Below are 106,637 nucleotides of genomic sequence, written 5' to 3' on the forward strand. Positions count from 1 at the left end.
GTAGCAATGAAATATAGCTAAAAACTCAAAGATTTACAGCCTTTACATCTCTATGTTAATTTCTTTACCAAGAAAATGCTGCCCCATATTATTTATTTCAGAAAAATTGAGACTTCAAATGATAGAAATACTTCTCTTAAAGATTTATAAGGTATTTTCATCCTCCTTTATATATGCCTTCTTCGTAGTGTAACTGTAACGCCCTCGGGAAATTCGGAGATTGAATCCCGGCAAGGGCAATGCTAATTTCTTAAATTTCCAACTTCGAAAAAAGCTCTAAATGATTCTACAAGTGGCTAAAAAATGGTGGACAATAATGCATCACCACCAGCAGTTGAGTGACTGGGTCCCTTAATCCCCAGTTGCCCTTTAAAAGGGGGAATATATAAGGCATTTTCTTCCTTTCCGCATACCTTTGTAGTGTAACTGGAAGCACACCGGAAGCGTATTCGGGAGGTCCGGAATTCGAATCCCGGCGAGGGCACTGAGGATTTCTTCAGTTTCTTGACTTCGAAAAACATTCTAAATGACTGTACAGAGTCATTATATAATTCTGAATCAGCTAAATATCTTTCTTCATAAAACGATGAAAATATAATATCATTCTTAATATTTTTGAAAATAGTGATAATCAAGAAACCCTTCTCTCGATGCAGTGATGACCCTGAGAGATGGCTCCAGAAGTAATATTTTAAATATATAAACATGAAACTAATGAAACAAAAGGATAACAAAGGTGTAAACTACCACACTAGTGACAGGCAGACTCAAGAAGCGAAATCAAACTATGTACAATACAAGTATGCTTAAAAAAATTAAAATATATAATCATATATATAATTTTAATTCTCAGAATTAAGAAATAAAGTTATTGTCACCTAACAGATACGCAGCAAATGGTCTAATAAACTTCTTCCAATACTACATAATTGACTTTCAATAAGTAAATTACAATAGAACTATTAACTGCTCTACCAAAGAATTTTGTTGGTATTTCTGAAGTGCTCGCTAATCAGACGGACTTTTAAGTCCCTATGCAGCAACGAATTTCTGATGAAAATGCAATCATTAGTGATAAAGTGAAGCGCCTTATTTTAAATAAATTGCAGTTTATTTTTATCTATCAGGGTGTATCAGGTATCTATCAGGGTATAGCCCTTGACTTGGTGCTTGACTTGGTGCTTGGTGAGACTCTTGACATGGTGCTTTTGGCTACTTTTATGTCTTTACGGACACTTTTTGTCAGTGTATGCTCCACTTTCATTCTCCCAGTCGCATGACATTTTTCACAATCCGTCAAACGCCTACCCAACAACATCTTCCAACTTTCACGCTCAAAAATTTTATCTAACTAGTAATACAATCCTTGAAATTGGAATTTGAACATCCCTTTGCACTCCTTTCCTCACGTGCGAAGAGAAAAGGCGCAAAAATTTATATATTTCTGTGCAGCGAAGGTGAATCTCATTCCACTACTTCAGTACTCCCCAACCTTTTCTCACCTGCGACGCACAAAAAATCTTTCTGGAATTTCGTGGCACACCAAAGAGTTACGAGTTATCAAGGAAGTGCCGAAAAAATTCAAATGCTGACACACTTACAATCACACACACAACCACACAACAGTGAAGTATATAAAAACATTTAAAATAGACATTATTAAGGAAAAAAAATTGTCATTGTGTATTAAATACATGATAAAAATTGCAAAATGTCAAATACATGTATTTGATTGCGGCACACCTATATCCTACTCATGGCACACCAGTGTGCCGCGGCACACCGGTTGCGGAGCACTGCACTACTTGATAACGTTGGCCTTGAACTGTCAATCAACTGCCTTCTCAGCCCATCAGCCGAAGAGCAGTAAAATCGTTAATCATTGGTAGTTAGTTTTGGATTAGATTCCAAATGAATGGGCTGGCTGCATGGGCATGCTCTTTGTTTTCTCCATGCCCTACATGGACACTAGGTAGTTTCCTTTAGAAAGTCGTTTTCTAAGACATCCCTTATGCAGATAGCACTCGCTTGCTTTTTCATAACCAAATAAGCGAAACCAATGCTTGTTTTTCACTTAATATAAGCACTTTTATAGTTTTTCCTATAAATTTCACGCCACTGTCCCACAATAACATGGCTACAATCTGTGATTACAACTTTCTAGATCCTAAATTTAGAAATTAGCACTGTCTCAGAAACTATGAGAAATAGCAACAAAGTATCTGCACAAAGTTTGTATCTAAAAAATTCTCTACCGAGTATTTAAAACTTGGCATTAGGAACATCTTTTATTAATTACAATGACATAACAGATAATTTAAAAAATTATCAGCTAAATATAAATTCAATAGGTATTAATTTATATCAATTAGATATGTTATTAAAAATAAGATTACGATTTAAATTATTAAGAAATGCTTTTGTTACTTTTGAACTGCTCAGTTTGTTAATAACAGATGCAATAAACTTGAAAGATAAGTTTTTCTGAATAGCAATGTTTTGAGAACTGACTATGCGCGAGGCCACGAGCAAGACAAAGAGACCTTATATTTCAGTCAATGGCAGCATTTTCAAGGCTAGTGGATTATATGAACATGGTAGAACAACGTAAAGTTGCGTGGCATTTATAGCATTCTATCAAGCCTATTTCGCGGTGTATCTTTCACGCTTGCACGTCCAGCTAGCTAATGAATGATTCGTAGTTTGAATCCCAATGAGGGCACATTTAATTTTTCACATTTCTGTATCTAGAACCCTTAATAGTTTTTAAAAGCGTAGCGTAACTGTCCGAAAGTTTTGGAACGACATCTCTAAGGATGATTCTAGCTTCAGAATTAAGAATTCGAAATTAATAGGCTATCATCAAATTAGAATAAATTGACACTTAAAGAAATTAAAAGCCAAATGTACAGTTATAAAGGTTTCGTTCTTAAAATATCATTTAATGCCAAAGATGCTAGTTACATGATTTTCACTTTATTATTTTCACTTTGTCCAAAATGTAAGAAATACCAAGGCAGTGAAGTTTCTGAGTCTAAACTCAGCGTAAAGCACTACAACCTCGCAAACCACATTTTTAAAATAAGGTTATCTTTGGAGATGCATATAATTGATACGTCCGATGACCAACAATCCATTGAATATTTCGAGGCCCAAAAGCTTCAGGAGTTTTGTTCCATTACATCAGTCTATTTCTTTATTCAAAGGACAGAAATAAGATTTAAAATAATTAGTGTTTATAGCCTTCTACTTTGACACTTCATTCCTGCAAAACGCTTTTCCTACTAACTTATTGAAGCTGTACATATTTTCAGTCCAAAGGGGCTTTGTCCCTCAAGGACTATTGTTTTTGTTTTGCAATTTTGTGTCGGAACTCTGTAAATGGCGTGTCACTTTTCAGATCGTCGCTACCAAATACTATCACCCTGTATCATATTTGAAGAAATTAAATAATGAAGAATCTGCATAAATGTATGTATGTTTTTCGCATTGTGATAAAACAACGATACCTAAAGCCATCCAATTTTGAATAACGTAATCTTATTGCGAATAGGGCATCTGAAAGCCCAAATTTGAAATTTGGAATTTGTTTCATTATCGATTTCATATTTTGTAAAACTTTAACTAATTTTTAATTAACAAACTCAGTGATTTAAAAGCGGGCAATGGCAACACTCTACGGAGGAAAAGAAAACCTTTTTATCTCCAGCGCGCGGAACTGTGTATCCGGAAATTCTAAAGATATGCTCATTTTAAAATTATTTTTGTGTTGCTGTTGAACAGAATTTTATGGATTAAGTGAAAAGAATATAATATTTAATAAATAAAGGTAACACATACAAAACGTTAAAAAACGCCCCTTTGGACGTACTTTAAAATCTGAAACCTCTCAGATTTTTTTTTATTTATTAATTTATATGTTTTCTGCACTGGTTCATATTTTCTAAAATAATAATGCAAACCTCCAAATTAAGTGCGCAGTTATCAGTATCATTTGAAAGTGCTCCGAAATTTTACAGTATATTAAAAAATTATTCGGATGATAACGAATATTCGCTGGTCTTTCTGTATACAAATTAATACTCCTTTATCTGCGGGTAATACATTGCAAGATCTACCATGGCTACACGAAATCAAGGGTAACTATATATAACACCATATTCGCTAAATATTTGAAGTTTAATAGATAAAATACACACTGAAATTCATTGCCTTAATAAAATAACAATAATGTATAGTATAGGCTGCATTATACGTTTTGTTGCTTTCGAATGAGCATCTAAAAAGGATTCTGACACTTAAGCTTAATCTAAAGTAATAATAGAGAAGTAAAACAGTACTTTACCAGTACTGTACATCATCATGTACAAGTTCAAGGAATAATAGAATATCAAAATCTTGTTTTCTTATCAGAGTCTGCCTAAGCTTCTTAAGCTATGTTGCTTAAGTTTGAGAAACGAGTGTGCATATTTTTGCTTACGGTCGAGAGATATCGTGGGAAATCCTGGGCGATTTTGATCAGGTAGGTTTCATCATATTAGGCCGAAGCAAAAGTTCCTAGTGCTTTATTATGACTTATACTTTATCTATTCAAGGTAATGGCGCACAACGTTGAGTGGTCATATTCTATACATACGTTGAGCCAATTCTTGAGTTGTTTGAAGAGGTTTTCCTTAAAGTACTGATTTAAACCATCTTCATCAAAATCCGACTGTCTTCTTGAACGCGGATCATCAGATAAAGTCAGCTTTACGTGGAACCAAGAGAACCTTCCTCTTCCAGCAAATTCTCAGCACCCATTTCCATCTCACACAAATTTTCAGCCAAGAAGTTTATCTGTTGAGTATAATTCCATAGTTAAATTTTTTAGTTCCTTGAAAAACAGTCTCCTTTCGCATATAACACTTTAAGACTAACTGCAGAGATGACGTGTTAGACTTACGCCAGTACCAACGTTTCTAGTTAAAGTGAGGGTTTGGCACCATAAGATTTTGAAACAACTGATAAAGGATATTAACAAGATAAAAATTAGGTACTTCAATAAAAACATTTAAATTTAAACTACAAAAATTAGGCAAGATGATAAATCAAAAACAGTGCTTGCATACATACTCACATTAGGATAATGACAGTTAAATTGTTACCACAAAGAACGAATAGCTACAGAAACTGTCAATTCAGTTCAAGGAAAGGAAAAACGTCTGGAATAGTATAATTTCAGTTCTTATTTTTAACAAACAGGTTTTAGTAGAAGCAGATTATACAGTATTTGATTGTTGTTTGCTTGTCATCTACCTATTTATTTTTATAAAGATCTTGCATCCAGAACTGGTGAGAATAATTTTGAGGAATAGGGAAGCATGGATAAAGATGCATCTATTATTCATCATTATACTGACTCGAAAATTATGTACAAGTTTGCAAGTAACGATCAGAGAGCCAGTGGAGGTAAATGTACAGATAAAAATGAGGAAGATATAGCAGACAGAATTACTGTTTATAGGTTAATTCACTTGCACTATGGATTGATAAAGGATTAACGCAGGCGTATCCAGTTTGCATGTCATATGCTACTCGCATAATATAAACAGGAAGAAGGATGAGAAAAATGAAGATTTTTTTGGTATGTATATGCGCATTCGAGTATTGCTGCACCTTTAATAACGAATTGTTATATTATATGTATATGAATTTGAATAGATTCAGGTAATACGACAAGTGATTCCATTGGTGGACATGCTTATTTATCCAAGCAAACTGAACGTGTGTCTTTAAGGCAAAAACAATTTTCTATTTATTTAAATAAACTGAACTTGTATCTCAAAGCCGAAAGGAAGTAATAATTGTTGTTTCAAACTCATTAGATACAAAATTAAATCGAAGTCGCTGCCATTTCTGTTAAGAGAAAGATCCTCTTCATTGTGGAAATCTGTCTAGACTAAACTCACATAAGCAGCTGAAAATATGCGACATTGATCGTCATCAGAATATTTTGAGAACGGATTTTAATAATTCAGAATGTACCAGATACATTTCAATGTAATTTTTACTCTTCTCAATTCCTACCAGACTTACCTGCCATCTTACAAACTGAATGCATAGAGTAATAGAATGTTCAGAATGTATAAGCGCCCTCAAAATCGACAGAATTTTATTCGAAATATACGCCAGACTAAAGGTTCTCTTTTTTGCCTGATTTCAAAAGGGTTTAAATGTTAGAATAAGCGCATGATAAAAGAACATGAATAAAACAGCAAAATTATTTATCACCTACAGGTCCCATTGATGCCAGATAAATAATAAACAACTTACATTTTTATGTGCTTAACTGGTTTATAATTTTGAAGTATTTATAGTTCGGCTTAAATAGAGGTTGCATGTGCATATAGCTCAAGTAAAATGGTGGTTTAGTTTATTAAAGACTAAAACATATTAAAGATGCCAACACATTACCACTTTTGGAAGTTTGTAGAAAGCGCATTTTTATATAATCTCGAATTAATTCTCTTCGCTCTTCACTCTGGCAAGAATCGCTATAAGAATTAAGTTATAAGAATTTGGAATTCTTTCAGAGGCAATAGAACCCCTTTAAGAATTCTAGTGCAGAGCTAGAATTAATGCAGTTTTGGAGCTCTGCATTGTTCGAATACTCAGTTACTTAAGCCTTTACTCAGTGTGCGAGTATTTAACTTTGTTGTACCTTTTGAAGACGAGTGTAGTGAAATTTACAACAGCAATGGTCTTGCGCTTTTCGAATTGAATGTATGATAACTGTTAATGCTTCGAAGTGTATTATAATGATACATTTCGGCTTTTCTTCAGCTATATTTAATGTTTCCTTCATTTGTAAAAGTCTTTATTGCTTAGATCTGTTATAAATGTTCAAGTTCCTCCTCATTTGAGGTGTTCAGGTAATCTACTCGAAACGTTAACATACAATAATAATATGGCTTCATAATGTAAAACATGGAATCACTTGTCGTATTACCTGAATCTATTCAAATTCATATACATATAATATAACAATTCGTTATTAAAGGTGCAGCAATACTCGAATGCGCATATACATATGAGCCTTATGTACGGAGCTTCAGAGAGAAATGCTGCAGAAGTTGTAAGTCTTTACCATGAGCGATTTCCAAACGGGGCGCTGAACGATCTGAGAAAATTTCATTGCTTGCAAGTTAATTCTTGCAGAATTCCTCGTTCTGCGAACAACGATATAACACTGGTCGATCAAGGAGTGCGAGAATGATAAATCAAATACAGTCCTTGAAGAGCCTGAATGAAACACGATAACAATAGCTTATGACCAAAGCGTTAACCATATGACTATATGGCGTGTGTTGCTTGAAGAAAGGGTACACATTTACCACTTCCAGTGAGTCCAGGACTGAAATGACAAAGTATAAAAATTTTCCACAAAGTATAAAATTAGTTTCTTAGTTCCTACAAGAAAGCATAATGCATGCGCAGTTTGCGGCATCTGTCCTGTTTATGGACAAGGCTACTTTCACGTGACGGCATATTTATATATGCGCAACAATCGTGTGTGGACCACAGTAAATCCGTGTACTACACGTTCGAGATGGCGCTAGCAAATATTTTTCTTGAAATGGGGAGGGATTATCCACAATCACTTAATTCGTCGGTATCTTTAAACAAACCGCCTAGACGGACAGTAAGTAGAGTACCTCACCTTCTTTCAGCAGGTGGTGTCTGATTTATTACAAAATGTGCCAGCGTATGTTCACAATAATTAAGTAGCTTTAGCACAACGCAGTGCCAGCACTGTGGAGTGTCAGAAGTGTGCGAAACTATCTGGACATTTTCACTCCTAACAGATGTATTGGCCTCTGCCAGATCTCCCGATTTGACTTGCCTGGATTTTTTTTTTCTCTGGAAGCAACAGTATGTGTGTGATTATGGCAAAGCCTCGAGGGCTATCTGCCTACGGGGAGGGATGCCTTCGTGGAGGACTTTCTAAGGGAAACTGGCTCGTATACACGTTACACATGGGGAAAACCACGAAAACACCCATGCAGCCAGCCCGTTCGCGGGATTCGAACTTCGGACCGAACTACCAGTGTTCAGCGACTTTACCGCTCGGCCGCTGGTGGGCCCCTGGAAGCAACAGAAAAGCGTCGTTTACGAGGCGCTCATCGAGTCATCAAAGGACCTTGACGTCCAAATTAGCGTCGCAGCTTCAGATCTTCGTGAAATGACAAGAATCTTCCAACGTGTGCGTGATTCATTCCATCGCCAGTGTTGCAGCAGGTAGTCACTCATTTGAGCGTTTGTTAAAAAGTGTTTAATAATAAATATTCCTCGTCCTTTAATTATTATATCATTCTAAAATGCAATTATGAAAGTAAGGATTGTTAAGGAAAATGATTTTCTGACAAAATCAAGAAATGTGTATTTTACTGAAACGTCCAAATAGAGCAATTGCTACTACATTACTCATATAAACATTGTTTGCTATCAAGAATGCATATGTTTTGGGTATAATTTTAAAATACAGGTATTGTTTAACTGCGTTTAGGCAGCCTTTGAAAACGCTTTCCCGAGAATAGGAAAAGCTGCAAAAGATAGAAGTTATTCAAGATTTATTTACGTAAAATCAAGATGACGAGGTAAATAATCGTCAGATTTATCGGATGACCTGCGTACCATCTCCTACGTCCTTTAAATTTGTCCGAGTAAAATTTAATCAATTTATTTTGGTTTCTACATTTCAGATATGTAATCGCTTAATGAATAAAGGTTACAGAAAACAACGCGTTTTATAAACAATAAATTGTTTTAAAAATTTTGTTGAATTTACTTCACTGTTCATAGGTCAGTGAAATTCTTTAATTGCGAGATACTTGACAGAGAGATGTAGAATGGAATGCAGAAGAGGGCCGAACTAAGCAGAAGCTTAACAAGCAGCCACTTGGAGTGGTAGGCTTAATGTGGTACCTAATTCAATACGAGTCAAAACATTAATTTTGATAATTGAAAAAGCATGCAACTTAACTACTAGTTCAATTAAGTAATACAACCAACGCATCTCCCTGGGTTGCAAAAGTAGTATCTTCATCCGGCGCTCATCAGGAATTGTTAGATTAACTAAAATGGGTGTGAGGAAACTGGTGTTCATTAAGTTAACTAACGATTTTCTCTAAATCAATGAGATTTTTTTTTTCAGATGAAAGATTTAAATAAGAATAAAATTCAGATTCCTATCTTAAATATCCTAAAACACTTAAAGAAATCATTGATTTTAGGCATAAAACCAATTAGAATAAAGTTACATTTTTGAAAGTTTATAAGAAAATTTCTAAAGATAAAGGGCTTGCTAGAATTTCTAAAATAAATATTCTTCCGCGATTCGAACTAATTAGAGCAGCAACTACAATTTTAACGGGTAATTTTTAAATATACGAAGGTGCCTTTTTTTTCTCTACGGGTAAGTTCATCAGTTGCATTTCACTAAATGGAAATTTCAGCTATTGGAATTGAAGTGGGAATGTCATGGTAAATTGTGTAGTGAAGTCTCAACATGGAGAACACTAAAGATGTTGTAAAGGTGTAATAATCTAGCCCAGTGGTTCTCAACCGGTGGTATGCGTATCACTGGTGGTGCGCAAGAGAAAAATAGGTGGTACGCAAAGAAGCAAAGTATTTTCAAGTATTAAATTCAAAAATTAAAACCCCAACATCCTGATTGATTTTTTTCTCTAACGCTCGTAAATTTATGCGATCTGAGCTTTGTTCAAGAGGGGTGGTGGTAATAGTACTTTGTAGTTGTGGTACTAAGGGTTTTCAATTTTTGTTTAGCTGGTACGCGTTAGTCAGGAGGTTGAGAACCGCTGTCTAGCCGATCTGTTAGTGTAAGCAATGCATTGCGGAACGCTAGTTAATTGTAATTTCCAGGGAATGGCATAGTTCACTGAAGGAATAAAATTTATATTTGGCTGAAAAACAGTTATGTTGTTCCTGATGAAGGACTCTTTTTAGAAGGTAAAAGAAGTATCCTTATCTCGATTTCAGAGCAGAGAATCAATATGACCTTCTTTATTTGACAGATATAATTCATTTCAACATATTGTTGCTAGCGTACGGGTTCGTTATGAATTGAACGCAGAAGTCCGATGAAAAGTGAATAAAATTTATTATTATCACAACAAATAAAACAAAATGCTTCAATTTCCTCAGATATTCGTACGATATTCCAATATCTCACAGTAGTTATCCTTTAAACTACTAAAAACGTTTAACAGAACTAATTCAAAACAGAGAAACGTAGAGAAAGCTAATCCGATTTCACCGCGAATTCACTACATTAAACAACAGCAGTTTTCTAAACAAAACTCATAAAACAACTAACGAATTGAGAGGTTTTCCTCCTTTTGTAAGCTTTTTAAATCACGCACGAGCATATTCTGTTATTTTCTCGATTTTCCCCGAAAAGCAAAAGCGTGCAATTACGAAATATCTATTTATTAAATGCGCGTGCTCCTCTATTTTTCATTTTTCCGGCGTAGCTTTCTCTTCAAATAAGTCGCGTGCAGCATTGCACGGGGAAAAGAATCAATTTAATAACAATTCTATTACAAAAATAGCAAACTAAGTAAATCAATACAAAAACCGTAACAATATAATAAATGTTACTGCTTAGATTGAAAAGTTCTTTTGCAATCTGAGATATTCTAAACAGTAATTATGAGTACTTACTTCGTACGAAATCAAATAGGTGAAATCTTTTGATTAAATAAGTTCAGCGAGAAACATTTTTTGAACTTTCTCAGGATTTCTAAGGATGAGATGTTGAAGCATAAACAAATAAAGTACAGTATTTCTTTGGAAAACAACTGGATTTTGAATGTAAGAGATCACCTTCAAAAATTTTAATTGAATGATATTAAAAACAGTTTCTTATCTAAGCGCTTAAACACAAATTCATAGTAATGTTGATAATGTTATGTAGCATTCTGACTTCAAGGAAGGTTAAATAATACTAACTGTTTTGTTTCCAATATCTTGAAAGAAAAGATAGATAATTTGGAGCGTTAGTAGATAAGTTACAAGCGCCAAAATGGATAAACAAAAAGGTCGGAGCCCGTGGGGGCTCGGTGGTAAGGAATGAACTTTGTTTCATAAAAAATGACTTTTTGCGCTTGTTTTTCGTATTATTGAAATAAGTAAATCTGAAATAATTGAAAAGAATTCGTTGTAGGTAGGATGCTATGAGTGGAAGCTCTAAAAGAAAGGTTTTCTTTATCTGTTTTATTGTTAGGACTGCCCTTAGACTTGAAACGAACAATAAGCTGACAGACTATTTGCGAAAGATACTATTTCCTAAGCGTCGTTTTAGGTATCAGACGAATACACAAACTGAAACTTAAATTTTTTCGGTTTCAAATTTAGCGTCTGAAAATATCTGGTTTTAAGAAAATGAGACAATGAGCCAATGTCTAATAAAGCGCTACTTATCTCTTTTTGGCATACTGGATTGCAGTACAGAGGAATGGATATTTATTCGTAAAATTTGCAGCAGACGCCGTAAAGAGTAGATTTTTTAAGTTGGGTAGGTGGAAATGCTATCCAAGGATTCAAATTCCCTCGAACTTCTCGTACTTATAGATGGGATGTGTAAGTTTACATAATGTAAGGTTTTGATCAGAGATAAATTGCATTAAAAAGATTTCTGGTTTATTTAGTAATAATTCTGGGTTTGAATGAAATGCATTTCCTCTGTTTTTAAAATCCGACATCAGTTTTCATAAGAATTTTATGAAATCATTTCTTTTAGTTAAATATATAGTTGTGAGCGTCAATTCGTATTGTTGTTTCGTTTCCAAAATTGAGTTTAAGCTGGAGAATGCTCATCAGAACCAATGTGCTTAACTGATTTGGGACAAACTTTTGTATTTTCGAACCTCTTAAATGCTTTAAAATATTCTCGACCTAAGTGTCACATATCTTTAGCAGACTCGTGCATCACCTTTTTCGTGGTAACAAAGTCTGAATATGAGAATCAACCATTGATTTTGTATTTTCAAAACGCTTTTCTAAGATTTTAAACACAACAATGAAAGTATGTTCGGTAGTTTGAGCTTGCTTAAGTATGCTTATTAAGGCCCATTGGAAGTAATAATCTTTCAAGCTTCCGAATGTCTAAAATTTCGAGAAATCAATGCAGTAAATTGTGCTTTGAAGGAGTACTATTTATCGCAATTATCCGAATATTGAGGTTGAAGACAGAATATTCAACAGTTTCATTTTAATTAGCTATTGCATTAGAGAAAATTATATTACTAGATTCAGTGACTTTCTTTTCTTAATAAGGTCTTTTAAATTTACCTGTAACTAGTCTTCTTTGTCTTCCATGTCGGAAAAGATCTATTCATGCTCTAGATGATCTTTATCCTCAAAAAACTGCTTCATAATACTCCTCCTTTTAGCTTTAGTTTGGATTACAGTATTCTTTACTCTATCAATGTTTGCTTCAAGCTTTTCTTTGCTATCTGCGTCGAATACCCATTTTGAAATGTTGAAATATCTCATCAGCTTCGACTTCACTTCGCCACGTTTACAATTAAGAAGAGTAAAGTCATTTTTACGGTCTGGGATTTTCGCTACTGATTATTTCGATTCTATGTCTGTAGAAAAGATCAGATCCACTCTTTATGAAGCTAATCATAAAATTAATATCTCTGTAGACTGTTCTGAAAATAAAATGTAATCAGTGAAAAGAAAACAAAACTGAAAACGATAATAGACGCAGGTACTATGATTCAGATGATTCCGAGGGAAACGCACTAACAGAGTTTTAGTTCTACAGCTGAAGCTTTCGTAATGATGCACGGAATGCCCACTGCCGAATTTGTGCCGAATTTGGAATCTAATGGCAAGTGTTCTGTGTATGAAAATTGCGGTTTGAACCAGTTGCATTACCTTAGATCAGCAAAGCATAATATCTTATTTAAATTACAGCAAAGCATAAAACGACTTGTTGCCTAAGGAAGGGATGCCTTCCGAAAAAGAGTTTTTAAAAGAAACTGACTTGTATTCACTACAAAAACTCCCATGCAGCCGAGATTTGGACTACCAATATACAGCGATTTTACTACTCAGCCGCTGGCAGGCCGGGAGTTCGAAAAAATGTTTTATATGAAAGTAAAGGAAATGTTTCAGTACCCGATTTTAGAAAGTCTTCAATGAAGACATCCCTACAGGCAGTAGCCATTAGCATATTTTGCTATAATCAAATAGTTCATTTCGCCCCAGTGGCAGAATAATATTTTAACAATATCCATACTGAATTTAAAAATATTAACTCATTTAGTTAAGAAATGCTAACTGAAATGTACGAAATGCTTTAAATTTGCATTATTGGATAATAATGATTGGATAATGGGAAGCAAGTTGGAAAACCTAAGAAATGGTGAGAAACCTGAATGAGTAACAAAAGAAGACATGTGGATAATGCTTTTACGATTAAGTACTCGAGTGCTGTATGGTTTAGGAAATGTGCTTTCGTTCAGGATGTGAAGGAAAAGGGGAAGAATTAGCTTCCATTCATGCTACACATGGCAAAGCCTCAAATACCTCAATCTCATCAGCGATAGGAGGAGTAAACCAGACCGGTCTACCATCAGTGTTCAATGATTTTATCCATTTGTCGCCATCGATCTTAAGCAAAGAACATTATTGTAAAATGAGCCTAATGAGTTTAAAATGAAGCACGATGTACACGAAATGAGTAAAACAAAATCTATAAATGCTAATACAAAACTGTTTTCTTACCTTGCTAGAAATTCTAAAATGCTGTGCTGTGATGCAGTACAGAAGGGTGAAAACCATGTTGATGATAAATTGCTAGACTGATATGTCAAATTATTTCAGTTTCTGTTGTATATGATATAATCACGAAGTATTTTCGAAGACTGTAAATGCCAGGACTCCACGAAACTATGTAAGAAACGCTGAAAAAAGTAAATAAGTAAAATAACGATAAATAAATAATTGATAATGCGTAATTAAAATAAATGAAATGTGAAGAGGCATAAAATGATTAGCGATGTATATAATCATAAATTAATGATAAAGAGATATGTTGCTGTCTAAGGATCGTGGTAGGGAAGCTGGGTGTCATAGTTATCCCGGAGAAAGCATGAATGTTTGGAAGAATAACAAGTATCATTGCCGCATGCACTTAAAATACTGTAGACCCCAAAATCCTTCGAAAGTTTGCTGGTAGAAGAAAAGAGGTGAGAGACCTTTCAGTCCGTGCTCCCTTTCTCGGGAGATTTCTCTTAAAAACTGAGACAGAGTTATACTGTCACCGGTCACCCACAAGCTGCCCAGGCCCTAAACTAACAACAGGCGCAGCTCTTGCCTCTTGGTCACGATAAAATTCGTGGACCTGGTCTTGCTGTAGGGTCAGATAAGGAGGACTAGAAACAGCACAACAAAACTACGTCATAAAATTAAAATAATCAATCATAAAAAATTACATGTAGTAGTATAAAAAATTATCATAAGACATGATTCTTGAGATAAAAGGAAGGTATGTATTTTGAACAGTAGGCGATTGGAGAAAACGCCTTATTTATTTTGGTTGCTAATACTTTTTAGGACTTCTTGAATTCGAAATGGGGATTTCTTTCCCTTGTTCAGTGTTCCCACTGAATTTTCTCTTTCCGATGAAAGTAGGACATGCATTCCAAAGCTAGCATTAATACCACTTTCAGCAACAGCTGAAATGTTTTGCAATAATAACATTACAATACTTTTACCTGACATGTACAGGAGCTTAATAAAGGCATGGAGTTCATCTTATTTAAGATTCCATTTAGAATTAAGATTTTGCTTAAATTCGAGAAATAACGAAGCCGGGCTCTGATTAAATTTAAGCCCTGAAATAGTAGTGGTTTTACAATCAAGTATATTATAGAAGCGAAGCGCTTTTGTGTGCTTTAAAGTAATGTCTGTAATTTGTATAAAGTTGTATGTAATAAAAACAGACGGAATGGAAATTTTATAGGGGAGTAATCTAGCAATGACTAAGATTACATGGTATTTTTTACGAAAAAGTCATCGCAATGTCCAGAAAATTGCGTGGCAGCATACCAAGAATTTTCGATCTGATCCACATCCATTTGTGAAGATGCTATTGCAAACATAGTGTGGGGAGATAAGCAGTGTAACATCTCGTTTTGATAAAGTAGAACTATAGGATTGATTAAAAGATGTGATTTCATTGATTAAGTAATTAAAGGATGTCTTTGTGAAGGATTCAAATTAATAAGATAGTAACTAGCTCGTAATCAAATTACATATGCAAAAAAACCTAATATAAGCCAGTCCGTTTCTCGAAACGAGCTTTGGACGAACTACAAATCTTCCGAAACAAACCCGAAATGAACCAAAGCGAGCATCAACATCCACTCTGCTATTAGATGACCTCGGTCTGAAGACATAGATCTGATGTGGGCCAAAAGATCATGCTTTTTAAGCCAATTTTTTGACGTTTGGCAATCAAAGAAATATGCTATTTAACAGCAGAAAAGTGTGAGTGATATTTGCGAAGTAGGTGCCCTCTCGCATCTTCCACACTGAGGCAATATTTGATACTTGAATATGTGTCCATAAATGGTCGAGTGTATAATACATCTGAAAGCTGGTAGTTTATTCCGTGTTCAGTTACAAGGGAACGAGCTGGCTGCATAAGGCTTTGTTGGTTTTCTCCACCGACTTGCAGTTTATTCCTTTTAATATTCCCTCTAGTTGGCCCTAATACCTTTCAATGCAAGTTCAGTTTTATCCAAATGGAATCTTTACAGGGCAAAATTTCCAGCACGTAGTACTTAGGAAATCACCTGTTTGATGATCTGAGAGAAATTACGCTGTTCAACGAATGTATGACTCGTATGTATAAACACAGTTTTATAAGTTTCATAAATAAGTTAAAAAAAGTACACATAGAAATGTTGTAAAGCTGCGACACCATTTTGGAAAAGAAGTCTTCTTCTTAAGATCTCTTTCAGATAGATACTTAGGGGAACTGCATATTTTTTAGAGTTTTGCTAAATAACCTCCACGGCTAAGAATAAAGGCGAGGATTGTATTGCTTTAGAATTTTGCTCAAGTAAAAGCGTCTTCTCGGGGGAAAAAGAACTCTGTCTTGAAATGGAGCTCAAAGTTCTGAACGTTCTGCCTATAGATCAAAAGAAGTTTCTATTTAATTATGCAGGATGATTTTCCTTAAATTTATTAGAGCCGCGGCATATGGCCCTTTTGTATTAAAATTCCTTCTTTAGAAATATGGAAATACTTTTTCTCTATTCCACGATGAAGAAAGAAGCATTGTTTTTCATATTATTTCTTTTTGACTCTAGCTATAAACGTTTTAAACCCATGACCTTTCTGTCTGCAGTTGAAGAAATTACCCGATTCACACACTCTGGGGACAGAATTCTTTCAGGGCGCTTCTACAATTTCCTTTTCCCATGAGAAAAAAATTAAAATTATGAGTTGTTGTAGGAGGATTTTTGGCTCTCAGAAACCTAAGGCCTTAGTCCTGGCCTCGTAGACTTAGGCAGTAATAAGGTCTTCGAGCTACCAACTAAAAGCACAACCACTCGATCTCACGGCAGAGATCCTTGAAGATAACAGAAACTAATGGCAATCGAGTATCATTTTTGTACATTCACTTACATGTTCCGATCTGCGAAGCTTTCATTATTCGGTTTTACAAAGACACTCGTTTGATACGTTGTCGAATCACAGATTTGAGAATGTTTTTCTTACAGACCGAAGATGAGTGAAGGCCGTGAAGGCCATAAAAAGCCAGATGCCAACTAGAGCTCTAGTGCTAATGCCATTTGCTTAATTATGTAGCTAATTTTGTGAAAAAAACCATCCTGCTTTCTTAATTCCCCTGGTATAATCTCCCTTAACCTTCCTTAAGGACGCAAAAAGCGCATGCTTACAACATCCGGACATGGCAGGTCCTCAAAGCAGCGTTGAACTTCGACTTTTGTCGAACTACTCATGTTCTAGCCTAAAATGCTATAAGGCAATGAATTTGACTGTCGTTCCCATCTCTGACACTATGAATTACTCAAATGAATAAGAAATTTTGGTCACTTTTTATACTGTCTATACAACTAACATACTGCAAAGAAAAGAATGAGAAAAGAATTTCCAGGGATTTCTTGAGTGTTATGCTTTAGAATAGATCATTATATTTTCTTAAGGTGCTTGCTGAGTAATAAAGGATTGCAAATAATTTTTAGTGATTTATTGTCACTTTATTTTTTCTATCACAAAAGAATACTAACGGAATTATGGTTTCAAATATATTCATTTACCAGAGAGTTTCAACCGCCAGCAAACATAACGCAGTTAGCAGTTTGAGATGTTTAGCTGTTTCTATTCCCCTTCATGACGAAGGTAGACCTCACATCAGTTTATTCATTTATTTATTAATCTTTTCTTGCTTCTCTACTTAACACTGTCGTAAAGTCAGTTTTTTCATTTCTTAAGCTTTCTTGAACGCTAAACATCTCCCCATTGGTGTCATAAGGTATTTTTTTCACCTTCCTAGCGTGCCTTCCGCTTCCCGGCGAAAGCTTTTGCTCATTTTTCAATCTCTTTTGCTTCCAAAAATATCTAATGTCTCTACAACGGCGCCCGAACTAAAAAAGTGTGTTGGATGAGGATTCTCCACACCTAGGATTTGGTGATTGGGTCCCCTAAAAACCCCAGTCGCTTTTTAAAAGAGGGAGTATATAAGGTATTTCTCCCACCTTCCTAGTGTGCGTTCGTGGTGTAATGGTTTTGCACGCTGGGCCGGTATTCCAGGGGTCCTTGGTTCGATTCCCGGTGAAGGCGGTTGCTAATTTTTCATCTTGCCTGCTTCAAACAAAAAATACCTAATGTCTCTACAGTGTGAACATGATATTTTGAAAAGAATCTTGGCAGCATCTCGTTAAGTGCTGAAAACTACTTTTTTAATACGGTACATACAATCAGTAAACCAGTTCAATGATAAAAGCTATCGAAAAGAGAAAACTATGATTTGAAAAACTGAAATTTATACAGTGTAAAATATTTTATCATTATTTGGTGCGTATTAATAATACTAGTTTGCCTAATTTGCGTTGATTGATAACAAAGCAGAGCATTACCTTTTTGGATTGATTCTAGGCATTTAAATCAAAAATTCAAAATTTTAAATAGCTTTTTGCTACTACATCTTAAGTAAAAGCGATTTTCTAATACTATTAGCTTTCTATAGAATTTAATTTAGCGCCGTTGTGATACTACTTTTAGCTGTAACAGTTGTGATTGAAGTCTTCTAAGCTAAGAAAAATTTAACCACCATTGTATTTCCATTTGGAGAAGGCTAATATTAACGCGTAAACGGAATTAGAAGCCATGTATTAATAACATTCTTCTGAGCATTACTGAAATTCCAGAAAACGGAGCATTTGCTGTTTAACCGTCATTCACACCGCACTAGCATCGGATCTCAAAACATGAAGGAGCTGGCACAAGGACAGTAATGATCTCTCTCTCTTTTTTTTTTAATCGGAATTTTATGCATTGTTATTCTAGTAGCTTGTACTTAAAAAAATGTTATATTCGAAAAGCATTTAAAAATTTTTCAGCTCTTTCTGCGTTTCTGCTTTGCGTTTAAATTTTTCTCTTAACTTTGATCTCTAAAACCCCAGATCTCAGTATTAACTCAAACAAAGATAGTATGTTTCTTTCCTCTTTTCACTCTCTACTTTTTTGATGGTGTATTTAGTAATCAGCTATAAAAATCATTCCCAAATTATCAGTAAATACCATTTCCATGGTTATATAATTTTTAAGGAATTCAGGCATTGTTATGGCAATTTTTTTTTTAAATTCTCCGAAAAATTACGAATTTATGAATGTCATAACTGTGTTAACTGCATATAAAGATGAAGTAAATAAAAATAATATAGTTCTGTGGTCAAGTTATCACATCGTTTTTATCACCTAAATTACAGCTGCGCATACTTTTTCTCTCGGACAGAACTTTTATGATTATTATTGGCCACGAAATGGCAAAATGCAGACAGATATGAAGAGAGTAAGGTCGTATAGTGATAGATGGAATTCACGATTAATAATCTGCTGGAAAAAAAAGTGCCTGAAATAACTTTGTTATTTGCTCCGGAAGCGTCTGTACATATGAACCAAGTATTATATCTTTAAAAAAAAAGTTAATTAGGATTTGTAAATACAATGAAATAATACTGAATTTTGCTCGTGAATGACCTGTTTATGGTTTCGGTGAATTAAAACCTTTGCAGTCTGATGTGTTCTATCCTGTTTATCCTTTGTTTTACATTTTAACAAATAAGCAATTTAACATTCATTGCTTACTAATTTAATGAGGTATACTGTTACGAAAGGTTTCAACAAATTGGCGTACCTTTCCAACCGTGTTTAAATATGCGCTTGTATTTAGAAGACATGTAATTTTTGAGTGAAACAGAAAAGGTGTTACTCTGTCTCGTCAAACAAAGTGCAGTTACCAAAAACCATTAAAATGCATTTATATACACGCATGCGTGTATATTTTTAAAGCTCTAAAGTAAGGTTTGAATTTTATTTATTTCTTTATTTTATTAGAAAGAATGTGTGTGGGGGAATCGTTTATAAGCTTAAAAACAACCCTAACAGCAATATAAACTTAATTTTGTAAATTAATTTTTAATTAAACAAAAAATTATCTACTACTTATATTCATACTGAAATTGAATCTGTATGAATTGGTATATATTTTACATTATATCTTTTATTAGGGTTTTATAAATTATTAAAGGAGCTGAAAATTTGTTGCGTTACACATTTTCTGCAAAAATTTCTACTCGTTAGTTCAAATTAATACAGGTTAGACTTCTGCTTAAAGTAAAGTTATTGTGTAATTTTGTTATAATAATTAAATTTGTTATTTATTTACTTTTTTCCTTTTAAAAATGTAAAAAATGTATGCTATTAGTTCGAAACATACAAATTCTTTTGACCCAATTGCTGCAAATTTTTAACCACGCAGAATTACTTTTTGAACCATCTGTGAAAAATTCGTATAAGCGTAAGTAGTATTTAGCAATATTTTCTTCTCTTCATAAATCCCGCACACTCTCAAAAATATTATTTATTCAAAATCTGCTAACAATTTTTATCTTCGCCTTTTGTTTTCTTTCTTTTTTACTCAGTCACCTAGTCTCAATCTCTTCTGTTTCCTCTCTGCTTTTAAACCCAATGACTGCGGCCGGATCGAAAGCAAGTTTCATTGTATGCGGCATATAGGCGGTATTAAATGACACTATAAGCCTTACTAATGTGAATTGCCAATATTTACCTTTTCATTGATTATCTTGCACACAAAATTTGAGTAAAAATAGTACACAAAAGTAAAACTATAATATAAAATTATACTTTTTAATACTTTGTAATAATCGCATGTGGCGCAATACTTTTAGACCAAGGGACTTCCCAAAGCAGGATTCAATATGCTATCTAACATTACAATCTTCTCACTAAATTCATAGCTCTGAATTTTTTGCTATAGGTTCATATAGCACATTTTTGCCCTCCATTTTATCAAATTCCTCAACTTCGAAATAATAATCATTTCGTGAAGATTTATTATCATATAAAAAAATCACACCCAGCGAGCGACCAACGTACCAGCATCGTATACTGAATGCCTCCTCTCAGGTAGCATTCAATACACGATGAAGATTTTCATTAGATGCCCATATAAGCGCTTTTTGTATGTAAGGAGTGTCTTATATTTGTTTCTGGTATGAAGAGGTCTTGATTCTCACTTAAGCTTACAAGGTCAGTGTCCAGATACCAAAATTTTGGGTACTCTTGTTTTACCTCCATTTAAAAAAATAAACAAATAAAATAAGAAAGAAAGAAAAATATTTTCTGTGACTGCAGAAATTCCTTGATTTAAAAAGATGTGATTATTTTTTTATTGCAAATGATATATCTCTCGGAGATTTCAAAGTCTTTTCGAAGAATTTGTAAACTCATGTCAAAAGTTTAGGTTTCCCATATCCAACACCGATGGGAGAAAACCTAATCTTTTGACCTACGTAATATTAGTATGTGTGTATCTAACACATAACTTCAGAATGTGTGTATCTAACAGACATAAGATTTCAAACTTCGGGAACGCTATGCGCTGTTAAGTGCAAGAAATCTGCAAGTTTTTACATCGTTTTGTATTTTTTCTTTGCCCAGAAATATTAGACTTTTATAACATTCGGGCTTTTTTCTATTTATATCCTCTACAGCATTTTTCGATTTTTATTTTTTCCCCATCTTTACGCATCACAGAAACTGAAAAATGCAATTTCATTGAAAAATTAGTCGAGCACAAAGATTGTTTATCTATAGAGAAGTTATTATGATCATTATTTATAATAGATACTTTCTTCGAAAAATCTTTTGATCTCTTAAATATTTCTCTTATCAGGGGTTTTCTGCCCTTTTAACCAGCCTAGATGGCAAAAGATATGTGCCATTCCTGTCCTTCCGTTGCAGATGATCCTTCCTAAATATTATATTCGTTAAGTGGGTGATAACGCAATGTCGTCAACTTAAATAATTATAGTTTAAAATGGAAAACACGTGTCTTAATTTACCTTATCCTTGAATAAATCCCGATGTTAATTACTTGTCGACAGATGAAGACAATTAAAATTTCTTGGATTTTACTTAAGCTTGCGTGTGTGAATACGCCATTTAAAATAGAAATATACATTAAATTTCATAAATCTGGTTTTTAGCATGCGGACAGTCTCAGTTCTTGAATGTTTCCAAATATTTTAAGACATTTAATACTAAACTTAATCATGAGGGTTTTAAAATGTTACAATACATATTACTGAAGACATGGCGAATGTAAAAATCTAAACTTCTGTCAGATATGAAAAAGATCTTATTAAACTAAATATTAAGACGGACCCTTTATGGAAATAAGAATATTTGTCGACCAATAGGAATTTAGTGTTATGTGCTCATTCCAGGAGCATCATCGATTTTTTGCGTTGACTCATACTGAAAAACAACAGGTGCCTTGATTTCCGTCCTATCATTTGACAATTCTTCATGCTTGCTTCAAAGGAATTCTTTTTCTGAACGAGGTATTCAGATGTGTTTTTATGAACTGTTTAATACCAAAATGCATAGAAAAGAAGGTGGTGCTTAATTAGTTAAATTGCATTTCTAACTTGGGAGCTTTCAGGATCTCTGAACATCACAAAACTTCACGCTGCTTCTTGACGTAGTAGTATAGCTCATCTGAAGATAAAACCTTTTCAGCGCATCTTCCCAAGAAATTAAAAAACAAAATCTAGAAAGGATTATCCTTCTAATAAAATTGCAGATTTCCTGTTTCAAGCTAAACTTTAAAAAAAAAAAATACAAATATTTCAAGAATTAATTACCGTGCTCAATAAACTGAGAATTCTGTTTCTTATTCTATGCTTAAAAATGTAAAATGTTTTACAATGCTGCATAAGAAAAAAATAACTAAATAATTGTAAAACTGAACTCAAAATTTTGAAAGTACAAACCTAAATTTAAAAAAAAAAAAAAAAAAAAAATCAGAAATACTGCATATTTGCTAAACTAGGAGTGATGTGCTGCCATCTATGAACAATAAACGCAACTACATATTTTACCTACTTTACTTACGTTTACCTACTTACGTTTAACCTACTTTACATATTTTGCCTTCTCATTATTATGTTCATATTATTAGTACATACTATTAGTCCATAATATCAGGAGAACAAATTATGTTGCATTATTTTGTGGCTTCATGAAGAACACAAGCTCATCTGCCATTGGTTTTCATTTCATATTATTTTCAATATTGTGTGACTGGTCATAATAATCTGCAAACGATAGCTTAAGATCTGATTAAGTATATGAAGCAGTAATTCAGCAAGACCTTTTCCAGTGATAAATTGAATTTCGTAAAATTAAATACATATACATTCTTCATTGATAGCAAGTCTAGAACATGCCTCAACCGCTCTGAAAAATCTCACTCACCTGTTTGCGTTTTATGTCTAGTGAGAGAACTGCAGAGCATTCTGTTGAAACGACGGCAAACTAATAGGGGGGATACTTATGCGAACTCTTATATATATTTGTTAGCATGATTACAACGCATTTCTGGCATTATACGTACTACAGTACACGTATAATGCCAGAAAGTGAGCAATCGTAAATTATTACAGTTGTTCGAAATGGCAGCCACGAACGTCATTACACAGCTGACAGCAATATTAAAAAGTATTGTGGGAGGGGGAGAATACCGGGTGTGCTGTTGATGGCTGTTGCTGCGACGTTGATGCATGTTATTGAGATCCTCCTGTGTCTCTTCAGGAGTCTCATAAACGAGACTAAATAATTTAAGATGAAGTTAAGTTGGGTTGGGTTAGGTTAATTGAATGGCACAAAGAAACCCCCGGAAAGGTTAGGTTGGGTTAGGCTATGTTAATTGAATGACACAAAGAAACTCGAGGGTTATCTGCGTACGGGAAGGGATGCATTCCTGGGCAGTTATTAAAAGAAACTACCCCTTATTCAAGTTATGTATGGAGAAGGCAGCTAGCCTGTACAATGGGATTTGATCCTGGGCACAAATACAGTATTCAGCGATTTTATCGTTCGGATACTGGTGGGCATAGAGATCTGATGAACGTAATGACCAAGCAATGGATCCAGTGCTTTCAATCAATCTTACGGAATATGTACGATGGAGTTACTTACCATCCGCAGTAGGAAAATAATGCTGGAGTACCAACATGCATGCACCATGTGTTCCTCTGCACCATGGACGGCACACCCTGCAATAAATATGAAAGGGCACGCTACAGGAAAACTAAATATGTTGAGACGTGAGAGTCCAATAGGCAGAAGCTACGTTCCTAACAGTTACCCACCGAAGACTCCTTTGCAGCTGTTGAAGTGGAAGCTGTTTTGAGCTTTCCGACGGACAGTGATGTGTGGATTTCCCATAGGTCACACGTGTAATATTGTGCGTGTTGACAATTCTGGCCTCATCAAAGCTGGCCTCTTCAGAGAATGAAACAAACCAAGAAATTATCATCATTCTTGACGCGCTCGAATTCTACTCAGCGGGACTAGTCATCTTTGGCTAAGACTGCATATCCTGCACATATGTGAAGTGCATGTGTTCATAATGCAGAACATTCGACGTTCCAGAGTACAAAACAGAATTCATCTGCAAACCGTTCGCGTACTTGTTGACGCAGAATTGAGAAACTGTTGCAGTAAGTATCCTTCCATTTAAGAGCGTGCGCAGATTGTTTTGTTCTCCTGCGTCACACCTGCTGCCTAGGTTCGTAATTTGTATATCCCCGTGTCCGAGATTGCCTAGGTACAGATCCTAGCCAGTAGCTTCACAAAGTTCTCTACGTCGACCTCCCCGGGGGGGGGTTACAGAAGGTAAATGCACACTATATCTAAAATTGTGTATATTTGCGTATCACTTTTTCCAACTTAAAAGGAATGATATTTTTATAGTAATTATCAACGCAGTCAAAACACTTTTAAGTTCTTAATATGCACATTTCTCGCATTTATAAAATACTAAAATATTTATATGTTTCTATAAATTACCAAATTGTAGTTCTGTCTCAAATCTATAAAAATATAGAAATTCAACAATGCTTACTAATTGTTTGAGAAATGCAATTTCAACAATAACATGAATTCTTAAATTATTTCCCAGAAAAACCTTATCTCATAAACTAGCTTTCATTTATCAAAATTATGTTTGATAAAAATTTTAATTACTTAAATTATTTTTTTTATTCCAACAAATGTTTTAGAGATTCTTAATAAGATCCATCAGCAAGTTTTAATTTCTTAATTTAAGAAATGCCTGGAAGTGGTGCAACAACAAACAATTCATTAATTTTCTATTCAGAAATAAGCACGTACAATAGGGTTTCAACATTAATTAATAACGTCATTATGAAAATGATTATTGAAAATAGTTCTACGGCTATCTTGAGAAAATGCAATGTGTTTATTCCTCTTTTTTGTTTTATTTTTTTAACAATTGTACAGATATGCGCACTCTAATAGGTCTAAAAGTAATGACAATTTGATAAAAATGAAATGTTTACTGAAATTCTCTCTTAATGTGAGTTTCAGCTTGATTTTCTTACACTTATAATGACGCTTGTGCTTTCTTTCTGCTGTATAAAGAAAAACTCATAAAAAGATGCACAAATTAAAACACAGCTGCGAAAGAAGATTGGATTATTTAATTATGGCAAAGCACACGAAAGCTATCTGCCAGAAGGGAGGAATGCCTTCGTGGAGGACTTTCTAAGGGAAACTGGCTCGTATACACGTTCCACATGGCGAAAACCACGAAAACGCCCATGCAGCCAGCCCGTTCGCGGGATTCGAACCTCTGGCTGCGAGAGAGAATTTTTTATATACCATACCTGACATAATTCTAAAAATCCTTCAACTTTTGAATGACTATTTATTTGATAGCTTTTTACTTTGATAATTTTGAAATTCCTTTTTTATCCAGCAAAGATCAAAGAAATAAAATCACAGATCAGAATATTTTAAGAAAGAGTGACTTTCACGGACATAATCAACCATCTCCAAGACAGTTTGAATAGCTTTTTCAGTAAGTTATTACTGCTAACAATAAATAAGTAAATGAATTATATAAAACCTGCTACAGGCCCTCCATGTTTTTCTATTTCAATTACCTTATAAAATTTCAGCACTGAAATATGCTCACCAAAGATTTGTTTAACAATTTTAAGCGTTTTTTTAAAGATGTTCATTTCTTGGCACCTGTAGCTACTACCATTTGTATAACTTTACGTTACTTTGGAGTGCACCACTCTCTCAAGAAGACCTTTTTTTTATGCTTTGTCGTAAATAACCACTTAGCGCTTATGCATGAATGTAACTTGGGTGACTTTAAAATTTGTGCCACTAAAATATACATGCTCGAGCACCAATTGAAATTTCTTACAAACTTGGCAAAACTACAGAGAAAGAAATTAATTAAATTTTCATTTTCAAAGGAAGAATTATTTAAATTTCCGTTATCTCCAAATTTAGAAGAAATGCTATTACTATTATGGTCCGTTTTTCTTTAAATAAAATGAGCGCTAAGGATTTTAATTAATTAGCGATTCTGATGGAGATTGCAAAGTTGGTTTTATATTTAACAACAACAGCTAAAGAATCATTGGATCACTAGCCCTACCATTTATCTATGTGTAACGTGTATACGAGCCAGTTTCCCTTAGAAAGGTCCTCCACGAAGGCATCTCTTCCCTTAGGCAGATAGCCCTCGAGGTTTTGCCATAATCACACACGCACACACCCTACCATTTATCTAAATCATAATGAGAATGTATGCTGGGCCTACGTTGTGAGCTTCTGTGTCGATTAAAAATTATGATTGACGGTATTCTTTAAGATCAACACTTCGCAGCAGCAGTTTAACAGAACAACTACTGCATCGGCTGCCAAGATTTTCTTAAGGGCGCATAATAGAGAAAGTTAAAAAAGCATGCTTAAATTAAGACGAAACTGAACTAAAAAGGGATGAACAAAATGTTCACCATGCAGCATTTTTTCAGTTATTTCGCAGAGGCTTTCTGATAATTAAATGATTAACGAACGATTCTATTAGAGCTGGCAAAGCCAGTTTTACATTTTTGATTTTTGAAAGAATTTTAAAGAACTCTCTTAAATCTACAGCAAAACTGCAGAATGTTTCACAATATGGAAACTACCACATCATTCCTACTAAGAATCGTGTGGCATAAAAATACCATATTAAACGCAAAAAGCAGACTAACGACTTGAGTTGGATCATAAGACGTCTTTTGGTCCGACGGTAAAAGCATCGTATTAGCAATGATAGATGATGATAGTGAAATTAAAAATTCGGACTTTGATTCTGGCGTTGACTATGACAGTGATTTAGATGCTATAAAAATGGACGCTGTTTTAACGGAATTGTTAAAACAAAGAATGTTATAATCAAGTTGACTTTTCTAATGCCTTGAACTTTGTTAATAACCTGTAGTACCATTCTGACCAGCTTCGATCTGTTTGTGAAAAATTTCTTAAGAAACACCCGAATTAAGATCAATCGATGCATTGTGAAAATGGGAATTAGCAAGCCCTGGCTATTCAGGATCGGATGAACATCATTCAAGCTAAGTAGAATGTTTTTCGGCCACATAATTAGTCAACTCTTGATTTATGTGTTAATGTTCTTAAAACAGATGTTGTTCAAAATATATAATAGTTATTTGATTAAGCATAAGAGCACTGAAAAAAAAAATAGTCGTTTCATTAAAAATAAGTGTGTTGAAAATTCTAAAGGCACTGGTAATAATATTTCATATCCTCAGGTTGTTAAAAACGCTATTTCAAAAAAAAAAAAAAATTATTCTAAATGTTCTAGCACAGTTAAGTATGGTTCACGCATGGCTAAAAAAAACGAGGATTGGAGAAGGCTTCGATTTCCGATGGTTTTTATCTCTCCCAGCAAAAGAGTACGCCTACCTAAATTACTGAAAATAATACAAGCATAAATGTTGAAAATATCTAAATTTCTTGTGTTAAGTAATAATGCAAATAAATCTGCTTGTGATATCGATATTCAAAATAATGATGATAATGCAATGGGTAATTCCCTCCGTGGAGGTTCCCAAGCTACCTAAAAATAAAATCAGTTGTATTCATTCGCCCTATGAAATTTAGCGAATTAGTGAAAAAATTCACGGAAGACACTGATACTGTTTTTACAACCAAAAGAATTATAGAATTTTACAGCCAAAAGAATTATAGAATTTTACAGCCAGAGAAGTTTTGACAATACACCCTATTGATATAGATGTTCGTAGAGTTGTTTCTCGCTATATGATAAATAATTGTATTCAATACTATATAATATACGCATAAAATATTAAGCCTGTAAAAATTGCACTAAGAGGAGATGCGGGTGCAGAGGCAACTAAAGATGGCTTAATTACAGAAGTGTTTAATGCTGCGAAAGTAAATCCGATGTACAAATTTCGTACACTTGTTTCTATGCCTCTGTTCCAGGTGAAATTAGTATACGAACCTGGGGAAGGAAAAATTTTTGAAATTCAAAATTTTCTATGTTCCTATATCTCTTTTGATATTTGTAATCTAAAAGGTAGTGCAGCTCAGTGCCACAACTGAAAGCATTTCTTTCACTCCTCGGTTGTGTGTAAACTCATGCCCAAGTGTGTCAAGTGTACTGGAAACCACAAAAGCTCCGAATATGAAGTAAAGTGGGTAAAAATACTTAAAATATTGTAACTGTAATTTAGTGAATGCAAAAAATTATAAATTGTGCCCTAAAATTCCCGTAAATATAAAGAAGAGAGCTCCGGATAAGAACCACGTGGCCGAACCAAGTACGACTGCTGAAGCAGTTCCGAACATCCTAAAGGAGAAGCAGACCAAAAATTCGGAAGAACAGATTATTTTTGTAAAAACCCACAAAACTCAAATCTCTACTAAGGACATATTTTCAAAAATTCCATCTGGTAAAGCTTTCGACTCAAGGAAATGGCTTGATAATAGTATTTCCTAAACCTAGAAAACAGCATTGAAATTTGGAAAATATTCCTAGTACAACCACAGATTTCTTCGAAAGTTTAGCAGAAATAAATAACATGTTTTTCGATTTATCCATATTAGATGTCATATCCACCATAGTTGGAAGAATATCCGAAATTAGTGACGCCTATATACAAACTATTTGTTCTATTTTCTATAATCGAAGACAATTTTGTTCAACATATATTTGAAAATGCAAATTAGGTTGGAGATACATATCTTATATATATTTTGCCCTATGTTTCATTTCTGTCGTATTTTCTATGGCTAATGTATGTGTGTATCTGGAGTGATTTTGGTATTGTACAACGGCATGTCTTGGAATTTCGTATGTTGCTTTCCTATTACTTATTACCTGCCTTAAAATATTCGTACTTGTTTTTCAAATTATTATGCCTGATAACTTTCATGTTTCAGTACATCTCGTCAACTTGCCTTTTCGATTCTAACAGCTGAATTGGCGTTTCGGACTGCAGATGATATTCTCGTTAACAGATGGCTGTACTAGCAGCATTTCATTTACTCAATCGAGCATAGCTCTGTGCTATAAATTAATGAAGTCATTTGACTGAAAAAAACATATCATATAGGTGTTTCAAAAAGTTAACTGAAAGCTTAATTTCCTTAAACACTAATCTTAGAATTGAGTATAGAGCTACAAAGTTTCTTAAAATATATAAAAAATTTTATGAAAATTCTATCAACACTATGGTTGGGAGAATCTGCTTTTATTCCCCTTCTACACTGACTACCAATAAGTATTTGGACACCTGTGATAGAAAAGAAAAACTAACTTTATTCAAAATCAATAGTTGGTAGAGCCTCCACGAGAGGTAATTACAGCGTGGACCCTCCGGGGCATACTTTCCACAAGTCTTTGTATGACAGCTAGTGGTATTTTCTTCCACTCGGCTTGAAGAAGACAGAGAAGTTCCTTCACCAATTTTGCACGGGTAGTGCACCCCTGAATTCGGCGATGCAACTCGTCCCAGAGGTTCTCGATAGGGTTCAGGTCTGGACTCTCGGCAGGCCAGTCCATTCGATGAACTCCATTGGCACCATACCAAGCCTTGGTTAACATCGAAACATGACAATTGGCATTGTCGTCCTGAAAGTAATAGGGGTCCAACCTGTAAAACTGCCACAACGCAGGAAGCACATTGTCATCTAAAATAGTGCAGTAGGCATCGGAGTTGAGCTTACCATGAATGGGGACTAAGGTTCCCAGCCCATACCAGGAGAAACACCCCCCGACCATAATTCCATTTCCGCTGAACTTGACTGTTGGCACAATGCATTCTGGCAGGAGACGTTCTCCCGGTAGACGCCAGACCCAGACCTTGCCATCCGAACGATTAAGGGTGAACCTTGATTCGTCACTCCAAAGAACCCGTTTCCACTGATCCACGGTCCAATTTCGGTGTGCTTAGCACCACATTAACCGAGCAGCTAGGTTGGACTTAGTGATCAAAGGCTTATGGGCAGCAGCACGACCATGAAAACCAAGCAGATGTGCTTTCTTACGGATGGTATTCATTTAAACAATACTCCCGGATGCCTGTTGAAACTTCTCGCGGATGAGGGCCATCGGTTCGGTGCGGTTCTTCCGTATTTCTCTGGACAGCACTCGTCGGTCTCTATCTCCCAGTTTCGTTGGTCTGCCGACTCGGGGCACATTCCGACAATCACCGCTCACCTTCCACTTCTTAATCACATAAGCCACTGTCGATTTTGGGTACTTCAGATCGCTAGATGTGTCCCTTAAGGATCGGCCACATTTGTGATACTCGATAATTATACCTTTCTCGAAATCAGAGAGCTCCGAACTGCGAGGTGGGTGTTTTCGTGGTTTTCCCCATGTGTAAGGTGTATACGAGCCAGTTTCCCTTAGAAAGTCCTCCACGAAAGGCATCCCTCCTCTTAGGCAGATAGCCCTAGTGTGCTTTGCCATAATTAAATACACACACACCGAACTGCGAGGCATGTTGCATGCGACTAAAGCCGATGCTGTTTCCTACACGATATATACCGGCGGAGTCCGTGACGTACCTTAGGACCGCAGATATCGTCATTTGCATAGGTGTCCAAATACTTATTGGTAGTCAGTGTAGAACAAAATTCTAGTTATCAGAATATATATTACATTTAATGGGTAAAATGTAAAAATGTCTTTGGATGAAAATTCGTGAAGATATGAATTTATTGACTTAATTACTCTTGAATTTTTTGACTTAGTTATTATTATGCTTATTATTGAATTGATATTCAAGATTTTCAAACTGAATTTAAGGAGCAGTTTAAAATAAAAATTGCTTTTTCTTCTTGGAAATGAATGATTCCATCTTCAGGAAAGCAACATTCAATTTGAAATTTTTATTTGGTTTCATGAAAACATTTATTAGATTTCTTTGAGAATTTTACATATACTTTTTTCTTTTAATTCTTAAAATGCTAACGCGTTAAAAACGAAAGTTTCATGGCTTTAGGTACAGTTCTGTTAATTGAAATATTTGCTTTCTTAACAGTCCCCACACAGAGTATTGAAATTATTTCTTTAAAATTCTGTACTTGTTTGATATTATTGTCTATACTTCTAATTATATGACTACACTATATGTAATCTATTCTGTGTGGCTACACAAACTGTGATCATATAACTAAAAGTAACTGATTGTGATCTTATACTTAAGGCAAAAAAGCGCGTAGCCTCTGTTTTAGAGAACCTTACATATAAGTTATACACTTGAGTAGAAAGATGTTTGCCCATGTTATTTTCCTTAAAAATTAAATGCATCGTTTACGAGAGAACATTTTATTAAATTCGATCCCATACATTTTGAGCTGAAGCGCAAAGCATCAGGTAGAGATTTACTTTCTAGTTGCTACTCTGCTTTTCATATTTTTACAACAGAATAGAGGAATGTATGCCTGATGGGATATAAAATTACATCTCAGCTCTATGGTAGTGTTGTTCCAGCCATCATTTAAAGCACTAGACAGAACAGATCAAGTGCCAGGATATCTTTTAGTCAGCTAACATAGGTATCACTGTTGTCACTATTTTATCAGAGTTTTTGCCGTCAACATTTCAGTAAACATGCAGGAAACATTCAACTGTCGTTCTTAACAGGATAATGGAAATTCAGTGCCTACAATTTATTTACGACAAAATCTTCACTTATTTAAATGATACGTGTGTCTAAGCAATTAAGAAAATTAAGAGAGGTTGTCCTTAGAGATCGTACCTCGGTCTCACATTATAGAATCAAGTGGCTAGCATAGTACTAGAACATCTTAAGAACAACGAGCATGTACAACTTCGGGCTTTTTTTATGCTGAGGATTTTCTTAGTGTTATCAGTGGTCAAAGTCACCGTTCGTATAAAACGGCATACTCAACTAGTCATAGATAATAAGGCAGAAATTGCCTAAGCGCATAAACTCAAGGTATCAAAAATAAAACAAAAACAATTGCAATTAACTCAGACCCTCATGCATGAGGACAGGATCTAAGTAGTCAGAAGTGTGACTTAACCCGGATACGAGAATCTATGGTAGGCTTACTTGGCTACCCTATATTAACAATTAAGAGGAAAGTTAAATGCTTTATCTAAAGGTACGCTAAAGGTTGAAGCTTTTAAGTGGGGGTATCACTGCAGCTGCTAAGAACGTGGTATCAAGCTATAGCCGAAAGAATTAGGCTGCTTGGAGTCTTTCTTTGAGGAGTTGAAATCTCTAAATATGTGGAGAATGCCCTTCAAACGGCTGAGCTTATTTGCTTACTGAGCGTTTCTCGACGGTATGGAGCCTCTCCGATGAATACTTACAGTACTCTAGTAGGACTTCCTCTACTCTTTATAATGCCATCTTTAAGCGTATCACTTTTAAATGCATACTACCAATCCAGAGACTTTCATCTTCCATTCCACACTATGGAACTTAAACTGGTCACCAAAATCAAACTATCTAGAAACAGCTTACACAGAAAACGCTCTCTATACAGATGGCTCAAGGAACAATATTGACACTGGTAGGGAATACTCCGTTTTGCAGGGCATCTTGGTAATAAATTCCCAGGTATGAAAGCCACATATGAGTAATTCGATGTTCCAAGCTGAGCTAATAGCACTGTATGCATCAATTAAATCTCCCATCAGAGAAATTAAATCTGCCAATTCTTCCATGTTCTACGTTTGGATGTATGCTGGTAAGAAGCATCACAGTCATAATGCCTATAATACCTCTTTTGTCGCTAAAGTTAGAGTGGGATGTTCATAGGTCGGGTAATTGGAAATAAATTTCATAAAATAACAATCTTGGAAGAAAAAGTGATAGACGATTGCGATGTGTAATTTTCAAACTCATATTTTTCAGTTATAGTGTGGTATAAACAGTTAACTTAAATTTGATTTTTGTCTTTTTTAGTTTTAATTTTTATTTATTTATTTGAAATCTAACAGAACCATAAGGCAAAGCTTCAAGGACCACAGATTGTGAAACATTGTATTACATTATATCTCACTGTTATTATGTATTGTAAATTTGTGTATTACTCTTTATACATATATTTGCCATATCTTTTATATAGATTCCAAATACACTCATGTCCATAAATTAATGATAATTCGGAGTCACGCGGAAATCGAACTCTAAAATAAATATATCACCTGTAAAATCACTACACACATCATCAAGAAACATATGCAAATTTCAGGAAGTAACCAGATGACACCGATGGTACGTCACAATGATGAGAGTGTAAGAGAGTGATATATAAGGAATGCAGGCAAAGAAGTAAAATTGTTCGCAGGCGCTGTATAAGCATTTCAGTGCAATAACCGAATAGTTATGACACAAAGGACGCATTTGGAGGATTTTTTACGTGGTAGAATTATCGGCCGTCTGGAATGTGGGCGTACCCAACTGGAAGTATCATACGAACTTGGAAATGCCCAGAGCGTCATCTCCAGGCTTTGGCAACGATTCCAAGATGATGGTAATGTGAGTAGACGTTACAGCACAGGTCGCTCCAGAGTTACAACGCCGAATGAGGAGCTGTATTTGGCAGTTACTGCCAAAAGAAACAGGCGTAGCACAGCCTCAGACCTGTCTCGTCAGCTCTCTTCAGCCACTGGTACGACAATTTTAAGGCAGACCGTGTACAGACGCTTAGGGCAGATGGGTCTATATGCTCGTAGACCTGTCAGATGCGTTCCACTTACTGCAATTCACTGTCGCCTGCGATTAGCCTGGAGTAGGGAACATGCATTGTGGGCACCGCAACAGTGGGCTTGTGTGATGTTTTCCGACGAGTCCAGGTTTAACTTGCAGTTTGACTCTCCCCGGACTTTCATATGGAGAGCTCCAGGTACTCGTTACCACCAAGAAAACATCATTGAACGACACCGTTACGGTGGGGCAGGCGAGCTCGTTTGGGGTGGAATTATTCTGGATTCCAGAACTGACTTGCATGTTCAAATTGGAAAAAGGACAAGCCAAATCTAACGGGACGTCATTCTGGAACAACATGTACGTTTGTTTCGGGGCGCCATGGGCGCACGATTTGTGTTTATGGATGACAACGCCCGTACTCACCGTGCAAACATCGTAAGCGAATGCCTTCAATCGGAGGATATCACCCGTATGGACTGGCCAGCATTCTCACCGGACTTGAATCCAGTAGAGCACGTGTGGGACATGCTTGGCCGACGAGTTGCAGCCCGTCAACCGCCTCCTACATGTCTACCGGAACTTCGAAGAGAATTGCTTTTTGAGTGGTGTAATATCTCCTAAGATCAAATCGATAATTTGATACTCAGCATGCCTAGGCGTTGTACGGACTGTATTGCATCGTCTGGGAGACATACAATGTATAACAATCATACCAACCATGTAATATTTTATTTTATTTTTATTTTTATTTATTTATTTATTTATTTATTTATTTTTTGTAAATAGTTTTTTTTTTTTTTTTTTAATTTGCTCCAGGGAGAAAAAATCGCTAATTTTTTTAATAATATCAAACATATAGCATCTTTTTTTGCTCTTTACCTTTTGTTTAGTAAATAAGCTTTACAAATAAGTCAAATTTGTTTTGCTTCTAACTCTTCCTTTGCCTGATTTTGTATTATCCTTAATTTATGGACATGAGTGTATTTAACTATCAGATATTGAACATTTTATGTTAGCTGTATGTTCTGCTCTATGTTCTCCTCCACACTTTTCTATTACCTACATACTGAAGTTTCATTATCCACACTGACAACGCCCTGATCACTGAATGCTTACCATTGAACTTAGCGTAATACATTATTCCTTTTTAAGTTAGGATAAAAACGAATTTTCTGCTTCGAGGTTTACATTGTCCTGAACATTTAGGCTAGTTTATTCTCATTTCTGGGCTTATCTCAAAGTTCCACATGATAATGTCATAAACATTCAAATTAAGTACAGAATCTTTTCTAGAAATGTGTAACATGACTGAAAATGAAACAGAAGTTGTTGTTTTTTTAGGACCTATTTCAAAGCATAACTATTTTTTTGTCTTTCTCAGAAAATGAAAATTATTTTAAAATGATAAATGTTAAAATGTATGTGCAGTAAATATAAAGATAAAAATACGATATTTTCAAACTATAGGTTAATGCAAGAAAGTTATCTAGTTAATAGTTGAAGAAACTGTGCCGAAGAACGATTTTCTTTTGGCTGGATCAAATGTATGATATTGCAAGAATAAACTTAGATGCTAAAGATGGATTCAGTTAATTCGTATTTTAAGACATGTAAAATCTCACTGCAGTCAGGACTTAAATTCAGCCGCAGCCCAGTCCCGGCACACTACTGAACCCTTTTGAGTGAAATCGTAATTGCAAATAAGACGTTGCACAACTGAATTGCATTAAGAGAAAATCCTTCTTAACAGTTAGTGAAACTGATATTGATAATAAATACTGAAGGAATGCCTCATTTATTCTGGGAAGAGCAAAATGGGAAAACTTGAGTAGCTGAAGACAAAAGCCTTCTATATCGAAATGCGATCCCTCAAGGAAGAAAAATTTTTATCAGCTGCTTTTGTATGGTCAAAATGGCTTCAAAACTTTTTTTTTAAAATTTATTACATGTTCTGTCATTTAGCATTACACGGGAAGGGTGGGATGCCCCATGGAGGCCTTTTTAAGGGAAACTGGCTCGTATCCACCTTACAAAACCACGAAAATACCCATGCAACCAGCGCGTTCGCCGAGACGCAAGCACCTGTATGAGCTACCAGTATTCAGCAGCTTTTACCGCTCGGCCGCTGAGGGGCCTACAAATGGATTGAAAGCCAATATAAAGACGCGATTTTATATGAATGATAAGAGTATTTAGTTTAGAGCACTTACCTTCCTTTTATCTCGGTATCAAAGTTTATTTCTATTAATCTACTCAACTTTTATTCATTTTATTATTTCATTTAATTTGTAAGACCTTTCTTTATTTAGTATTACTTTTTTTTTCATTTTTACTATGTTTGAATACGTTATTTACTTACTTATCTTTAATTAAGCTTAATTCAATAACATTTTTATAATTTTATATTTTACTTAATTTTAATTATTCATTATTTATTGTTTTATCTCTTGTTACTTTATTGACTTGGGTTTGGTTTGTTTTCATTTGATTAGGGCAGAGCACTCGTAATGCTATCTGCCTAAGGAGGAATGCCTTCGTGCCGGACTTCCTAAGATAAACTGACTCGTATATATGTTGCACTTAAGGAAAACCACGAAAACGCGCATGCAGCCAGACCTTTCGCTGAGTTTCGAATCCCGAACCGAACTAACAGTGCTCAGCGACTTAACCACGCGGCCGCTGGTAATCCCTATTATTTCATTGATCTGTGTTTATTCACCGTTCCTGACAGCCTTCCATAGATCTCTAGCATTTCTAATTTTAGAAATTAAGCCTTGGCTATAACATTAGAACATATTTATGGTATTTCACACACAAGCGATCAAGAAACGATATGATGTTAAAGAAATGAAAGTAACTGTAAAACTTCATAAATAGTTGGTAACAAAAGCAATAAAATTTTAAAATGCTTGATAGATTATATATAATATATATATATATATATTTCTTCACAAGACGAGAAGAACTGATATTTAGAAGCTTTGATCATCGGGCTGGTTCCAAAAAAATGGATAAAAGTGATACATTTAAATATGAGAGGAAAATGTTACAGTTTAGCACGGATATGGCTTTCAATTTTAAAAGTTCGTATGAATTTCATGAAGAGGAAATAGTTATTGAAAATGAGTTAAGGGTAGCACACTTATGAGCTCTCTGAACGCAGGGAAATGTCGCTCTTCTAAACCAGTTTTCCTGAGTTGTTAATTAAAGCGCAAATAATTTGAGTATTTAAATTAGTCCTTCGATTATTAGAGTTTCTATATTATTTGGGATGGATGCTCTTTGTTTTCCCATTGAGACAGAAAAAATAAATTTACGTGAATTCATACTTTATATAAGCATTAGCAGTATTTGTAATAATAAGAGTGACACTTAATGTGATTTGCTGATTTGACCAGTATCAGCCTCAACTTTACGAAAGCCCATTTTTATTAGCTCTAAAACGATTCAGTAATTAATTATCTGATTGTAACTAATACTATCTGCATAAATCAAACATATTTCGATGTAAATTGTTTGTAAACCTTAACTTAAAAGATTTCCATTTTCCCAAAACTGGTGAATTTAAATTTTTTATTATACTCATTTCATTGTTTCATAACGCTAAGCAAAAGTTAATATTATTAATACGAAAATACTATAGCCAACTTTTGAATACATGCCAAGCTAACTTCCATCCCGTAATATCACTTTTTAAAAATTTGATGCTAAGAAGCAAGCTCCTTTTTTAAAATCCAGGTTACATTCCCTGTAATTAATATATTAACTTATTATTTAATTACTGTTATTTTGTCAATATTTTTAATAGAATTACAATGTCAAAGTCAGACCTCTTAGCGAAATTACTTAATTTAAATAAAAGCTTAGCATCAGGTATTCACATATAACACTTGGTGTAGGTATTCATATATAACTTGGTGTAATCCAAGTATTTGAAATTATAATTTAGTTCTCCCGCTGAAAAAAAATGTCACTATATTCTTCTGCATGTGCATTAAATAAAAAGCCGCTGAATGTTAGTAGTGTATTTAAGCTGACATTTGAGAAAGTATTTTTCATCCACGTTTGCGTGTAAATGCACATACCACACTTCCATAAACTTTTTCGAAGCCATTCATCTCCATTTTCTCTAAAAAAAAAAAAACCATTAAAAAAGGAGGAAATGAATTCCAGAGACAATGCATATTTTATAAACATATGTGAAAGGTTTTGTATTTTTCATAATTTGAAGAATTTCTTCCGATAATGTCTTAATAACCCAGTTAGGGAATGCGCGATGCTTTATTTCTTCCGCCTCATCTGGCGCATGCCCACTAGCATCAGGCAACCTGTGAAGATTGATTTGAGGGATTAAAGTCAGACGCGCAGATTTTGTAGCGTGATATGCAGCGGGCTTAGAGCAGCTCTCCTGTCTTGATAGATTATAACAGGTTCGTTGTTTTTATTTGCATTGTCTTATATATTCTAGGAACTCAGTGTGTTTCCTCAGCTTTTTATTTTACATATATTTAAAATATCATTATTAAAAGAATAATTAAAAAGAGTTGATTTAATTAAAAAATTTTCCAAGTGTAATTTTGAATTCCATGTAAGTGATAATGTATGTAAAGATGTAGGCATACAAGCAATGAAATTAGCTTTTCTGCTGCGTTTTCTTTCTTTCCTCTTTTTTTTTTTTATACATATAGAGAAACTTTCCTAAAATGTCACAGAAAATTTTATTTAGTGTTTAAATTTTAAATCCGAAGCCGCAACCTTTTTCTTGATTTTTTGTTGTTAGTTTATAAATTATTTTTCCTTGGATAAATATATCTTCAAACTAAAAGAAACAAAATTCATTATTAAAGCGGATTAACGCTTTTCTTAAAAATAATTTAGCATTTTTTTAATCATTTCAGCTTTATCTTTTCGTATCTTAACCCAAAGAGCACTACTTGTTTACATGTAGAAACACATAGATAATGACTTATGTAAAATGACATTTTGTACAAAAGACAAAGTATCAACTGCCGTTTTGTCAAACTAAGAAATATTTCATGATATACATATATTAAGAATATGTTCATTTATACAATTTCTGTTTAGTTTTACTCCCATGCCAGAAATATTTATTCTTTATTTTACTTTTACTGAATAATTTATTATGACTAAATATGAAAAAAAAAAAAAAAGGAAAAGAAACTCATTTTGCGGAGTGTTTTGTTTTCTCTGACAGTGAATTTAGGATTAATCATTAGAGCTACAGTAATAAACAATCAAATAAAACTTTAAAAAGAATCAAGCACAGATTGTTACGTTTTGAAATATTTTTCCGCGTGCTCCTCGGGTGCTATTATTCCTGAATGGATCCTTACTTTAACCTACATGGTCAAATATGACAACTGAAATGAAAAAGCACTATTCAAAAATAGTACTGATGCAAAACCATTTGGATAAGAATCTTTATGATTAAAACAGGGTTTATGAATTAAGGTATCCAGCAGTATCCAAGGATGCGGCTGACCCTTATCAAACATTATTTTTAAGAGATATGGCGTCCCTGAACTTTCTTCTACTTTCAGTTGCCTAATTTTTCGAATTACTTAATTTTATTTTATTCAGGAGCTTTAGGTTTTAATATAAGTCGAAATTTTATTGATTAGCACTGCGTTAATTTTACTAGGCGTTATCATATTTGCCAACAACTTTTAGGCATAACAGCAGGAGGAGGACAGTATTTCTAACACAGTTATCTAATAGAGTGAAATTTAAGTAAAGTAGCAAGAATTTCTGCTGCTTGACCTGACCTGAAAGAAACAGTCTTTCATGTATTTTACAGCTGCGTTACAAAAACCTCTTCAGTTGCTTAATGGTTTGGTTTACTATTACGGCAAAGTACTCAAGGGCTATCTACCTAAAAGGAGAGGTGCCTTCGTAAAAGAATTTTTTTAAGGCAAACTTGCTTGTATACACGGTACACATGGCGAAAACCACGAAAACGCCCATGCCGTTAGCCTGTTCGCCGAGATTCGAACAACGGGGACCGAGCTACCAGTGTTCAGCGACTTTACGCACGGTCGCTGGTGGGCTCGGTTGCTTAACGAACTTGTAAACCTGAAAGATCAGTTTCATAAACCGGAAAGATCAGATGGATGTACCGCAAAACTGAAGATGCAAGACCTTAAAATGTAATTTTTTGAAACCGGATGTAAAATACTGTAATCAAAGGGTCAATTAACAAGGAAAAAGAACAACCAATGGATTAAATGTGAGCAAAAAAATATACATTATTGATTAGTGTTAGTTATTAGTTTTTGATATACTTTCCTGATTTTGTTTTTACATAGCACTCTAAAGATTTTATTTACGTGGGATAATGTACTATGTTTTCTACAGTATTTCCTTCGAATTCCGTGTTCAGTACATTTTTACAGTTTAATTGATTTTGCTATACAAAAATATGAGTTACTTTGATATGGAATATATTATCATGTGGGTTTTAGTGTAAGCAGTTACTGCATATTTTCCATTAAGAACATGGTAGTAAAATATTACTAAACGTAAAAAATATGTCACTCACATTAGTTATTTCAGAGAACAAAGAGCTAAACAGAATGACATTCTTTAAAAATTTCTTATTGACAACACTAAGAGATAAGAAAAATGCATGTAATTTAAAAATAGCCAATAGGCAATAATGTCAGCTAAGATTTGTTCAAATGGGCTTTTATGATTATTTTGGCGTCTCCACATGAATTCGCATAAATAAATATTAAATGAATATTTTCTCTCTGGGCGTATCAAATTGGTGCAAATATCTTTCCGCAGAAAATCTTTTTATCCTTGTTGTCTTATAATAGAAAAGACCCAAGATAATCTTTTTAAGTGAAATATTATGCATTTGCAATTAATTTTCAAAGCTCTGAAAATCATTATTAAAAATTAATAAAAATCCTGGGATCAATAATTTTTAAAAGCGGTGCACCCCTGAAATGATAATTACATTAAGGAAAAAAGTTGTTTGTTATGTAAATGCTGTATTAAATGTTTGCGAAATACACCATTGTTCTTTTTGTTATTAGTATTATATATCCGCCAGTGATAAAGAAAATTGTCAGTAAAAAAATATCTAAAAGATTATTTTTCTGTAAAGCCAGGTTTTCACAAATTAGTTTTGTCATATGCTGGGGGACGTTTTTGATTCATTCATTTCAAAACCTTTAACACTAGATTGCCTAAGGAAGTAATTTTGACTGCTTTTCAATTTCAATTAGAAAAACAATTATGTATATAATGAAACAGCTACTTATAATTTTGTGACTTTTTTTACAACATATAAATGCGTTTATTACTCATTGTAGTTGCCTCCCCACTCCTTCATTTGTGGTCACACACACACACACACACACACACACATATATATATATATATATATATATAATGCTGCTATAAATGCATATAAATGCTGCATATAAGTGCTTAGATCAAAATGCTGCTATAAATGCTTGGACAAAGAAGCGATAGGAATACAAATACAACGAAAACAGTTCTTGTTTCAACTATCAGAACAGCTTTCCACCGATTACAGAGCTGCAAGACAGAAAAATTCATCAGAAGATGAAGACCCACAAAGATCAGCTGCAACATCATCAAATACAACATATTTCTAACAAACGAAAAATTTGTCAAGTACGACTCTGCCACAATAACAAAACAAATAATATATGTGAAAAATGTCAAAAGTATGTTTGCGGAAGATGTACACATAAAACGTTTTCCACTTTCATCTGCTTAAAATGTACAAATAATGCATAAATTATTTTTTTCCAAGTGAGGTAATATTTTTATTGCTAATACATAGTAAATAATATTAAAAATTAATTTTAAACAAATTTCTTTACACATTAGTTATTCTTTCACAAATGGAGTCATCTTAACTGCTTTTTTGGGACAATATAGGTATATACTAAGTTTCAGTCTTTCTAGTGTTAAAAGTTAAACTCGCTTGTGGAACTGAGTTAATAACATACTTCCATATGGTTTCTGGCGAAATCTTCTTTGGCACTACGGCGTTAAAATTTTATTTTCTATACATATCGTCTAATTAGCAATTTAGGTTGTAACAAAAATAACTACAATCGAAGCAGTCGTTATAAAATAAGACGTGAAGAAGTTGGCTTATTTCGTGACAAGAGTACTAAATAGCGTGTTTGCGTGCTTAAATCGAAGGCCGTGTGTTGCTGATAGAACAATTTTAAGAACATGAATAGTCTCACCCGGAAAGTGCGTGCTATTTTCTTACGAAGAACTATTCGACTACTTGATTTTTTAATGAATATTGTTAAGTGATGGTTCAGGTTAAAATCATGGATTTAATAATCGCACCTTGATTGAATAAAGCCTTCAAATTATTGCACCTGCAAGATAAAACTTTCCATGATGAACTTCGGAAGATTACCTTTGCGTTCATAGTCCGGCTTTCATTTCAGCCCATCTATAACTATTTAGAATTTAGAAAAAAGAATATTCTACGTAAAATAAAACTTAAAGTTAATTGGCGACCAATGATTATTCTGTATGGAGGTTCGTAATACCTGACGTTAGAAACATATGTTATTAATTAGAATGATGATGGGAACGTTCATAAAGTTATCAACTTGATATGTTATAAATTAGTTGGATACGTTATAATTACATAATTAAATGGATTATAAATTACATCATACGGATTTAACATTAAAAATAAAAAGAAGACATAAAGTTTAAAAAGTATATTTATTATCGCTCACTTTGTTAAGCACCTAAAGTTTAATTTCTAATTAAAATCTTTTAATCTTCGAACTAAAAATCTTACGCTACGAATGAATTACAGCGCTCAAAGCTCTGACTATTTGCCACGGTGATTGGAAGCTAAATTGATAAATCGAACTTTATTACGTCTAATGGATTCAGTCATCGACAGCTCAAAGCTTTTCTTGCAGAATTTAAGTAAAATGTATTATATTGATGGTCATATAATATAATCTTTAAAAGAATCACAAATCAGATCTTCTTAATGTTATCTGGGATTCAAAAACCTTTCTACCATAACTTTGAAGTCGTAGGTTTTAGCTGCTGATATATATATATATATATAAATTTATACTGTAGAGACATTAGGTATTTTTTTGAAAGCAGGAGATGTGTAAAAAAGGAGCAACGCCTTCGCCGAAAATCGAACCACGGATCTCTGAAATACCGATCCAGCGTGCAGAACCACTACACCACGAAGGCACGCTAGGAAGGCGGGAGAAATACCTTGTAATGTTATGATTTTTATTTCATTTTCTTCACTGATACTTTTATGATTAAAATCATACTATTTCATATTTTCATAGAGATAAATATAACTCATTTACCAAACATGTAAATAGATAATTCAACATGTTTTTATGTTTATTAATACCGTCCGTTTATTTTATTTAGTATATTGATCAACGCATGGCATAGCGCTCATTAAATCAATCTCAAGGGCTGTTCTAACTGCTGAGTAGTAATGTCGCTAAATATTGATAGTTTGACCTGGGTTCAAAATCCTGCGGTTCAGCTGGCTGCATGAGAATTTTCGTGGCTTTACTCAAGCGTAACGTGAATAAGACTTAGTCTCCCTTAAAAAGTTCTTCATGAAAGCATTTTTTTTCCAGGGTAGATAGCCCTGGTGTGATTTTCCATAAATCAAACTTATCGAGAATTTTTCCTTTTTCTGCACATATTTAATATAGAAATAATTATTATTTAATACATTATACATAGTAAAATAATTTAATATACATAATTTCATTATGTGTGTCAATACAAATAAAAATTTCATTATATGTGTCAATACAAATACTTCAAAAATTTTATTCATTGATAGCCTTTACATTGTGATTTTAACTTAGTGTATGTCTTTGCCTATAATTTCAATGATTTAAACAGAGAAATTACCTATTTGTATAATTGATATTTCTTCATGGTTTATCCACTGGTTCATATACTTTAAAAGTATATTGCTAAAACTTGAATTAATTTCATCTAATTTACTTAACATGTTATTCGGGAATTTTCATTCCATATTGCAAGCATTTCCTTTTATGAGCATTTTTATGCGGTCGGAGCTTCAAAAGATTTATCTTTTATTGAAAGCTGAAGACACGCGCTTAAGAAAAATTCTTACCAAGTAAATGCTTCCTTCTGTATTTTGTAATAAATGATTTACACCAGGATCATGATATAGATCGTCTTTCATTGAGTATTTAAAGCGAGTTTAGAATCGTACACTATTTCGAACAGTGGAAAGGATAATAAAAAATAGGAAACTGGAAAAGACCAGTCCTAAGATGAGCAATGAGAAAAGCTCAGTTCTTATGACAAAGGTAATCGAAAATTTAACAGAATTGGATACCGCTGAAAATAAAACTGAAATATTGTATAACAGTGTATATGAAACTACCATAAAACTTCATGAATATTATGAAAATAACAATTTGAATTTTAAGACAATTATAACGATTTAAAAGTGAAATTTGGAAGAACAAAAGAGAATTTAATAATTTAATTTCTCTGATTGCGACAGTTATGTATCCTTCTTTTTTTTTTACAAACAATTATATTTTAAAGTACTATAATAAATTCCTATTAATATATATTTTTCGCTTGTTTCACGAGTGGCAAGCGATTACTTATGTCATATGCAATCTATGTAAAAGAAGAGCACCGCGTCTACTGCAGGTATCTGAAACTCCAGTTATCCCCTTCGGATCGCTTGTTCATTCACCAAAATGAATTACGTTTGTTGTTAGTTTATTGATATTATTCTAATTTTAATTTCAATATTTTATTCTAATATAAATAGAAATGGGTCGTGTGTTTAGACACATGAAATAAAATTTTATTGTTTAATTTTATCTAAAAGCGTGTGTTTTGTCCTTTTTTTATTTATTTTTATTTACTTTTTTATAGAAATGAGAATGATTTTTTAACAGTATAAACTTCGCTGAAAGAGATGATAAAAAATAGGATTCTATACTTATGTTAAAAAAAATTCAGTAATCTAATTATTATTTTGTATTCTTTGATAATTTTGCTGATTTTCGTTCATTTATGCATTATTACTTATTATTATTATCATTTCTATTCTGCTATATTACTATTTACTAAGTATTGTTTTTACTAAAAGCTCGAAGGAAGAACTTTATACAACACTTAAACCAACTAAGTACTATATATTTCTAAAATTAAATAGCGTAACAGTCCATGTCTAATGTTCTCGCTTTTATTATACTCTTTTACGAAATACATAACAACTCTTAGCCTACGAGGTGAGGTTAAACGTTTTGAGGATCTCATTCACGAAAAAAAAAAAAAAAAAAAAAAAGTTCTACTCATAAATAACATACAAACCTCCAGATGCAAAACGCCACTTTACTTGTATTTGTATTTAGTATAAGAGTACGCATTTGTTAGCCTTCGCAAAATCAGCAGTCAAATGTTTTCATTTTTCGTACTTTAATCTACAGCTCATTTTATATACATATGCGTGTGCATAAAGTACTTTAAAAAAATGTAACTACACTTTTTAATAATCTTGGAATGTGCACGTTGTCCCCCCCCCCATTCTGATCACGCTTATTTTATGAAAAAAAAAAAAAACTTTTGTTTTAATATTCTTATTAGTATCTGAAATATAAAAATAAACTATTCACCGACGAATTCATGAGCCAGTGTGATGTATGATGCAGGCTATATATTCGCCTTCTGGGCGTTTACAAACGAATGGAAGTCTGCGATCCAACGTGGTATAAAAAAACAAGTGGGCGCTGGAACCCGTACGAAATGCGCAGCAAAGAGTTTTCGTATGGGAAACCTTTCACAACAATTGACCTTCAAAGAGAAAGGAAAAAGTTGCGGTAACAGTTAAACCGTATTCAACTAAGCTGTGTTTCCGGTTAAGAAGAGTCAAGCTTCCGGCTTTGATCCCACTCATGTCAACAATGACAGGTTTTTCGGAATTAAGTCTTACTGTGCCAGTTTATGTACGCGTAATGCTTTTATGTGTATAAACTATGGGTGTCAGTGAAGTTACATTTGTAAACAGACTCTGCAGTGTAAGAAAATTACGATACTATTATTTGTCAAGGTCATTTTTTTTTTTCTCCTCGTGTGTTTTGAAATACTTCCCGCCCTTTTAACTTTTCTAGGTGTGTAGTCGTACAAATTTTTGCGTGCAAAAATTCATAATATACGTGTCCCCTTCATTTTCTGCTCTTGAAATGCTTCATTTTTTGAGTTAAAAAGATATTTTAAATTTAAATTTCTGTTTAAAAGTTTCGGTTTTTGTTCTTCATTCGGTACTACAGTTTTTCTAAATAGACATTTTAAAAATTTTAAAGCAAATATTTTAAACATTTTTAAAGGAAAACGTGGTTGGAGACGAAATATTCACGTTACATAATCATTCAACAAAATATTTGAAAAAAGTTCTGTCGCAATGCTTAACAAATTCTTAAGCTGAGAAAAAGCTTCAGTGCAAAATAATAATGAATTATACTTAATCCAGAGGAAAAAAATGTGATCAGCGACAACTCTGAAACAGGTACAGTTAATTTATTTCAACACTTCAATTAAAATGTTAATTTACTAATTCGTAACAAGCAGAACTCAGCAGATGGTTTCGCGTGTTTTTGATTGGAAATTCAGTTAATGAAAAAAAAAAAAAAAAAAATATTGTTACGCTATAACTGTAGCTAACTGTTGTTACGCTGTAACTTGTATCTATAACATTGAACTGCTGTTATGCTATAATCTCTAACACTAGGAAAACTATCAACAGAGGGGAAATTCCTGAAATAGTATAAATTACTACTACAGTCCTCGCAAATGATGCAGCTTAGAGTTGTTTCATAATATAACGTTGTAAAATTCCACTACCAAAAAAACCACTGTACTTCTAAACAATAAATGCAAGAAAGTGATGAATCAACTTGTTTCACTGTAATGAATGCATCTTCTGATTCATGCACACTTTCTCAGAAATACAGTTAAAGTAATTAAGCTGTTCGAAAAAGCATAATTCTGCTTTGCTGAAAGGAAACAAAAGTGTTCTTGAAAGCATGACGTTGCGCGAAGCAACCTATCGATATAGAGCTGACCTCTGAATGAACGCGAAATATTTCGTAAAATGCTATCTTTTGCTAAGTAATGTTTGTTCTCAAAAAAAAAAAAAAAAAAAAAAAAAAAGGGGGGGGGAATAGAAAAGAAAGAAAAATCTTAAATTGATTAAATTTTAACACGGGCTTGAAACGCCCCTTGCGTGACAGAGGTATAAAGATATGAGCCATTTCTACAGAATGCAAGCTGGTATAAAAATTCATTTTAGTAAGTCTCCACAAAAAGCGGTCTTTCATACGCAGGCAGATTTTGTTCTCAAATCAATTATTTCAACAGCCAACGGAATGAAAAATTCATTGAACGTGTATTCCTTTGTTATCGTAGAATTTTTTATTAGTTATTCTTATGAAATTTGCTTTCTTTTCATTATTCTTTATGAGTAATATTATTAAATATTAATTTTTAAAATCCTACATTTAAATTGTTTTACAATGTAAAATTGATTTTTTATTCATTTTGTAATTACTGTTTTAGAAATACCGTCATTTCTTAGGTTTCTTCATCCTACTCTGTGAAACTATTCAGCCTTTTCAATATGTTAAAAGTTTTATAAATTCCTGCAAGGCAACAAAAATTAATTTTGTGTGAGCGCTGTAATTTTGTAAATTAATTTTACAATACTGTTACGAATTTTGTACATAGCTTGCCGGAAAAGTAAAAATACAGGGGCTAATTTATTTAACATTGAGTAAATTGCTGTCTCGCTAATTTGGCGAGATATCGCCAAGCTGACAACGATTTTGGCGACTATGTTTTGTCGCCAAATTTCACGAGAAATTGTCAAAAGTCGCCAAAATTGGCGACCATTTGGCGGCATTTGGGTCCGGTCACTGTATCACCGCGTAGGTATTGTATTTGAATAACTGTAATTGATTTCATATGTAACTGTAGCCTTACATGGCCTCGTATGCCTTCCAGTATTTCGAGAAGTACTAGACATTTCTCAGCGGCCACGTGAAAACTATATAAGGCCGGAGAGAGTATATGCTCTCAGTGAGTTGTTGTTAGTTAAGCGTGAGTTCGGAGTACTGAGATATCTCGAGTTAGCTTTGCTCTTTAGATTCGCTCTGCATTGCTTTCTGTTTAACGTTCTTAATAGTTTGAAGTGTAACTACTAATTGTACTCTGTGATACTGTTAAGATTTATAGGAGTATTTTTTGTGGAAAGTTACACAATCTGAAGTGTTTCTTTTGATAAAATAAATTTTATCAACCTATGTGCGTCATCGGACCTGTGTGCATTCAATCTATTACAAACCCGTACGCATGCAACAATACATATTATTCATAGCTTTTGTTCTGGCATACGTTTCACTTTAAAGAGTTTCTAACACAATTAATAGATGCTTTATTACACATTATAAGAAAAAAAAATTGAAGCCATAAAGATAACTGCTTCTGCGCTCAAACATGTGCGTTAACAGACTTAAAAAATATTTAGGTGTAAATATACGTCATTTTAATATGTATTATACATAAACTAAATAACAAATAGAAATGAGTTTTCCTAAGGTTTGGTTTGTGTGATTACGGCAAAGGCTCGAGGACTATCTGTCTAAGGGAAGGGATGCCTTCGTGGTGGTCTTTCTAAGGAAATCTGGCTCGTATACACGTTACACATGGGGAAAACCACGAAAACGCCCATGCAGCCAGCCCGTTCGCGGGATTCGAACCTCGAACCGAATTACCAGTACTCAGCGACCTTTACCGCTCGGCAGCTGGTGGGTATACTTTTCCTAAGAGAACAGACGTTTGAGACAGTATTTAAATATGTACCAGTATTCAAATTTCTTATATCTAAACATGATGGATGATTAAAGATTGAAAACAAACCATTAACACCTCTATCGCTCGGCAGATGGTGGGTATACTTTTCCTAAGAGAACAGACGTTTGAGAAAGTATTTAAATATGTACCAGTATTCAAATTGCTTATATCTAAGCATGATGGATGATTAAGAATTGAAAACAAAGCATTAACACCTATATATCTCTTTACACATCTATATCTCTTTACAGATATTGATAACTACTTCTTTCTTTCTCTAAAATTTTACTTTTTCCTCCACTTGCTGAATTTTTAAATAGATGCAATATAGCCTGCAAGTTTAGTGGTAGAGTGTATATCTCAGTCGTTTATTAAATAGAAAAAAATAATCGCAAACAAGATCATTATAACTTTTGAACAAGTTATAATGGTCTTCATGCCGTTTTGAACCATGAATATCCGAAAACCTATTTAAGATTATGCGTAACTAAGTATACTATTGTATCCGAATAGAAAGCACCAAGCCTTAATTTACATTCCATAGTCGCCCACTAATATCATAAACATGATCCCTATGCTATGTAACTTTAGTGCATGAAGATGCCTCCAATGAAACTGAACGATGAATTGTAAATTAGTTCTCAATATACTCAGGCGCTAAAACTTCCCACGATTTATTACAGGATGTTGTGATTACAAAATCATTTATCTTTTCACTAAATGTCAATACATTATCATTTCATGCAAACGGAACTAAAAAACGTTATGCATAAGAAAAACAGTAATTAATGATTTCTCATATTCTCTCTCTCCTTTTCGCACGCCTCCATGATGTAATTGAAAGGATAGTCGACGCATATTCGAGAGGTCCAGGGTTCGAGTCCTGGTGAGGAAATTACATATTTTTCATTTTTCCTGCTTCAAAAAACCCAAATAACTCTACAGTGGCGCAGCTTACTGTCACTTTCAGTAACACGCGTTCCCTTCTCCACGAGTATTGTATTTGATTAGTTAATAGATTTCAGAGCCTTTACGCTGAGACCTAAATTTTTTTTTATTTAATCCGCGTTAAATACTTATAATTAACACGAATTTCTTAATGTACAGAACAAAAAAGCGTTTGGATAACGCGTTTGGATAACGCGTTTAGAGAAGTACTTTGATGATGTGATAATTTTAAGCCCCTGCGTGTAAGCATTAACTACAGAACAAATAGCTTGCGGCAAAGTTTTAGACAGTTGTTACGTTGTCCGCCAGAAACATCACGGCAAATACATCGCGGACGAAAACGTCGCGGCGAAAACATCGCAAGGCGGAAATATCGCCGGACGAAACATCGTGGGATAAAAGAAACCAAGGAGAAAGCATCGCAGTTCTAACGTCGAGGTACAAAACATCGTCATAAAAAATAAAGCGTTTCAAAATCTTATCAGTTTAAAAAAATTTGTCGTCGAAAATATCGTGATAAAAAATAAAGCGCCTACATATCATCGCAGGACGTTAACGTCGCATACATGCACTTTCAAGCTTTAAAATATGCATATTCACATGGGGATTTGTGAGTGCAAGAAGGAATGAAGAAAGCTATTACTTTTATATTTTATGATTTTGAAATATACATTTTTGCTGAAAAATTAAGAAGGAAATTTAAGCATTCAAAAACTGAAACTGACTAGAAAAATAATTCTAGGTATAGCAGATAATGAAATTTAAAATTTTTATAGTTAACTAGGCCATAAATTAACGATCCTTTTATGAAGTTTTATTGGAAATTTTTCAGGAAAAATATAGTATAAAAAGATCAGAAAAAGGAATATGAGTAACTGCATGTGGTTACCTCTGTTAAAATTGTTTAATTAATTATTATTTATTTCTACATTGATTTTCTACTCATTTTCAGTTTTTAAATGTTTAAGTGCCCTGAATTCTTCAGCAAAAATTTTTTTGTTAGTTCAAAAATATAAAAGTAAAAAAATTCCTTATTCCTATTTGCGCTCACAAATCATTATGCGAATATGCATACAACTTTAAAAGCCTGAAAAACACATGTATGCGGTGTTATCGGCATGGGATAATTTGTAGACTTTATTTTTTATCACGATATTTTCGACGACGATGTTTTCAAATTGCAAATTTTTTTAATCGCTTTATTTTCGACGAAGTTTTGTATCCCGAAGTTTTACAACTGCTATGTTTTCTTACTTTATTTTCTCTACACGATGTTTTGCAAGACGACGTTTTCGCCTTGCATTGTTTTCTCTGCGATGTTTTTGCCGCCATATTTTCGCCTGTAACCGCTGTTACATAGACCGGGATATTAAAAAATGTAGATGCTACTGGTTTATAATTTTAACGCTCCATTGTTTCTATGCATTTATAGAGAAATATTGATCATATATTGAATTCATCAATATGAAGATATTTTCGATATTTCCTACAATTAGAGTACTTTTTCCTCTCAGTCATCGTAGGTGGTTTCCTAAGTCATGTCTACTTTAGCACGATACCTAATGTCTACTTTAGCACGATAGATGTATTAAACGCTTTATCAACTGGCAGGTAGATTTTTACCAGGTATATATACACTCTTTTGCAAACAAATCGAAGCACCATGAAGGAAGTGGTTGTTTTTGATGAAATTGAATATGTGTATAACTCATACACAGATAATAAAATGTTTAAAAAATCAAGGTCATAGTACCTGTTCACAGCTCACAATCACCCACTGAGTGTTCAAATTAGTAGTTGGTCGAACCGCCCTTGGCGGCAATGCATGCTTGAATTCTTCGAGGCAAGGAGTGGGAGAGGTTCCTAATGTCATCCTGCGACACATTCTACCAGGCATTCATCAGTTTTCGCTCCAGATCTGCGATATTTTGTGGTGCTCGAAACTGGCGGCATACCATGCCTCAGACATACTCGATTGGTGAAAGGTCTGGTGACCTTGCTGGCCAAGGAAGAGTATCAACCGCACGGAGGCAGTCCAGAGATATGCGAGCGGTATGCGGCCTGGCATTATCTTGTTGGAAAATGTCTCCAGGATGACGTGCCCTGAAGGGTAATGCAACTGGCCGCAAGATAGTATCAACATATCGTTGAACTGTGAAAGATATACGGAGGATGACTAAAGATGGCCTGCTGTCATAAGAAATGGCGCACCACACCATCACACCAAGGGTTATGGCTGTAAGCCTTTGTAAAACAAAGGCTGATTGGAACCGCTGGCCCCGTTCTCTCTAGACACGAACACGGTGGTCATCTGGGTCAAGAGTGAAGCGGGATTCATCGCTGAACGCTATACGATGCCAGTCTGATGGCAGCTATGATGATCGGCTGCGACACCACTCCAAACGACTCCGTCGATGTTGTGGGGTCAAAGCAAACGTCTTAAAGGCCTCTGTGAGGGTAACCCCGCCTCAGACAAGCGAAGTGAGATGGTGGACGGTACCACGGGAGGTATAGACGTGGCTGTAGTACGTTCAATAATCGACAATGATACCAGTTGGGCGGTTCGGGCCTTGGCGAACAATCATCCTATCTTGCCTAGCATTTGTGCTCCTTGGCCTTCCAGAGCCTTCATGTCGTCGGCAGTTTTCTTGTAGCAACCATTGCTGCCAACATCTTTGCACATCAGTGTCTGTACGCTGCAGGTGGCGGCCTATTGCTCGATATGACCACCCAGATTCACGCAACCCTAGAATGCGACCACGTTCGAAGCCGCTTAGTTGTCTGTAAGGTCTTCGATATCGTCGTAATGGGAGCTTTAGTTGCTTCTTTAAGCAGCAACAAAAAAAAGATAAATGCTCTGCCTCTGTTACTGGTTTTATACTTTGCGAATTGCGCACTAGAAATGCGCGCTATGATCGCAATTCCTGTCTATTTGCCTTGAATCTTTGATTATTTGCATGCTCGATCAAGATTTTTTGCCATACCAAATTTCGTCATGATCGCAAAAGTCCTTCTTCGTGCTTCCGATGTTTTTGCAAAAGAGTGTAGAAGCATTGTATGGAATATAACTGCTTTAGTAGTTAGTCTCTGGATCCGTGAAGACTGTCAGGAGACTTTCCGAAAAAGATAAAACAAGGCTTTGTTATTACTTCTTCAGCCTAACAGTTCTACAATCTATGTAGCAGCAAAAACGGTCTCAACAGCTTTCGGGAATAAAGAAACTATGTTCAATTTAAGCACTGAGAATATGCGATTTATGAAGCAAAGTGTGCCTAGCTTTGGCTCATGTCCTCAAGTAAGCAATTACGGCTAACATGGTTAATGCCAATTCAAGTAATTCAGACTATGGGAGAAACAGTAAGCTAGCGATAGTTGTTTCAAGCTGTCTTACGAATTCAAGTACCCCGGTGCTTATTTAAAGCACGGGGTTCTTGCACTAATATGCATTCTGATGGGAGTTGATGAACGTAGAAGTGACAAAAAGGGCAAAATGATAAAATAAATGGCTGGTAAACATAAAAACCTTACAACATTATTTTTCTAATAAAAGGATATTTGCAAACTCTTTGTATTTAGCGCTGTGTGTTATTAGAATTAAACAGATCGCAATTAGAGATATATCTGTAATCCATAAAATATCCGTAATAATAATATCTGTTTATATCGTAATACGCAGTCCACTAAAATTAGCAGAGCTCTAAATTTAGCTTTTAATGTAACATTTATAATGTAACAAAATGTACAATTTACAGAAAATTGTTCGACGAATATGTTTTCAGGCACCATGATTATAACTGGCTGTCATTTATTGCGATAATTTCCGGGAAACGTTAAAAGCCTAACGAAGTAATTTCCTAACTTATTTCCTTTTACTAGCGAGAATAAGCCATTTATATTTCTAACCTTGATTTTCACTTTCTCATTTCCTGAGATTCTTTACATGTAGGTGTTTGAGTATTTACCTTCATTTCGCGTACTTGACATTGAAGATTCGCAGAGTTTGAATTAATATTCTGCTTGCATAATTTTACGTTGCATGTTTCAAATTATTTATGTTATTAAGCATATTAATTACCGCTTATTAAAAAAGATAAAAATTTATTTTCGTCACTTAGAAGTCAGTGCTGATAATTTACTTCCTATCTTTTTCGTTATCGGACAACATGTGCTAAATGGTTTTCTCTAAGAAGATATATGAATCAACATTTCCGTGAACATTCTGTCATGAGTCAACATTTCAACATACTTTCGTACTCAGAGTCATTTCAGTTTTGGTAAATTTTCTCTAAACATAAGAAAATATGTATATTAGATTAGTTATTTCAGTAAATTAGGAGCTTATGTTAGGTTAGTTGTTTCACTAAATTAAGAGCGAAATAGAATGACACACTTAAATCATTTTTATTGGCAATACTTACTTTAAAAACAAGAGCGCTGTTATAAAGAATAAGAACAACGCAATTAACAATGACTAGCACCAATGTTGACGCATATATCTTTCTACAGAAAACTACTGAGTGTTGTCCTATATAAAGGAAAATCTCATAATTTTTAAAGATCAGTGTAAAATCTGATTGAAATAATTTACAGTTATAAGTGTTGGTGAAATATTTCATGTAACTCTAACGATCAAATAAAGCTTATCAAATTTTATCTCTTAAGCTACCACTGAAATGTAACTATTCTCTACTTCAGGGTTTCTTAAACGGGTTTCTCTACTTCAGGGTTTCTCTACTTCAGGGTTTCTTTCTGTTTGTCGCGGGACCTGCAGCAGGGTTCGCCAAAACTTTTAGCAGTTTTGATAATTCTTTAACTTACTATAATAATTTTAAAATTACCATATATTTTTATACAATGTATCTGAAAATAGATAAAGATAAGCCAACACAGACAAAGAAAAAAACGAAAACGTTTCGACGTATTCTTTTTATAACATAAACGTTCATTTTCCTTGCTTTGCACGTGACATTGCTATTTTGTCTGTCACTTATTTAAAATTTTCACATTATTCTATGTCTTAAAATTAGAAATTAAAGTTAATGACTTAAAACTGCAATAGTATATTACAATACAAGTGAAAAAATTGACAGTTTCATTCAGGTGTGTGTCGGATTTGCGCAATATTTAAGGGATCCCACAAAATTTTTGTAAATATTATGGGGTCTTGGGGGTTGCGAAAAAATCTCAGTGATAAAAAGGGGTCGCGACTGAAAAAAGTGTAGGAAATCCTGCTCTACTTCATAGCCAGGCATTAACAAATATATTTTTCTTTAACTCTAACGAAGCAAACGAGCTTCGCCTCCGGTCCTGCATTGAATATATGGTCTTGGAGAATACTGAAGTGCGATGACAAATGCAAGTATCTGTCATCAACATTTTGCTAGAATATATTATATAAAACATACTGCTCGGAGCTTGCTAAGAAGTTTACTACATATCGTGATATGCTACCATAAGTTACTGATATCGTAAATTGCTAAAATCAGGTTCAAGGCAAAATAGGGAATGCTCTCAAAAATATTTCAGATGATAAAACATTTTTATTTAATGGGAGAACTGATTGCAATTCGGTAGCATATAGAAACGAAAACAGTTACATTCAGATTAAATAGTTTGGGATGAGAAATAGCAAATAAAGAGTAAAATACCCGTATGGTTTGTTTATATTATAGCAAAGATAAATTATTTCAGATAGCTTGTATGGAAGCAAACTTTGCTGTAGCGAAACTACAGTGGTTTGATCACTTAAATCTGCCCTCGATGAAGGACGTTACATCATCATTGGTAACTGGTATGATAGTGTAAGATTAGCTTTCTTTTGTGATATAAAACTAAGCAATGACTACTATCATTCGTTCAAATGAAAAATCTTCGTGTAGAACAGATAAATGAAAGACTTTCATAACATCAGCGAATATTGATGGACAAAAAATGTATCGTTAGCGAAGTGGGAAGATGCGTTCGTCAGTGCAGTCACATTAAAATACTCTGCTGCCTTCGTGCGAGGGGGGAACATACACTGGTGTGCAAAAATTAAGGACGAGACGGTTTTTTCAATATAACTTTGTACAAAAGCTTTCCAAATCAACACATTTAATACCGTAAGATCCCCAATACGTAAGGACATGAGTAATGTAAGCAACACTTACTAAAAGAGAAATCAGAGGGATAAAAAGAAGCTTTATTGAAAAAGTAACATGGAGCGCAATGCGACTGAAGGCCGAAACATCCCTGTGATGGGTGTCCAGCAAGAAACATCCGGTCTTTAATAGGGGATATGATCTTCCCTGACTGCTAGGCAGGTTTCACAGCGTCTGCCCATGCTGAGAATGAGGGTGTCAATGAGTTGTTGAGGCATTGTTGCCCATTCTTCTTGCAGCGCCAATCGAAGCTCCGGAATCGTTACTGGTGATAAGGTACAAGCTGCCAAGCGTCTGCCTAGAAAATCCCATACATGCTCGATGGGATTGAGATCCGGAGATCATGCCGGCCAATCCATACGATCAATATCCTCACTCTCTAAGAGCTGTTCGACAGCTACTGTGCGATGACATGGTACATTGTCGTCCATGAAAAGGAACTGCGGACCCATAGCGCCTCTAAAAAGACGCACATATGGAAGAAGAATCTCGTTACAATAACGGGTCCCGTTGACTGAACCTGCGTCGAAGATGTGAAGGTCTGTACGACTACCAAGCATGATGCCTCCCCAAACGAGAACACCGCCACCTCCATACCTGTCCCTTTCAATGATGTTCGAGGGATGATTGCGGCTTCCCCGCTCTCTCCAGATGAGTATGGATGAGAATCGCTACTCAGACTGAATCTGCTCTCATCTGTAAAGAGTACTCGTCCCCATTCATTGTATCTCCAATTCCGGTGTTTCCGGCACCACAGAGAACGCCTTCTCCGATGGGCAGGCGTTAGAGGTACACACCGTACAGGGCGTCGTGCAAACAGACCACCACCGTGCAGTCTTCTGGCCACGGTAAAACGCGATATCGGTCGTCCAGTCGCCTGTGTCGAGTGTCTATCGATTTCTCCCGCTGTCTGCCGCCTGTTTCTTCTGGCCTGTAAGGCGGTCATCTGCGGGTGTGGTTCCTCGTGGACGACCACTATTAAACCCCCGGATAGCTGTTCCTGTAGTTTGAAATTGTCTCCAAAGTCGTGAAACGATGCTGTGAGCAATTCCGAACTCTGCAGCCACACTTGTCACACTGCGGCCTTCCTCCAACTTCCCAATGATTCGACCTCGGGTAAAAGCATCCAGATGTCGTCTAACAGATTGATTATTCGCCATTTCTCGCTGAGGCAGCAACTCGGTGTGATTTTAACTGCTATACGGCGTGCAATCTCTTTGCCAGAAATACTGATCTTACACCGACAGCATGCTTTACACTACTCAGACACTCCCCCATTACGTCTACCTGCATATCTGCGCATGTGCTACCGTACATCACCTTACTTAATCTCCTGATTGGTCTTTCTGTTCGCTCTGCCTCTTCGTTCAGCTGATATGCTAATTTTTCGACTTCGTCCTTAATTTTTGCACACTAGTGTACTTCCATGCTGGGCGCAAGGTGAATAAGAGCTATTTTGTTATTCTGTATTTTATTGCTGTATTTTTCAGCTCGATGAAAAATACAGCAATAAATCGTTCATGGGCTGCACTACTGGCAAAACTCAAAACATAAAGTTTTGAGATAAACGTGTTTAATGTTTTCCTTGGTTTCGAAATGCAGAAATCGCACCTTTAATTTATATATTTGGGAGTAAGCATTACTAAAATCTTCATAGAACCTCTGTTAATAACAATAATTATAAAATGTAATACAACTCAGATTATTTAGTAATAAATTTCATCAAACTGAGTTTTCGCTGTTATTTTCTTTACATTATGTTGAACTATACTTAAGGTTCATGGCTCATAATAACAAAAAAATATCTAGAGGCCAGAAATTAAGTTTTATTAATAATGTTATCACATTGTGACATGTACTAAAAAATTATAAAATCGAATTATTTATGTTTCAAAACTAAATCATTAATCAAGTTACAAAAGAAAAGAACAATTTAACCAAGAATTTCCAATATTTACGCAAGTTTTAAAATATAACTTATTTTTAGGATTAGAATTTTAGATTGCAATAGCTTAGTATTGCATTGCTGGCGATTAAACTTTGTAGTTTCTCAGATTTCTTCATAGCTATTGCAAGATATTCTTTGTAAGCTGTTTCTTACAAATTTCTGGAAGGACTGCAAACTTTTCCTACACCTTGAGACGGTCACACTGACTGTTTTACAAATCTTTTTTAAAAATAAATCTTACAAAAGAAGTAATCTAATGATTCTTTTTCAACTTTCACTACACAAACGTCGTTGAAGTGTACAATGTTATTGTTAGCATTTGCAATAAAATTTTAAATATCTGATCTATGAGATCCTTTAAATCAAGAAAGTATCCATGTTCCATTTCTAAAAGTTTGAAAGGGTTGTCTTATTTCTTTGCCATTCTAAGTAAAAACGTATATTGTGATAGAGCAGAGATGGGACCTGATTTCAATGATCGTTTCACATTTTTTTTTTCCCCAGTTAAAGAGTGAGCACTATCATTTTGCATGTGGTAGAAAATAAGGAATTTACGTGTTAAGCTTTTAATCTGTAGGGTTTCCAAAGCATACAACTAATAGGCAGACTAAGCACTTGGTACAAATTGAGATGTGCTAATATTATAGTCAATGGTACATGAGAAACCAAAGAATGCAACAGTTAACTAAAACATGCTCTAATGTTGCTGCCGTGAAGAAGACAATTGTACAATGTTGGGAGCGGCCAAAACTAAAAATTCGTATTCAAATTGAGTTGTGCCAGTGTAGCACATGAATGAATCGGGTCGAATATATGTCAGCCTAGATGTGTGATGATCGAAGTAGGAAGTCATGCACGTTGTTTTATTTAAGACGTGAATTGCGTTTTATAAAGATATTCGTCATTTATTTAATAACTAAGACACAATGAGAAAGTAGAAATGCCTCATTTTCCTAAAAATTATTAAAGGCTCCTTAGCAACTCATAGATTAGAAGAAAAACTGCCTTCAAATAGTAAAGATAGCGTAAAAGAGTGAATGCAAGCAAGAAGAAAATGTAAACCTCTGTATATGCATTAGTACTACTTCCACGAATACGAGAGGTCTGACTAAGAGCTGTTGATTACGCCCTCATGAAAGCGAAGAAACAAAGAAATGTTAAACAGGTTGCCCAGATACCATTTTCGGCTATATTATACGTATACGAGTACTAGAAATAAAATAAGCTACCTTATGTTACATTTAAATATTAACATGAAGAAATTTTTATTAATTAATTACTGAAATCCAGTTCTATTATCAAGTTTCCGAAGCTAAACAGCCTTTGTATATTAATATATGTAGGATATATTTAAATATCTTTCCTATCGAAATTATTTTAGTCATTGCAAATAACATACGTTTTAAATTCTGTTGAATGTCTTGAGACAAGGTATTGATCAAAATCTTGATTACGAGTATCATTAGTTGTTTATTCCCACACATTTAGTTCAAGTGAAGTAAAAATATAACAAACATATATATTTTAGCAAAAAAGGACACGACTATATGATGTTTTTTAAAGAAGGCAGAGGACAAAGAGTTCATCTCTAAGATGTTTTGTGAATTATGATTAAATTAACATCTCTGCAAAAGACAGACGTGTATTAGCATAGATTTTAAAATATGTCATTAAAATTTCATTGGAAGAACGATTTCGCCTCTTTACAGTGATATTATCCAAATTAATTAAGCATGTGAGTAAAATGCATTTTAAAGCTATATTGTTGCTCAGAGGATTTTACCCTCTGAACACTGGTAGTTCGGTACGGAGTTCGAGTCCCAACAAGGACGGACTGGCTGTATAGGCGTTTTCGTGGTTTTCTCCGACGTAACGTGGATATGTTACGTGGATACGAGGCAGTTTCATTAAAAAGTCCTCCACGGGGCATCTCTCCCTTTCCGTATAGTGCTTCCTTAATAAATAAAAAGAAAAATGAAGTTGTACTCTTTAGTCTAAAGTTATTATGTTAGAAAATTTTTCCCGCGATTGCTTTAAAAAGAGGAAAATTAGGGAACAGTGCCGTTTATTAGAACTGATGAATAAAAAATAACTGAGCAGGGAACACGTGTAGAGTTCTAATTATGTAGACTTTAAATCAGTGTCCTTCAGGCCTTGCTAGACTGACAAGCGAATTATCGCTTCATCTGAATTAATGTATCGGTGTCTTGAAAAGGTTAAAATAACCGTTTTATTAAATCTTTAAACTAAACAGAAGGCACTACGTGTGCGTACAAATAACCTGAAGACTGTTGCAATAACATATAGTCGGAGATTTCACAAAATGGTCTACTTAAGTTGGCTCAAGTACTTGAAATGGCGCATTTTTAACGTCGGATAGCAAAACAACTAAAGCCGGAATAATTTTGGGCAGAGCTGGCGAGTGAGCAGAGCGATGATACTAAAAGCTCTAGCTATAAACAGCAAAACCCCTGGCTTATTCAAACAAATAAGAAGTGACTGGTGAAGACTACTGAAAGGAGAAATTAGAGTAAAGGTTTAACACATAATAATTAATTATCATAAAATACCTTATGCAAGGTAACAGGATAAAGAGGAAAGCATAAATTAAAAGAATTAAAGAAGTTTTAGAAAAAATTTTACATTAAACTAAATCAAAAATACTGTAAAAGAAAAGGTAGGAGAGAGCATTCGTAGTTTGCACCAGGCTTTCCAATAGCGAAGTCAAATAACAGATTATATAGCGTCCAAAAATCAGAAACTGCAAATGTTTAATCTATGCCTCCCCATGCGTTCAACTAATTTGCATTCTGGGGAGGGCTACCGAAAGGAAAAATTAGAGTAAAGTTTTAAATCACAATAATTGGTTAGTTAACTTAAAATACCTAATGCACGATAACAGGACAGAGAAAAACACATAAATTAAAAGATTTAAAAATTTTCGTATTAAAATAAATCAAAAACACTTAAAGAAAAGGACGGAGAGAGAATTTGAAGTTTCTGCATTATCGAATTCAAAGAGATTAATAAGCGCTCAAAAATCAAAAATTGCAAAAGTTTAATCTATGCCTCCTTATGTGTTGAATTAATTTTTATTAATTTATTCTTAAGACTAGGAATTTGAGAACATAAATGATTTTACTTGATTGCTAATGAAGACAAAGCATTGCTTCTGTCGTAACGTGGCTGGCATTTGCTTTCCATATTACTTTTTCTTCTGGGATTATTTCTTGTCGCTTTTTAAAAAATCTGCTTATTTTGCGTTTTTTATATCCCTGATAGCTTAAAAATAGAAAATGGCCATGAATAACTGCAAAAGAAAAAATATTAATTTTAAGTACAGCGTGGGCCCCTATACCATTTAAAGTCCCTATAACATTTAAAAATTAAATAAATTTTATTTTTAATTATTAAATTATATTTTAAATGTATAATGTACACATCTTGGAGATTTGTATCGTAAATATAAATGTTGATACTGTCCTCCAGCTGAGCAAAAGCCCCGAACTCTTGCTGAGGTGAAGGACAATATTCGTCAGTAAATTTGAATGATAAACAGATTCTCTTTGCAAGTACATAGTTATGAAGAAAGCCATAGAGAGAGCTTAACATTTTAATGGGGAAAACAGAGGTCATTTAAAAGATGTTATCTTTCATGTTTAGGCCAAACAAATCTCCAAGATGTATTCATTGCAATGTTAAAAACAAAATTATGTATTAATTAAAAGTATAAAATGTTATTTCATTTTCAAATGACGACTTTTGGTCTACTCTGTAGTTTGCATAAATTATACTCTTGAGATAAAAGTGGAAATAGATCATTAGTTAATAATTACCAATATTTATGCTTTTAAATGCTTTCGACAATTTTCAAATTTCAAAACTAATTTAAAATATTATGACCTGTTCCTAAATTATGTAAAACTTAATGGTTAGTTTCTAAACACTCTAAATCTTGCAATAAGATAGAAAAACTGCATAGCAATTACATAAATTACTAAAAAATTAGTAATCTGTACGAGTTTAGTAAAAATATAATGCTCATGTTCATTACCTCAGTAACATTTTAAAACTTTTGTGTTTTGAATTAGAATGGAATAATTTTTGATAATGAACAACAATAAGAAATAATTTCTGTCTTTAGTCAAAATATCCGTTTATGTCAAATCACAGTAGGACTATCTACTCATATGGAAAGATGTAGAGCTAGACCTTATTTTTATTACATATAAATAAAACCACGAGAGCGTCATGCAGGTAGCCCTTGAATCTCCAGGATCCGTGCCCGAGACAAACTACTAGTATTTTGTACCTTTAGCTATAAAAATTCTTCTATAATAAATACTTAAGATGAAATTTTCCTTTCTGTTAATACGCATTTAAAAACAACTAAACGTGATATTTAAACTATTATAATATTCTTTTACTTTTAATATCTCAGTGAGAGTATTAAATTTAATAATTTTAAATTAATATTTCTTGTTCATTAATGCTAATTAAGTTTTATGAGAGTTTAGTTAACGCTACATATCTTCACTTTTGAGGGAAAACTTAACAAAGTTCAAACGAAAAATTGGGGACTTATTGACACTCTGAATAAATATTCAATGATCGCTACCATTCTGGCAAGCATCTAAGAACGAAGCGATAACCGAATTTATTTCTAAGCATGCTTGAATTAAGTTTAAAAGTGTATGATAAGTTTAATTTTTCTATTCTTCCTTCTTTTAAACGATGTTTTAGACGTTGACTTTATCAACCAAGAGGGAATGTAGTGGTTTATGAGCGATTTGTGGATAACTTGTTATATGTACACTGCTGACTATTTTCAATTATTTACAGAGCATCATCTTTAAATCATTCTTTCGGATGTAGAAAACGCCCACTAAATGACACACAAGAATTGAAGAAAACAGTTTCACTCACAAACTACTCTCTTTAAAGAAAGATTTAACGTAGAATGCATATTGTATTTGCTTACTACGTAATGGACAGACGGCATATGCTATGAGTTATACAATGGACCAAGGTCAAATGTTTTTCCTTTCTGTCTCTATTTCATAAAGCAGTATTAATTTATTACGTTTCGAAATACATAGCATAGACAGAAATCATGGGTTATTGTTCTGTTGTCTACATACGTTTTCTAAAGCGGCCAGTTAAAAAATATTAATGATCTCCAACTGCTTTACTTATTTTAAGTCTGTAGGGTTTTTTAAGATATAAAAAAAATTTAAGTTGTTTCTACACTCCTTTACTTAACGAAAACATTCTTCCACATTAACTATAAAAGTCTAAACTCCATCAGGCTTTCATTCTTAGACCATTAATCTGGAAACTTTGCTCTTATATATACCCTGATTTTACACACATGCTTATGTCAATTGTACTTTGCCCTCTTAAATAAATTTTTATTATAAATGAAATCATTATGATAATCCAGCCTTAAACATTAAAGCTTATATAAATGTACTTAAAATTCAATAAAACGGAAAGATGAAAAAAGTTAAAACTGCTGTCCACCTCTAAATAAATGAACAAAAGATGAAATTTTAATATTCAGGTATTTTTGTATTCAGGTATTCTGTATTCTGTATTCAGGTATTTCTGTTCGAAAGGTCGATTCTGTATTCAAGTATTTCTGTTCGAAAGGTCGATTCTGTATTCAGGTATTTCCGTAAGGCGAAATTTTGATAGCCCAGTAAACTATTGTCATTGAGTTAGATTCACACACCAAAAAAAAAAAATGTTTTTTCAGTGTAAGGGCTCCAAATGATACCTTCATAAGTGATAACTTGCGTGAGAATTAAGAAGCTACCGCCACTTAAACCTTAATTTCTAAATTTAGAAGTGTCGAAGCTCTAACTAGGCTATTTGTAACATGAAAGAAAAAATAAATAATATAATCAATAAATAAAACAATAAAAAATGAGCAATTAAAACGAATTAAAACATAAAATTATTTGTAAATTAAGTTAAATTACTAATAAACAGATGAGCAATAAATTAAAATAAATGTATCATAGAAATTAACCGAAATAATGAAGAAAATTAAAAGTGAGTGAATTAATGATAAATGGCGCAGTAATAAGCTTTTAGAAAAAGTAATAAGTAGTTTGAACAGCATTCTTCTCGGTCAGGAAAAATTGTATCTTTAATTTGGCTCCTAATTCAATAAATCCTTCTTGATCCCACGAACATGCCCACAAATATTTTAGTTCTTGGTAGGAATCGTATTTCGATAAGTGTTGTTTCTACTACGTTTATTTCTTCAAAGCTTTCCCGGTGGACAGAGTGGCACGCATTCAGAAATTAGTGATATCAGTTTTATGAATTAGTAAGAAATGCTGCACGAGTATTAGATTTTTCTACTAATACTGTAGTTCAGCGGCAAAACAAAAATACCACATTTCGCCTCATAAAAAGGCTTCACTGCAGTCAGTCTGAAATTGCAATTTTTCTTAAAAACTAAGAAGAATCGAAGCCAGGCTGCGGCTTAATTTAAGTACCGCCGTGATTCAAATTTATACTAAGGAATTTATGTTTAAAACTTTTCTAATATGTATCTTCTTTATCTTATCATGATTTCGACCATTATCATACACGAAAACTGTGAATTATGAAAGATGCAGGTACTATATTTTTTATTAATTGCTTTAACAAAGGCTGAAGTTACTGATTTAAGAAACAATTTTGCACATTATTGAACGATTCTCATTGGAGGAGAGCTATGAATTGATAATATATGATTTCAAAACATTGTTTGATTCTACTAATTCATTTTTTTAATATTATAATTTGTTTCAAAATATCGAAATTTTTTTGTGGTGCTGTTCTAAGTGAGAAAAGGCGTTGAATTCTTCCTGACCTCGCTTGGCCTTTCTGTGATGCGCAGGGCCGGAATTTGGCGCGTGGGGTTCTCGCGTAGGCATGCAGAAGAAGGTTGAATACATGTGCCGTTTGGGAGGAAGCGGCAGCACATTCCGCCTACGATATGGTATGCATCTTCTATTTTAAAAAAAGGAATTAAAAGTTTCTGTTTGCCAACCAATTTTTCAAAATAAGGGACAAAACATTTCCCATTTCTGATCATAGCACACTTTTAAACCATTTCGGTTATGTTTTCAGTGAAATGCCTTCGAAGTAAGTTTGAGATGCATTTGAAATGTTACAAGCATTTGTATTTGCTGTTAAACTGAAAAGGCACTTTTATCCAAGAGCTCGGAGAGAGATGCATTGTGTCCTGTGTAAATCAATAACTCCAGCCTTTTGTGTTCTGTGAGAATAGTTTTACTATCATACAGATCTTGTTTTTATTTCATTATTATCTATTGCTTAGAAAACACCAGTAAGCTAATTTAAAATACTTTTTGAATAAATATTTTTACTTAAAAAGCGTCAAAAATTTGTTATAAGTTTTACCTTTATATACCAACTGCTATGCAACATCTACATATGAGAACTCATCATAATAATAACAAACATGGATGAAGATATTTATCCTCATTTGTTGAAATTTCTTACGCTTCAGCAAAACATAACAACAAGCCCAAACGGCGGTGTTTATCCTCATTTGTTAAAACTGCTTACTTCAAATTGCTTTTCTTTTATACAGGTCTTTGGAAAAAAATTAGCCCAGTTATGCAATCATCGGGAAAATATCTAAACAGTTAGAAAATTGAACAGAGAGAATTCTTATTTTTGCTATTGGTTATTTTCAAAGGCAAATTTCCATTAGTACTGGAAAATATTTGGGAATATTTGGGAATATTGGGAATCTTCCATTAGTACTGGAAAATATTTGGGAGCCAACTATCAAGTTCCAGTAATTTCTAAATTTCGAGATAAATAAACAGTATACGTATAGAAGTGGTCACTTCAGAATGCAGTGACTTGGGTCTGTTGTTAAAGAATGCTTAGAAGATGATGACTTCAGTTTCCAATCGCCTTGAAAGGCTATCAACATACTGTCGAAAGAATGAAGCAAATTATCCTAGAATAAAGTATACCGAAGGGCTATTATGAAGTTGAAATTTATACATCGAATGTAAAGCAAGTAAGAAAATATTTATAATATTTTAAGCAACTAGAAACGTCTTTACAAATGCAACCTTTAAGAAAAAGTCTGAATTAAAATAAGCAAAATTTGTAATGTATTAATAATAATGTATTTTAGTATAATTCGGAGAAATAAAAGGCTTTTTTAATTTTTTTCATTAAGCAAACGATATAAGAGTTATTTATTTGAGAAACGAAGGAAGAGAACATTTTTCTAAGACTGATGGCTGGCAAATTTCGCTTAGATTTTATAGACAGCTAGAGAAAACTAAGAAACGTTGCACAGCCATTTGCTTTAGCTGGAGAACTGAACCTGAACGAATCTGATACGTCTATTTCAACACTACTTCTGTTCACCAGATAGTAAGAGCTTAAGAATGGAAAAGGGGTAGGAAGCTTCAATTCAAGCCCTGACATATTAAAATCAAAATAGAAACTTTTTAACAAAGTCGTGCTTTGACTGAGTTATGTTAAACTTAGCTTGGTCATTAAAAGAGAAGGAAACAAGATGTCCCTTAATTTCCCTGTCGCCTTAAATGTGACCTGGTTCTAAATGAGCTATATGAAACTTAGAACCAGCCTATGAGCGGTAGCGCCCATTTAAACAGGAAACCACACGCCCTCGGCCTCTTGTTTTATTATTTAATTTATTTCACAATTCGGTGGTAAGGCTGAATAATATAACTAACGGTTCTCTGGTAATAGCCAGGATAAAGTTTAGGAATAAATAATTTATGAATAACAGACATCCAATTGCAATCGTATAATAACTTTGATAGATTTACGTATATCATCTTTTCATTTCTCCTACTGTTTGGTTATGCCTGTTATTTAGTAGAAAAAGTCCATTTCCTTATATGAAGCAAGAATATATTTTGAGAGGACGGAAAAAAGTTTTCAGGCTTCTGACGAAACTTAGTGCTTCAGTTTCTTAACGAAATTTTGGGAATATTATGTATTACACAAACATATAATGAAAAATAAGAAAACAAAAATAAATAGATAAAGTAAAAGCAAAGGAAAAAAAACAAAAGAAATACTGTATTAATTATCAGGTCCACAAGAGCAATGAAAAAATCAGAATTGAAAACTTAAAACAGTTAACAAAAAGTGAAAAGGAGGCACCTTGAGCCAAGACTTAGCATGGTACCTGCAGCAAAATAGACTCGTACAATTAATATTGTGGATAAGAACCCAAAACATATTTAAAAACAAAGTTATGTCCAAACTTTAAAAGCCAAATTAAAAATCTGAATATCTTGCTATTTAGCAGCCTCATAAGGAAGTGTGTGTGTGATTATGGCAAAGCCTCGAGGGCTATCTGCCTAAGAGGAGGGATGCCTTCGTGGAGAACTTTCTAAGGGAAACTGGCTCGTATACACGTTACACATGGGGAAAACCACGAAAACGCCCATGCAGCCAGCCCGTTCGCGGGATTCGAACCTCGGACCGAACTACCAGTGTTCAGCGACTTTACCGCTCGGCCGCTGGTGGGCCCTCCTCGTAAGGAAGAAAAAGTAAAAAACATCAATAGGAAAATAATAAAAAGGATTTAAAAATAAGAAAAGACAAACCTGGATGATCTAACCAGTATATCAAGAAGAAATTAAATGAAATAAAACTGAAGTTACAGCTGAAAAGTATTCTATTTAAAATCTGAATTTCATTTTTAGGTTTTAAAGCACAACTTCATAATTTATTTCAATCATAAAATAAAGATAAATTTGCTCGTTTAAATTATTGTATGTATGTATGTATGCGCATGCCTGTTTTTAATTTATAAATTATAAAACTAATTGAATAACTTACTGTTTAAGCTATGTATATATAGAGAGAAACAAGTAATGTACCAAGAGCTAAAACAAAAACAAAAATTAAACCTGCGCTACAGCTGCTGGATTCAAGTAAATTAAACTTAAGCATACAATTTTAAAATTAAATTGGAATCAAAACAAGGTAATTCCCTAACAATATTCATAATTATAACCGTGGAAAAGGTCTAACATTGTAGCTAAACATAATCAAATTAAGAAAAGAATTCATCATTAGAATAAACCCGAAAAATAAAAATGCAAATGGCAAAGAAATAAAAATTAAAAATTTAACTCCTTTGTCTGAAACCCTAATTCAGAACTCATCAGGGGAAAATGAATTAAAGTTTCAGAAAAGTCGATTAATATGTCTCGAATATATGTCTCGTTCTTCTGAATCATTGGAGATCAAAAACCGGTAAAAGATTCAATTAAATTTTCAGTAAAAACTTTAAAATCGAAAGATCGATCAAACGGATTCAGAATTTTCCCGACACGTATTCGATCACTTGGAAAAAGGAGAAAATGAATAAAAATAAAATACTACATTAATTAAGCAAAAAATGACTACTCTAAAAAACAAAATATGCCTAAGATATATTACGTTCAAATCCTATTTTCAAAAGCAACAACAAATTAATGAATAAAAGAATTCACTTTTAAATGAAATTGTCATTTAAACAAAACTTAAAAAATAGGTTGCCCCTGATTATGCGAACCTTAAACTTTTAATACTAAGAAAATGAAAAACTTTCCTTAAATAACATAAAATTCTAACTCGAGCCTTAATCGGCTAAAAAAACGTAAACAGAATTATTGAACAAACGGTAAACTTACTGAATTTCTTAAGAAGGCCATCTTTTTCCAAACTGTGTGTTTGTTTAAATGACAATTTGATTTAAAAGTGAATTCTTTTATTCATCAATTTGTTATTGCTTTTGAAAGTCGGATTTGCATGTAATGTATCTTAGGCATATTTTGTTTTTTAGAGTAGTCATTTTTGCACTCAAAAAAAAAAAAAAAAAAAAAAAAAAAAAAATCCGGCAAGAATGTAAAGGTACAAGAGACGGGAAAATAAGCAGATTTTTGTATTGGAATGTAAGTCCAGAACTGGCGCTTTGTGGTGGTACAGGGTGCTGATGAACGGTAGAATCTTTCTTATATTCCAGGCATTGGTGTATGTAGATAGTTATTTCATATTGAATAGGTGACTTTATACATGTTTGCTGTTGATATTTTTTGCTTTCTGTCATAGGTTTCGCCATACGATCTCTAATTTCCAATATGCGAAGTTTGCAATGTAATCTAGGTGTGTTGCAGTCAATCTCATGAACCAGAACATAGTCGCTTTATAGTAGATAGACTCTACTTTCAGATCTCTAGTTTTCTACATGTATATACATACACACGCGCAAAAATATTATTGTCCTTTAATATTAATGCATTCTAATGAAAAGGTAATTCTGAAGAAAAAAAAAAAAAGACTTACAGTCTATGTATATGAATGAAAGTAAAATATGTACGAAGCTTGAGACTTTAATATAAGGATATATACAGTGTTTTCTGTTTTCTGATGGCGATCAGTATTTAGAATGGAATTGAAACATGCAGCAGTAATTTATGCTCCAAAGTTGTGAAACAATGATAAAGAATTGAAAGTATAATCGACATCCAGATTCAACGAGGATAATGACATCGGGCCCAGGCCAAATGTTACAGCTGAGTAGTTCTTGTATAAATCAAGCAGAGCTTGAAACACCATCTAAATTTCTTCAATGAAACCTGAAAAGTAACTTAGGAAACGAAATGAACCATCTAATCCTTGTTACACCCACTTCATTTGTGGCATATAAAAAAAAGAAAAGAAAAGGCATGAAAAATATGTAATCATGTAACTAGTATTTAATATGATGGAAAATAACTGAATGCATGGTTTTAATTTAAGTAATCATGATATCGTTAAACATCCAACACAATTTTAGTATACTATGGGAAAGAAATTTACAAAGTTTATCAGACTCTTGATTAACTTTCAAACATATAATTAAACATATGAGTTTAAATATATTAAGAAATTTAAAATAACATAAATAACTAAGGCCTCTTAAATTTCAACATTTATATCAGTTACGTGTAAATTTTAAACTAGTATATTACTATAAAAGGACTAACTATTTACCATGCAATATTTGAACCTTACGAATATAAGATTCTTGATAGTGTAATGAATTTGAAACTTGAAGTAAGATCTGAAGTTTACCTTATTTACTCAAGATTCTTAATTTCAAGTTAATAATATATCAGTTTCAGGTTGCTTATTATCGCTTACTTTACTCTATCTGAAGGATTTAAAAGTTATTGCAGGTTCTTACATGCAAATATACGACCTATGTAAAGTTAAATTATTCACTTTAGTTCTCGGCTATTCCTTTTTTTTAAAGCCAAATAAAACAATGAGATGCAGACATCTTTCTCTTTCGCCCTCCAAACAGAAAATCCATACCCGTAATCTTGTAAGGAAATCAAGGTTTTATTTGAAAGAAAATCATTGTTCAAACTGGAAAAGGAACATGCCAAAGTAAATTTTATAATTAGGCTAAATAGTGTCTTTGGGTTGGGTGCAGATTTTAAACAAAACTGTATCGATTTCTCGGCGATCAGACATGAGTCCCCCTTCTTCAGGAATAAAATAAATTCCTGTTATTGCTATGATAAGTCGTGTGTAAAAAATTAACATTTTATGAATCTGTTGTGCGTTTAATAGCCTATTCTGTTTTTGCCTCTTTTGAAATATTGCCTCCCAATGAACGAGCTGACTGCTGCTTGTGGTTTTCTACAAGTGTAATGTGAATGGAAACTAGTTCCTCTTGAAAAGTACCCCTCGAGTCTATTCTTCCCAAGGCAGGTAACCTTAGCATACTTTGTGAAGTTGTTCCTTTGCCATATGATCTATTGCAATAACAACAACAGTATATAGGTTGGCCATTATTAAATGGAAAATGTTTAGAACACGGTAATGAATAAGCGTTGAATAATGCTCAATCAAATGCAGTGTGCGCTATTAGTATGAAGTTTCTATATATTATATTATATTTAGAATATGTAGGCCATGTGATAACAGGCCGTAACGCACTGAAATAAAGCAGTTCAAACATGTCCTATAATATTCTGTTCCCAAACTAATTACGACCGCCAACATCTGCCTACACTGTGAACTTTCGTGCGAGTACTTCTGCGAAAAATTCCAGAACTTTGAAGTATTTATTTTGATAAAATAAATTTTTATTAACCTATCACCGGATCTGTGTGCATTCAATCTATTACGAACCCCTACGCACGCAACAATGTAAAACTTTAATAACAAATATTTTAATAACAAAAATATATTTAATAACAATAATTTTAATAATCAAAAATGATGGTAAGCGTATTATAATTTTTCGGCTATCCTCCGACTGGGAAAATAATCAGAAAAAAAAAAAAAGTTGCAGAAAATAATACGTTGACTTGTGTAACAATGATAAGCATGGAGATGTAATTTCAAAAAAATTAGATCTTCTGTGCTGCATAAATATGGCTGAATAATTTTAGTGACACTAGCAAAATCGAAACTTTGTACATGTATAACTTTAATAACAAATATTTAATACCATAATACTTTATCCATAATACACTAATATTTGTGAAAAATGCAACACCATGAAGAAATTGTCAGAAATGAATGAAATTTATTCATATTTACTGATAACGGTACAAATAAATGATCAAATTTACATGAGCAAAAAAAGAAACAAAAAAAAAACAAAAAAAAAAAAAAAACAGTGTCGTAAATCTGTACTTTGTGTGTCCGCCACGCTGAGGGATGGAAGCCTGTACGCATCGTGGCATTGAATCACACAAATTCTGAATGTAATCCTGGGAAATGACATTCCATATGGCTTCGACTTGACGCCAGAGTTCAGTATTAGTGTGTGCCCCTCCAGCTGTACGAGCGAGGTCGCCGATCGATGAAATCCTAGAGATGCTTAATGGGCGACTTATCCGGGGAATAAGCAGGCCATGGAAGAAGCGAAATTTGTGCCTTAAAGAAGGCTTATGCAGTCTGGAAAACATGTGCACGGGCATTATCCTCCCGAAACACAGCATCCAGAATACGTCAAAGAATGGGAAGGACCACTGGTTCCGAAACTTCCCTTATGTAGTGATCGATGTTGAGGTTCCCGCTGTTTGCACTAGATGGGATCGACCAGTTAGACCCAATAACTCCCCCCACCACCCTGATGCTAAACGTTTGTGCGGTATGACGCTGGTTAACAAACTGTAGGAGCAGACGTTCCCCTCTGTGACGTCTGACGTATACTCCTCCATCATTTTACTCAAGACTGGTGCGAGATTCATCGGAGAAGGCAACTTGTTGCCATCAGGCACGCCACGCACTGTTTTGGCGTGGCCGCTGAAGTCGGAGGCGCCTGTGATTCAGCGACAAGGAAATCCTGCGTAGAGGAACCCTTACACGCAGTTCATGCTGCAGCAGATGGCGACGAACCGTGAAGTTAGACTGCACAACACCTGTAGCCGTGCCCCAACGTTTTGCCAACACACGAGAGGACGCTGCACGATCCGTCACAGCGATGCGAATGAGTTGTCTGTCGTCCCGTGACATTGTACTTCAACTACAAGAAATATTACTGCAGGTGTCCTTCAAGGCTCCGTTCTCTCTCCTTTTCTTTACAATATTTATGCTCAAGACATTCCAAAAGCATCTCATATTATTATCGCCTTATTTGCCGACGATACCGCTATCTCAAGCTTCAACCATCAATACTGCACAAATTTTTCTACGAAACTATTTGGAGCTTCTTGAAAACTAGATGATTTCTTGAAAATGCTTCTTGAAAACTAGATGATTGTGGAGAATTGCCTTTAACACTGACAAAACCAAAGCCATTATTTTCAGAAAAGGACAAACAGACTTCCTTCCATCTAATCCCATCTTCTTTGACGACGATATTCAGTGGACGGATCAAGTGAAGTATCTAAGAGTCACACTTGACAAAGAAACTCACTTTTCAGCAACATTTACACGAAACTGCCAGGAAATTCAATATCTCAATAGCTACTATACGTCCTCTCCTCGGCAGACATAGCAATCTGACTATCAACAATAAACTTGTTTTATACAAGTCCATCCTTATACCTACTTTACGCCAGTCCGGTATGGGGACACGCCGTTAAAACCCACATAAAAAAGATCCAAGTTATTCAAAATAGAACCCTTCGTGAAATTATTAATATACCCTGCTTCATCCCAAATTCATATATTCACAGAGATCTTCAAATTGATACTATACAAAATTATATCAAAAACCTTGCAACAAATTTTTTCCTTTCTGTACTATTACATCCAAACAGTTGTATCAGTTCTTTGCGATGCTCACCTTTTCCTAGAGAAAAACACAAATATCCTTAGGATATCCGATTTGTGGATTTGTGGAAATATCCTTCGGATATTCTTACCTAACCTTTTGTTAATTATTTGAAGTACTTACTACCTTACTGATCCAAATTTTTTCACATTGCTTGTCTATTTTCATTCATTACATCTTTCTTCGCCGACTGATGGCGGCTAAGTGAAATATCCCATTCTACCATCTCGATTCTTTTTATCATCCTTTTGTTGTTCCAGACATTCGTTTATCTGGTGCAGAATTTTTATGGGTCGCTATTATAGGAATGAATCGGAGTTTCCCGGATTTAATGCACTCCTCATTGAAATTGCGTTCCCGGATATTTATTTACAAATGAATATATTGTAAACTTGAGGTTGTAAGGGATTATATGCTAACGTACATATAAGTTAACTACGTGTTAACCACTATAGATGATTGCTATCTTAAATATCATAAAGAAAACATAAGCGAAAAAAGAAAATCGAAATTTAAGCAAAATTAATATATTTTTACCCTCAGAATGCCAATGTTTTCAATCATAATGGAGATCAGCAAGAAAAATTTAGCTATCTTGTGAGTTACACAAAAAAAAGTTTTCAAGTTACAATTTATCAGTTTTATTGAGAAAAGCATGCTTTTAAAAATATTTTTAAATACACTATTGTTTATTAACTAGCATATTTTTTCCTTTCATAGTTTCAACGGAAGAATGTAAAGGATTTCACGATGTAGTCAATATGAAGGTTGTTGAAACCCTGAAGCTTAAAAATAGATAATCAGATTTTCTTTACTCCTGGGACAGTAATGGATTTATTCTAGTTCCATCAATGCAGGTATGTACTACGTAAAGGTGTTTACATTTCCAGAACATTTGCTGCAATATAAATTATAATCATTTCCTGAACAATAAATTTCTTTTTCACCCATTATCATTTCTGAGCATGAAGCTTTCAATATATTATATTAGGGAGAAAAAAAGAAACGAAATAAGAAACTCAGCTTTTTAAATTCCTTAATATTTTGTAAAGTACTATTAAAATTTACAAAACTGTAATGATTCAGGGTTTTCCCTAATTTTATACTGATGACATTCAACATAATAAAATCTGCCACATAATTATTTACTCAGAAGAATGACATCCTGATATGTGGATTTTAATGCACAATGAGGAAGGCCTAAACTGTAATAATTCATTTGCGCCTACGCGATAAAAAAATACTTAATTTTTAACAAACAAATTTTATAGTTAAATTAGAGAATGTATTTTTATTTACGCCATGTAATATTGTAGAGGTTTTATGTTTTTCTTTAAATATTGTCGTGTAGATGAAGGGATCGTACAAATGAACAGGCAAGTACTGAAGTTTAAACTCAAGACTTTTATTATCTCGAACTGAATGAAGAACTACTAATATACAGCTGGGTGAACATGCTGGAACATTCCAGACGAAATGTTCTTGAAGAATAAGAAGGAAATTTACATAAATAAGATAACATTAACAAGAAGGAAATATACTTAAAACCCAATTATCAGGCATCTTGCCGTTGATGGCTTTCGAACCCGGGACCTTCGGGTCCTGCGTCTTCTCCTCTAAGCTATGAGGAGCTCGGTGGAAACGAGCAATTTTCGCTACATTTCCCCTTCTTAGGAAAAAGCAGCGTCCCGCTGCGATCTGGTCTGGATCTGATCTGGTCTGGTGTAACAGGTTTCCCGGAAATATTGGGCTTTCTTTTCATCGTCTAGTTGTACTTTTGGATCAAGATGGGGCTTCAATCTCAATACGTGAACGATGCATTTTGAATTCCGTCGTTTCCTATTTTGTTCCATACTTTCTACTTCGTACGTCACGTGAGAGAGCTGTCGTGTTGTTCGATATGATCCAAAGTAACGTCTTATTATGTAGATAATCCAACCTTTCGTAGTGGAGTGAAGACCCAGACTAAGTCTCCGATGTTGTAGCTGACAAGTCGATGCCTCTCGTCGTATCGCTGTAGTCTGCGCTTTAAGAATATGGAGTTTTGAAAGCTGTCTAGCTTCTTCAGCTCTAGTGATCAGATGTTGCGCATAACTATCGTCGGAATCTTCGATACTACCTGGAAAAATTGCGTCGAGAGGAGTAAGAACATCTTTGCCATAAATGAGAAAGAATGGGCTGAATCCCATTGTGTCTTGTTTAGCTGAATTATAGGCATAGGTTAGAAATGGTAGAATAGTGTCCTAATTTTTCTGTTCAACGTCTACGTAAATGGACAACATGTCTGCCAGTGTCTTATTGAATCTTTCAGTTAAGCCATTGGTCTGAGGGTGGTATGCAGTCGTCTGAAGATGAGACGTCTTGCATAGATGAATTACTTCTTTAACAACGGTGGATAGGAAGTTACGTCCTCGGTCACTGATCATTTCTTTGGGGGTACCATGCTTCAGCACAATTTCTTCAACTATAAACTTCGCAATTTCGGTGCCCTCAGCTGTCGATATTGCCTTTGTGACTGTAAATCTGGTAAGGTAATCTGTGCACACTATAATCCACCGGTTCCCATTTCGAGTAACAGGAAAGCGTCCAAGTAGATTTATTCCAATTTTGGTAAACGGTGTGTCAGGGGGTTTTATCGGATGAAGCTATCCTGGTGGACTTGTTGCGGCGATTTCCGTCTTTAGCATTCTCGGTAGTGTGATACATACCGCCGTGTGCTTCCATATAGCCCTGGCCAATAGTACTTCCTCGTTATTCGGTCGTACGTTTTGGCAAATCGGAGATGGCCAGCGGTTGAAGCATCATGATGACTTCTTAGAACCTCGCTAGGAAGATGCTTTTGTACCACCAAGAGCCATTGCTGTTCCATAGGCTCATAGCTTCTTTTATACAGTATACCATTTCTTATTTGATAATTTTGATATGCGTCACCTCTCTTGAGAGTTGTAATGATGGATTTTAATCATTTGTCTTTCTGCTGCTTTTTTCCGTAATCTACGATTGCTATAAAGAAAGGGATATCTTTATTGTTCTCAATTATTGGTTCTATAAGAGTATCTTCTTTGATAGTGAATTTGCATCGGAGTGTTTGCGACCGCTCTTGTAGACGATATTTATGTCGTATTCCTGCAACCTTAGAGCCCACCGTGCAAATTTTCCGGATGGATCCTTAACACTGGCCAGCCAACATAAAGAGTGGTGATCCATGACTACCGTGAAGAGTTTTCCGTAGAAGATATGGCCTGAATTTACTAATTGCCCAGATGGCGGCAAGGCATTCTTTTCCGGTGATGGAATAGTTCCTTTCAGCTGCAGTAAGCGACCTGTATTGGTCTTTCTTTGCCATCCTGGGATCTGAACCAGTACTGCACCGATGCCATAGCCGCTAGCGTCAGAATGTATCCTGGTCTCTGCGTCTGGGATAAAATGTCCCAAAACAGTGCTACTGGTCAGCAGCCTTTTCAGCGTTGTAAAAGATTCAATCTGTAACGCCTTACAAGAAAATTTTGCATCTATCTTCAACAAGTCATGCAGGGGCTTTGCGATATCCGCGAAATTTTTGATAAATCGTCGGTAGTAGGAGCACAAGCCCAGAAAAACTTCGGACATCGGCGATATTTTTCGGAATATGGAACTTTGTTAAAGCCTCTACCTTTTGTGGATCGGAATATATCCTATGTTGATCGACTAAGTGTCCCAGTATAGTCAGCTTCTTTTTGCCGAATGAACATTTCTTGGAATTTAGCGTCAGTCCTGCTCTTTGGATACATTTCAGTATTTCCCTCAAACGCTTTTAACGTTCTTTGAAGTTAGGTGCGTACACGATTATGTAGTCGAGGTAGCAAAGGCAAATATTCCATTTGAGACCTCTTAGTACCATATCCATCATCCGTTAAAATGTGGCTAGAGCATTGCATAATCCGAACGGCATGACTTTAAATTCAAAGAAACCATCTGAAGTCACAAAAGCTGTCTTTTCTCTGTCTCTATTTCTCTGTCTCATCAATTTCTATTTGCCAGTAGCCTGACTTCAGATCCATCATAGAGAAAATTTTTGCACCAACCAGGCAGTCCAAAGCATCATCGATGCGAGGTAACGGATAGACGTCCTTTTTAGTTACCTTGCAATTTTTCAATTACAAAAACGGCCCGCCAGCGGCCGAGCGGTAAAGTCGCTGAACACTGGTAGTTCGGTCTGAGGTTCGAATCCCGCGAACGGGCTGGCTGCATGGGCGTTTTCGTGGTTTTCCCCATGTGTAACGTGTATACGAGCCAGTTTCCCTTAGAAAGTCCTCCACGAAGGCATCCCTCCCCTTAGGCAGATAGCCCTCGTGTGCTTTGCCATAATTAAATACACACACATTAAATACACACAATTACAAAAACGCCATTCACCGTTTTTCTTCTTCACAAGCACGACTGGAGAGGACCATGGACTGTCTGATGGCTGTATCACGTCTTCTTTTAGCATTCGTTGCACTTCGTCTGCAATCAGTGGCTGACACACGCTATGGCCTTTGTTTGATTGGTACACTGTCAGCCGTATCAATCTTGTGCTTTACCGCATTGCATCGGGATTTTTTTTTCGCAATACCATTAAAGTAAAAAATGTCACTAAATTCATCTAGTAGACTCAATAGCTCGTCTTTCTCAGCATTGGTCAAATCAGTATCGAAAATTTATTTTAAGTTTTCTTGAGATAACTTTTTCCTGGACTTGTGTCCCTTGGAACCTTCTGGAGCCTGACCACTTAGGGAGCAAATAGCGTCGTTTTTTATGGTCGTTAAACAGCCTAGATTCATCCCTTTCGGTATCAGTTGGGTTCGGCGAGAACAATTACTTACCCATAATTTATACAACCATCCTCTAACGTGACAATTGAAGTTGGCATCGATAGTTCTTTTTCGCACATCAAATATCTATTTCCAACAATCATAGCTCCATCCGCTTCCGGTAGTTCTGAATTAAGAGCACATATTCGCCTTGTGGTGTTTGCTTCAATTACATAATCGGTTGCGGCAAACAAGGAGGGCTCTGACTTATTTAAATATTCATTGTCTGGAAGGATTTCTGCAAGTGTAATCTAAGCTATGAGGAGCTCGGTCGAAAAGAGCAATTTTCGCTACAATATATATGCAGTGAATTCCTTGGTTCACGAATTGAAGTCATTCCTGAAGGTCGTTTGTCCACTGAAATGTTTGTAAGTCGAAAAAAAATTGTCCAATATGAATTAATGTACAATGAATTAATTTGTTCTAGGATCACTCATAATTGCCCATTTAAACTTTATGGCAATACTTTGTGCATGAGTTCATAATAATCCCAATGGAAATCATTAAAATTAAATAAGAAAGATAAAAGCAATATTAAACAAGTAAAACGGAAGAAAACTTGAATTCTCTGTACCTAATCAAAGGACAGTGGACGGCAAAGTGAAAAACGATGGGAGTATTATTTAGATGTGAAACACTCTCCCCCATAAAGAGATCTAGTAATTATCTTTAGGAAGTAGTATCTTCTTTATATTTACTTTCACTATAAGCGCTACTCGACTCTGCCTGAAAATCACTGGGCCTCTTTCACTCAGAATTTGTCGAATGTTATTTCTTGTTGTTTACATTATAAAATGCTTTTAAAGTGAGATATAGCACTGTCACTGAAAATGCTTATACTGTAACTTGCTATTGCTTTACCAGGGTGATATCTTTACGTATTAAACTTTGCATCTTACCCCACTTCGCACAAATTTCGCTGATAAGAGAACTAGGATCATTTTTCTTTCTTCCGGTGTGATTAATTTGATTATGGCAAAGAACACGAGGGCTATCTGCATAATGGTAGGGATGCCTTTGTAGAAGACTTTCTAAGGAAAATTGGCTCATGTCTACGTTACACATGAGGAAACCACGAAAACTCGCTTGCAGTTAGCCTCTTCACCTGGAATCGAACCTATGGCTAACTTCCAGTGTTCAGCGACTTTACCGTCCAGATATCCCTGTGTGTTAATTATGTGGCATAGATTATGTGAAACCACCTTTGAAAAACATACGTTGCCAACTTGACTGTTTGTAACTCTAGATCCCGTTAATTATCCAAGGCGTATTTATTCAGATAATTTGTTCGTGAACCAAACTGTTCATTAAATGAGGCGTTCGTGATCTGATTTTCCGCTCTATCTAGATATATAAACGCAATGGATTAGCCTAAAATGAACAGATAGATTAAAAGCTTGTAAATCGAAAGGTGTTTGTTTTTACAGAAAGCATTTGATACATTTTACAGAGAAAAACTTCGTGTTACAAACGTCCTCCTTTAGTTTATTTCTTTAACGCCAACATCACGCGACCATTCTTCACGTAATTCGAACAATATGGCCATTAACGAGGTAGAAAAAGCTATTTTGTGATTAAATATGCAAAAAATTATTGTTTCTGTCATGCAGTGTCGTTTTAAAACACGATATAGATAAAATCTGTTTCGGCACTGGATTGGCCATTCAACAAACCCGAACATGACTCTGGCATGTTGGCCACCAAAACGTCACCGAGTGACTGTTTCTAGTGGGGAAATATCTAGGACCGGTATTTTGTTCCTCCCGTTCCTACAAGTTTGTACAATCTTAAAAAACAGCTATTGCGACGGTTGAAATGGACACGTTAAGACGTGTTGGAGAACAACATGACTATTGCACTGATAACTTCGTGTTAGACTAACTCTGTATAAACTTTGTAGCTTTATTAGATAACCTTTAACCGTCAAAGCTGCTAATTATTTCCGTTGATTCCGCTACTATTTGATACTAAGGGAATTTCATGCCGTCGGTGTTTTCAGGCTGAGAACAAAATTTTTATTTCTGAAAGCAAAAATTTTTAATGAATAATATCAGCAATATATTTACTTTCCAGAGAAGCTAAAGAGAAATCACTTGAAGAAACAATCAGTTCTGCATGAGCACAATATTATTACACGGGTATAAATAAATGTTACAGACGGTATATGACACTTTCTCCAGAAAGAAAATACAAGGTTTAGATAAAATTTTTGGCAACATGTCAATAGTTTTGAAAAGACTTTTATTGCATAAACATTTACAATCATTCATTATAATCGTCTGCCTTGGCTATCATCTTCTGCCGAAGTACTGGAAGGCTTCGTAAACATCAGCAGTTTACTTGTTGATACCCTGCAACGACCACACAAACGTACGGATAACTTCTACTGTAATGTAACACGGACTCATAGCGGTTGAATATGGCCAAAATCCAGTGATAGAATGTTTGGTATGGCACGTGCTCTAGTATTTTTCATCTCTACCGTCGTAGGAGATTCGTGACAACACTTATATTATTACACCACGTATGTCATGAAGATGATGGGATCTGCCGTCTGAGATCTGATGAGCACCACTCAGGAAAAAGCGACAGTACTTGTTGATGAATCCCTTCTTTCTCCATGATAATGCGCGATGTTATAATGCGATCTCCTGCGACGATGGCGATCGGAGGTTTAGGAACACCCACTATACTCATCTGTTATGAGTCCTCATGATCATTATGTCTTCGCCAAAAGCAAAGAATCACTGCCAGGGCATCAACAGAAGTGGGCATCATTTTGGGGCATCAACAGAAGTGAATATGCTGGTGGTGAACGGTGCATTCCAGTAATTTGGCAGAAGTTTTCCGACATGGCAACCGATCATATTGAGGAACTTATAAGCACTTGTACTACTATTAAGTATCGCTTGTACTACTATTAAGTATCGCAAGAAAGCTGAATTCATTATATCACAAAATCGACATGTTATCACCAGTCGATACTTAGAAGCAGTACAAGCAGAGTATTTATCCAGTTCTTCTAGAATCTGGAGAGAAAGGTATTTGGATATTATAGCTGGATATGAAGATAATTCGGAACATCAGCCTGAAACAGCATTTTATGCCTATAAACGGTATGCGAACTGGCAGAAACTTGCTAAAAGAAATAAGAAAGACAAATGTGGAAAGAAAATTCGCAAGATCACTATACATCTGAATCTCACATTTGAATGATTACTTACAAATGTTTACAAACTAAAGCGAAAAGGATTAGATAAATGCAGTTTTCATTAAAACAAGATCAGTCAGTATCAAACAAGTGTGTAACAAATCTTTATACTACATATTAATAGTTATTCTCAGAAAGTCGAAACTTAATACTTATCAGAACAACGGACAAAAATATTGGTATAATTAAAAACAATATTTAAGAAATATTAAAAGTTTGTATTTTTCAATAAACTTAATAACAGCTAACAGGTTCTTAATAACAGCTTTTAGAATGTTGTGTCAAAAGAATGCTTTCTTCCTGTATCTTCTAGCTCTTTTAAAAATGTTCAGCAAGGTTTATATTAGTATATTGGAATACTGATTATGGAGTGTATAATAAACTAGCTGTAGATGAAAGTACAAGCTTTCTGTTTCTAGCCATTCTTCTGCCAAAAGGCAAGTCACTAAAGAAATTCATTTTGTACTTCAGTTAAGATTTTTTTTAAGATTGTTTAAACGCATCATTTTATCGTTAATAAATACCAGGTTTTCGACAAAAGCAGCCATGACATGAGTCATTTACCATAAGCGAAACAATTTTGATAGGAAAAATATTTAAATATACTGTAAGAGACATTTTAATATTTGAAGGTTATTAAGCTGTGCAAACTTGATCACAGAACTAGAAATTATGCGATTAATTAACAAAATTATTTCATATGTAAATAGTTAAATGCAACTTCCGGTAGCTTATTTTATTTCCAGTATTCTTACATAATATATTTGAAAATGCTGTCTGTGCGAACTGTTTTGTTACTGCGCTGATGTTGAGTGTCGAAATGACAAACTTTCCAACCATAACATGACGACCCAAAGGATCAGGACAAAAATGCACTTTTGCGTCAAGCGTTGAGAAGCCATGTCCTTTTTACGCGGTAGCTGAAGCCACCGTATGTCCAGAGCCTCACAGACATCACAGATGAGAATTAAAGACAAAAATTGCAGCTTAAAATGAGTTTTTAAGACTTAAAATAATTACGCATTAATAAGGATTCTCAAACTTTACCTCGTTATTTTCTCGTTGGAGGAGCGCAGAGGTTCTGTAATATCATTCTGACTGTTCATATGATGTATATGGCTGTAAAATAATTCATACTAATGGAGAAACTTTTAGAAACCTTTCTTACTTCCATATCTGTTTCTCGCGCAAAGCAAGAATTGAATAATTAGTTAATAATTAATAAATTGAATAATTTGCAATGATAATAATATTTTTTTCCTTCTGAGCATACAAACAAATTACTCTGCACTTTCTCACAATCTGAAAGCATATGAAAGCAGAAGTAAACATTAAAAGGATTATGTTGTCTCTTAACCGGTTAATTCTCATCGTAAATATCTACGGGACCTTCCTACATTAAAATTATTTCATATCATATCAGATCACATTTCTGAATCTTTTGCGTCGATTAAGCACTGAAGTATGTTATATACTTCCGACTTCAATAATTTTTCTTTTTTTTCAGGAGTTGAAAAGCAACTAAACTGTCGTTTTTTTCACACACCATGGAGGTTGAGCTTTTTACTCAACTTCCATGGTGAGTAACCAGTTTCTGGCAACACACATTAAATTGCTTTCTTTTATTGTGAATTCTTAATACGCAACTTATAATCATAGTAATTTTTCATTTTATTTTATGCAGGTGAAAAAACTATGAAGATACGTAAACTATTGTGAATCATCCATTTTCTAGCTTCAGGATGCCTGGGAGTTTACTTCTTGCAAACGATACACGCTCAGAAATATCGGACACGTCTCAAAGGAGCTTAGACTCAAAATTGGCAAGTAAAAAAGTAAGTTTCAATAAAGCTGTTCGTGTTAAAAAATACCCATGGAGGCCAGAAACTGAAATTCAGGCTACAGAACCTCTAATTTTACCTAGTAACAGATTTTGGTTCAAAGTTTATAAAAGCAAGGAGACTTCTTTTCCTCTTCCTACGGAAGAATTACATGATACTTGGGAAGATGAAAACATGGAATGTATTCATGACACTCTTACTCCAATTGCTGAAGTAGATGACGTTGATCAAGAGATCAACCATTACCAGCCATATGTTGGAGATAAGTGGAATTATAAGAGTGAAAAGAATTATTTTCCTAGCAGCAGGTACGACGATATTTATAATCATCCAGTCGAACCACCTGTAGATTATTTTGATGACATGCATTTGAATAAAAATGAGTATGGAGATAAAGCAGGCTGGAATGGTAATAATGTTAATAATGAATCAAACATCATCAGCAATAATACTTACATGGATAGGTCCATCCTGTGGAATCAAAACAGGGAACAAGCGAATCATGAAATAGATACAGAGAATAACAAATTCGGGGAATATTCTGCTAATACATATACTAACAATAAAGATTCCTTCATAAGGAGCTTAAAATTACCTCGCATGACTCTAAAGCGTGAATGCCCAAACAAAACACCAGATACAAAGTGTAATGTAACAAACACTCTGAAATCAAGGGAAAGAAGATCGAGATCTCATGATGATCATACAGATACAGAAGAAAACTTTAAACAACTTAAAAAAGCCGATAAATCCGTCTCAACTGATGATCTTATTACTTATCGCAATCGAATCTCTTCTCCAAGTAGAATTTTTACAGCTAGTCGAGATATAGCAACTCAATGTTATGGAACATTAACACGAAGTAAAAATATACCTCCTATTTTAAGGAACGAGACAAATTTATTACTAGCGTCTGCAAGACGAGGGATTAATTCCTCAAACACGAATAGCGATATCATCAAAAACAGAAATCTAAAATCTGAAACTTCAGAAGCACATATATACAGTGACGGATTAAAAAGCAATACAACAGCTAAATATTTTCGAAAGGACAATCAGTTAAGTGACAATGTCAACAGTCTCTCGCATTCAAAGCAAGGCAGCCAAATTAGAAACACTTACGCTCCAAATGGCAACTATATTAAAGCAGGCATCAGAAGGTATGAGCCGCTGATGAATAATAAAGTGAACGTTGTCAATAATTCAAGACAAAGTGAAAATATTCCATGCGATTTTGTGCGCAAACCATCTATAAAAATAAATAAAGGAAACTTAAGAACAGAGTCGACTGCTGCTTTACGTAACGAGGCATGGAAAAACCGAGAAAACAGCCCCTGTCATGTCAATCAGCAGTCCACAAAGCTAGATTACATAAGAGGTCGCCAAATTCCTCTTACGGAAGTTAACACAAATATGAAAAAACCTGCCGAAATTAATGCTAATATTTTATCAGCTTCTAGAAATGGAATAAAAACAAGTAGTCCACCATATCATACTCATGATATCAAATCCAGTCCATCAACGAGTGATAAACAATATGTTAAGAAGGGTTTATCTTCTAGCACAGAAAACTATTTTGGCAGGAAAGTCAAGAATGGTGTAAGTTCACCTAAGAGCTGTATATCAAGTTACGACGACAGCGACCACTCAGTTATTGACTGGACGTTGTCAGGATTTCAATTAGGAACAAAGCTAGAGAATGGAGGAACTTCGATTTCGGATAGCGAATATACTGTTCATAGACGGCCACCTTTACTTATGTATATACCAGGAGTAAGTCATCATGACCGTCCTGCGGAAGAAGATGACAGATTGTCAGCTCTTAGCGAAATGTCACGCTCAGAGCTAAATGACGGATTAGGCTCTCTTGTTAGTACTTCAGCTAATGATAAAAGTTCAATGTACGACATAAGACGTCGTCACTCTATGCCCAGAGATGAAAAGCTGAAACGTATGAAATGGAAAAAGTAAAGGTTAACCAGAATTATTTGGATTCAATAGTTAAGAGAAAGTCAGATGAATTCATTTAATGTATTTACTCGAGATGTAGAGATCTCCTCAGGTTGTTTATTAGTAAACTTAATTTTTATAAATAATACTATGTAGAAGCAAATATATATTATTTTTTAAGCAACGATTTGAATGAAATTTTTATATTTCATTAATCTGCTGTAATTAATGATAATTGTATCCAAACAATTGAAATACTGAAATAAAAATTATCATAGCAGTTTTGGTTATTTCAACTGGTGTGCATCAAAAACGACATGTTATGAAATATCTTGGCCTGATTTTCTTAATTTATGTACAGAAACATGTAAAAATTTCCTTTATTAGCATCAAAAATGAAAATTTTAAACAGTTGAATGGAAGTTTTAGCAAGCAAATATAATATTAGCAAAGTTTAATAAACAATTGTCTAGAAAATTCGTGTGTCATCTCAGTTAAATTTAATGACAATTCTCGACTTCCATTATGCTAGCTAATGATGTCTGTACGGCCGTATATAATCGGATGACATTAATTTCTAATTCCGATAGAACAATTATAAAGCTGTTAACTTAATAATTTCGTAATATTTCAAACATTTTTACAACAATCGGTTAAAAAGTAGTGGCAGCACGTCACTACGTTTTAACCGTCACAGTCGATAGTTTTGGAAAGACGATATTGCCAAAAGTACAAACTCTGACAGTCCCTCGATAAAATTGCCTGCTATGTTTGTCATCTTCTGTCAGATTCCTGGAAAGCGTGGTACACCATCAGTACGTCCATTTCCTTTGATGTTGCACAGAGACTACCCTAAAACATGGATAAGCTCCTCTCTACAGTAATGGATCTACTGTTATGCTGTAACAGATTTCTAATGTGGCTTTTTCATTTTCGCGATCACACGAACTCATATTGGGTAATCATCCGGTAATTCCAGTATCTCCTCTCTTAACCGTCGTAGATCTTGACAGTGACTGCATAACAAAACCGAGCATTGTTATGGAGGATAGCGGGATTCCACACCTGAGACATGGTCTGCATCCAGCAGTCAAAAGAAAACGACGACACTTTTTGGTGACGAATCACGTCATTATAATGCAAGTGTTGTCAGGTATCTCTTGCGAAGATGGCAATGGGAGGTAATGAAGAAACGGCCATATTGGTCAGATATGAAACAGGGGTGATTATTATAATTTTGCCCCCCAAAAAACGTTGCAAGCGATTCATTACAACAGTAGACAGAAGTCTGTCCATGGTTTAGGGAGTTTGCTACGAAACATCAATAGAAGTGTGTAGAGACATTAGGTATATTTTTGGAAGCAAGCAAGATGAAAAATGAGCAACGCCTTCTCAGGGAATCGAACCACGGACTTCTGGAATATGCGCCAGCGTGTAGAACACCACACCACGAAGGCATGCCAAGAAGGCGGGAGAAATACCTTATAAGTGGGCGTGCTAATGGTATAAGACACCCTCTAGTAGTTTGGCAGAAGACGGTAGAAGGCGATTATATCGAGAGATTGTAAGTGTCTATGCCTATTGTAATAAAGTCTATTCAGAACTATCAATATGTTTCCTCTATTTTTTATCCACCCTTATAATTTCAGCTCCTCTGATAACATTAAAAAATAAAAAGCAAATGAAAGACAAGAATATTATTAATGCTTTCTCAAAAAAAAAATTAACTTATGTCTCTAGCTGGTGAAACCAAAAAGTTGCTAAACTGTTTTACTGATAACATCAGTTCTCATAATAATACGGCATTTAAGGAAATAAGTGATTTTGATATTTATAGTTCCTAGTCCACAATGCTCCACAAACTGCAGATTATACCTCAGTATGCCACATCATAATATTAATTTTTAATGCTCAATTTATGAAAGTTTATACAAAACATAAGGTTTATTTACAGAAACAAGTTTTGAATTTCCAGTTCCATTATTATCAAGCTTAGATGCCACATTTGTTTTATGTAATTAAATTACCTACAGACTAATATATATAAGGTTCATCATTTAAGTATTTTAAACTTATAACCTAAATACCTCAAGTGGAATCCTGAGATTCATAAGTTCACTGTCAGAAAATAATCAAATAAAATCGTCTTTCAGACTATCGTAGTTTTGATCGCTTTTTAAGATTTATTTGTGTTTTACAGAACAAGCTTCAGCCCCACCAGTGGCTTAGTGATTAAGGCCGCTAGATATTGGCAGTTCAACCTAGCTTGGTTTCGAACCCAAGCGAATGGACTGGTTGCATGGTTGGTTTTCGTGTTTTTCCCGTGTGTAATGTGAATACCAGCCAGTTTCCCTCAGAAAGCTCTTCACGAAGACATCCACTCTTAAGCAGCTCGCTCTCGTGGTTTTGCCATATTAATGTAACTTAACCAAGCAAAGCAAGCTTCAGAGTTAATAGTTGCTTATTCTGTTTTAAAGAGCTTTTTATTGATGCATATATGTAAAACTGATCATGATAACTCTTAAAATTATAGCTTTTCTCTATGAAAAGAAATGGAATGAATGTCTTTTCAAATGTCACATAAAAACTACCGTACAACTCCAATTATCCGAACTCCAACTATTCGAATCACTGATTATCCGAATCGCTTTCAGAATTTAAGAAAAAGAGAGAGGGAACAGCCAAAAAGATGAGGAGGACGTCTCGCTTGAGGAATTAAGAACCATTCTTTTGAAAATTCCTGGATGTTCAGAAGTTAATGCTGGGGATACAACAGAATGGATGGTGTGTGATTCGTCAGACACTGGGTTTCAAATTCTAAATGATGATGAATTTATTAAGAGTGTGATTCTCTCACACTCTTATATAGTGTCGAGGAAGAAGATGACCTTAATGTCGATGCTGAAGCAGACACGGGACCATCACCTGGTGAAGCGTTTGCTGGCCTCGAAACTGCGTTGAAGTGGATGGATCGTCAGCCCGAGTGTCACCACATGCAACTTCTCATTGTCAAGCGGATGCACGACTTGGCTGCCGGAAAACGGATGAAGACAGTCAAACAGTCTACTTTGACCGAGATGTTCAGCAAGCAATGACTTTCGACATTTGTAAGCACTGTACATTACGCTATCTAACATGTAAGTAATAGCGTTGCCTTTTCATTTTAATTAATTAAAACCTTTTTTTCTCCCATTTTCAACATACAGTACGTACAGTAATTAATTAAAGTGTACGTAGACCTTTTCTTCGGAAAAAGTCCAATTATACGAATGTGGTCCAGTCTCAAATGATTCGGATAATTGGAGTTCTACTGTACTCCCTTTCATTACGTAACAATGTACAATTTCAGAGTATCTACTAAAAGAAACTTGAAGTATATGCTTCTATATTATTCTTCCTATAATGAGAGTTTTTTAAAATTATTTTTAGGCGCGGGCACTAGCCGTTTTAGGCTTTTGCCACTACACGGAAGAAGCGGTGGCCGTTTTATTATAGAGGTACCTAGTAGGCGGCCATCCTTATCTCCTATAAAGGGACAATTGGTATCACAGCAGGCTCCCCTATCCACTATACCGTCTGAGCATCTTAATGCAGAAATATAATTTAAGAAATTTCATTCGAAAACTTAAATGCGAAACGTCTTTATACGCCTTTTAGCAATATTTATATATGGTCACCCATATCTTGATTGGAATATGGCAAAGCATACGAGGACTATCTGTCTAAGGCGATGGATGGCTTTGTCAGGGACCTTCTAAGAGTACCTGGCTTGTATTCACATTACACATGGGGGAAACTATGAAAGCTAACCATATAGCCAACCCGTTCTCCTGAAATCGAACTTAATCAGTCACTCAAGCAATATTTAGTAAGGCAATCCTTTAAAATTAAAAGTGTCACATATTAGTCCATTTATTTATTGACGATAACTAATCATTATTCCATATTAAAGTAAAAGTAATTTTATGAAATTCGATTAATGTAGGTGCTTAAATATTTATAACGGGAAAAAAAGTTCACCTTTTTTTTATATATAATTTATCGTTGTAAGCCCATAAAAGTATATTAAATGTTTCTTGAATAGACTTAAATAATTCTCTTTTGCATGCTAAATAATTCATTTATTGTTCTCGTTCTGTTCTTACTCTTACTTACGATATATAAATTGCAAGCTATGATATGCGTTATTATTAATACTTCTGTTTTTTCATTTCTTTAAAGTTGTGTAAGAATGGACTTGTTTTCATCAATTAAAACAGCAGTAGTAAGAGCTAAAAAAGTAGAAAGAGACTTAAATTTATGAAGCTAATTTTTTATTCTTTTTATATTAAACGGATATTAGCAACATGAATGCAATATTCTGTCTAAGAAAGTTCTAAGTATATGTAAAAATAACGTATTTTACAGATTTTCATTGCATAGATCTAAAGACAGTTACCTGAAGATGTGAAAAGGGAAAATATGTGTTTATAATAAATAACGTAGAGCATAAAATGTAGCCTACTTTACATAGTAAACATCAGTTATAAGTTTTTTTTTTCCCTTTAATGCCGCGCACAAGCCAAGATAGGCTTTGGCCACTACTAAAGCCAGAAACGGTGGTAATTTTATTATGAAGGCACCTAATAAAGAGCCACCGTTACCTCCTATGAATGAACAGACAATTTATAACCGTGCCTTCTTCAAGTTTCGAACCCGGGCCGGATGCAAGAATATAAAATAATTTTTAATTGCTAATGGAGTCTACAGTAATTTTATACATAATATACGTAGCATATACAATCAGCATATCATATACAATCAGCGTACGTAAGCATATACAATCAGCATTGTGATCAGATAAGAACACCAAAGAACATTTACTTTCTGATTTTAGCCCTTAGTCTACGTAAAAAAGGAGGGGCACAGATGAATGTATAAAATTAGCTACACTGAGAAAACAGTTTGTCAAAATTTACTATTACTACCTCGCTGTTCCTCATTGTTTCACAAACATTCAATAAACATATGTTTATGATAACATTTTAAGCACACAATACGTTTAAGAGATATTTATTATAAAAGTAATTAGCGTAAAAGATAACAAACTATTGTCTATGTTTTCTTAACTATCTTGAGAAATTCTACTACTGTATAAAGCATTTTAATGGGATAACTTAGGAAGTCAGTGAAAACATAATTAACTTACTTTATACGATAAATATTTTAAACGTAATAAAATTTCTTCTTTATGTATATATTCAAGTAAGAAATTGTTAAAAATGTTCAAACATTTGGCCAATTACATGGGAATGTAAATAAAACCCTCATAAATTATATTAATATTTAGAAAATCTTACGGTAAAATATCATAAGATAATTTACAGAGCTTTTCTCTAATATCACATAAAAACTTTTTCACGGTTTCTACTATTTCTTTTAAAATATCATAAAAAGCATTTACTGCAAAATAGAGGTCTTAAATAAAGCAAGAAAAATAACTATTTTACGTTTATGCTTTCCTAAAACCGCAAGTACTGTAGATTTAATTAGTACTCCAAACTCTAGTTTCCCATCTCTTTTGCCATCGATTTCTCAGCTCCTAAGCGTTCAGCGAACTTGCTTTCCTGGAAATTTACGGTGTTAGATACAAGGGAATTTCGATTTTTTCCTGGCAGATACCTCTCTTCCCCTTGAAGGTCAGCGGTCATTGATCCCGTATTCTAGGCTATTTTATTCCTGTGAGCTACCCGAAACGTGATTAACGGTTCAGCGGTCTTAGTAGTCAATTAAACTCTGTACCTTTGCCCTAGTCACTTACATGCCTGCTGACATTCACAGATTTATAATCTTCCTAAATTCTATGATCATATACGTTTATTTGCATACATGACCTTTGCTGTAATATACGCATATGTGACCTTTCTTGTAAAAGCATACTGATACATATTTGAACTATACAAATTCCCTAAATATTCTGTATTGATTTCTCTCAAAATGTTTGTACAGTTCCGAAGTAGCGGATTTTACTGTGGTAGCTACTTCGTCTTTGGAAATAGTCTTTTTATTACACAGAGAATTTCCCAAAAATCGTTCTTGAATAAAAAATTTATTTAATCAATTAACATATCACAATTGCAAGTGATGTATTCACAATGCCAGTTCTCAGTAAATGATTTATTACATTTAAAATAATAATTCAAGAAGATTTGGATTACATACCTGTATGTTCACTTTACATAAAGCGCAGGATCTCATAATCAAAGACCAAGTGTTTTTGAGCACGCATAGATTTAAGAAATTAAAAAATTGTGTCCATTATAAAACGGAAAATTTTAATATTCGGAATTTCCCACGTATGCGGGGATTTCATACAGAGATGTTCCTATGCCCTTTGATAAGCTTAAAATTTAGATGTCGGGGGTCATATTAACGTCCAGTAAAAGTCTTAATAAAACGCTTTTATCTGAAGTATGATTGGCCAATAATCCAATAAGCTGACAGGCAAAGAACAGACCATTCATCAGATAACATATGCTGGGCAACATGTACTTATTCCCGTTACACAGAGATCAGCACGAGGAGAAACAGTGTACGATCTTCAGTACTGGAGTTTTTAACATAAAATACAAAACAAGTACAATTCATTAAAATTATGATCATTAACAATACAATGCACTAAAATTGTAATTAATTGCAATAGTACAATAAAATAGTTAAAAATATAAATAAAAGCAAGAAACTCAAAATTTGAACTTATAGACCGTAGAAACAGCACGACTGGAGCTCAATTTTCGCTGTTTGCAATTACGTTCTCCATTCGTTTCTCAACTAATATATCATCGAGATTTTAGCAGGTCTCACTTTCCATTTATAATTGAGTCATACGAAATAGCAACCGATTTCTGCTCTTCTTTACAGAGCTTAAATTGCGCTGGTACTTCTCTGTTTTTAAGTAAATCGTAATTCTACCCGGAGCGCACTTGAGCCTTAAATAAAAGGGCTCCGGTGCTTTTTTATGTAAATGAACCACAATTTCAGCAGAAAAATTTTAATTTAATATCAAATAATCTGTTGGAGACGGCGGCTGCAGACAGACGATTACATAACGGCTCGGCGGAGGTCAACAGAAGGAGCGCCGCATCTGATTGGACTATTTTTTATTATTCTTATTTTTTCTTTAACTGCGAACTAAGCGGGGAAATTCCCTTTTCACTCAGTTATATGTATGCACTAGTTAAAGTAATGTAACGTTTTCAGCTTGTGTGAGATATCCATATTAAATCTTTATATTAATAATCCCTGCTGTGATTATTTAATTTGTAACCTGCACGTTGTAGCCCTGTGAGTTGCAACATAGTAAATTTGGCGTCCGCTACTTTATATTTTTGATGAAATATGGATATAAAAGTCTTGAAAGCAAAACGAAAGTCGCTGTGCGGTATGCTGCAACGATATAGCTCAGAAGATCGAAAACAAAAGTTTAAGAAGTGACGAAGTCAGTACGTTGTTTCGGCAGATTCAAGACAAATTCTCACGTTTGGAAACAACTCAAGAAGAAGTTTCGAATTTGTTGCTGAGTGATGATGCCCTTCAAGATAAATATTCTGAAGATGTTTTGAAAGCAGAAGAATACCGTGACAAGTTCTGCTTGCTTTGTTCGCTGTTAGAAAATGCAAAGACGGCAAATTCGGTTACGGAAGGAACAACAACCGAGCAAAAAAGGAAATTCAAGCTTCCGAAACTTGAATTAAGGAAATTTAGTGGAGAACCGAAAGACTTTCTTGCTTTTTGGTCCCAGTTTGAAAAAATTCACAACGACCTCTCCATTGTCGATGAAGATAAATTTCAATATCTTTTACAATGTGTGGTAGCAGATTCTAAAGCGTCAAGACTCGTAACAAGTTTTCCGCCAACTAAAGAAAACTATTCAAAGGGGTGATGGCACAACTTAAAGAACGCTTCGGGAGAGATGAACTTTTGGTTCAGATTTATGTACGGGATCTACTTTCCATAGTAACGAAAAATGCTACTGGTAGGATTAAAGTAGATTTAGCTGAACTTTATGATTTACTTGAGAGCAAGCTTATGGCACTGGACAGCCTCGGTAGAACTAAAGAAAAATTAGCAGAATTTTTAGAGCCACTTGTTGAGTCCTGTTTACCAGAGACTGTTCTTCGTGCGTGGGAAAGAAGCCGCTCGATGGAAGATACTGCGTCACAGCAAGATAGTGCGCGTTCGTTGGATAAACTTTTGTGCTTTCTTTGAAATGAAGTGCAAAGTGAGGAAATGATTAAGCTCGCTCGTACCGGGTTGCGAGCTTCACGTTCTGCACATTCGCGTCCCCATTGTGATGATCCAGGTTGCTCTACAGCTGCTGCCTTGGTAAATGTTCAAGACAATACAGGTAGGCGAAATTTACGTTGTATTTTTTGTGAGAAATCCCACAATTCTGCCGAATGTTTTTTTGCTCGCAAAATGTCTTTAGACGATAAACGAAATTTTTTTGTGCAAAAGCGCGCCTGTTTTCGCTGCCTACGAGTTGGACATAGTTCACGGGCATGCAAAAATAAAGTAAAATGTTTAACATGTGATAGATTTCACTATACCATTATGTGCTCAAATGGCGAACCTGTAAAGCCAAATGAAACTGACAGTACTGTTATTTCAAGTAATGTGTTGTCTAATCAGTCAACTGTTAATGAAAATGTGTATTTGCAAACACTTGTTTTAAAAATAGTTTTTGAGGGTAGACAACTTACAGTTCGTACGATTTTGGACAGTGGTTCTCAGAAATCTTATCTTTCAGAAAGGGTTATCGCGTTTTTGCAACTGCGTCCTAAATCGAAACAAACCATTATCCACGGTTTGTTTGGGGGGAGAGAGACAAGTCCTCATTCCCATTTAGTGTTTGATGTTAATTTAAGAAATTTTGAGGGCACTTATGACCATAACTTTGAAGTACTTTCTCAGAACAAAATATGTGGATGTGTTCCAAAAGTAGTTGATCCCAATACCCTAAGAGAATTAAAAGAAAGAAATATTACCTTGTCTAATTTGCAAGCTAAAGAGTATGACATTGAGTTGCTTTTAGGAGCAGATGCCACTGGAGACATTATTACTGGCAGTTCTCTGAAACTGAACTCTGGTGTAACTGTCGTTGGGACTAAATTCGGATACACTGTGATTGGTAAAGTAAACAGCTTACCTAAAGAACCTACTTCAGCTACTATTCCAGCATTACTACAAAATAATTTGTGCAATAATGTAGTTTCGTTGCATTGTGCTAATCTTAGCGTAACTGAACTCTGGAATTTAGATGCCATTGGCATAACAGATCCAACTGATGATGTTAAAGGTAAACTTGCTGACTCTGACACCGTTAAGCAATTTAAAAAGAATTTAAATGTTCTTCCTGATGGCCGATACGAATTGCCACTACCCTTTAAATCTGAAATTCTGTTACCTAACAATAAGTCTATTACTTTTAAAAGGCATCAAAGAATGTGTCACCGAATTAATGAGGAAAATCAGTTAGATGAATATAAGGTAGTTTTTAAGCAATGGGAAATACCTAAAAATAATAGGAAAGGTTCCTGAACCTGAAATTGATAATTTGAGTTATTATTTGCCCCACAGACCTGTTATAAAGCATACTAGCCAGACAATGAAGGTAAGGCCGGTGTTCGACGCTTCAGCCCGAGAGAGAAATCAGCCGTCCCTTAATGATTGTTTAAATAGAGGGCCGCACTTAATTGAACTCATACCTGATATAATTGATAGTATCAGGTTCAATGTTTCTATCCTTACTTGCTTGGGGAACATTCAATGACCTGACTCGGAACAGGGAGCTTAATAAAGCTATGTTCAATAAATGTGGGAAGTAGACAAGATACACAGGAAGGGTATACGAAACCCTTTATTTTTCTCTCTTTACAATGATTTCCGGACTTCGGAATACAGAGACCAACCACTTGTGGTCTGAACGTAAGAATATAAAAATATTAACTAAATTCTAACTAAACAAACTTTGGATTAATAAACAAGGGTCTACTTGAAGTTTGGCCGTGTATTAACAGAAAGGCCGTATGTAGTGCAGAGAACTGTTAACACTATGATACGTTTAAAATTATCAAGAGGATTAAACCTCTGGCCTTGAAGGCAACCAGCAACCGAGTAAAACTGCTAAGGCAAGCGGCCTGCTTCTACTAACTCCTTCCTCTCTCTCTTGCTTGGCAAAAAGCCACAACTTAAGTACTTGGCGTTCGCAAGACAAATTTGCATAAATAATTTAAAGCTTTTAATTCTGGCCGGAAATAGAAAATAAGAAGTGATAGTAAAGATTTAAAATAAAATAAACGTTAGTAAAACTTAAGATCCTTACATACTTCCCGCCAGAGTTAATTAGTTTGAAACTGAGGTCTAAAACGACCTTGTTGAAAACTTTTAGCTCTAGAATCTAACGCGAGGCCAATCTTTTACAAACATTTCTCACTAGAAACTAGAAATTAAAAAAAAATCCTTTTTTACATCATCAATTCCATGGACAATTACTTTTCATCTGTACTGCATCTAAACAGGAGCTTTTAGTCAAAATCTGGTTCCTTCCAGAGATCTGGAAGGAAAATTAGTTTAATGAAATGTTACACAATTAAATGGCAAGTAACATGAATATTTATATTTCTCTTAACATTCTTATTTCATTCATGACTTTATTTAATTATCTCTCCCCGTGCTCTCTGACATGTGTTGTAAAAGAAAACACCAAACACGAATGTGTTTATGTACAAGTGTTCAACACTACCGCCTGCAATCAAAACACTAACTTGTTAAAATTCAACATAACAAGACCTCATAACACACCTTATATTCATCTCTAAACCCTGAGGTACTATTCTGAAAGTGGCTAACTCTGAAGTGTGGCGTCAGAGAGCCTAACTACATTCATTCAAACTTTAACACATATTCACAATAATTTTCTCTTTTTACAGTCACACGAATAAGTTTAAAATTTTTGGCATTACTTTCACTTTTAACATATCACAGTATTTCTTAACGTTTAAAATAACAGTTCACATTGTATATAAGAACATATTAACATGCCGTTAATTTTACGCATTTTAAAACATACATTAGTAGTACATTGTTAACTTCTATTCTTTTCCAAGCAAGTGCTAATTCTTATCCATTGAAATACTACATTTCAAAAGTCTTTCAGACTAAAACTTCTTTCTTGCCAGAATCTTTAAAATAAAATTTTATACAATAACTTTTACAATATTCAAGTATTTACACATTCCTATTATATATTAATTTTAGTTTTCCTCGCGAGTAATTGAAAAACATAATACCAAAATAGGTAACAACTCATTTCTCGCCTTTTTGGCGATAAAAGTAGACCTCACATGAGGTAAAAAGTCTTGAATTCTGCCACTTGCAGTAAGAATGAAAGATTAACTTAAGGTTGCAAAGTAACATAAAGTTTTACTTATCTTTGTGATATTCGGACATTCTTTTTTCTGCCCAGTCCTGGAAGGTAGCAAAGATTAGCGTTTGGTTTATCTTCCTTCTTGTGCGGGCTCGCCCTTCAGTTCCTTCCTCTAAGAGCTTTCTTTTCCTTCCAGTTCGGTCACCCTTGAAGACCTTCTTTTTCGCCTCTGCCTGTAGTCTTGGCCGTATGATGGCAGCTAGTCTTGGCGGAACCGGGACACTTCTCTCTCGTTCCTGCTTGGATCTCGTTGCTGGCTGTTCAAATTTTTCTTGTTTCTTTGCCTCCGCAGCTGGTGTTCCTTCCGCAATTCGTTGACATTTGCTGCGTAGAGTCCTGTCCGATGGGTAGATCTTCCGTTTGGGAGCCGGGTTATAGTTGCCGTTATTTCTCCTGGCTCTCTTTGCATTCGTCGTACTTCTCCCTTCTTCATTCTGGGGTTGGTCGTGCGCTCTCTTTTCTGGTCGGTGGAACGGCTTCTTTTTCTTGTTACCTTCAATTTTCCAACGGGGAAACTTTCTTTTCAATTGCTCCTGCCTCCTAATGGCTTGCCCTTGTGCTTGTCGTTGTTCCACCTCTGGAGTTTCTGCCTGCCGTGCCTGCCGTGCCGGATCCTGGAAAAAGATCTTTAAATATTTGCATTTTATTACGGTCATAGTATGGTTTTATCTGGTCAAGGTATGCGGAGCATGTTTCACCATTCCTGGCTTTTAACACCACTACAGCCTGAGTTATTTTTTCTATGACATATGGTCCTTCAAATCGTGGGAAAAATTTGGCGGTTTTATCTTCTGGTTCTGAAGAAAGTGAATGCTTAATTTTTAATACTTCATCTCCTACTTTATAAGTTATTCCCCGTCGTTTCAAATCGTAATAAAGTTTTTGTTTTCTCTGTGCTACTTCAGTGTTCTTTTTTGCTTTAATTAATTTTTCTATATACCCATTTTAAATTCTGGGGCTCTTTGTTGAACATAAAATAATTTATCTAACGGCGTTATAATCTTTCTGCCTAAAAATAACTCAGCAGGAGTTTTGCCCGTTGTATCATGTTTTGCGGTCCTGAGGGCGAAAGCTAATTCATTGACATAGTTATCCCAGCTTTTATGAAAATTTTTAACATAAGTACGGATAATTTTCACTATATTTCTATTGACCCGTTCCGCTATATTTGATTGCGGCCGATACGGGACCATTTTTAAATGACGTATGCCCGGTTTTTGGCACATGTCTTCAAATATATTACTTACAAATTGAGGACCATTATCCTATATAACTTTGACCTTGAACAAAAGGCCGTTGCACTCGTCTCCCCCTCCCCAACGGAATTCGCTACGGTGTGACCGCAAAGAATGCTTCAAAAATAGAGAAGTGGGCGTTTTCATACACAGTGTTTATAGTAGAACTAATTAGTGTACCAAGAGAGGGCTAGCATCTTTGATCTCTGCTCATCGAGACGGATCCAAGTTTCTTTATCTGACAATATTCTGACTAGTGGTTCGCAAATTACGACTTTTTTTTTTTTTTTTAAAGCTTAATTATTCATCTTAGTGTGTTACATCAGTTCTCACAGCGTAGTGTGTATCATGGTGAGTGTGTTGACATCAGTTCTTACAGTGTAGTGCTCATTAGTGCGTTATAGTGATCTGTTCTAGTTGTGTTGTGCCTTCGCTTTTGGATTACCTAATTCAACAGATGAAATACATAGAAGATAAACGACCAAGGATTTCCCAGCTGAAAAGAGCAATTCACATAGCAGTGTGACGTAGCAGTACGAATCAGAAACTTCGGTTTTCTCAGCTGAAACCAACAATTAACGTAGTAGTGTGAGCTAATTAGTGATACAATGATAGTGTTGTGCGAATACAGTGTTCTACAGCGTGTGTGTGTAGTACTCAGCACTATTAGTGCTTAATAAATATTATTGTGTTTACTTCATAGAGAACAAAGGAAGCGCAGAAGAAGCCCTGCAATCAAGGTAGGATTGTTTTAATTATCCGGTAAACAAAATATCCGATAATCCTACGAGCAATAATTAAGATTGCATTACATTTACACAATAGCAGTCACCTAAATAGCATCAGGGTAATAATAGCTGTTTAAAACTTATGATTTTGTGCGTTCAATAAGAAGCTGGTAAATTAGCTGCGTATTCATTCCTTAATCCTGTATACCACCCTCCTAAATATTAGCAGTTTTGCAAGGATTCGTTTCAGTGATCATATCTTGTATATTTTCCCGTTTTATACATTTAACTATACTTATATTTGTGAGTGTTTATATATCAGTAAGTGCTAGTTTTTTTTTTTTTTCCCCTTGATGTGCGTTATATAACTATGGCTTACAATAATTTAACTAATTAAGTATTTATGCTGATATTTTGTGTTATATACTTCTAGCTAATAATAATAATTTAATTGATTTAGTTTTTATACAGAGAATAGTTTCAGCGCTTATATTCTGTGTGATATCATGTTCTATACCTTTATTATGCGGCCCATAGACTTATTCATTGATCTTTACTAATTAAGCAGTGTACAGCGCTACTGCTACTTTATTAATTGAGCAGTGTGTTACCTGTCATATTTGATTGAGCAGAGTATTTGTCATATTTAATTCAGTCATATTTGATTCAGTGATCGTATCTTGTATAGTTTCCTGTTTTATACATTTTACCATACTTATATCTGTGAGTGTTTATATATCAGTAAGTGCTAGTATCTTGTGTAATGTATTTCTAGCTTACAAAAATTTAATTAATCAGGTTTTCCCCCTAATGTGTTGTATAATTATATAATTCTGGCTTACAATAATTTAGCTAATTAAGTATTTATGCTGATATTTTGTGTTATTTACTTCTAGCTAATAATAATAATTTGATTGAATTAATTTTTATACAGAGAATAGTTTCAGTGCTTGTATTGTGTGTGATATTATGTTCTATACCTTTATTATACGGCCCATAGACTTTTAATTGATCTTTACTAATTAAGAAGTGTACAGCTCTACTGCTACTGTTTTAAATGAGCAGTGTGTTTTCTGTCATATTTGATTGAGCAGAGTATTACCTGCATTACTTGTCACTTTCCCAGATTGAGCAGAGTATTCCCACTATCCTGATCGAGCAGTGTATGACCAGTGCTTATGTATACTTATACAACTTTCATGCAACTTATCTAGCGGCATTTCTACACTGGTAAATACACCAAAATACCCCTTGATTGCTATACTCAACTTCATCATCACCCATATTCCTTCCAGCACAAACCAGCACTATGCCTGATGCAGAAGCGTCAGTGCGCCTTTGCAAATTCGACGCAGCAACAATCGTATTAACTGAAAGTCTTAATTACGAACAAAAGATTAATACACTCTACGAGAAAGCCAAAGACATTGGCACCAGTACAAAAAATAACAAGTACCTGTTACCGACAGAGCAAAGAAAGAAACTATTGGCCATTTTAGAGGCCTTCCGGACTCTAGCCACCAGAGGACCTGCTGCCACTCCACCTCCAGCTAAAACCAACACAGGTGTTAATACTGATTCAGGACTCTCCTACTCTCCACCTCAACCAACAATACACCCAGCAGCAGCTCCGGTAATCGAGCGTTCCTACGCGCAAGTGGCATCACATTCTACGAAACACACACTTCTTATTTACCCAAAAGAAGACTCGAACGCCACAAGGAAAGTACTAAAGGAACACCTGAACGCCAAATTCCCTCTCCCATCACTAGGTGTAAAAATACACTCAGTTAGAAATATCCAGAAGGAGGGGATTGCTGTTGACTGCGCCACCAAAGAGGATCTCACCCACCTCACAAAGACACTAGAAAGCACGCAAGGCAAACAATTTGCCAAAACAAAACTGCCAGCAGTCAGACTACCTAGAGTCGCAATCCACGACGTAAAACTAGACGTCACCAAGGAGGACATTGAACGGGCACTAGGCTCTGAACACAACCTTACCAGCAGCACTACAAAAGTCTTATACCGGCTAAAAGATAAAGCAAATGGCGTCAAATGGGTGCTGGAATGTCAGCCATCAGCCTTTCACCGCATCATGCAATACCCCAGATTGTATCTTGGCTGGAGAGTGCACCGAATTGCTGAATTCTTCAACACCAGACGATGCTTCCAGTGCCAGGAATTCGGGCACGCGCAGCAAGACTGCAAGAACAAAGTCTACTGTGCGTACTGCTCCGGAAGCCACAACGTCAAGAACTGCAAATCCGGGATGGCCACCTGCATCAACTGTGCAGACTATAACTACAGAAGTAATAACAAAATATCCTGCGCCCACCCCGCCTATGACATCTCCTGTCCCACCTACAGCAGGTACGTTGAAAGAATCAAACGCAGCACAACCTATGAGTAATAGCACTGCAGACATCCATCAATCTATGCCTAGAGACCACAACAACCAAGTAACATTTAGCCCCATAAAATGCGTCCAGATTAATCTACAAAGAGCGCAGGCAGCGACATCTCAAGCAGTCATTCATGCAACATCCTACGATGCAGATCTACTCCTGATACAGGAACCTTATTGTAGAGAGGGTCAAGTAGCAAGCCTTCCCATATCGTGGAAAGTCTATCAGCGTAAATCAGAAACTAACGAAAAATCCCCCAGAGCCGCAATAGCATGCACCAACCCATCCTGGTCTCCAATAGTCATCAAGCAAGAACGAGACTTCGTTGCCATCTTACTAGCATTCAATAACGCACAGTACATAATAGCTTCAATTTACTCTTCCCCAACGGACAGTATCACTGGCACCACCTCATACATTCTTGACACCATACAACGATGCCGTTCAACCCCTCTGCTTCTTAGTGGTGATTTTAATGCGCATAACACCATATGGGGATATGCAGATACTACGACGAAGGGACAGGAGCTTGAGGACTTTCTGGCAGCCAATAACATTCATCTATTAAATACATCCGATTCCCCACCTACATTTGATAATACCTATCATGTGGGCTGGCCAGATCTCACCCTCTGTTCAAGCAGCATCGCAAACCTAGTGCAAGACTGGACTGTGGTCGATGATGAGAGCTGCTCCGATCACAAATACCTTCACTTTCTCATAAACTGTGACACGAAAATCACAGTCCTACGTAGGTACAGGCTTCCAGGCAACAAGATCCGCCCCCTCAGTCGCTCCTTCACACGCATCTTAAGTAATGAGGAAAACAACCTTGCGCTTCACAACAGCCCAGAAGGCATGGAGATTTTCACAGACCGACTACTTGAAAACCTTAAAGCAGCCTGTAGTGAACTACTCCCCACACGCGCAGCGAAGAAAATACAAGGAGTTAAGTGGTGGACGAAAGAGCTCAGACAACAACGGCAAAAATGCAGAGCTATCAGACGCCGCATACGTTCCACCACCAAAGAAGACAGAAAAATCCAACTATTGGCGACATTCCGCAAGGAGCGAGCTCTTTACAAAAACAACATACTAGCGGCCAAAATTACCAGTTGGAGGAAATTTTGCACCGAAAACAGCAATCCGTATGGAATCCTCCACAAGCTAGCCTCAAGTAAAATATATCAGCCAGCTCAAATCTTCATGCAGCCACCAAATACAAGCAACGACAATCCAGTACAAAATACAGCCACCACAATCCTCAACGAAGTCTTCCCCACAGACAACGCGGAGGAAGATACGCCAGCACAGAAAATTGTTCGCATGAATACCACCATCCCACCGACTCCACATGATATACCATTTAGTGACAAGGAAGTCAAGCAAATTTTCCAACACCTACCCCTGAAAAAGGCCCCCGGTCCAGACGGCTTGGACTATAGCATCATCAAAGTTGCATACAAAGCACGTCCCTCCTTCTTCTACAAATTCTTTAACCAACTGTTTGACAACCAAATATTCCCGCAGGCATTCAAGAAAGGACAAGTTGTCCTATTCCTGAAAAAGAATAAAAGCCCGCAAGACCCGCGCTCTTTTCGCCCGATATGCCTTTTGCCAACCCTGGGCAAAATTTACGAGAAATTAATTGTTAACAGACTAAAATATCATCTCCATAGCAACAATCATCTCAGCCCCAGGCAGTATGGCTTTCGCACTGGTCTGTCCACTACGCATGCCCTCTGCAAAATTCGTGAAACAATTCAACGCAATAGCACCACAGGTTTCCATACAGCTTTCATATCCATTGACCTCCAGAGTGCGTTTGACACACTCTGGTGGCCAGCGATAAGACAGGCCCTCCGAGACGCACAGTGTCCATCCAACCTCTTCAGCGTTTTTAGTAGTTATCTAGAGAATCGTAGTCTTCTCATAGCCATCAACAACGACACTACCTTCAAAGTGCAAGAAAGAGGATGTCCCCAAGGCTCTTGTGCTGGACCGATTCTCTGGAATTTAACATTCAACTCTGTACTGGATGCAAACTGGCCACGACATACAAGTGTCATCGCCTACGCAGACGACGCAGCTCTTCTTGTCAAAGGTCGCACTCGTGCGGAGCTCGAGAAAAACGGCACCGAAGTCTGCTCCCTCCTCGCCAATATCTGCAGCAACTTAAAGCTTACAATCTCTACCGCAAAGTCATCAGCAATAATAATACCCAAAGCAGGCACGAATCCAACGCGCCGCCCCTGCATCAAACTACAAGGAGCCAACATAAAGATTGTCCAAACGCTAAAATACCTAGGTGTAATCTGGGATAAAAAACTAACCTGGATCCCTCACATCCAAGAACTAAAAAACAAAACATCAGCTATTTCCAGAAAGGCCCGCGCCTTCCAAGGTAAAAACTGGGGTCAGAATCATCATATTCAGAAGATCCTCTATCATGTGGTAGCTGAAAAAATAGTCTTGTATGCTGCTGCCGTATGGGCCCAACCGATGGGAGGACGAAAGATCAAACATCTTACATCTCTTCAACGACCATTCGCCCTGAATCTCTGTAAAGCGTACCGCACCACAGCCACCAGCTCAGCGACAGTCCTTGCAGGGCTCATTCCACTCCACATACGGGCAGAACAAGAGGCAGTGTACACCACCCTCATATACCTCCGCAAAGATGCAACATTTGGCAACATAACATACAGCCCTCTGCAATTTCAAAGCCCAGGTAACACTCTTCACACTCATCCTGCATGTAAAGGCACAGGAATAAGAATTAACATCTCACGGATACAGCCACTGTCAATGACGCGAGTTTCAAGGGATACGCAAATATACACCGACGGCTCTAAGCAGGAAGATGGAGTAGGCAGCGCCTTTGCACACTATGACAAAGGAAGAATCATCCATGTATGGAAAGGACGCCTTGACTTAAACAACAGTGTGTTCCAGGCGGAGGTGCAAGCAATTATAACCGCGGTAGATTACATTTTCAATAATAATATAGAACGGGCGAAAATTTTCACTGACAGTATGTCAACGCTTCTAGCACTAGATAATCACAACCAAACCTCGCCCTTGATCATCAAATTACAACAACTTTTACATCGCAACCCGCAGAAACATCTCTCCTTAACATGGATCAAGGCACATGCAGAAAATGAGGGGAATGAAGCAGCTGATAGCCTGGCCAAGCAAGCAGCCACTGATCCAGAAGCTGAAAAAATCACAATCCCAGCCCCTCCTTCCTACCTCAAAGGGCTATTACGGGGTCAAGGCCTAAATCTTTGGCAGGAAGACTGGACGCACTGCACAACTGGAAGACGTACATACAGCTATCTCCCGAAAGTCAGCACTGAACGCAACATTGCAATAGCTCCTCTTACGGCTTATATTACGGGACACGGCCCATTCCCGACCTACTTCAATAGACATGGCATAACAACCACGGACATATGCGCCTGCGGAGTGGAAGGCTCCCCAGACCACTATGTTTTTGAATGCCATCTGACAGCAGGAAATCACCTCCCTCTTCCTATCAACAATAGTGAAGCTTATCACCGCTTCCTTATAAAGCACAAACCGGCAGTAAATACAATTTGCAAAGTTGTTAACAAGCTCAAGAGAATGGGCCAAGATTTGTGCTCTCCTCATTAACCAAAACTCTCAAGACATGATACACTAACTAAGTCAGCATGCAGTTCCACATTCTCAGACACATAAGACTACTCCTAAAATTTACATAAGTCCCTATTACAGACACCTTTCAAATAATGCACAATCAAATGTATTTAACATTTCCTCTTCTGTATATGCATAATACTAATTTTTTTTTAATTTTTATTTATTTATTTTATTTTATTTTATTTTATTTTTTTTATTATTTATTTATTTATTTATTTATTTTTTTATTATTATTATTAATTTTTTTTCCCTATGAGCCTGTATTTTGATCCTATTATTTTGTAACTGTATTTTTGTATCTGTATATTTAATTTGTATTTTATTAGAATTTTATTGTGAATGTGCAAAATTACCATAGCAAATTGCAACAACAAATGTCAAAACGGTAAAACAAATGCAATCTGCCCTTGTATGGCCATGTAAATGATCTTGTTAACATCCTAAAAAGCTCCCGAGGCGGCCTCTTGAGGCCCCAGGGAGTTGTTCCTGGTTAGTGGAGGGCGCGGGACACATGCCTGTTTACCTCTGTTAGACATCAGGCGTCCCCGTCCTCCGTTACCAACCAACCTATATAACTTTTAGGGCCGCCCCGTATTTTAAAATATATTTATTTAAAATAGAATCAGTAACTAATTTCGCGGAGGCTCGTTTTAAGGGAACAATTTCGGTCCACTTACTAAAATGATCAACCATAACAAGGAGATAGCGAGTTTTATTTAACTGACTTTTTGGGAAAGGGCCCAATAAATCGATGCCAATTATTTCATTTGGAAATTCGGATTTAATACAATTTAGAAACCCGGCCCGGGCGGAAATTAATATAATTAACTGCTTGACATGTTGGGCAGGACTGGACATACGCCCTTGTTAACTTTTGCAGTTCAGGAAAATACATTGCTTCGCGTACGCGTTGGATAGTTTTTCGAATACCAGCATGAGAAGCTAAAGGGCTGTCATGTAACTCCTGCAGGATATTTAATCTAAGACTAGCTGGGATAACAGGTCGAAATTCATTGTTGGAATTTGTAGTTTTTGTATAAAATAATAGACCATCTATTAGTTCGTAATGGGCCGCCCTATTTCTTATCACCACAATATCTTGGTGGCTAAAATTTTCAGGATCCTTTAAATACTCATAAATGTTTCCAAACTCAGGATCCTTAGCCAGTTCGGTTATTACAGTTTCTCGGGAATTTATTGTACATGCTGTGAGCATTGCCACCTTTACAGTATTACCTTCTTCATCTATTTTTATTCTGGATAGGGCATCTGCTACGATATTTTTATTTCCGGGGGGTGTGCTTGATTACCAGATTATACTCTTGTAACTTGAGTGCCCATCTTATTAACCTTGGGGATAAGTTTTTCCCTGAGTACAATCTAGTTACCGCCGCATGATCAGAATACACTGTTATTGGCGCCCTTCCAAAATAGACTCGGAACTTTTGCACTGCTAACAGAACTGCAAGTGCCTCTCTCTCGGTCGCGGAATAATTTCTTTGTGTTTGATTTAAAGTTCGACTAAAAAATGCCACGGGCTGCTGATTTTGCGAAAGTACCGCTCCTACCGCATAATCCGAAGCATCCGCTGAATTTTTTAAATTTTCATCCTTTTCAGGAATCTTCAAAACCGGGGCTTGCGATAATGCTTGCTTTAATTTTTCGAAAGCACTATTGGCTTCGGCCGTCCACGAGAATCTTGCCTTTTTCCTTTTTAATTTTAACAATGGTTCAGCAATAGCTGCAAAATCTTTTATAAAGGACCTATAATATGAACAAAGTCCTAGAAAAGAAGAGAGCTTCTTCGCCGTATTTGGCGGCGGATACATTTGCACAGCGATTATTTTTGATTCGTCTGTCTCGATTCCTTTCTGAGATATTTTGTAACCTAAGTATTTTAATTCAGGGGCTGCAAATTTGCACTTTTCGACATTAACTTTTAGACCGGCCTCATTTTATAAAGAAAACACCTGTCTTAAATCCTGTACATGTTGGTCCAGATTATCACTAGTAATAATGATATCGTCTAAATAGATAAATGTGGACTTTCCAAGAACAGGCCTTAACACAATGTCCATACATCGCTGAAATGTTGCCGGTGCCCC

General features: G+C 35.1%; 1 protein-coding gene across 1 annotated transcript; it reads left to right on the forward strand.

Moving 5' to 3' along the window:
• The first annotated feature begins 38,229 nt into the window (after positions 1–38,229).
• LOC118201298 (uncharacterized) lies at positions 38,230–85,287 on the forward strand. The gene is made up of 3 exons (XM_035373381.2): positions 38,230–38,338; positions 73,894–74,030; positions 82,901–85,287. Exon 3 carries the CDS (start codon positions 82,959–82,961, stop codon positions 85,026–85,028), a length of 2,070 nt encoding a protein of 689 aa, XP_035229272.1. The 5' UTR covers positions 38,230–38,338; positions 73,894–74,030; positions 82,901–82,958; the 3' UTR covers positions 85,029–85,287.
• Positions 85,288–106,637: the final 21,350 nt, after the last annotated feature.

This window comes from Stegodyphus dumicola, chromosome X1 (assembly GCF_044657685.1).
Source record: "Stegodyphus dumicola isolate Sdum_Otavi_A_Nest chromosome X1, ASM4465768v1".
Taxonomy (NCBI): domain Eukaryota; kingdom Metazoa; phylum Arthropoda; class Arachnida; order Araneae; family Eresidae; genus Stegodyphus; species Stegodyphus dumicola.

Bases quoted from the DNA above. Each gene is read 5' to 3' on its own strand.
- LOC118201298 (XM_035373381.2), top strand. From the start codon at position 82,959: ATGCCTGGGAGTTTACTTCTTGCAAACGATACACGCTCAGAAATATCG.